This window comes from Haliotis asinina, chromosome 8 (assembly GCF_037392515.1).
Source record: "Haliotis asinina isolate JCU_RB_2024 chromosome 8, JCU_Hal_asi_v2, whole genome shotgun sequence".
In the NCBI taxonomy this organism is placed as follows: Eukaryota; Metazoa; Mollusca; class Gastropoda; order Lepetellida; family Haliotidae; genus Haliotis; species Haliotis asinina.
In genome coordinates this window covers 32,475,421-32,619,599 of record NC_090287.1, presented here as the reverse complement: position 1 = coordinate 32,619,599, position 144,179 = coordinate 32,475,421, and the positions used below count along the sequence as shown (strand labels likewise).

Below are 144,179 nucleotides of genomic sequence, written 5' to 3'. Positions count from 1 at the left end.
TGGACTAAATGATAGTTTTGTATAAATTTAATATTGGGCAAAATTGGGCAAAATTGTCTATGTATTTGGTGGCAGTTCTATCACAGGATGTCAATGTCACGTAAACAGTATGTGTATAATTTGATTGTGCAGAACGTATTCAGACACAATATGGCTGAAATACTGTCAATGTGATTACAATTCCAAATTCACTCCCTTATTGATGAGGCCAGCGAAAGGATCAGATTAACCTGCCCAGCCTATTGCAAACACATGCAGATACAAGTCCATTTTTCATGTTGGAATTCCTCACAGACGCATGTGGTGCGATGCAAAATAAGGAATTCCAGGAGAGATCATTTTGGTCATAGGTGGTCAGAGTTGGATAATGTATGTAATGTGTCTTCCATAAAACATAGTGGAGGCTTTACTAATGCCTTGGAAAACGTTTTTGAATCCTCGTTTTTTGTCAAAAAGGTACACACCAAACATGGACTTGCTGGAAAGGTCCTCGACATGACGGAAAACTGACTAATGGAACGTTAAAGCCCTTACGTTTTTGAAAGTCAGTCTGAATTTTAATAGGTATGCTTGAATAAGAAACAGGTGAGACAGTTTCTCTGGCCTCTCATATTTCGAGTTCAGGTGGGTAGAGGAAGTGGCAAACAGATGAAAAGAAACGCTAAAAGATGTAAATAGCCACTACAGACCAGCGACATTACAGAACAGGTGACGTTCCTTGGGATGAAAGTTTACGTTACAACACAGCTAAGTACATCGTTCAATCACTCACGTAAAATTTGATCTATACCAGTCATTTTGAAATTGAGGCGACAACTCACATCATGCATCTTCACAAACATTATGGTACATCCGACTGCCAAGTGACAATACATGCTGTTGGGCATTTGTTTTGGCAAGAGTGTACTTCTATTACAATGAGGAACATCACAGGAACAAGTTGGCTGTAACATGTATGGGTATGATGTCATCGAAAGTCAGATATGATCAGCACCATATCCGTGGTGTTCGTTTGTTTGTGAAAAGTGACTCGGAAATGTGAAATAGTCACACCTATTTTTAAGGATATCATGATTTTTTTAAAAAACAAAAAACTGTAAAATATGTGTTATATGAATCTGACTGTGTTTGTATTCTGATAAAAATACGCAGCTGTGTATCAGCATTGTAAATAAGCAAGAAATGTCATAAACGGAATTCCAAATATGTCATCGCATATGGTTGTTCACACCAAAAACAGTAAGGAAGATAATGACTTCGAAAATTCTTTCCTAATATTTTCTCAAAAGCATAATCGCTAACCATCACAATTCAAAATAGAAACCTGGGACCCTTCAGTACACAAGAAAATCAGTGAATCTCAAGACCGTAGTGTGTATCTGCTGATATATGAACAGTGTTCCAATAGCGCCAATGAACCTTACCCTTACGTCACACATAAATGTCGTTTTCTGATTGGTTAAGTGCTCTTCTGTTATTTTCTGTGTAACCCACTTACATGCGCGGTACATTGCCATGTACCCCGCTGCCAATGGCAACTCATTCGCCCCCTCTTGGTAGTGCTTCTTTATCTCGATTAACATTGAATCACGCATGATGCACACGGAAATTACCGATGTTTTGCGAAAGCAATTCGGTGAACTCTAAATTTGTTTTTCTTTGTCGTCTGCAAAAAATAGGGATGGTTTCGAAAAGATTTGCCCCGAATTTAGTAAATAAATTTTGACAAAAGTTCAAATGTAGTCTCTGTTAATATAACAAGGGAAATTACACCCCAGCGACTTTATCAAGAAAATGCCAGCGGGAAAAACGACAAAATGCAAGAATCGAATCGTTTGATTTACACCGGTTGGCTGAAGAGTACGATCCGATGCCCTTGCTTCAAACTGATCAAAATTAACATTGAGGTGTTCGGCCAGATAAAATACGTTGCTCAATGGTCCCTTTAGACTCAGGGAACATAAACACACATCGAGGATACATCAACCCATGCCTCCGTCTCGAGGTGCTGTTTCAGGATCATTCCCTCCCGGTTTACAGAGTGGAAAGTTCGGTCTGATGTAGGGGGATGTTACATTCCTTTTATTAGTGTTAGGTCGGATTTGGGGGAAAGTACCGACTGTAGGAAACGGAATAGGAATTAGGCTATATATAGACTTTGGGTAAACAGGGTTAGTTTGGAGATGGTTTGTTTTTCAGAAGGCGTTTCCCTGTAGCTGGCTTGTTCATCCGTTATGTGAGTTAGAGAAATATGTTATAAGCTGTAAAAGTTTTTGTTTGTATTTTTCTATTTATTTTTTCTTTTATTTATTTTTGTAGTAAATTATTATCATATTGTTCATTTTGTGTCTCTTATTTCCCAATATATCGGGCTTTATGCCCGATTCAAGAACTGGTCACTGAGTTTTGAGAAGAGAACAAGTCACCCCGATGGCACGCCTATGAAATATAACTACACAACGCTAAGTCCAAGAAAGCTACGTTCCTACATACATTCCCTAGCATTTCGGACTCAGTGGGAAGCACTTGGTACCAAAGTACTTCTTGCATACAGACACCGCAGAGTTATCTTTAAAATCAACACACGGTCGGTATGTAGTCATTTACTACATCGTAATGCAAATACATACTAACTACAGACTGGTGCTGACAGAGAACGGCTAAAAGTAATAGGCCCAGCTATCATTTTGTCTTTTGTGCGTCAATAATCCGTGATGCCAATACCAGTCGCTTTCATTTCCCCTGTCTGTAAAATGAATTGCATAATATATCAAGTAGTCGAGATCAGCGAGTTCCTATTCATTTTGTGCTTGAATTACTTTGGGGGTAAAAAGGTGTTCATTGTTTATCACTTCTAATTCGAAAAAGTCCTCACTTTTGCAACAGACGATTTCAAAAACATATTTATGTATCCTTCACGAAGAGACACATACATTTGTCAGCTTGGTCATCCATCTCATTGCTGAAATAATGTAGATGTTACGTAAAGCCAAACTCAACTCAACTCCATCACGAACCTATTTAAAGAGCCTTACATCGATACAATAACTGCTTGTGCAGTGTGAACTACTACTGGGCCTACATTTTCGAAGCTCTCTTAGTGCTAAGATAGTCGTAAGTGCCATACATCAACATCAACATTAACTTACGACTATCATAAGAGATCTTCAAAAATCTAGGCCCAGTATTCCCATAGCAACTTATATGCGGTTTTTCTGACGTGAGTGAGTTTTCTGCAAAGCACGACTGAGCTTTGGCGTTTTACAGTCCAGGGACCGTCCTCTCACACATTGTGCTTTTAAGCGCTTTCTAAAGTTTCTACCTTGAAGTGACTTTTACATACGATAAAACACTGAATACCTTGAGGTGTAATAAGAGGTGTGAAATTGATAACAGGGTCGTAGATAACCAGGTTTAATGTTTATAGTTTACAGGTATCTAGCATCTGTAACAGGTCTTAAGTAATCTCATATACAGTATTATTTACAAATACATGTTATAATGTTAGATCTTGCTTACTTTGATATAAGGTATTTTTCACAATTAGTTCCTAAATAACCGAATGCTCTTCGTCTGAGATGACTCAAATCCACAATCAATCAGTCATTCCCCTCTGCATTCAGTTTATTGGAATTGGTACAGTGTTCCCAGAAATTATTCAGAAAATCTTTGGTTTTTTTTCTAATGATGCTAAGATTGGAAAAAGGGCTTTCACTATGCACTAAACATACTAAATAAGGGAGACAACTCTTGAAGGCTTAGAAGGCAGCTCATTACGTCAAGAGTTATCTCCCTTGTCTGAGCAGACGGCTTCCTGTGTTGACATGGCAGAATTTACAACAAGAGAGAAAAGAAAGCTCATTCTAGATGATTTTGAAAGGGGTGAGGCTGATGCTAAAGTGTTAGCTTGTAGACATGGTATTCCTCTGTCTACAGTATACAGAACTTTGAAGAATATTCAAACAGGAACCGGGATAGAGCACAAAGTAGGGGCAGGTCGGCCTAGGAAATTCAGTGTTGTGGATCGCCGAAGACTTGGGCAGATTGTGAGTAGGGGCAAATTGAAAAGTGTTGAGAACATCAGAAATGAAATGATTAGCAGAGGAAGTCCTCAGGTATGCAATGAAACAGTTAGGCAGGAATTACAGAGACTTAATTGGGTGAAAAAACGTGGAATTCCCTCGCCGTTGATGAAAGATGCACAAAAGGAAAAACGTTTAAACTGGTGTCGGGCTCATGAAAATCAAGATTGGGATAATGTTTTCTTTTCGGATGAAAGTTCTGTTTGGCTTTTCCCTAATTGTGTGAAAATTTGGACCAAAGATACTGTCAAACCTATCTACCAGCGACCCAGACATAGCCCGAAGTTTCACATGTGGGGTGGCATATCGGCTCGCGGAGTGACGCCATTGTGTGTTTTCACGGGAAACTTGACAAAAGAAAGATACGTTGACATTCTAAATGGTTACCTTCTTCCGACAGCACAAACATTGTATGAAGATGATTGGATTTTCCAGCATGATAATGACCCAAACCACACTGCGCGCTACACAAAACAGTGGTTGTCGGGCGAAAATGTTCAAGTTTTAGACTGGCCCAGTTACAGCCCAGACCTAAACCCAATTGAGAATGTGTGGGGAGTCATGAAGGACAGAATAAACCAAAAGGGACTGAGAAATATTGAAGATATGAAGGCCGAGGTGGTCCAATATTGGGATACCCTGTCAAACGATTACCTACAAACGTTGATGGGTAGTGTGCCTAGGCGTATTCAGGTATGCATTGCTGAGCGAGGAGGTCTAACAAAGTACTAAAACAAGACTGAGACTGTCAAAGGATGATGTTTTAACATGTTTATGTAAGTAAAACGCCAGAAGTTAATAAACGTAATGAGTTACATGACGCAACATGATTCTCAATAATTTCTGGGAATACTATACATGTGTGTCTGACGATTTTATAGTAATACAATACATATGCCCCAGGAAACAGTTGCACCACCGCACCAGACAGTTAAAATCCCCCTTCTTATGATTTAGAACTTATTTTTAATTTATACGTTTCGGTAACCGGTTGTGTGTAATTTAAGGACCAATTAAGGACCAAGAATGAAATGTTTTATTTGTTGTGCTGTGTTCATTAAGGAATTCAATATCTCAGTCCTCTGGTGGCAACAGTGATGACAGCTCCTGCTCGTTTTTAACCTTTTGTAACGTCATGTGGACGAAGACAGAACATAGTTCATCTGAAATTAAAATCAATAAACGCTATTGATCATTACATTAAATCCCTTACTTGGATGGAAGAGATGAATTCTCCGTTCCTTCACTGGAAGAGTAAAAGTAACCAAGTGAAAGCATGGAATGAATTATTTGTTTGTCTTCAGTTCAAGACCGTTGCCAGTTACTCTTCGCATATTTCGAGAGTTTAAAAATACTAAAAAATAATATGATCGCGAAACGTGTTATCGATATGGATTGGAATATTTGAAGTCCGCCACATAAGTTTGGAAGTTCCTTCTACTGATTCAAAAAAGTGTAACTTTATTTCAGAAGTGAATTTAAACAAGGATTGCCGTACACAATCATCATCATCGCACAATTTCATTTAATCCTATTAACAATTATACTGGTACATGTACGTTGGGGCACTATTCACGTATACAGCCACTAATCATGTCAATGCTGTTAACAGTGTCTCTTTTCTATCTGCAGGCTTTACTCAGTGAACTTCTGGATTCCAAAATCAAAAACTGTGAGATGAGAGGCAAGCGTTAAATCCCCTTATGTACCTACGAAATTTCTACAATGCTCTCCGATGCAGTACACCATTGGACCAGCGCCATGCAGTACTTTCCAGATCTTCCTGTGTGAATCTTGTTAAAGTCTAAATATAGAACACCACTGCCTGTCACTGAATGTCTACGGGTATTACACCAGAGACGTTGTCATATGATTAAAACACTGCCACACAACAATGTACATTTTGAATACACCTTAAGCAAACTATGGGAAAATATTAGGAGTATATCTTTTCATGACTTGTGTAATTAGCTTTGGAACTAAGTACCATCGCACTGCCGCTTATTGATCATAACGATTTATTATTGTCAACAAAGAGGTAGTGATACGTCAAGCCTAATTTCTGTGGGAGAGGTTCCGTCTCGCAATTACGTCCTAAACAATCGAATGCCCTCAGTCGGAAATGGCTCAGATCCACAATTACTGAGTCTTGTCCTTTTATTTTGTGAATGGAAATGAGTTCCAGTAATTTCGAGGTCAGTGTGAGCATAGATCAATCCCGTTGGTAGAGGCCTTCAAATGCATCTCAGGAGAGGCACTAGCCAGCGACAGACCATCGTTATCATCATGTGTACAACTTCAATCAGTGTGTTCAACCACTATAAAAGTGCATCTAAAATTTAGCCAATTTTTCGTAGCATAATCTGTAATCAGAATTATTCATCCAAGAATGAATTATCTGGATCATATTTATTTTGTCAAATATTTTATGCAGTGTCTTTCTTATGGGTAATTTTGTTTAGACAGCAGACGTATTGAGTCAATATTTCAAAGGGTTTCACGGAGAAAATTATCAATAAACAGTAAAGAATCTCTTTCGATAAATGTATTATGAAGATTGTGTCGTAAATAATTTGTCAAGTTATTGCCTGCTCTACTTGAACAAACTGTGTGTCTTAAATACAAATGTATCTCACAAAAGTCATTTTTGACAGGCTTTTATGTCAACTACATGTATTCATTCAACTTTTTCCGGCACAATATGGTTGAAATACTGTAGCCGTGACTTCAGATTATATCTCACTTACTAATAAAACTACAAGCACTAACAGGTGTAGTTTCTATGATATTACGGGCATGCTGACTCCTAAACAGCTTCTTCTTCCAACAGATGGAACTATTGTAACCGAGAACTATAACAGATAGCATCTAGTTACATGTTTTCTGACAAGCGTGTTCGGATGTACATTTAATCTCCATATGTTATGTATTGTGGCGTGAATGCTTTCAGGCTATCCCCACTGTCATTGACAAAGTAAGAGTTGATGTTCTTGAGAAGCATTTAAAAGTAGATATTCTAATAAACGACAAAATGTTATGGATGTCAACTTCTTCTTTATAAAGTCGTATAAAAGTGAGAGCTGAACACAATCTATAAGTTCAGTATGGTGGCGTGTATGTTGTCCCTTGCTTTCAGACTGTCCCCGATGTCATTGGCAAAGTGAGTGTTGAACATAATCTATAAGTTTAGTATAGTGGCGTGTATGTTGTCCCTTGCTTTCAGACTGTCCCCAAAGTTATTGACAAAGTGAGTGTTGAACATAATCTATAAGTTTAGTATAGTGGCGTGTATGTTGTCCCTTGCTTTCAGACTGTCCCCAAAGTTATTGACAAAGTGAGTGTTGAACATAATCTATAAGTTTAGTATAGTGGCGTGTATGTTGTCCCTTGCTTTCAGACTGTCCCCAAAGTTATTGACAAAGTGAGTGTTGAACATAATCTATAAGTTTAGTATAGTGGCGTGTATGTTGTCCCTTGCTTTCAGACTGTCCCCAAAGTTATTGACAAAGTAAGAGTTGATGTTCTTGAGAAGCATTTAAAAGTAGATATTCTAATAAACGACAAAATGTTATGGATGTCAACTTCTTCTTTATAAAGTATAAAAGTGAGAGCTGAACACAATCTATAAGTTCAGTATGGTGGCGTGTATGTTGTCCCTTGCTTTCAGACTGTCCCCAATGTCATTGGCAAAGTGAGTGTTGAACATAATCTATAAGTTTAGTATAGTGGCGTGTATGTTGTCCCTTGCTTTCAGACTGTCCCCAAAGTTATTGACAAAGTGAGTGTTGAACATAATCTATAAGTTTAGTATAGTGGCGTGTATGTTGTCCCTTGCTTTCAGACTGTCCCCAAAGTTATTGACAAAGTGAGTGTTGAACATAATCTATAAGTTTAGTATAGTGGCGTGTATGTTGTCCCTTGCTTTCAGACTGTCCCCAAAGTTATTGACAAAGTGAGTGTTGAACATAATCTATAAGTTTAGTATAGTGGCGTGTATGTTGTCCCTTGCTTTCAGACTGTCCCCAAAGTTATTGACAAAGTGAGTGTTGAACATAATCTATAAGTTTAGTATAGTGGCGTGTATGTTGTCCCTTGCTTTCAGACTGTCCCCAAAGCCATTGACAAAGTGAGAGCTGAACACAATCTATACATTAAGGACTAACTAATCATAGGAAGACTACAGTTGGGATGAACACGGATACGGCAGAACATATTCCTTTAAGGAGCTCAGAAAATGAAAATACTTTCATGTAAAAAATATAGTTCTTTTGAAAATGAAATTAATAAGGGTCAATGGTCATTATTTTAAAACATCATTTTCAGATCAACACAATGGATAATACATCTTCAGACTTGCCATGCAAACCATTGTCAGAACAGAGCTTAATACGGTCAGTAATCTAAAATTCAAGATGTGTGAAAGTCGGTGATACGTGCATCCTTGTACGATACCATCTTGAAAGGAGGAAGATATATATATAACCATTTTCCAGCAAGCTCATTAAGTATAGATTTGTTTTAATATTGAATAAAACCCTTAACAATCCTCTAACACGTCATCTCATTTGCAGATAAACAACAAACAAAAGCCGTATCCTAACATAACCGGATCATGGTAAAGTTGTGGGTTAAATGATTTTTTCGCTGAATAAATCACAAATAACATGCAGTCATTGCAATATAAAACAAGACATATGGTTAGTAACAGGAGACTGCAATTAAAACTTTATAACAAAACGGACATCAACAAGGGCTTTACGAGTCTAGGATTACAAATTAGTTAAGATTGTTGTTTGCCTTTCTTTGATGCCACTTTTAATCACGAAATCTTTAATTGTCAAAGAACACGCTATTGATCTGTTGTTGTCTAGCATCAAATGAAAGAAAAATAAAGTCATCCATAAATACTTCTTCATCTTCCGCCTGCAAATATGTGTAATAACCATTCCAAAAAACATGGTGCCGTAACTTCATTTTATTCTTGCAGTTCATCTCACATTTCAGTCATGACTGACAGTCTAACACCATCTTACGATCACAGCAAGATCGATGAAAGAATCGATATAAGACCATGATCAGGGGATGACACGAGAATACAGTTGTATCTTTAAAGCAAGGTCGCGTGTTTACGAGTTTAGGTTTACATATTCTTTATGATTATTGTTGGCCTTTTTATGACATTTTTCACAACAAAATCTTTAACTGTCTTGGACACGTATCCACTAAAATTATATACCCACTCATTAATGCGCTTCTCTTAAAATATTATTTAAGGTCGGTCAATGAGATCAACGTTTTATTTGACAAGAAGCGAAAATATCCTACGCCAACTGCAAATTAAGATGGTAACGGAAGATCTTCCCAGTGCGTGACTAGAGTGATGAACCTATATGATATAGCATCCAGACATTGTGTGCTTTAGCACAGAAACGTAAAGAAGGATGGGTGTAAAGCACATCATTTGAAATTTCTTAATTCAAACCTCGTGATGGAAAACCAGATTATGTGTATGCAGGTGATTCTATTGCTTGTAATGGCCATTTTATGATGTCTGCTTCCTAGACCTTGTGATTTTTATATATTCACACTACTCCTTTGAATACAGCATGACAATGCATGTTCCAAACACTACTTGCCTGTACTGATTTATCCATCACATGTTATAACTGTCAAACCTCCATCCAAGGAAAGATCATTTTGATAATATTTTCAAATATTAACCAAACAGAGCAGGAATAAAACATGTTCATAGAAAGCGAACCCAAATGTGTTTACAAAGAAAAAGTAAAATGTCTATCCTAGAAAAATTTATCTATCTTTCTTCACAGCAGACGTAAGTGAAATTAACCATGTCGTTCACGTGATTGTCTGCTTTGTTTATAGGGCTTAGTCGCTCAGCAAACGTATTGCTGGCAACACACAAATCCTGTCTGGCAGCGTGTGAGTAGAGGACCCTCACTATTTTGTTAAACACCCGGTGTTGTCACTGATTTTCAGAAAACAACATATCCACTTTGTTTCCAGAGGAATCTGTTTCGGGGCAACATTTTGTGGCGTTGACTTTGTTAATTGTACAGTAAGTACAGACGTATAGATCTGTGTGGATCCGCTTGTTACATAACAGTTCAACCAAAGAGTGAGTCCATGAGAGGCATATAGGGTTGGTGGCACTATGTTTCTGTCAAACACGCCATGCACACTTTACGCCGGAAAAACTCTCGGTCTCATTCAATGACACTTTGACTGGCAAATGTACAATCATCTAAACAACTTGTCTTTTATTCATGATACGTTTTTTTTCTAATCTCTAACCACTGCCTCCGGCCGAGTTTAGTCTTACGCCGCCTTTAGCAATATTCTAGCTCTACCACGACGTGGGATACCAGATATGGGATTCACACATTGTTCCCATATAGGGAATCGAACCTGGGTCTTTGGTGTGCCCGGTGACCCCTCACCACATGACATGCAATTGTTATTAATTGTAATTGGACAAACATTAATTACTTATGCAGCATTTCTAGGAGAACGGGGGGACTACTGTCGTTTAAGGTCTCTCTGAGATGTGCGTGGTAACGCATTGCCGGATTTCCAAGCCTAGAACTGGGTACACCTGTTCTTCTCTTAAATAAACACTTTAATTTCTCTAAAAAAAAAGCCTTTCATTTATTTCTCGGCCATGAACTTGCATTCATCGTGATATTTTTTTCTTGCAAATTCTGTCGACGTTACGGACACATCCCTTTAGCAGCCTTTCCGATTTTCCATTCAACGTCTATGATAGATTTGTCAATGATGTTTGCATGATATAGTCATTTCCCATACAGTTTCCTCGGAAGAATTCCCTTGACAGATTCATGTTCTTAGGTTGATTAAAACTACCTGTTGTCTGTCGAATAGAGTCATCTATTTTCCTCCACTGCTCGGATATGTTGCCTGGACGTGATGTTTCCTTCCCCTCTTTGTCTTGTTAGCGATCAAGCCTGCCTGGGGATTTATCTGCAGAGCATAAAATGTATCAATCTTTATTTCTATTTTTAAGCCCTGTAGGATACATGGGTAATGGAAATTGATGCGTGGTGTGGTTAACCCTAAAATAACCCATGCATCTGGCAACCTGGTCTGTCTTTCAAGTGTTTACTTCAGGACTGCCATTTCCAAATATTTATAAATATCTAAACCTATGTAGCCAGATTTAGTTATTATTATTCAATCCGCATTCTTAATTTTTATCACTACCACAGAGTACTTTGTTTTGTCAGCTACCCTGTTTCTCTTTTTCCATATATGAAATATATGGCCTTTATTGGTCATCCCCTTTGGCTGTGTCTGTTATCACATCAACTGTAGAAGGAAGTACTATTGTTTCTCTATCTGTCCATTGTTGAATCTTTGCCCTGCCCATTGTTGACAAAATCTGTATTTATGTGTATCCTCACATCTATACCGAGTGTGAGTCCGGTATTCCGACTGTCTGTGTAGGGACGACCGCGAGCAGGATTATGACCTTGGGGTTGAGCTGTAAGTCCGCTCACCTCATTCATGTGTACTTGTTTGTCATGTCTTGTGAAACCAACTAAAGAAGGTCGAACTAAACTATGCCTTCGTCTTCATCAACATATTCATTTGTCTTCAACTCAACGTAATGTTCATCACAATCATGGACTAATTCTCCAGTCACCGTAGGGGACGGTGGGGTGGGGTAGTCGTCTGCACAGGACGTCGACCTTTGGGTAAAATGGCACGGTTCAGGTATGAAACAAGGTCGACGTCCTGTCCATTGGACACTACACCAATTAACTGGGAATAAAAAAACACAAAGAAATAATCCAGTGTTTTCACAAGGTGGTAATCTGGATTATGTGGTTGAAAGCACAGACAACAGAAGAAAAATACTATGTATCGTTCAATGTATTCATTGATCGAAATCATCCCACATGAAGCAGGTGAGATGCAGCATCTGCAAAATCTCTTGTGCTGGTGAGACCATTCCTGAGGTTATGTCTGAGAACGTCCAGGCGACGCACCAAATCCTGTACTTCTTTTTCTTCAAGGGACCTTTTTTGGCCACCGGCGAACTGTAATAGACGGACATCTGTGTGGATCTGCTCCTTAGCAAGAAACTTGATAATTTCAAAGATATTGGGAAACGCCTTTCCCACCAATCTATTGAGTCGATAATGCCACTCTTCAAGATGATTGTTGGTGCGGGGGCCGTCGGAATCGTGGTGGTTCCACTGTGGTCTATGGAGGTCACCCTCGATTCAGTAACTGGCAATCACTTATGTCTCGGCATCATGGGTCGTCGCTAATATATCCAGCCACAGCTCCTCAATCTTCAAACATAGAAAACATCGATAAATATCAACTTTATGTATCTACTTATTTGTTTATTAATTGTAATTCTTACATATTTTTGCAATGTTTTATTAAACTTATCCTAATACATACCTCGTGGACTGGTAGCATTGGCAACGCTGCGCATCTCCTGATGAGGTTTCTGATAGCGTCATTTTCACTGTAGGATTCTGTAGTTGATGTAGATGGGTTTTCCTCCATATACACTGGGTGTATTGGAAAAATCACCCTTTCCATTCTGCTTGGGGGAAGATAACAGCAGAGTCATTCCGCACAGGATCTCATGATCCGTCTGAAAGATAATCAAAGTTGATTCTTAATTCATTTTATATAGTATTACCTAAGCACTTGACACCACTCTACTGCAATGGAGAATTTCTTAGAATTGTTCACAAAATCAGTTATATGGTAATATTACCTGAATCTTTTGCGGTTGCACCAAAGAGCCTCTAATCACACAGGCATCGCACAAACGTCTGAACATTCTTGTGTATGTTTCCTCTCTCTTGTCTGGTCAAAAGAAAAACACGAGGGGAAACATGTGTTCATCGGTCATGGCACGGATTGTGTACAGTTGGTGAAAAATGCCAGGTGTCGCGTAGAATGTTCCGTCACAAAAGATCGTATCAGCCTCACTTAGATGATGAAGGTTTTCTGATTTTTGTAAATCCGAGGATTCGTTTAGCAGCTCCATCGTTGATCAGGAGGAAATCCTCACCAGATTCGGACTTCTGGAAATCTTCTGGGATGACAAGATCGTCTCGTCTGAGGGGAAGTCGAGGCAGGACGGCTCTTCTGGCACGGTAGAGGAGGTTTCTGCTACTATCACATGTTGGCATTGATGAAACTAGGGCTTTGGCGTCATCAGTCACCAGTCACCAACCCCCCCAACACCCACCCCACCCACCCACACACTCCCGCCTCTTTCCCGCCCTCCCCCTACTCCCCCCCCCCCCCCCCCACACACACACACACACTTGATGATGATGTTGATGATGATGATGATGATGATGACGACGACGATGATGACATCCAGTGATCCAAGAGAGCATCATTGTCTGCATCGGATCTGCAATAACGAGTGAACTCAGATGAACTGAATACTTCACCACCTGTCTCCCGACATTACAAATTACATTATTTTCATTTTACCAACATGAAATTAAAACCATTCATGTGCAAGTGATCATAAACGGAGCAAAATGAAAACATTGATACAGTGACAAAACAGTGGCATTTCCACTCTTGTTCTCGTTATTCAAGTCCGCTAAACTTAGTAAAAGGAGAACTCGATGATCGTCCACGCCTTTCACTCGATGGAGGCCCTGGTCCTAGGTTTACTGAAATCATTATACTTCTTTTCAAAATGAAATATTTTTTCAAGGATAATCAATCTTCGAATGTAACTCCATCCTGCTCCTAATTTCAATACGTTCAAGAACCATTTTGCCAGTTTTATAGATTTTTACATGCCGAGATGCGTATTGAGCCCAGCGAGACGTCAAGCTAGACCCATAAACCTCTCTTAAATCTGTATTGCACCAAGGAGACGGAAGTCATCTCCTCGAAACCCCATCAGCAGATCCTCGAGAACATGTCAAAAAATATGTTTTAATCTAATGTATGTCGTGTAACTAGGTAGCTAGGTGGGCGAGTGGAGTTTAAAGCGATTGTGAACTTTACTCTATTTTACCACTGAGGGTGGCCTTACATTTTGAGGATTGGCCAAAGTAACATTGAGCTTTGGTGACATCCGCGAGTACGGGTCTGGTGCAGACCACGTGTCATTGTCAGAGAGTATCACGGTTATAAATACTGACGACTGGAAGAACGTAAGTGTCATAACATAAAGTATGGTTGTTACTGTGATGGTTAAGGAATTGTTCCACGATATGTTGTTGTGATTATGTCTTTATTTTACTCTAAGTTACAAACAAACTATAGTCAGGGTAACAGTCATTGTAATATCTGTTACACGGCCGAGCTTGTAACGTCGCATTCAGTTTGGTTAGGATGGAAACCACAATGAGAAAGCTGTTTAATGTGAATGAAGGTTCAAGCGGTTATAACGTCATTATCGCGACACAAAAACCAAACCTATCATTGGTGTTTCTTATGGTGTGTTTTTGTCATGTGTATTTGTTTTCTTTTTGATGGACAGAAGCGCACGTTTACTACCAGTTTGTATCTCAGACGGACGTATAGAACAGTAAACCCCTTTTAAAATACACTCATGCCTAAGCGGACAAGGTACCTGGTTGCCAGATGTCGTTTATACGCATGCATTAGGTCAAACTACAAGTCTTCACCGTCGACGTTGTCACAAGTGATGCGGTCGCTGATGCCAAACCTTGCCGTCCAATACGTTCTCTTGATGATCTGGAGTCGTCAGTATATATAGACGTAGACATGATATAACAGAGAGAAACAACAGTGGCTCACGTTCACGTACATAAACGGGCGTTGGGATAGCCTAGTGGTTAAACCGTTCGCTCGTCACGCCGAAGACCTGGGTTCGATTCCCCACATGGGTACAATATGTGAAGCAGTGAATGTTGAAGAACAATTCCCCAGAGGATAATGTTTTCATCGGGAAAAAGTGGATATGCCGAATGTTAGCGGAGTACATTGAACAGTGATAGATTTTGAGTGCACTTTGACACTATGTTGAAAAAAGTATTTATTATAATTAAAAGAAGTTTCAAAGAAACCTACAGGATTACTTTCACCCATGACATTTGTGTCAGACATCTGTGGTGAGAGTAGGAAATGTGCGCTGGCAAATGTCATTTCAATTATTGACGCATTGGGTTTTTCCTATAAGTGAGAAAGTAGGAAGGCAGGAATAATAAGAACACCTACAGAGTTACCTAACTTGTAGCCATGCGTATTTTCCTGCCGCCGGTTCAGTTATTCCAGGCAGGGGATCCATCCAGTGGTCAGTCCCTTGTAACACGGCGGAGGCAGGCACGGGTAAGAGCTGTCAATAAAGCTAATAACAGCATGAGTTAAACAGTTAACAGCTTGTTACCCGTACCGATTTGATTATTGAACGGGAAAAGTGAGAGGCGATGCTTAACTTCATACGTATATATAGCCGCAAACAAGTGTCAGTAGCATTTTGTTTTGGTTTTTGGGGTTGTTTTTGTTTTTTGTTTTTTTTGTTTTTGTTTTTTTTGTTTTGTTTTATTTGTCTCTCTTTTTTGTCAATATTGCAGTCGTGGGATTTATTGAGGGATTGTTGTAATTGTCAAAGGTTTGCCATTTATTGTGCCCTTTGTCGCGTTGCTGGTCAACATGGCTGGATTGAGTGAGTGAGTGAGTCTCGTGGGCAGTACGTAAGCCACATTGGTGATGCAACATTAGCATTATTCAGTACATAACGTAACCAGTTTCAAACACGCACACACAAGCACATGCGTGTGCGCGCACATCTGCAGGACGATGCTCACAATATAGTAGTTGTCTCGGTAAGAAGTGGTTAAAGTTCCTCAGTCTGCCGTAGGAACACGCTCACAAAGTTGTTAGAGGTCGAACGTTTTGGTAAACTACGTGAGATGCTACTCAAGTTATCAAGCACAAGTACTGATCAAATAACTTTAACAATACCTGAATGCCGCTCATCTGGTACGTTGATGCAAATATGGTGAAACAGTATATCCGTCCTGTGTCGTTGCAAGAAAGAGATACCAATAAACAGTTATCCCGAGACTTATGAATGGTTTCATTCTATGAAATAAATCCCTGTCTACTTGTGGAATCCACATGTACCCAATATAACAATGCAAAACAACACGTTACTTATTGACTCGGATGCTGAGACAATGAAGTGTTGTGCATGCCATGCCTAAAGCTGAGTGGTGACAATCTCTGACAATTCCCGACAATCAGCTTTCTGGAACCAGCATTGTCCCAACTCAGAAGTCGCGACAACGACCGGGTTCGACTCTAAATATTGGTACACTGTTCTTGTACGTGAAGCCCTTAATTGGTGTCCGAATATTGCGTTGCAGTTGTACTGTGGCTAACAAATACGTGACATCGCATTCACCCACTAAAACCTTTAATAATTCTAGCTACCAATTCTTTCAAAAAAAGGGAAGCGAACAAAGGAACGAAGTATCGTGGTGAAAACAATTCAAGCATGCTCCAGTAAGTGTCTGCAATTTCAGGGAAAACAGTTAGTGAAGCATGCGGCACGAGTTAAAATTCTGGCATTTTCATTACCCTCTTCTAAAGGAACTGGTCGGAATAAGTTCTGTTACATGTATATTAGTACATCTATTTCTGAACTCAATTTAACTGAAAGTAATATCGACGAAAATCACACATAAAAAAGAATGTGGTTTCCAAAGAACGCGATATGAAAAGCCACAAGTTCAGATTGAAAAATATTTAGAGCAATGTAATATTTTTTAATCCAAAATCGGAACGGAATTTAGCATTAGAATTATACTTAGAAAATTGCGATTTGACCTATTTGAGTCGATCAATGCAAAGATGCAATAATTAATTCGGCCAACATCCAGAACTACAAACAAAAGGTCAGAAGTGACCAGACACTGTACATCGGAAAGGTCAGACAGCCATGTCTTTGGTCCACGAGAAATGAGGCAGAGGCGCTCGGGGGCTGTTGACAGCGAGATGATTACAAGCAATTAGCACATTATTCCGGTTGCTCGAAGACATCAGGCGTTGATTTCGATATCGCTCCCCACATCCTGAACGTTGTTGTAATATGTGATAATGTTCTGAGTGAGTGAGTGAGTTTAGTTTTACGCCGCATTCAGCAATATTCCAGCTATATGGCGTCGGTCCGTAAATAATCGAGTCTGGACCAGAAAATCCAGTGATCAACAACATGAGCATCGATCTGCGCAATTGGGAACCGATGACATGTGTCAACCAAGTCAGCGAGCCCGACCACCCGATCCCGTTAGTCGCCTCTTACGACAAGCATAGCAGCCGTTTATGGCAAGCATGGGTTGCTGAAGGCCTATTCTACCCCGGGACCTTCACGGGTCGATATTGTTCTGAGACGTTGGAGGATCAAAAGCAATGTAATAGCAAAATATGGGAAAGTGACAACACAATTGTAATATGACATGCAAAAGGACAAAAATTTACCTCATTTTAACTGGTGACTATTGGTATCCCAGTGTTGCTTAATAACACCCATTCATTCATTAATAGAGAGACCGTGTGCCTGGAGATGGCATGGTGGCGTCATACCAAAAGACTTTAAAAGATGACACTTGTTACGTTGCCTGACGCTCAGCATTAGGGATGAAAACGAGGACTGATCGCCTTGGAGTTGGAACATGGTGTTAAACTGAAGTGATCATTTTAAGATTCAGATATGTTTCAAGAAAGTAGAATTTCAAAACCTTGGAGAGAACGTGTGTACGGACATCGGATGATGGCTTCACATCTAGAAACATTAAAAGATGCTATTTGTTTGTTACCAGGCATGGCGTTCAGCATTAGGAATGAAAACGAAGGCTTGTCGCCTTGGAGTTGGAACATGGTGTTAAAGTGAAGTTACAATGTTCAAATTCAGATGTCTCAAAACTGTACCATTTTAAAACCGTGGAGAGATCCCGTGCGTGGTGATCGATAATGGCGTCATTACCAAAAGACTTTAAATGATGGCGTTTGGTGTCATCCTCCCTGGCGCTCGAGAAGAAAAGGACAGGGTCCCGTTCCTTAAAGCAATCGTACCGCTGTGACTGTCGTAAGTCAAAGTATGAAAGTTACGAGCACCTTATCGCTACGGTCGCCAGAGTTGGTATATGGTCCCTTTTTCAAAAGAGATTTTAAAAGTGGGTACAAAGCGTTAAGCCCATTTCTGAAATCCCCAATCGCGATAGTACTGGAATATTATTGCTAAAAGCGGCGTAAAAGGTTAACTACCTCACACACAACCTCCCATAATTTCGTTGTCTTTAACCACTTAAATTATCGTGATGCATGCTACATGCTACAGTCGTGGAATGTTGGCAGATTGGGACAAAATGTTTACCAGCAGGTGGAACTAGTGTAGAGGTGATGTTGTTTTGACAACTTTCCTTTCCTGGGATTGACTTTGGGGATTGAGTTTGATTAAGCGCGGCTAATGAATGGGTTTCAGTAATACCATTGTTGCAGTATGTGGAAGTGATCAATGAGGAAGAAGTCGCTAACGTCCACAGGGCGATGAAACCCGCCAGTGAGAGTATGGCGCTGTCTGGTTTTGGTTCTACATATCTGGAGGACAACAGAACGAATTTGGTGAAAAGTCATGAGTAAAGGAGAAATCTAACAAAGCGTCTACCGTAAATACAACATGGGAGGGTCCGGCCACGATTCTTTACCGACCACCGCCATATACCTGGAATATTGATGGGTGAAACGTTAAACAGAATCACTCAGTCAAACAAACAAACAACGAATCTGGACAAGGGTTTAGGTACTGGTCATGAAAGAATCTTGAAAGGCCTCCAGACAGCTAGTCACGCGGGAATCTAAATACCACCACACAGAAATATCAAGGTGGAATCAAGCAAAACGTCCCATAATCAACAAAGAATGTGACCAGCCTGTATAATTAATCAAAATCGACTCTTGTTAAAGACAAGGATGAACAAACCAAAACCGCTATGAACGGATCTATACAACCTGTGCCATCATCAAAATTTCAGTTTGTCAACTTGTAAAAAGTACAAGTTAACTTCCTCATACCAAAGTGGTTTAGTGGATTAATTAGGTTCCACACTGTAGTTGTTGGTTAAAGATACCTTACATTGTTGTGAAAAGTGTGTTACATTACTGTTTGGTTAGCCCTAATTCATAGGTTTCTGTTAATGCCATACCAGGACCATGGATATTACAGCTATTTCTCTATCCAGCTGTTGAATCTGCATTATTTAAACACCATCCTTTGACATCAGCGCTTGAGTGCAGGCTTAAGGCTACGGAATCATAACGTGAAATGATGCTGCATACACAAGATGAATGTCATTGTAACGTTCCCCAGTTGGGTGTCTTTCTAACAGACTTCAAAGTTAAGGCTTCCCTACTTTTTTTAAGAATATATAGCACCCTGACTTATTAGTCTCATACCTGCTGGACAAGGATACAAAATGCAAGCAAAATCAGCATTGAAATATAGAATCATCTGAATATAGAAGTTGTTCATCCATAAAGTTTGTCCTTATCTGATTCACCATCTTCTAAACATGCCACTCAAAGAATATACTAGAGGAAACGTCCAACGTCTTCATTGACTTGTTGGATTGGGGGAGTTGGGGGTCTGTAAACATGAAGTAGCTTTTTTTGTGTTAAAAAATTGACCTAAATAAAATTGATGATAACTCTAAACATGGTAAATATTTTTGTGACCTTCAAACATCACTTACCACAAAACTTGAAGACTGGTGACATACAGGTTCAAGACATGTTTACGAAAAAAATTGTAATTTCTGTATGTCCTAGGTAAATATTGAAACTGGTCTACATCCATTAATATGTCTGTGTATCAAAATCCAGCACCAAATTGTTCAGGTTATGTGGATGACCACACTATGATCATTATGATCACTCATGATCACTGAATATCATTGGACAACAAAGACACTTCTCCAGGATGAGAGTTTTACCCAAGAGTATATACACAATATACAATAGTGTATTATACATATACAATCATGTAACCAATAGTAAAGTGAAAATAAAACAGAAAACAACTGATTCAAATCTCTCAGAAACACATCCAGGGACAATTGATTAGGAGAGTATATTTAGAAGTCCCCTGCTTGCCATAAGAACACTGAGGCTAGTGCTGAAACAGACAACATTTTCATCTGCATCTTTATCTCGCCATGACAACACTCACTACCTTGGTGACAAGTGCAGAAACCAACACTCATCACCTGGGCGACAAGTGCAGAAGCCAACACTCATCACCTGGGTGACAAGTGCAGAAGCAAAAGGCATTCCCATCTGCATTTTTAACTCGCCATGACAAGACTCATCACCTGGTGATGAGTTTAGAAACAGGCAGTATCTGCATCTCTAACACTGCATCACCTTCCGGGGATGATGACTTTCCAAATTCATAGTTCATCTCACATCCATGGCGTCTGTCTGTTGTGTCATGGCATATCCATCCTCATCCTCAAGCTCTTGTAATGGCAGGACCAGACAGAGTCTGCTAATCTGATACCACTGATACTCTTTAAGCGCTTTCCTCCCTAAACAGTCAAGTTATACAAACACCATCAGTCTGATATGCCTATGGCTCTGGACTTGTCTAGACCTGAATGAGTCATGTGGCTTTCTGGTTAAATACCATCTATCAGTCACATCATAACTTTAATCCACCATCACATGGCCCAAGCCAACACATTCAGCAATCTTGACTACCATTATCTTTTTAACATCTACAATGAATGGATGTGCCCTATCATATGTACACCAGCTATGTCAAGAATTTACAACTGAACATCACATTTTCTTTCAGACCAAGCCATAATCACTACTTCAAGCATTTTTCTGAAGCTATGATTTTTTGCAAGTCCAAAGCTCCATAGCTTTAATACACTGTCCCTGCTAGGCTGACATCAAAAGTTTAACTTTTCAAGTGTCATCCACAGGCTTTCCAGTACTGGTTTACTCCTGAAAATTGTAGCAGCTATGACTGTCATCAGTGGTTTATTTATGTTCCATCCATTTAGCCCCTCCACACAACATCAGTCTTTAGCATCTCCGATTCCATCAGCATTGATTGCAAACATAGCCTCAGCTTCTGGTAGACATGGAGAGTCGTAGATCTTGCAGATCCGTGTCTCACCTCTGCCCTTTCGCAAATACAGCCTGAAAAATGTCAAAAATCAAGTAACTGTATATAATAAGCCAGCAAGTACGAACAAACAGCATAAGAACCAGTTCCCCTTCAGTCAGAGAGAAGCAAGGTTTTACGTTGTTTTTTGCTGCAACATCATGGCAAGGGATACAGGAAATGGGCTGCACATAATTTACCCATGCAGGAATCAAACCCAAGGCTAAGGCATGACGAGCGAGTACTTGAACAACTAAGCTACCCCACTGCCCCACAAGGGAAGTGAGTTGTGATTAACATTGTGAACAGTATTCAGAGGAACAGATAAGCTGCACATCTGCTTAAATTATGCAAATACATGCATGAAAACCCAATTCCTATTATGTCTGTTCGTACAAATACGTTCAAAAATTTGTAAATACTCAATAAATTTTATCTTAGATGCATACACATAACACTGTCAAATCTTGGCTCGGATATTACTGAGGACAGATATAGCAACGGAGGTATACTTAGAGGTTCTATTTCAGTACATGAACATGGCAAATTCGAGGTTTTCTTGAGGTTTCTGATATTACAGATCAAATATAAATAACAAGCACGTAAACCAATATTTAAACTTTATTAAATTTTTATAGTTAATGGAAAATGGCAAGATGCCAAAAATGTTAGCAAAATTAGGATACCCAACTGAGATGAACACAGGCGAGGAACTCAAAAAGTTATCTGTACCTCTGACTGCAGTCGAACCTGTCTAAACCGGCATTTGTACAATCCGGCAAGTTGCCAACATCGGCATAAAATCTCAGTCCCATGCATGACTTGTACATTTATCATCAGCTCTATAATCCAGCACATTGTCTAAACCAGATTATTTATCAAGTCCCAGTGAGTGCCGGTTTAGGCAGCTTCAACTGTATTTCATTTTTGTCATTTATATCAAATCACTGGTGTAAGCTGCAGTCATTTATCACTTGTAAACCCCATAGCCTGGACACACTTTGAATGATGTAATTTCACCTTTTATATTTTCCATCTTTAACTTCCATATGGGATAGAAGTACATCACAAAGTTAATTTCTGAATGTATTACTCAATAGCATAAATCATAGTAATCATCAATATGGATTCTGCTGACTAGTTTCATGTACAATGTATTATCCAGGCATCTGAACACACAAACCTCATGACCCTCCATGTAACAGTCCTACGATCTCACCTTGTTGTAGATGCGTGAGCAATGATATTTCCACCAATGGGTTTCTTGGGATCAGCAGTGAACATGGACGCACCATCCACTTGAGCGACCACCTGATTACTGATGATTACAGCAACACCAAACTAGACAACCAAACAAAACCATAAAGAAATGATCAACATCCTGCAAATTGGTTGGTTGGTTGTTTAACAGCGCACACAGCAATATTCCAGATATATATAAATGGCACCATTCTGTAAATAATCAAGCCTGGACCAGATAGCCCAGTGATCAACAGCATGAGCATCAATTGGGTTATTGAGTGTAGTGTAAAACTCACACACTCTTCTTTGTGTACCAGCCTGTGAGAAGAATCCGAGTTACATACAAAGGGAAACGACTCAAAGGATTTTACATCAACTTCAGCTCAAAAACTGATTTATGACTCCAATATACAAACACTCAGTCCCTGAATATATAACTTTGATAGTACCAAATAAACCCTTTTAAAATGAGAAGGGGCCCCAATCAGATGGGAAAGGAATCTAGACAAGATTAATAAAGGGCTTTAGCACTGCAGGGAATGCAAGGCAGTAGGAAAAATAATGTGGTTCAGGGACTGTGAGACAGACATCACTCTGTGTGCGCTATCAATGAATATTATTTTGCAGTTTATCAACAGAATAAAACTATTCTTCTTACATAAGACAACACCAATATCTATTAAAACACACTCCAGTCAGTAAGACAACAAATGTCACATGATCAACCAGAAGTGGCATCAAAATCACTGTGCCCACAAACGGAGCCCTTATGGTTGTCAGCTTGTCTGAAATTTAAGAATGTATCTGCGTCACTGACCTCATCGGCTAGTCTCAGCAGCATCCTGAGGAACCTGGCTAAGTGCATCTGTCGAGCTGACAGCTCCCCCCGCCCTGAGTAGTCCGTCCGGTACAAAGCTGTGGCACTGTCTACTATCAGCAGGGCATACCTGAAGTTACAACAAACTCACATGAATGTTAGCTGCCACTCAGAACAAGCACAATCTGAAAAGTTATGAGTGAAATTTTTCAGGTATTGATAGAACAGATATGGTAAATTTTTTCAAGTTTTTAACATGATTACTGGTCACCAAATTATAAGTACATGATTTCATGTACCTGGATTCCGCCATCATGGCCGCTGCCTGTATCAAAAGCTGAGACTGGTGGTCACTGTTGTAGGCTCGAGCATACGCCACGTTGTCCAGCACATCACTGCCAGACAACCCATACCTGTAGGTAGTTGTGGAACAAAGTGTTGTTAGGCCAAACAATGATAATGTTGTAGGTCTGATTATCCGACAGACCCTTGAAATCTTTCCACCAAAACCATGACAAGAGAAATTGCACTTGTATTTATCAGCTGGAACAATAGCTGCCCCATCTACAAAGCGAAGAGCTGCATGCTCTTTACAAGTGCTCTTTACAAGTCAGTTCAAATGACCAGCTGTCTTTTTTTCAAACTGTTTTGGCTTTTTTTCGTAACAGTCTGGCCATTTGACAGTAGTGCGAAAATAATTGAGTCAAGAGTGAGTGAGTGAGTGAGTGAGTGAGTGAGTGGAGGTTTACGCTGCATTCAGCAATATTCCAGCTATATGGCAGCAGTCTGTAAATAATCTACCTACTCTGGACCAGACAATCCAGTGATCAACAACATGAGCATCGATATGCACAAATGGGAACCGATGACATGTCAACCAAGTCAGCAAGCCTGACCACCCGATTCTGTTAGTCATCTCTTATGACATGCCTAGTCGCCTTTTATAGCAAGCCGAGGTTGCTGAAGGCCTATTCTACCCCGGACCTTCACAGGTGAAAACAGTCTAGATCAGACAATGCAGTGATCAACAGCAGCATAAGCATCAATCTGTAATGGCATGGTGGGCGAGCTGTCTAGTATAACACACTTAAATGAAGTAAACAAACCATTAAATTTGATGACTATTCATGCGCTCAACAGTGTAAAGCTACACGTACTGTAAAATTTTAACCACTTTTATTGTTTAACTACAATTATAGTGTCTTTCTTGCATTTCATTGCATGACAGTATTAGTTATAAAACATTAAATAGAAAGAAAAATGGGGAAAAACCCTTAAAATTATTGATCACATTAAACATGTACATACTTCAATTATAATCGATAATCTTTCATCACAAGTCCTCGGATAAACAATAGTGGATTTGGTTTCGAAATTCTTAGCACCACAATTTCATCAGCTCACAAACATCAAGAATCAAAATGTTCCAGTATGTCATATCGAAAAAACATACATCACAGACTGAGTGGAGTCTTTAACCGCTTTTGAACGAAGAACACCAGACACTGGCTTCAGACTTTGGATCCGTATGAATAATTAAGCTCATGTCTTCGGCATGACTGGCAAACACTTTAGCCTCTTAACAACTACTTTGTCACAGTTATTCTAATTCTCTAAAGTATCATGCAGTCACATACCTCTCAGCTACAGCCAACAGTCTCTCTGGGCGGAACGTCCCCTCCGTGTCGATGTACATCGCCTTGCCTTCTCCCCCTCCCATGTCAATTGGCAACTGGGGAGACAAAGTCCACAACAATTACACCACGAAAAGTCCAAAAATTTCAAAAACAGAGCACATATTACATTGGACCAGTGTTCACTTCATTATCCAATGGTAATTATGATGCTTATTAAAAACACTCAACAAGAAACTCGGTCGGTACACTGGAAAAATTACCATAGCAAGTACTTTTGCATGTGCCACTGTTCCGGAGTGTACTAGCAATGTTAAAGTTATTTCCTCACCTGTTAGGAAAGGGCACTAAGTAAGTCAAACAGTGTTTCCCCTTAAACCTGAAAACCTGCGGACCAAAAGGATCCACCACCAAAAAAAGTGATGGGTCCTGATAAGAAGGTGTTGGCCCTATAATTAAATATGGAAATAATACTGATAGTTATTGGGGATGAAAGAGCTTTCAGCCATAAGGACTGGCAGAAAACAAAAGCTGTGGGTTCAAGTTGTTTTTAGTCGGTTTCAGGCCTAAGGACAAACATTAATTTCAAATCTTTATGTCAAATACAGTAATCGGTTCAATTTAGGCACTGCTAATTACCATCATGGAAACCAGTTCTAACCATGGCCTGAAACCATGGTGGACAATATGAGCTACTGTACCCCTATGAAGGGTTTTACCTTGACACAGTATCATGGGGTCACAGGGACTCCTAATAATTAGTTTTAAGGGTCCTTGCAAACAAAACATGGGTCCTGAGAAGTATCAGCTTTGAGAACTGTACATTTTGATAAGATCTATAGAACATGAAATGAATCATTGATCATGTGGATTGATGGACGAAAAGATGCAAATAACTGCTCTGAAAGAAACAACCGAACATTTAGCAAAGTCATAGATGCACCATTTGAAATAATCGCCGGCTCAGAGGTCCAGTGCCAGTTGTTTTTACATCGGGCTGGCAGTTTCAAATATCTTCAGGTACTTGTGGCCATAAGTAAATAATTATCTGTCTTTTTTTACAACTGGAATCTTTCCCTTGTTTTTTCTCTTCCCTTTATTATTGATTATACATGATCTACCACGTTGCAACTTCCTTTCATTTCCTGGTATTTCAGCCCTTTGTACATCTATAGGAATGTCAACACCAGTCTAAAGCAAATATATATGTCTCTCTGTGCCATTGGATCTGCTAACTGATCTTGTAGAAACAGTATGAAACTGTGTACAGTGTAGTCTATTTTGTTTTATTTGTTTTGTTTGACTTAAACAAAATGTGCCTGCAGATTTCATTCAGGACCTGTAAATCTTAAAGCCTGCAGCCAGCAATAGGCCCTGATGGCCAGCTAGTAAATCAAAGTATTGCAAACACTGCACAGATATGTTGTGGGTACAGTGAATAATATTGTACATCCCTCTGGATGCAGTGATTTTTTTTCTGCGTCCATTTTTTAACTTTGTGCACCGCATAAAACTCTGCCAATGTGACAACAATGTTAAAGGTCAGTTCACAGATCAGACCAGGGAATGTAATGATCTGTCACCAGCCTGTTGCTGTTAGTAAGGTCTTATGTCGCATTTAGCAATATTCCGGAAACATAACAGACAGGAACACCAATAATGGGCTTCACACATTGTACCCATGCGAAGAATCGAACTGGGGTCCCTGGCATCTTGCACTGGCAGCAGGACAGCAGAAATGGGCTCGACAAATAAAATCTACATGTAAAATGGAACCCAGGTCTTTGGTGTGACATTCAAAAATGTTCATCACTCAGCTACCCACAAACTAGTATAAGTGTGACCTAGTGGATCATGAAATTAATAAGGTGTGACATACAGCAGCATATACCTGCTTAGTAAACATACTCAATGGCATATACTTAGGGGAGTAAAATCACTGAAATACCCACATATTTGAAAGCAGTACCCACTTCAAAAACAACTATCTTGGTAGAGTACCCAACATGAGCTAAATCATGTTCTTGGGCATGATTCGAATCTGTGTGAAGTACCTGTTAGTCAAGGTTAGTGACCCTTTTCACGGGAACATATCAAGTCTTTAACTAGTCACTGGGAACACACAAAGCCTCCATCCAGTTACAGGGAACACATCAAGCCTTTAGCTAGTTACAGGGAACACATCAAACCTCTTCCCAGTTGCAGTCAACACAACAAGCCTTTGCCCAGTTACAGGCAACACATCAAACCTTTGCCCAGTTACAGGGTACACATCAAACCTTTGCCCAGTTACAGGGAACACATCAAACCTTTGCCTGGTTACAGGAAACACATCAAACCTCTGCCCAGTTACAAGGAACACATCAAACCTTTGACCAGTTACAGGGAATACATCAAACCTCCGTACAGTTACAAGGAACACATCAAACCTTTGCCCAGTTACAGTCAACACAACAAGCCTTTGCCCAGTTACAGGCAACACATCAAACCTCCGTACAGTTACAAGGAACACATCAAACCTTTGACCAGTTACAGGGAACACATCAAACCTTTGCCCAGTTACAGGGAACACATCAAGCCTCCATACAGTTACAAGGAACACATCAAACCTTTGACCAGTTACAGGGAACACATCAAGCTTCCATACAGTTACAGGGAACACATCAAACCTTTGCCCAGTTACAGGGAACAGAGAGCGAACCTACCTGACAAGTGACTGCTAGTGTGTGGCATAGCTGTGTCTTGCCGGTTCGGAACTCGCCAAATATCTCTGTGATAGAACCGGTCTCAATACCACCTGCAGTGAAACATCAGGAGAAAAATTCACAAAATGTATGAAAAGTAACAAATATGGTTATGGTGTAGTCACAACTAATGGCAAGCTTTGGTTGCTAAAGATCAATGTAACTCGGATCTTCATGAGGCGGCCTGGTCGATAGCAGCCTTTAGTTGGTTAAAGCATGCAGTATGCATTGTAATGAGACTCCTGTATTGATACAAACATTGTCACTTCTTGCCATGCCTTTACAACACTTTCAACAGTCTCACCTTGTAGGAGCTTGTCCAGTTCCTTCGAACCCGTTGTTACCTGGATGATTTCAGATCTCTTCTGGTGAAATTCGGTGGCTGTGGTGAAACCCATTGGAACCAACTTAGCTGACTCAGTCTGCAGTTCAAACAAAACGAGTTTGAATAAAGTTAGACACACATTTTACCTTCTTTAGGCCACACAATACAGTGCTTCCACTCAGGTATTAAATTTACAAGACCATATAATACTTGGTTGTGTGGTTTGTTGTTTAATGCCACGGTATTACAGCTATAGGGTGGCAGTCTGTAAACAATAGTCTGGACCAAACAATCCTGTGATCAACAGCATGAGCATCAATCTACGCAACAGGGATACAATGATATGTGTCAACCAAGAAAGCAAGTCTGATCATGTGATCACATTATTTATCTCTTATGACAAGCATAGGTTACTGAAGATCAGTTTTAACCCTGATCTTCACCAATCAAAAACTTTCTGGTAAAATATACCATATTCTAGGGCTAAGATTCTCTCACTTATTCAGTGGTGAATTAATTTGCAAGTCTGAGCCATCTGATCCCATTAGTACCCTTTAAACACAAGCATGCGTTGCTGAAGACCATTCTAAACCGGATTTTTATGCATCATGAGTGGAATGGCAGAGAGAGGTTCAAACATCTTAACAACTGAGCTGCCTCACCACACTGCCAAACTGGTATTAATAATATGAACTTGTGAATCAGAAAATGTATTATAACAACATAGTTGAAATCTACTTGAAGTGCCAATTAGTTAAGTCTAGTCGCTCTTTCACAGGGAACACATCATGCTTTTGCCCAGTTAGCCAAGTTAAGAGTCCTACCAGTATCTTCTCTGCCTTGGCTTCACTGATGCCCTTAATTCCCAGCAGTTGTTTCTTCGGGGCAAAAGCCACAGCCTCCACTGTGAAGAACCCTGCCTCCTCTAGCTTCTTCAGGTCATTGTTGCTGATTCCATTGCCCTGAAATAGTACATGGGGAGAGATCATCTATCATGATAACATGACATGACTATCAAAGGCTTTGGTTTGCAGATCAACCACCTGAAAATTGTAGTTTATCAAAGAGTTCAAACCAAGTCCCTATGATGCATTCCGGAAAAATTATGTCTGTTTGCTTTAATGGCCAGAGAAATATAAGTCAACTGAACAAAGCAGTATCATCTGTTATTAATATGACATTATTGTCATCTAAGTTGAAAATTCTGACATTTTAATTCTGAGAAAATTTACTGACATATTATGAAGAGTGTCAACCAAGTCAGTGAGCCTGACCACCCAATTCTGTTAGTCACCTCTTACAACAAGCATAGACGCCAAGTAACACATCCCACCTGAAACCTTGACAAAACTAACAGAATAATCATAGCAACCCAGGATTTGAAACCCACTATGATGTCTCTCAGTCTTGCCCAAGGGATGTAACTCTGCAATGAATAAGAGGCTTGGGCTGGCTAAAGAGATTGAGTTGGGTTTTACACCACTTTCACCACTAGGCTACCCCACCGCTATGGGCCATAGAGATCAATTATCATGATAAAAAAATTTGTATCATGTTGTGTGCTTGAAAAAAATTTTAAAATTAACAACATAAATAAACTACCATAGTGATACAGATAAACTGTCATGGTTGTCTTCCCTAGAACTGTCCTACCTCTAATCTGGCGATTGGCATGGGTCCAAATGTTTCTTCCTCTGCTTCTACCTCCACCTCTGCTCCCCGTGACGCTTGCATCGCCATGTTGCTGATCCTCTGCTGGGTCTCTGAGATAAGATGATTTTCAAAGACATCAAATAAACACGATAACATGATTAATCACTGATCTGAATAAACATTTTAAAAAACCCTTGTTTAACAATTTCTTTAGGGTATTAAACCAAATGAAATGAAGGCTGGGCAGGGTTAATGTTCTCCTGTATTTGCATATGTTGGCATATATCCTGTATTTTTATATGCATACACAAATATGAACTGCTTTTGAGTTGCCATGGTAGAAGCAGTTACTATGGTTACTGGTTGCTGGTCCCTGGACTGATTAGAGGAAATGGAAAAGTTACGCAAGCCACAAGTATCTTTTCTTTTAGTTTATACGTCTGTGATAATAGAGTGTGAGTAATATTTCAGTTCAAGGTTGTCAGTTGGACCACTGGCAATGCATTTACAGCATCCCTTCGTCTACAGAAGATCTGTTATTATTCGACTAAAATCGGCTTATCAAAATTAACTGTCACCGATGTATTTCTCACCTGTGAAATGTATTTTAACAAAAACAGCGTGTCTTCGTGATGTTGGAAGAAACAATTAGAGTTTTCCTCCGCTAATTAAAACCAGTTAATTCTGTTCTACTCACGTATCGCTTTCCGCTAACTGTGATGTTATGAAAGTTGGATGTCCCGCCAAATGGTACGTCATTGTAAGGGAGGTAACTTTGATGTTTTATTTCATGCACACTCGCTAGGAAATCACAGTAAAATCACAACTATTGTTGTTCACATTTCAGTGATGGCTCATGAGCAGTATTGTGTTTTCACACGATAGATCTATATAAACAAATACTTGTTCTGGATTATAAAGATATAAATTTAAAATTTCCACAAACTACAACACTCATCATATGCAACAGACTATGCGCGCAAAGTTAACATGACATTTCCGAAACATTTACATACGATTTCCAAACAGATTTTTTCAAAATATTCTACCGAAAATGTTTTTGTAATGTTACAAAAACTCATAACACTTTTGTGTTATCTGGGACTAGATTAACATCTAGTCTCCGAAATGAACATAATTTACAAATAAAATATAAAGGAGAAAACGGAATCTCTTTATTCAGTAAGTGACAAGTGTATATGTTCTTTATTAGCCTTTTAATGTTAAATTTATTTAGCGCCCGTATCCGCGTAACTACTACATAATCAAGGTGCAGGTTTTTTGTGGTTTTTTTTATTTATTCCTATTTGTTGTTGTTGTTGTTTTGTTTTTGTTTTGTTTTGTATTTGTTTTTCTATTGATTTTTTTTTCTATGCTGTTGTTTTTTGTTTGTTTGGGAGTTTGGGGGTTTGTTTTATTTAAGGGTTGTTTTGGGTTTTCTTATTGGGGGGGGTTCTTTGTGTGTGTGTGTGAGAGAGAGAGAGAGAGAGGGAGGGAGAGAGAGGTAGAGAGAGAGAGTGTGTGTGTGTTTTGGGGGTTTGTTTGGTTTATTTTAGAGGGGTTTTTTGGGTTTGTTTTTTTTTTGGTGCGTGCGTGCGTGCGTGTGTGTAGGGAGGGGACGGGGGAGAGGTTACAGACCCAGTCTGGCACTGGCAGTTCTTATGACGTTAACCCCCTAGATACTGACTTATAAATATTTATACTTCCTTGCATTTTCTTTCACGCATTTTTTAAAGGTTTGAACATTAACCGTTGTGGGATCTATAGAATTACACTAGAATGACGAAAGTGTTGATAATGCAATATTGTTAGTCCTGAAAGGTTATTAAATGACCATTTGAGCTCTCGTGTAAACACGTGAAAATGAACTGTGCGGACAGCACCCCAATGTTACGATGCATCACTATACAGAGTGATATGATCAATGAAAGTAACTTGTACCAGTATGTGTTTCTTCCATTGATATGGTAAGGCATCACACTGAATATGATGCTTTGAAAAGAATTCCATATAGTTTGTACATCAAGGCTGTTAAGCGACCTTCAAGTGGCAATCTGAAGTTTGACAACACATATTCGAGTATGAAAGTGACGACATTCCATAAAAAAAAATATCGCCACCAACGCCAGTTTCAGAGTTGTCAAACTGTTGTCGAGTAACAGGATCAGTCTCTATTCTCACCAACTTTTCTATCGAAGTTTCAGTGTTGTCGAACTCGAGTTTGACGTGTGAAGTGTTGCTCAGAAACAAGCAGTCGAAGTCAACAAAATTATCACGCGACCTTACCGCAAGAGACATGGCGAGTGCATATGACAATTTAAGAAGGTTGGACACGATATCTTTGACGTGTGAAAACGCGAGTTTGCCAACTTTTAAAACATTTGTTGTCAGACTTTAGCTTGTCGTTGTGAAGTCCGGTCTACAAATACATGTACATTTGTGTCGGTCAGTCATTAACACCTTACATGTGTACTTATCAGCGAGGGTCGGTGGGGTAGCCTAGTGGTAAAGGCATTCGCACGTCTCACCAAAGACCCGGACTCGATTCCCCATATGGGCACAAAGTGTGAAGCCCATTTCATGAGTACCCCACTGTGAAATTGCTGGAACAATGCTAAAAGCGGCGTAAAACTAAACTCACTCACTCCTTGTCAGAGATATGTCATTAGTATAGCACAGTGGTATTTCAGTACTCCGTGTAGGGATTAGTCACATAAGCTATCCAGCTTAGAACTGATCTTCAGCACCCCATGCTTGTCGTAAGAGGCGACTAACGGGATCGAGTGGTCAAGATTGCTCATTTGGTTGCCACATGTCATCGTATCCCTATTGCTTTGGTCGATGCTCATTGTGCTGACCACTGGATTGTCTGGTCCAGATTCGATTATTTACAGGCAGCCGCCATAAAGCCGGAATATTGCTAAATGCGACGTTAAACAAGAAATAGACTTAAATTATTATATGTACATGTTTTTTAATAGTATCAATAAATATGTATCGATGCTGTGCTTTGATTATAGCGTTATACTGCCGCGGGGGTGATTGCGTGTGTGCGTGTGTATTGGAAAGTGTATATATTTGTACGTGCGTATGTATACATGTTACTTAGTGATGCTATGTTATTATAAGGTGTAAGATCACTTCATAACTGTTGGCGTCAGTAGCGATTGTGGATCTCCGAGGTGATTTTGGTATGTGTGTTTATAAATTAAATTTAGGTTAAATTTTAGACGCAGCATTTTATGATTTCAAATTATGGACAAATCTTCCTACAATCGCCAGCAGTTGAAGGGAGAGCTTGTTTTTATTTTGCAATAGTATATATGTAGGTAAAATGTTTTAATGTTTCTAGATTTTGATTACTAGTTTTACATTTATATGTGCGATAATATGGTTATTTCACTGCCCTACGTTGACAGGTTTTGAAAACTTGACTTTAATTATAAACCTAAAAGTTGATTTAGTCACATGGCTGAAATATTGCCGATGCGACTTTAAACATTAACCTATTAAATGAATATTTGAAAGCTGGTGTGCAATGTGTATGTCGTTTATTTCATGACTTGTAAAGAGCAGCAACTGTGTCAATTACCAAACGCGTTCACACCAACCGTAAACTAATTAATGAAAGACAAAGTCAATGAGCTGTGACGATATTGGCCTCTCCTCTCTAGTACATCACGTGGTCAAGGTCAGTTGGAGTAAGTATCACTTCAGCAGCAAGCGTGTGTTTAATAATAGACCACGCCGTAATAAAAACTTTTATTAAACAATGTTCATGTTACCATTTTACCAGCATTTTTCATGTCGTAAATACCATGGCCAAGCGCTGACAGATATTGCTTCACGAACTGGCATATATTGCTTTGATTGATTCCTTGGTTGATGGATTATTGTTTAACGCCGCACTCTAAAATATTCCAGCTAGGTCACGGTGGCATATTGATTTATCAGCTTGCGCATGTGTGAGTGAGTGAGTGAGTGAGTGAGTTCAGTTTTACGTCGCCTTTAGCAATATTCCAGCAATATCACAGCGGGGGACACCATAATGGGTTTTACACATTCAACCCATGTGGGGAATCGAACTCGGGTCTTCGGCGTGACAAGCAACGCTTTAACCATAAGGCTACCCCACCACCCGCGCAGGTTTGTCCGTGGCTACTACATAATTAAAATGAAGTCTTCCTAGGCAATGATCGTGGTGATAATTGTATCCAAAGTAACATTTAATTCTATTTCATTGATACAACTATTCATATAAATGTTGTCAAAAATAGCATATCCACTCAAATGTGAAGCAAAATGAAAAACGTAGACATAAGAACTTAGTGCATGTGAAGAATAGACATAATATAATCATGCAGGAAATTCATGTGTTTATTCACGAAAGGATCTAGTTGTAGATTGCTGGCGCACCGGGGTGACCTGTGGATGACCTCGTAAGACCAGCGGTCAGGTACCGTATTTCCACTAATAAGCGCTGGCTATCTAATTCGCGCCTGGCCTCTACGCACAGGGTACAAAAAGAAAAAAACACCCGAGCCTCTAATTTGATCCAAGTACATTCTTTTTTGTTTGTTTGTTTGTTTGCTGTTGGATGTTTTTAATGTTTGTTTCCCAGCTGTCCTTAACTTTGTTTTTTTTTTAATGTTTGTTTCTCAACTGTCCTCAACTTTGACGTAAAACTAACAAACAGTTAATTAAGGTAACATGCAGTCATTCAGCTGCCGAGTCTGCTATAAACCCCAGATCTGGAAGTCCGTTGAAAACACAAGTCCCGTAGCGCTTATTAGTGGAAATACGGTAGGTGGTCAGCTCCAGCTCGAGGTAATAAAGTGGAGAAAAGCACCCAGTGTTGTGGTCGGTCTTCCAGCCGTGCAATATAGTACTGAGAATACATTCTTACAGCTGGAACACCACTCACCTCGTGCAGTGAACTGTAGCAGGATAGGCACAACACATATTTGGAAATAACTGGAAATTTTTAAACAACTAGAACTTTGACCTTTAAAAAAGCGATTGCCATCTCAGGCACAGGTGCCTGAATAAACCTGAGAAACTCATTGCTCCTTTCCCTCTTCTTTCAAGGTAAGAGACATTTTGATTTTGATCTTATTCTATGTCTCAACTTCTTAATTCGTTGTAATTATTGTCCAAAAAAGTTTGACACATTACTAGTATGTCGTAGCATGTCCGTTGTGTCACATGCTAGTTTTAAACAAGCGTTGAAACCAACGCCCTGTCTGGTGATGTTTCGTGTGTATACATGTATTACGTAGTGGGCTTCTTAGTTTTAAAAAATATCTTTCATGCATATCGCAACATAAACCTGTATATCCCCAGTCGATGACTGGTGCTCTCTTCAACGCTCAAGATGAGCACATACTGTACAATAGAACACACAGATCACCTAAGCAGATCCTAAGCGGTCTGTTCCATTTGTCCGGCAGGCTGAGCGGATTAAGTGTTATGGCTGAGCGGTGATGAAAAGGTTGTTGATCCCTATGGTAAAATGTCCCCTCGTCCAGCTGGCTAGGGGAATAGTGAACACCGCTCACCATATCCGGCAGGCGGGTGTGGCTGTAGTGTTTATCTTACTAACATGATGGGGTGAATTTGGTTCACATGACAGGACTTTGACACCTAGTGAACATACTGACTGTGTTTAATTTGCACTAAAGTAATCAAATTGAATCGAAAAAAATAAAATGAAATAAATTGGTGAGTATAATCAGGATTCATACAAAAGGGACACGTTCATGTCAACTGTCATTGCAAGATGGCAAACGCTCAGGTTTGTACGGTTTATGTACGGTTTATTCCAAATGCTCGAGGTGGACAATATTTAGTTTACTAGAACTATTTATTCAGCATTAAGTCCAGAAGAAGAGACACTGTCCACTGGAGGTGCTGCACAAATGACTGCACCTCTACCATCAACACCAGTAACAAACTTGTCAGCATTTCACAACGTTTGGGGTGGAATGAAACCATGGGCGGTGTTTGTGGAACCATTGAGACGCAATGGAAGTGGAGCCATGTGGCACCGAAAGCTGAGCTTTCACATAGCAGGCTGACATCCGAACATTTATAAATTCATAGACTTTATAAAAAATGAGCAGGTATGTACGGAAGCAAGCTTACTGCAACTTCGAGTGTTGCTTCCAAACCTCCGGACCAAATTAAACTGTATCAAACCAAACGGTGGTATCGTCAAAGCCTTGTCTGTGTAATGGAGACAGTACGAAAATGGTGACAAATGTATTATGGCATGTTTCGATGCAGTGTCGCATTTAACAAGTTAATAGTGTGTAAAATAATTGTGTAACTGTGACCAGATGTGATCTTTTGTGATGCATGTATGTAAAATTGATGTGTGCATAATGTAATGTGTAAAGTGTTTTCGTAGTTATATTGGCCTGTGAATACTGACCCTGTGAATACTGTGAATACTGACCCAACAATCCACTGACCGGCTTGGGTGACGAAATATCACAGACCAACAGGGGAACAAAATCTGTTCTCTTGAATTATCGCGCCCCACTGATCTCGAACACTGAAACAATAGGTGAAGGACAAGTGGTTAGAGAAAAAGAGAAGAAGATTGTTTATTAAAGTGTCACAAGTTTTACATCGTAAAAAGTATCATATAGTATTTGTATGAAATAAAGTACAACATCCGGGCAACACTGCCCTTGAGACACTAATGAGACACTAAATTCCATTTAAAAGCAAGAGTTAAAAATAAATGACAAACAACCATAGTTGTTCTAACAGTGTAGCATTAGAATATTATGGTTTAATAAGATTGCTAAGTTGATTCCCTACGTTAAGAGAGCGAAAAGTGAAAGAGAATGGTGAAAAGGTGGGTTCACTCGTGGGTTAACTCGTGGGTTGACGACGCCAAAGCATGCGCAGGAGTAAAGCTGCTGTTTGTTTAATAAACTGGATATCTTGCATAATGAGATTGACCTGGTCAACAGGGGTATACTGGGTAAAGGCCGGGTATACTGCTGAGACAGCGTTCCACAAATCATATCGGATGTCTGAATAAAAACTACAGCGAGCTAAGAAATGAACTTCGTCCTCGATTTCATTGCTGTTACATTTACTGCAAATCCGTTCTTCCAAAGAATCTTACTTTCACCTGACTAGCCATACTTATAAAAGGCTCACCAAACAGATCATCTTTCTGTACATTCAATGGGACCTCAGCGTATCAACAAATGAACCAGCCAATCGGAAGTCGTCGTTAGCCTTGAGTGCACAGCCACCCGCTATCACTGGGTTCTGGTCTCACTGGTCTCACGAGGGCTTCGTTTCGAGGGAAGTAAGCCCAAGTACAAAATATTGCACTTTTGAATCGCGATTGTACGCTTATAATTTTGTTTATTTGTTTTTTAACAAGCAGCAATGTAATTAGATGTCATGAATAAGTGATAACTGTGTTTTAATTATGTTTGATTTTTTGGTTGCATATGACCTTTAAAGGATGCAATTATTGCTGGATCGTTGGGCGCGTAAACCATCTCCGATTCGGGCATAGGTATAACTGAAATAACTCTGTTGTTATCCAAGTGGTGTAGTGGGGTGTACGGGTAGCCAGTTCCTTCATCTAAGTACTGCACAGTGCAACAATCTCCATTCAGTATCTCTCGGATATGAGAGACAGACAGACAAAGACTCAACTCACAAAACTGTTGCAGTGTGGATACATAAATTATATGTTCAGTTCAGCTAATTTTTACAGACGAATGAAGTTAATTCTTACAGATGATTGAATGAATGAATGAATAAAAGGGAATAATATGAAGTGTCACGTTTTCATTATAGTTTTATTATTTTTGTTTAAGCCGTTGTACTGGTCAGAGTAATTGTGTGTGTGTGTACGTGCGCGCGTGTGCACGCGTGCATAGGTGGGTGTGGAGTACGTGGGTGTGCATGCATATATTATATGTGTACATGACACAAGACGGTACTGCATTAATGCATGATAAATCCCGAGCTCCCATAAGGCATGACCCCGTGTCTTACAAGACAGCAAAAACATGATACTCGTCCCTGCTCAATTTTCACACATGCGCTCAGATAAAGCCCTACTTGCAGTTGTCTTTGTAGTGCTCAATAGTCAACCGAGATGCAAGTAGTTAACTTCCAAAATGTGTCCTCCCCATATTTAAAACATTTATTCTAGAATTGTGTCTTACTCACGAAAGAGGTCACCTTCAAAACTGCGTTTATCATTACCAAAAGCGCTTAAAACGCAGGGAAGAAATCAAATAAACGTATCTCTTAAAGGCGGGGTTGCAGACCCATACACTGATGGGGTGGGACGTCCTTGCCATGTCAAAACTGATAAAGTATCAGTCATAAAAATACCAATATTCCTAGCTTATTTTGTCCAGTATATATAGATGACCTCTTCATGTTATAAGCAACCGTCAACGTGAGGTATAACAAGCGACTCATCATTAAATGAAAACCCTGAAAATATAACCTAGCACCTTTAAGCTATTAGTCTGTCGTACAGACCCTGAAGTATATATATCCAAGAAAGCCCACGCAAGTCTAGAAAATGTGGCAAGTCTAGATTTCCTTAGCTTCAGGGTCTGTACCAATCTGCTGAATCCATAGCCAGTATATGGCTAGTAATTATCAGTTGATCTCTAGCTGTCACTGGTGTTTAGTATAAATTCAACGGGAGCCTCCCCGACAGCTCCCCCATAGCCCCACACTTGGCTAAGACCTCCTGCCCTGTCCTGTCACCGGGAGGCAACATATGTCGGATTTTAGCCAAGATTCCTTCCTGGAAATACTGACTTCCTGAGCGAATCCCTCGACTCACAATGTCTTCCATAGACTAACAACTACTATCTGAAATGAACATAGTAAAAGAAATAAGAATAACATAATAAAATTGAGACTAAGACTTTCTTCACTTTCAGAAGCTAAGGGAATCTAGACTTGCCACATTTCCTAGACTTGCATGGGCTTTCTTGGATATATTTGCTTCAGGATCTGTACAACATCGCATATTATTGATCAGTTGTTTTGTGACTTCAGTTCCACAGGATAGGTACAAATCGATGACAGTCTTTTCAAAGGGTTTTACAAGACGGCACAAAGTATGGTCCATATGAGTGACGTCATGTGAACATTTTTACACACTGTGTGTGTTGAACATTTCCTGTTAACTGTTACTTGTAGAACATTTCAATCAAAGACATGGCTCTGTCTTACTACTTCCAATAAACAGTTTTCTCCTGTTTCATGTGATTGTAATCAAATTGCCATATATAATGCAGACATAGTATTTTGATTTGATAGAAAAATTATATTTGACATCTTTGTTGGAGTTTTGGAAACATCCAGTTTTCCAGCCATAGCGTTAGTCTCAAGAGATGTTACCCCTAAGCTATGTGGTTACGACACTTGATACTTCCTATGAGCTGCCCACACCACACTGAGTGGGAGTAGGGGTCGGGCTGGGTAGGGTGATGTTGGGGGCAATAAAAAGTCCTGTCACATACACCTTCAGTGGCGTGTCAGTAATGGGTGATAAGAATCTTTGCATGTGTTGAGAAATTCCAAGAAATTATCTCCCTGCAGATTTGTTTAGTCTCTGAAAATGAAGAAAGTCTCAGGGCTCCATTTCATTATATTATTTTTTTTTCACTATGAACGTTTTTCGGTAAAATATGTTCATTTCAGAGACTAGCTGTTAGTCTATTAAGCTTTCTAATCAGCTAAGTGGGCGGAAGTGTGCAGCTGCGCAGGGGCATGTGTTTATGCAAGCAGTGAGCTCAGGGTGAATTTGAATAACTGCAGGGACACTGAGTCTAGCACGATATTGTGGGATACTCGATTCTGATTGGTTGATTGTTGTACCTGACCGTCCTTAAACCTGATTCCAAGGACCTTACCGGAGTATCAATTCACAGCCCTCGCTGACCCTATTGTTTGTAAACAAACATGTCGTTTGAATCAGACATCGGCGATTTCCATCTCGGTAGTCTCTAACGAAGCTAACGCGTTCGGCTTTAAATGACATTTACTGGTCCTAAATGGACAGCTAAAGGACCGCAAAACAGAATATCTCGTAATTCGGGTGAGTTTGAAACAGCTGTTAGTGTCCATACCTTCGTTAGGCTTCAGGGATATTTTGTTACATTTGACATGGGTGTTTATCATTTGAATTGCGCAGGTGTCTCTTAAAACGTTTAATGTCGTCCTCTTTATTTTAAACGCTTTGTGAAAACAACAAAGCTTGTGAACATGATGGATTTGTATACATACAATATTACAGCACATGACGGGGAAGTAACACAAATTATGTCTTTATCATTTTGAAGGTGGGTAAGGTGAAGGTGTGTAAACATGATACAATAATGGCATGCAAACAAAATGGCGTCTGCTTCTCGATTTGATTTTAAGATCAGTGAAACATATTTTGCCAAGTTTAAAACTACTGTACAAATGGTTAATTATGCTTTAGTTGAGCGTGCAAACGTTTCAATGTATAAACTAGTTTAAATAAAGCATTGAAAGTTGGTAAAATATATAGTGAACTCAATAACACTTATGGAACGGTTTTCGAACCCTGCATGCGTCATATTATATCATATTATGATGTTAACGATTTGGGGAATTCAATAGTAATTCCTGTTTTTTTATGAATTACTTACGAGTAATACCATGAGTTCTTTTCAATTTGACCATGCTCCTTTCACAAAGCACACGAAATTGTTACCCTGAAGCCGGGAAATATACGTAAAGATTTTCCCAAACATAGGTCTAGCCCTACACTGTGCTCCAGGAAACCTGAAGGCACACAAACTGAGCGAATTATCATTCAGTCTCCACTTAAATACCGGGTGTTCTTGAATCCAACATACGGACTTGCGTCTTCGCGTCAAGTGCAATCCACTGACCGTGTCACCAAAGATTTCTACAATACCAGATTTTGAAAAACTTCAAGCAAACGTCAGAGAAATCAGTGAAACTTTATCAGCTATCAGGATTAAACAAATGAAAGTAGACTGCCGACGGTCGACGAGAATTCTCAGGTACATCCTGTTTTACAAGAAAACTCTACCGGGGTTCCACAGTCTGATTACCACCAAAATGGCGGGAACTGCCTTGTCGACCCGGGGGCACATTCTGTCACTGCTGCCGACATTCAGAGAGAATTTGCGTGACAGAGACAATTTACGAAAGAACTGATTCCAAATGAACTAGGTGTTCTTGACACGAAACAAGATATTAAAGAGGAAAATCAGGTGATGCTAACATTTCTCAGCAAAATTGCTAGACATTCTGAGACTGCATTAAAACAGTTGACTGTGATTGTTGATAAAGGACTAGACAGGATTAATGATGGAGACATCCATAAAATTTAAACCATTTTTAAACCTTCAAATACATCATCCACTAGGGGAGTATTCGACCCTTCTGGTGAAAAGTCAATTTGATGGTGAAACTGCAAAACGTGTCAGATGTTTAGAGAAAAACACACATCAGTTTTTACAGCACAGTCTCTCAACAGTCTACGGTGCTGCAGAGATATCATCGACCAGGGTCTCCTTTCAAAAGAGCAAGCTTTACTAAGGTTAACCTTAATTCCTATTCTTTAACACTGCAATAAGGTAACCGACCAGGGGCCCGTTTCACAAAAGTCTGGTAAGTCAAAGATCTCGTAACTTTTCTCGTCGTATTCGTACCTCCTATGTTGCAATATAAGAGGTACGAATACTATTAGAAAAGATACGAGATCTTAGGCTTACGAGAGTTTTGTGAAAGGGCGCCCGTGGGCTCCTTTCACAAAGCAACCTTTACTAAGGTTAACCTTAACTCCCATTCTTTAACACTGCTGTATGGTAACCGGTAACCGACCAGGGGTTCTTTTCACAAAGCAACCTTTACTAAGGTTAACCTTAACTTCCATTCTTTAACACTGCTGTATGGTAACCGGTAACCGACCAGGGGCTCTTTTCACAAAGCAACCTTTACTAAGGTTAACCTTAACTTCCATTCTTTAACACTGCTGTATGGTAACCGGTAACCGACCAGGGGCTTTTTTCACAAAGCAACCTTTACTAAGGTTAACCTTAACTCCCATTCTTTAACACTGCTGTATGGTAACCGGTAACCGACCAGGGGTTCTTTTCACAAAGCAACCTTTACTAAGGTTAACCTTAACTTCCATTCTTTAACACTGCTGTATGGTAACCGGTAACCGACCAGGGGCTTTTTTCACAAAGCAACCTTTACTAAGGTTAACCTTAACTCCCATTCTTTAACACTGCTGTATGGTAACCGGTAACCGACCAGGGGCTCTTTTCACAAAGTAACCTTTACTAAGGTTAACATTAACTCCCATTCTTTAACACTGCTGTATGGTAACCGGTAACCGACCAGGGGCTCTTTTCACAAAGCAACCTTTACTAAGGTTAACCTTAACTCCCATTCTTTAACACTGCTGTATGGTAACCGGTAACCGACCAGGGGCTCTTTTCACAAAGCAACCTTTACTAAGGTTAACCTTAACTCCCATTCTAACCTTAGTGAAGTGTTACAGAATGGGAGTTAAAGTTACCTTAGTGCAGTGTTACAGAATGGGAGTTAAGCTCAACCTTAGTAAAGACTGCTTTGTTAAAGGAGCTCCAGATCCTGGTTTTCCACCCCATCCATTAGACGTGGGTTTTGGGAGTCTTCATGTCCTATCTACAACTATTCTTGTGAATACCGTGGTAGACAGATTCGCGGATACACAATATATTTCCTGGTCATACAGGAAATAATGCTGACTCTTCATCGTTTTAACAGTATTACCTGTTATGTCAGTTCAAGTTTGTAAAGTAAGAAATATATGTAATTTTATTAGGAACTGGAAAACAATTGGCGCATGTGATACAGTGTTAAAGTGAACTGAAATAGGACTTGATATTCCATTTGTTTCAGAACCTAAAACCTTTGAGCTTTCAAATCGCACACGTTCCTCCTAAGAATGTATCCTTACTGAAGCACTGAGATAAGTAATCTGTTCCGCTGTTCAGCCCTTGTTGTACGTCATAGTAGACCCCATTGTGTATCTCGTTTAAGTTGTGTCCCAAAGGAGGGTAAGGCTTATTACTGATCTTAGACAGCTAAATCAAAAAGTAGTTTGTAGTATAAACAAGAGGACATATGAACTGCGTTAGATTCCGTACATTATAGATAGATAGATAGATAGATAGATAGATAGATAGATAGATGTATATGTGTGTGTGTTTGTGTGTGTGTGGTGTGGTGTGTGTTTCCCATAACGTAGAACTCTAAAACGCAGAACCCCCAAATAGCAATCAAGATAAGCCAACTAACTAATTAGGTCATGCTGGCCACCCCTAGTTAATGAGTGGACTGCTCCATTCTGTCATTGAATGGAAATACTCTTTTGGTATTGAATACAGTTTAACTTCCGACGAGGCTCTTGAGTCTCTGCAGTCTGCGGACAAGATCTGTATGGATGCAACCTTCTCCTCCTGCCCTCCACTGTGGAATCAGGTATACATCATTCATGCTATGAATGGTTCCACCATGTCTCCACTGGTGTACACACTGCTACCTGATCGCCAGAGAGTAACCTACACCAGACTGTTCGACCTCCTCAAAACCAAGGTTCAAGATACACTAAACCGACCCTTAGCGCCATCAGTGATCCAAACAGACTTTGAACTCGCTGCCATCCAAGCTGCTGAGAATGTGTTCCCACAAGCTGACTTTAAGGGGTGTCTCTTTCATTTCTGTCAAGCGATATGACGGAAAACTCAAGAACTAGGACTTGCTGTTACATACAAAGAGGATGGAGAGGTTCGCAAATGGATACGACGAGTTGCTGGTCTGCCGTTGCTTCCCCTCCGTGAAGTCCAAGATGCCTGGCTTGATGCCACAACCAGTGCCCTGATGTGCGACAATCTGATGCCATGAATGACTACATCGTTGCGACGTGGGTGGACGACGATGCCAGGTTCCCATCTCTACTGTGGAATCACCATGCTACACAGGGGCCGCGTACCAACAACAACCTCGAGGGATTCCACTCAAAAATTGGCAAGTCGCAACAGCACGTCCACCCAAACATCTTTCGATTCATTGAACTCATTCAGAAGTTTGAACTGTCAGAGAGAGTCAAACTTACCCAAATTAAATTTGCAGCACCACCACCACGCAGAAAAGCTGTGTACCGAGAAAAAGAACAACGTCTTGCACGACTGAAGGAACACCTTCGACGTCAGGAGAATACACCACTTCAGTACCTGGAGGCAGTTGGCCCGCTTATGATGATTAAGTGATTACAAGTGACGAACTGAACTCTAACCCGCTGATGATCTAGTGATTACAAGTGATTACTGAACTCTGAACTCTGATATTTACATACATTAAATACGTTTTAGCTCAATTTTTGTTTTTGTTTGTATGATAACACTCATGGCATGGGTGATCTCATTCTTGTTGGAGGGGACAGCCCATTAATCAGTGGTGCAACCAACCGTAACGAGTGTTGTTACAAGGGGTTCTGCGTGTGTGTGTGTGTGTGTGTGTGTGTGTGTGTGTGCGTGCGTGCCTGCGTGCGTGCGTGCGTGCGTGCGTGCGTGTGTCCAGTTGGATGGGTCTCAAAATCCGGGACTGATTATTGTACTAAATTGCGCAATAGGAGTCTATTCATACCTCTACCCCACCGTCTTCAACAAGGAATCTGGATCAGCTTCTTCCACAAGTGGTTAAATATGACTAGGGAGGTTATTCCTCACAATGTAATTGAAGGAGACCGTCTCATTAATCTATTGTTGCATATTATAAATATATCAGACATACAAGAAGCTTCCCCCTTTTCACATTTTGCTATAGAATGAAGTTAAATACTACGAAGAATGGCAACTGCCATTTTTCACAGCAAGATTACAGTGTGATGCGGGTGGGATCTCATTATTTTCAACGAAAGGTTTGTTAGAAATCTAATTGCAGAATATAAGCGTAACTGGTATTTTTCACAATAATATTACAATGTCAAACGGATGAATTGATGATGCATAGTGTTTGTTCATTAAATCTAATCAAAACGTTTCTCATTTTGACAGATATACCATCCTAACGGCAACGATCATGTCTGCAGAAGAGATTCAACAAACAATTCCAGCCAGAGTGAGACACTGGGCACAGATCCATCCAGACAAAGAAGCGTTTGTCTTCTACAATGACGAGGGAAGGCGTGCTCTCACCTGTAAGGATGTACACATCCTCTCCACAAAATTTGCTGCTCTTCTACAGCGTCGGGGGTTGAAACATGGAGATGTGGTCTGTAATACACTAACCAACTCACCCGAACGTCTTATCACTGATTTTGGCATCATGGCGGCTGGCTGTGTTGCTGCCAATGCCCAGGCACTGTTGGCGGATGGTACGGATCTGTTGCATGTAATCAACATGAGTTCATGTCGTCTGCTGATTGGCGACCAAACATTACCTGGAGGTGCTTGGGATCTTCTCAAACCTCATCTTGGAGAAATCCTGGACTCCAAGGTAAAATCAAGCAATGCTCCTAACCTGGAAATGGTGGAGTTTGTTGGTGTGAAGGGAGGGAGTAATTATCTGGAGATGTTGCTTCAGGAAGAGGATCAAGTACCAGTGAAGATACTACCAACAGACACGGCTTTGTACTGGGCAACTTCAGGCAGCACTGGCTTTTCAAAACTTGTACCAAAGACGCATGAGGCTATGATCCTGCACTCCAGCAGTTTTACAGAGATGTTTCAGATGCATCAGTTGAATACGACGGTGTACAGCGATCGGCCTTTAGGCTGGGCAGGTGGGTGGCCCTACGTATTCGTAGACATGGCTATTCCGCTTGTGATGTCCGACACGAGAGGTTTTATTAGAGATCAGTGTCAGCTGTCCTGGGAAGCACTAAGAAAGGAAAGGTGTACAGTTGCTGTGCTCACGATTGCCTTCATGAAAAAACTTGCTGAAAGAACAACTGTTCAAAACTCAGATGATGTGATTCAAAGATTGATGTGTATTTGCACAGGGCAACCTTTTGCCAAACATTGCTTTGAGTTTCTTGGTAAGATCTGCAACTCGGTTTCATCTGCATACGGACTGACCGAGGGCGGGTATGTATCAAGCTATATTTGTGAGAAGAAGGAAGACTTCGAGGACAATCTGGTTGGAATTAGTCGTCACATGGACGTAAAAGTCGTAGATGAACAGTATGAAGAGCTTATGCCAGGCAAGGACGGACAAGTTTTGCTTCGTGGAGAGTGTATGTTCAAGGGATATGTCAACAATCCCGAAGCTACAAAAGCAGCCTTTACAGATGACGGTTGGTTCAAAACAAATGATATTGGACATTTTGATGACCAAGGGCGTCTCTTTGTCGAGGGACGACAATCAGATGCCATTATGCATGGAGAGTACATCATATACCCATCCTGGGTGGAAAAGATGTTGAGAACATGTCCCTATGTTTCTGAAGTCATGGTTGTCCCTGTTCCTCACAGGGACTTGCATCATGAGGTCTGTGCCTGTATCATTCCCAAACCAAACATGGATGTCACCACCAAGATGGTCCAAGATTACTGCGATCCAATGTTCATTTCGGATTCTCTACATGAAATGTCGGCCAAACCATCCTACTACGTTCTGATAGATAAATTCCCTCTCAGGCCAACAGGGAAACCGGACAGGCGGGCATTATCAGAAATAGCTGCAAAAATGACGTCCAGAAGCCCCTAAAATTCCTGTCGAAATCAAACCATTGACCTGCAAGGGCATATAAAGCTCCACGTGTGACACCTCTACTAAAAGGAACGGTGACGAGATTTATGATATTTTGATGGATATGTCTCAGAAAAATGACCTCAAGAAAAACTTCCCGTTCAGCTGGCACCACTGTGCAGAAAAGGCAGAGAATACTATGCAGCAGGGGTGTAATATTTACACTTCTGATAGAGGCATTTAGGTTTAGATTTGAGCTGTACATTATTATTCATGTACAGTCACAATGAATCAAGGAATATATTCGGATTGCTCATCTGTGGATTTGGTAGAATGAATGATATATCATCACACCAGTACCACAAGAAGATATTTGGTTTGCAAAACTATCCCTCTAAGGTGAAACATGAATCTACCCAAAAAAACCTACCCTACATAAGTGTTTCATGTTTATTTTAACTGCAAATGGTGAAATGGCATTTAAGCAGAAGTTAATATTGGTGTCAAAAAGAGAAATGTAGTTAGAATTTTGTTTCTGTGCACATTGTTGCTATATATTGTCAGGATAGCCTTCTTTGCAACAGTCTTGTGTTACAATTTATATCCCTCATAGATTTTCCCAGTTACATTTTAAATATTGTATCAGTACAGAGTTTTGTTCTGCATATTGCATCATCAGTTACGTTGCTATTTTGATTACTTATTATCAGTGTGATGTTACCATATCTGATGTGTCTTGACATATCCCTAACATATATCATAACCCGGTGTTTATGGATGTGTATCAAATAGCGATGATATGAATCTACTAAAACAAACCCCTACCCTACATAAGTATTTCATGTATATTTCAACTGCAAATGGTGAAATGGCATTTAAGCAGAAGTTTATATTTATGTCAAAAAGAGAAATGTAGTTAGAATTTTGTTTCTGTGCACATTGTTACTAAATCTTGTCAGGATAGTCTTCTTTGCATTGGTCTTGTGTTACAAATTTATATCCCTCATAGATGTTTCCAATTATATTTTAAATATTATATCACTACAGCTATTTCGTCTGCATTTTTTATCATCAGTTATTTTGATTCCTTATTATCAGTGTGATGTTACAACATCTGATGCATCTTGAAATATTCTTAACATATTATAAACCAGTGTTTATACATAGTCTATGAAATAGTGATGATACCACGAAAGAATTTTCGGGTTACTGTTAATAAGGTCTTTGCTACGTTGGAAGACCTGGGAAGCTTTTCCCATCCATGTCACAAATATCAGCAAAGGCATGGGAATGCTTTCAACTTGAACAAGTCGATCAACCTGAGCAACTGTGTGTTACGTGCCTTTGAATTCCTTTGCCCAGTGTACTACCACTTCAGTCTGTGCTTCACCTCGACGGTTGGACGCATTGGACTGGTTCTCTCAACCGCACAGTCATGCCATCATGTTTCACCAGCAAAACTTTCATTTCCTTAGTGGTACTTTCGGGTTCCAACTACAGAAAACATCTTCAATGTTACAGATGGCAGCAGTTTGGGCATCGAGTCCAATCATCCAAACCTTGTGGGATGTGCTGTCAGTGTGGACAGGACGAGCACGTTGACAAATGTATGATAAAACCATTGTGCCAACTGTTGTGAAGACCATGTGGCCTCCTCTTGTCCACAGTGTAACATAAACTTTTGTCAAAAGAAACACGAAAGAGACTTAACCTGTACAGAAACAAGCAGTTAGTGATGGCAACTTCCTCAACATGGCTGCATCTCATTCTGCAGCTTGACACGCATTCTGTATGAGTGAGGCAGCATGTGATCCACAGCACTGTTTTATTTCACACCAGTTTTCAAGCTGCTAAAATCCGACTAAGTTTACAATTTATATTTTCTCCGCGATCTCCCTCTTTTCCTCCTGTGCTTCGGCAATCAGATATTCCAATCTTTACATTTTCATCTGAAATTGTTCTAATCTGGGTTGGTGCTGTTCCATAAAGGGACAGGTCTTGAAGATGTAATTTAAAATTATAACTGTCAGTTTCAACAAATGAATAAAATACATATTTACATCAAGCTACTGGAGCTGATTTACTTTAGATCTGCTATTCACGGCTTCAGATCTGTTAGAGAGGTTTCATGCCGTATGCGACGGGATGTGACAACAGGAACGCGTATTTCTGTTACGCAGTTCTCTCCCTTTATCATGCTCTCTCATCACATGTCATGATATTGTGGCCACACAAGCATTTATCCTGAGGTAAACCGGTAAAGACTTATCTCCCCTTATCAAAATTAATTTGGGTATACAGTTTTAATTGAATATAAGATAATGTTAACCCCCTGATAACATATTTTTTCATTGATAAATGTTAAATTAGTGTGAAACTACTCCATAAAAATTCATTTCAATAAAATACCGTGTTACTATCAACATTTTTTTCATTGATGAATCAATATACTTTTAATGCCTGCTTTTTCGGAAGTTAATTGATGTGTCAAATCCTACATACCGCTTTGAAAATTGAATTTCCTATTTTATTTCTAATTAAAAAAACAAATGTTTAATTATATAAAAAGATAATTTACTTTCAATATAACTTTTATCTACATATTACTTTTTACAGAGGGTGACACAAGGGAGCGCTAGTTGTCAAACAAATGCAGTGGTGACTTGCTATTTTTAATACATATTTAGATTCGGGACACGTTTTTCAACAAAATGGTCCCAAATTTAGCAATTTCTTTACATTTGATGTTTTGTATTCCAACCGCCTTAAACGAATTTACATACTCCATGATGACCAAGCCCTTCAAGCCCGAGAGCACATGATTCAACAGGTGCTTGTTCAATCTCCTCTATGAACAGAAGAAACCAAAGTCGGTTCCTACACGTAGAATTCTGGTTAAATCCTATATTCAGGATGCAAATCTAGACTGGCATATCAATTCCCCATTCCGCTGAGTTATTTCTACTACTCATCATTAGCGAGGCCAGAAAAAGACATCTTCCTTACCCGTTTTACAGAATCTTGCACAAATAACCTGTTTATGAAGTTTACAGTTTTAGAAATGCGGACGACTGTAAATTATATTACCACGAGTAGATGACAGCTCTTCACTGATTGTTCCCATGTCATCCTCACAGCATTCACAGCTTTCACAGCATTCACAGCATTCACAGTTTTCACAGTTTTCACAGCATTCACAGCATTCACAGTTTTCACAGTCTTCGTGTAGTATCGTTTCTAATTCTGTCTCTCATTCAGTCTAGCTTACATTCACATTTTTTCAGATATTTTAGAATTATACAATGATCTTTCAAATAGCCAATGTGAAGTCTTTTGTTGGTTGCCAAATATATTCGCACATTCGGCATGTTTAGTGACGAAATACAGAAACAATGCCACTTAATAGCATTTAATGGTTGGCAAACGTGATGTAAATTAACGATGTTCTTTTCTGTCCAGATCACACGAAAAGCCATATCACTCAGTCCTGACAGAAACAGTATAATAATTTATAATCTCTAAATCTGAAAGCTAATGTATTCCATGTTTCATATCAAAAATGTTTATCAGGAAACCCTGTTTGTTACAACTTAAAAAATGCTGTCCATGCAGCTGAAATAAAAAAATGACATCATAATATAATGAACGGCTAAGCAAACGCAACTTTCGAAAAAAAGAAATCTCATAACAGCAAGCGTTCATTTTTACGTCTTCTATTTAAAAACTTGACAAAGGCCAGAGCTGTGTTTCTTTGGCTGTTCAGTATATATTCTGCTCGTGCAAAACATCGCCAAATACATTAATGAATTGTCCAAGTAATGAATTCTATCACATTCAACCAGCTTCTTATTAAAAAATATCAATGTCGGCAACAGCTGACCTCATTTTGATTCGTGTATACCAATATTTAATGAAGTCAACAGCAAACTTCTCATTTCCACATCGATGAGAAATAAATCTTGTACGATTATGAGCATGTGTACCCTTATTTGTTTACCGACAAACTCTTCAATATTACAGCTGCGCGACTCCGCTCCTTATATAATTTGAGCCTGAACCAGACAATCCAGTGACTGACAACATCAGATAACAGAACATATGTATATACGTGAATATATGCAAAGGCCAGTCACCTGTTCATCTGACAAAAACAGGAAGTTGCACATTACAACATTTTGGTCACTGAAACATTAAGTTTGTCTAATGTCTACCCTTTTGGAAGCTTCTTATGGCAAACCACAATAAACATTTATCTTCCATATACACCTGCTGCTGTTGCACAGATACATGTTCATTGACCCATGTATGCATAGGGCAATAGATTGGCATCAGATTTGTAAGTTGGTTTAATGATTTCTATAAAATGATTTCTGATGAACTAAGCATTATAAATGATGAACGTATCCCTCCTCTACTGTTCCTCACCTATGAAAACCATGGATACAGGGTTATTTTACGGTTTTAGGTAGGTACATTCATGCACACACCTGGGGGAAGTGAAGGGCCTTGGGTAAGTATCTCTTGGGATGTCATCATGTAAATCATCACCTTCTTGCACAAACCACATTGTATGCCATTAAGTAGATTATTGGTTTCTAATTGCCATACTAGTAACTTACTGATCACACGTTCCATGGTTTTGCAAACGCAGCTGGAAAGTGAAATGTTTCCATAACATTTGAAGGATTGGTATCATCACGTCCAGGTTTAGGAATTGGAACAATGATAGCATAACGCCACGAAGAAGGAAATTCCACTGACGTCCAAATACTATCAACAATATTTAAAAGGGTTTCTAACCACAATCCTGTAATTGCTTCAGGAGTTGATACTATATGTTATCAGTTCCTGCAGCAGTATCTTGAGCATTTTAAGAGCTTTATGAAGTTCATGAATAGAAATCATTTCGTATAATCTTCCCCAGCAGAGGATGTAGGGATATGTTCATATAAATTTATATTCATTCGTATACCTGGGGATTATTGCCCTCTTATCTTGCCCGCCTATCGGCTGTTCCATGGTTAGTGTCCTAGCATTGAAGTGACATGGAATATGATCAAACTTGCACTGTGCGTTTGAATGAAAAAAATATACCTCTTTTAAAAAAAGTCACTTGAGCATAAACAGTAATCAACCAGACTTGATAAGTATCCTTTAGAAAGGCTCTCCACTGTATCTGATGAACATCAGTGGGGATGTGTTCAGTTCGTATCACAAGATCGGCTCATTGCCACACATGGCGTCAGGATTCTCTCGGAGTAATCGATAAACAGACTATGAAACACGTATATAAACACAAATATGCCATATAAAAATAGATGTTGTATTTACAAGATTGAAGACTGATAAAATGCAAATGATGAAAACCAATGTAGGAAACAGATGATGAAGAGAAATTAAGCAAATGTGTGTGCGTATTACTTTTTCACATATGCAATGACATGGGCTAGCTAGTTGTATATCCCTCTGGCTTACAGAATGAAACATACCTTCTTTTGTGAACGGTACATAATAAACTTGAGGACAACATGGACCCTCCCAAAATACATTCTGAGAATGCTATATACTAGTGATTTATTTGAATTACTGAGCTTGAGCATAACTGTTTCGGGGTGCAAGTTAAGAATATACTGTCTCGGGTCGCAAAATCATGATTATTCATAGGGTATGATTATTCATAGGGTTATATTAACCATGACCCAGTTTATGTTTGAGCATGTTTCACTCATGGGTACAATGTGTGAAGCTCATTTCTGGTGGGTATTTTTGTTGTATTGCTGGAATACTGCTAAAGGCGGTGTAAAACTTAACTCACTCAGTCACTGTCATGGTTGTGCATTACTTTCTAAATTACGTTGCTGTTATCCTTGATAACAAGCAGTTTGAGACGCGTGGGTAACAACTGGGCCAAGAGCATGGTATATGACGTCGCACACCTTTACACACCTGTGTGTAGACAGATGTTGACAGTGTGCTGCACGTTACCCGTACATTGGATATATGCGACTGTAGGAGGTGAGATTTAGAACGTTTATACCATGTAAATCTTCGTCATGAATGACCATAGGAACACAATGATCTTCTGTATCACATATCAGTGAAGTATCATTGTGAAGCCGACTTACTCAAAGTTTTTTTGCTTCACCAGCAAACAGCAACTGACTTCCGCCTTTACATGTTGGTAGTAAAAGTTTGGAAATATATTTAACGGATATCGACATATTTGAAGTTTACTTTGATTGAAATAGGTCTGTGAATGAAACTTCAAACCTTCATATTTTCAAACACACTCGCAGATGACCTGTGTAGTCTATTGATGTTAACCCGTTTAATCGTTATTCAAACACCCCATTTCGTGTACATTAGGCATGCATATTACAAGCTTTGACAAAGCATGCACTGTACTTTATCAGTACTGTCTGGTGTGTCTTTGTGAAACGTGTCATCTGTAGCATATGTGGGGCTGAGTAGGTTGAGGTCATGGATCACTTGTCAGGGGTCAGGTGTGAGTGTAAGCGCAGGTATGGTTTGGAGTGGAAAGAGGTCGTACGTCGACTGTTGTTAAATGAAACAGTCCCGCGATTTCTGGGTATGAAGGTATGGATACTGGATATTGGCGCTATGTATGTATGTGTATGGGTGTGGGTGTGGGTGTGGGTGTGGGTGTGTGTGTGTGTGTGTGGGGGGGGGGGGGGGGGGGATTAGTGAATCGTTTGTTTTTCAATGGAGCTTTTTACCATTGCGTCAACTCTAACTTGAATTTGCATTGCATGTCACCTCCAATAAAAGGCATAATGAGCGTATCGATTCATGCATGGTTAGAGCGATGGTGTTATTACCAGTAAGTGAGTGGGTTTAGCTTAAACGCTGCACTCAGCAATATTCCAGCTATATGGCGACGGTCTGTAAATAATCTACTCTAAACCAGACAATCCAATGATCAACAACGTGAGTTTCGATCTGCGTGATTGGGAACCGAAGATATGTGTCAACATGTCCACCCGATTCCGTTAGTCGCCTATTAAGACAAGCATAGTCGACTTTCACGGCAAACATGGGCTGCTGAAGGTCTATTCTACCTCGGACCTGCACGGGCCGCGTTATCATCAAGTGAGCTTATTATTAGCAATCATGATCCAAGTAGATAATATAACAGTTCTTCATACTTTCAGCCACATGCTTGCAAGATCCGGATTTCATATATGCAAACAGAAGCCCTGATATCAATGCAGATAGGAGAATACTTTTGATTGCAGTGAAAACAGTTTTCCTTGTTCACATTTTTCTGTGGAATGAAGGTAAAGACTTCGAAAACGCAGGGCATTTGATCACGTGGAAAATAGAATTGTCAACAATGTAGTTAAAGAATACAATGGCAACTGACATTTTCCATGGCAAGAATGCAGTTTGATGTGGATGAAATCTCATTACTTTCAACAAACTGTTTTTCATTTTGACAGATATATCATCCTAAAGGCAAAGATCATGTCTGCAGAAGAGATTCAACAAACAATTCCAGCCAAAGTGAGACACTGGGCACAGATCCATCCAGACAAAGAGGTGTTTATCTTCTACAATGATGAAGGAAGGCGTGCTCTCACCTGTAAAGATATACATATCCTCTCCTCAAAATTTGCTACTCTTCTACAGCGTCGGGGATTGAAACATGGAGATGTGGTCTGTAATACACTAACCAACTCACCCGAACGTCTTATCACTGATTTTGGCATCATGGCGGCTGGCTGTGTTGCTGCCAATGCCCAGGCACTGTTGGCGGATGGTACGGATCTGTTGCATGTAATCAACATGAGTTCATGTCGTCTGCTGATTGGCGACCAAACATTACCCGGAGGTGCTTCGGATCTTCTCAAACCTCATCTTGGAGAAATCCTGGACTCCAAGGTAAAATCAAGCAATGCTCCTAACCTGGAAATGGTGGAGTTTGTTGGTGTGAAGGGAGGGAGTAATTATCTGGAGATGCTGCTTCAGGAAGAGGATCAAGTACCAGTGAAGATACTACCAACAGACACAGCTTTGTATTGGGCAACTTCAGGCAGCACTGGCTTTTCAAAACTTGTACCAAAGACGCATATGATTATGACTCAGCTGGCTAGCCGTTTTATAAGGATACATCGAATGCGAAATGAAAATGAAATATTGTTCAGTGACCGACCTTTGGGCTGGGGAGGAGGATGGCCTTATGGATACATAGAGATGGCATTGCCACAGATATTGACAGACACAAGAGGTTCTGTTCGTGATCAGTTACACCATACTTGGGATATACTACAAAAACACAAATGCACTGTCGCTTTACTTACTGTAGCGTTCATGAGGGAACTTGTAGAAAGGCTACCGAATCTTGGAACTACATGTGACGTACCGGAAAGGTTGATGTGTATTGCTACGGGGCAACCATTCGCAAAACACTTCTGTGCGTTTGTTGGTAAGATCTGTCACTCGATGGTGTCTTCATACGGACTCACAGAGGTTGGATATGTATCAAATTGTATTTGTGAAAAGGAGGAAGACTTCGAAGACAATCTGGTTGGATGGTGTTCTGACGTGGAGGTTAAGGTAGTGGATGAAAAGAAGCGGGATGTTGCAGCAGGCAATGATGGGCATATATTGATTCGTGGAGATCTTGTGTGCAAGGGATATATCAACAATCCCGAAGCTACAAAAGCAGCCTTTACAGATGACGGTTGGTTCAAAACAAATGATATTGGACATTTTGATGACCAAGGACGTCTCTTTGTCGAGGGACGACAATCAGATGCCATTATGCATGGAGAGTACATCATATACCCATCCTGGGTGGAAAAGATGTTGAGAACATGTCCCTATGTTTCTGAAGTCATGGTTGTCCCTGTTCCTCACAGGGACTTGCATCATGAGGTCTGTGCCTGTATCATTCCCAAACCAAACATGGATGTCACCACCAAGATGGTCCAAGATTACTGCGATCCAATGTTCATTTCGGATTCTCTACATGAAATGTCGGCCAAACCATCCTACTACGTTCTGATAGATAAATTCCCTCTCAGGCCAACAGGGAAACCGGACAGGCGGGCAGTATCAGAAATAGCTGCAAACATTACCTCAACGAGCAACTAAATTCATCTCGACATCGCACCAGTGAGTTTCAAGGGCGTATGAATCCATTCGTCCTGAGGGATAGAGAATGTGATAACTCCACAAAATGAAAGGTGTTGGGATCCAAGCTGTAATCGATATTATTCTAGAAATATATAACCACTAAATTAATTTGAATATCGGTATCCACACTTAGGCAGTTATATGCTTTTCTATCACTTTGTTACGATAGGTCCCGTTCACGACGAGCATTGGTTCCTGATGACCAGTTCTAACCAGGATCTTCACAGGGGTTACATTCCATGGGGCGGATACGTTGATGAAGAACACTTGACGATGTATAAGCAGTTTTATAGCACACGGAAGGCCAAGGAAATTATGCTTCCTATGCAAGCGAATACAAAATCCAAATGCTCGCTTCGGAAATACGGTTTGTCTGTGGCCCGTTGTTGAAACGATTGACAACTCAAGAGGTTCACCTGGCAAAGGGCAAAGGGCAAAGGGCAAAGATCACTTGTCAAGGCCTCTCGTTTTGCTGCAATTATTGGGATCCATTGCAAGCTATCATGCTGGGGTATTGAGACCGTGTGTCAACATGCAACATCTAGGCTAAGCATGCAAAGAAACACTCAAGCTAATTAAAGCGTGACGGTTAGCCGACCGCCCTAGACAAGGTAAACCGGCGATTGTGACAGGGATCGTTGTCTTGCCCAGATTATGGAAGCGCGTTAAGGACAAATTCTTGAATCACAGCTGAAGGTTTTATCGACTTAGACGTGGGGGAATCTATTTAAGATAGTTTCAAATACGTACATAACATAATTTGGAAGAACGTATGCTTTGTCAAACGAACGACTTGGCGATAGCCTTTCTACAATAATTCTATTTTTTATTTAACCTTTAGGTTGACTGATAACAACCGATGCCTTGGACTTTCAACTCCAACGTCTTTAATGAGGTATTACCTAAACATCAATAAAAGTGACTCACAATGTCACAGTTACCACAAACCTGGTGGACATACCATTTAATATTTGACTGACTAAATATTTTCTGCTTGTCCGATTTCCAAACACACTCCTTAGCCAAATTTAGAGATAACAAAACCACGTAATATGATGATGCACACGGCTTTACCAACTACAAGCTAACAATGTTGAACACCAGCGCTTGTCACCATCCATTAGAACAGAGGATTAATATCTCCCTTTCACTGCACTCCTCCCTCGTAATAAACAGTGAACTGTGTCAGTATGTTAATGATAGTTTCTTCAACAAATTTTGTTTATTTTAAGGAAAAATATTTTGCAAAAACCTCACAGAGTTGGCATGATGTTCTGATAATGATCAGCTAGACTAACAGCTAGTCTCTGAAATGAACACATTTTACTGAAAAAAACGTTCATAGTGAAAAAAAATAATGAAATGGAGCCCTGAGACTTTCTTCATTTTCAGCTATGGAAATCTAGACTTGCCACATTTTCTTGACGAGACAAGACAAAAGGTGCAACCGCTGTTGGCAATATTCTAGGAATATCACTGCAGGGACACCAGAAATTGGATTCACACAGTGTACCCATGTGGGGACTTGGGGTCTTGCGCGTGGGGTACAGAAATTGTCAGTATGCCTAAATATGTATGTTCCTGTCTATTTTCAATCTAAAACACACTCATTAAACAAGTAATTTAAGGACTAAATCCAGTTAGGTATATGTCTGCAGTTTTGTTCTTTGAAACTTCCAAGCCTTCTTATCGTTTGCAACTTCAGCCATTTTGATTTAGCAACAGTGTAGTTGGTACCCATTATTTTAAACTAGTCAGAAATAGAAGCATCCAAACTTTAACTGGTGTAATATTTCATAGGCAGATCCAGACGGGTAGTGCAGGAGTGCACACCCCTCCTTTTGTCATAAAAAATGTATTTTATCATAGACGGATCCGTTTGGTCTCAGGTGAAAATAAACTGTTGCACCCCATCCTGCCCCTTATCAAAAAGCTGTCATGCCAGTCATTTTTTCATTCAAGTTGTGACCCATTTTCCTGCTTGTTCTAAGATATCTGATCTCAATACAATAAGAATTGAGACACTGAAAGAATATTGTTTAAGGGCAAACAGTAAAACAGAACATAGCAACAGAAATGTTCCATCTCATCTGATCGGTATAGTTACTCAATCAAACTTCCTTTGACATAAAGAAAACCAACATATACATACATATAAATATTTACTTCATACTTTTTGTTCATACATGTTAGTAGACAAAATGCATTTGTAGCTCTAACCTTGAAAGATCAGAATACTATGTATATAAAAAATATTACATAGCACTAGTACAACAAAATCTGCTCAACTATGCTGTGGAACAGTTCCAAGTTCCACATGGAAAACATACACTGTATTCTAGAGTCAATAGAAAACATAAATGTATGTTAATAAACATGCAATAGTATGCATCCTGTAAGAAAACACTAAGCAATGTACAGGGTAATGATATTTACATACATGACAACAACCTGTAACACGTTAATTTGGGGATTACACTTTTCCAGTCAAGTACAGATTTTAGTACTTTTGATGGGTTGAGTCCCATTCAAGATTCGAGCTCACACCCTCTCCCATGGAGGCAGTGCCAGTTAATCTTTCTTAAGACATAATTTTTCAAACAACACATGGCTTCACTATCGTAATAATGTATTTTTGATCACCCTCATGCACCAACCCATGTTAAATGTAAATCTGACGATAAGACAAATGTTTCACATTTACTTATATGTATATATCTGTCTTAGTCTGAAATATTTGACAAAGTCAGGAATCTAGACAAAACTATCATTTTAAATTCTAAAATGAGACTTGAATTAACGGTATTTCTTCTATCCTTTGAATAATGTCCAACTCAGTATGAGTGTGTTAGTATGGTTCTACGCTGCTTTTAGCAATATTGCTGCAATATCATGACAGCAGAAATGGGCTTCACACACTGTACCCATGTGGGGAATCAAATCCAGGTCTTCAGCATTACAATTGAATGTTTTCACCACTAGGTTAAGCTCTGATGAGGTTCCACTTGAAGTGTTGGTTGATTACATTTACAATGTCATCACTGAGCGAACTGTTCAGCTGAGATGAGGCTACACACGAAGGACTTGAGCAGCAATGGTGGACACAGGCTGTTTGTTGTCTGTGGCATTTGAGGGGATAACAAGTCTACAGTATGTGCCTCCAACTTGACCCTTAGCTACACGTCCAGGGTTCACCACACAACACCCCTTGATGTCCTACAACAGTTACGTTATAGATTAGTCTCAATTTGCACCTGCAGCTGTCAAAAAAAAGAAAATCTTAGCACAACGAGTGAGTGAATTCAGTTTTATAGTGCACTCAGCAATATTCCTGCTACACAGTGGCAGTCTGTAATAATCAAGTTTGGACCAGACAATCCAGTGATCAAGAACATGAACATCATTCTACACAACGATGACATGTGTCAACCAAGTCACGGAGGCTGACCACCTGATTCAGTAAGTTGTCTTTCACGACAAACATTGTTACTGAATTCTAACCCGCATCTTCACTGGTTCTTAGCATGAGGCAATTACGATCATCACAGTTCGAAGATCAGGTCCAAGAACAAATTCTTGTGGACTTGTATGTTTTAAAGCTCCTCTTTCATTGTGTGAGTTATGTTATGATCGGTTGGCCTATTATTCAGTCTTCAGTCTAGGCAATAGCATCAGCAATGAGTGCATGAGTTTAGTTTAATGCTGTGTTTAGCAATATTCCAGCAATATCAGGTCAGGGAACAGCAGAAATGGGTTCCCACATTGTAACCAGTGTGACCAGCGAACACTTTATCCCAGGGGTTAAAAAATCCCATCGCCCGACGCCAGGGACAAGTCAGTTTTCATTTCGGGCAATCAAATAATGTTATCTTACTTGTCCGTGGACTACTAGGTAATTTCTACTTATGGTTTGAAACTGCAAATAATCTTTATTTAATTTCATATCAGCTCATTATGAAGCTATTAAGGTTTGCATTAATAATAAAGTAGAGATAGTAGAGAGTGAATTTATCACTCTTCGATAAATAGTCCAGTAAATAGTAACATCACGCATTGTGTCATAAAATCAGGGCAAGTGAAAAATTGGTCAAGGAAAGTTACTGTCTTGTAACTTTTTGTTGAAAAGTCACTTGGCATGGGGCAAATGACTTTTCAACATATTTTTGAACCCCTGTAACCGCTAGGCTACCCATCGGCCCCATTATCAACAATGATACACCGCGTGATCACATCACTACAGACCTAAGGATGTCATTACAGAGACCATTCATGTCATTTAAAGCCTTGGGTGTAAGTTAAAACCACACATATGTTACCTTGACGAAGTATCTCAGATCTGAGGGTACGACAAGCACATGTGGTGTCACTGGCATACGTCCGTACACTTCAAAGTGGTCGTAGTCAATGTTGACATCTTCGTGGGGTGGATAGAGTGGGTAGTAGCTGCAACAGACAACTGCGTTAAATCATTCATTTTCTTGCAGGACAGTATAACATTTGTATTCTTGAAGAGTCCAAAAGAACGTTTGGGACTCTGGCACAACCCAATGGCAGAACTGAATGAAACACTGTTATTTTGGGAAAGCTAACTGAATATAAGTATTCTAATAACATTATGCAGTCAAATTAAGTAAAGGAATAAAAACTATGTATCCCTGAAGTAGAGATAGCTCATAAAAAAACAGAATTGTTCAAGTTCTCCTGAAACAATGAAATATGAAACTATTTCACAAACCATTATGCAACTTTCGGTTGTATTTCATATTCAAGATATATTACAAAAGCACTCTTTATCAGTGTCTTACCTGTGTTGGCAGAGCATGTGTTGGGCCAAGCGCCCCAGTCTGTCAGCCGAACCTGGGGGGCTGACACAGAATAAAGAAAGTGAAAGTTATACCATTCCTCAGTGTTACACCTATTAATTCATTGCAGAATTCAGATGTTACCAGTGAAACGTTTGTCTGACAACTTCCAGTGACATGTGTCACAAATGATCAACAACGTTTGTCTGACAACTTTCAGTGACGTGTCACAAATGATCAATAACGTTTGTCTGACAACTTTCAGTGACGTGTCACAAATGATCAACAACGTTTGTCTGACAACTTTCAGTGACGTGTCACAAATGATCAACAACGTTTGTCTGACAACTTTCAGTGACGTGTCACAAATGATCAACAACGTTTGTCTGACAACTTTCAGTGACATGTTCTGGTGTGTGATATTTGTTCCTCCATTCATTCTAAATCTGCAATGTTCTGCTAATGTCACTGTGGCATGTGACAGGATAAACTGAGGACCAGACACTCCAGTGACTGATATTGTCAGCAACCATTCACACCATCAAGTCATGATGACATACAATCAACCAAGCACCACCAAGCATTATCTCTCCATCAGTAAGTGTGACCAGAATTTGTAACATGGACCCAAGTTGATACACAAATCAAGTAGGGGTGAAACGGTACACTATCGTACACGTATGGTGGTACAAGGCCTTCAGTTTGGCCCGTTTTGGTTCAATATATGAGATATGATCATAACTCTGAAAACTGACAAGAGCCACACTAAACCTTACATTAACATGGAAAAACTTAACCATAATAAAAAAAACCTATAATACAGTGAGACCTCAGATAAACGGGACCCCCAATATCCGGAAACTTTGCCTTCTGGTCATTTCTCATAAAAACACTAAAAAAGTGACTGTCTATAATGGATATTCGGTTTCCATTTCCACATGGTAAATTTCACAAACCCCTAAATCACCACAAAATTTACTCACTTATCCAAATAAAGCTTTCATCTTCCGCAGACCGTGAAAGTGAAGCACGAATGTCCACATGTTTTGACACAAAACAAGGTCTTCTAATCTGGACTAATGACCGATCAGCATGGTATGGTATATCTGACACTAAGTGAGTTGTAATTTTCAAATTAAAATGACCATGCTGTTTTGGAAGTGATTTTATCCAAGAAGTGCATGCTCGCTACCATTTCAACAACGAAGCCTGGATGACAGAAATCCAGACAGCCAGATGTTCAGTTGTCTTGACAATTTACGCAAAAGCAAATGTGTCTGGACATCCGGGGTCTCACTGTATTTGCCTCATGGTGGATTTGTTACAGCCATTGGTCATAACCTGATTTTACCCCGAAGACTCAAGGTTAGGAAAAACACTTGTCTTTCACGTTTTGACCTTGACCTGACTTCTCCAACCCACACAAACTGTTCCTACTCACAAAGATATCTCCTCCTGACCCAGGTGGAACAGGATGTCTGTGGACGTGATCCCAAACACAGTGTTGTTGATCTGTAGCGTGCAGGGGTCTGACACAAACATCACATTCTGTACAAGACAAAGGAATGATATGCAGCTTGACATTCTTGACAATATTCAGCTCGTCTTCCAATATCAACTAAAGGTTCATGTTCATGGGATTTCACTTTATTATTTTTGACTGACCTTTGATTCAAAGTTTTTAACATTCATCTGTAATGGAGGTTGAGGGTAGACGGCAGAATGATGAACATCTCTCCCTGATGGCACCACAATAAGTTTACACTTCATTCTACAAAATAAGGATAGAAGATATAAAAAAGTAAAGAGGTTTCATAAAACCTATTCTTAGGCAGATACATTTATATTCAAAGACTAAAGCAACTGTAAAATTTCTGAGTAGCTTTGTAGAGATAACTTGCATTACATTAACAGCAGGACCAATGATTCAATGGTTTTAATGTTTTCTTTCAGTGTTTTGTACTGAATGAACTATCAAAATACCCATGAGCATATGATAATACGTCTAAGCTTCAATTTGTCAGTAAACGGCACTTAGATTGTAAGCTGACATAAATCCATGAAATATCCCTCTATGCTGGGTTTGACAGTATGTGACCACCCCATACAATATATTTGACTCTTTCAACAAGCAACAGAATCCTGAAGACATGTTCCAGCACAGATCACAAGAGGGCACCTTACAAACAAGGGAAACTTGAGGTGACCCAAGCCTAAAGTGACCCAAGTCTAAAGTGGCACATGCCTAAAGTGACCCATGCACAAACTGGCCCAAGATCAAAAGACAAAGGCTGACTGATCATGCCCAGTGTGACCCAATCCAGCTCAGTCTTTCTCACCTTTCTGTGATGGCCGCCACTTGGCCGATATTTCTCTGGAAGATTTCCTCAAATGTACAGGTAACAGAACCCTTCTGTGAAACAGAATAGTAATCATTGTTATGCTTTACACTGAAGAATCATAAAAATGACAGAAAAGACAAGCAAATGCAGGACACATATTCAATTTTGTGAAGGACGGGTTAAAAAATTAAACAACAAATCTTCACTGACCCGTGAAGGTCCTGGGGTAGAATAGGCCTTCAGCAACCCATGCTTGCAATAAAAGGCGGCTATACTTGTCGTAAGAGGCGACTAACAGGATTGAGTGGTCAGGCTCGCTGACTAGGTTGACACGTCATCGGTTCCCAGTTGCCGTTCCCAACTGGATTGTCTGGTCCAGACTCGATTATTTACAGACCACAGCCATTTAGCTGGAATATATCTGAGTGCAGCGTAAAACTAAACTCACTCACTCTAATCTGTCCTCGGGTCAGTTTTAGCAATGCAATGTCATATATATAATGATTATAACCTTTTTGAATATTGCCAAAGGAGAATAACTAGAATAATCAAACAGATAATGTTATTGCAAATGAAATCGATGAGATATCTTTGATACAAGAACATATCTGACTTTTCAGATCCTGGAGATGTTGATTACTTGTCTGAAGGCAAGTTCTGCAATGTTGTAACAAGAAGATTCCATTAGAGATTTAACAGTCCAAGCTCCGTGTGCACATTTTAAATGATGGCTTGAGATAAAAGAAACCAGTTTTAAGTCTTGAAATGGTGTTTCATCTATATTTGGAGTGAGTGAATGAGTTTGCTTTTATGCAACACTCAGCAATATTACAGCTATATGGCGGCGGTCTGTAAATAATCAAGTCTGGACCGGACAATCCAGTGATCAACAACATGAGCATCGATCTGCGCAATTGGGAACTGATGACATGTGTCAACCAAGTCAGCAAGCCTGACCACCCGATCCCGTTAGTCACCTCTTATGACACGCATAGTCGCCTTTTATGGCAAGCATGGGTTGCTGAAGGCCTATTCTACCCCGACACCTTCACGGGTCTCTATATTTGGAGGAAAGGCTCGATTTTGGCAGGACTGGTAAAAAAATTGACCAGCCAATCCTTTGGACAGGGTACATTTTCTACATCTTTCCTACACTGATAAAAACAGATTTCAGGAAAGTATCACAGGCCTGTTACTGTATGGTGAAAAAAAGCATTTGTCTTTCTGGACAAGGGAGGTAACTTATTATATAAAAAAAGGCAAGTTTTCACCTTTGCTGAAACGGTGAAACAGGATGCAGTATCTGATGTATATTTTGGTTGGATCAACAAGTTTATGCTGAGTCCTATCAAAATCACACAATGAAATCAATATTACATTTGGTCAGTTTGAAAGTATCTACATTTAAATAATTATTGGTGTTGACAGTGATTTTCTTCTTTTCATGTTTGAATTCAACATGTCCAAATACTTTGATCTCTTTCATACCGTAAGAACCACTTTATTACAACATATTTCTAAATTACAGACGGTCTTGACAGAAAGATTGGAATTTTGACAGAAGCCTGTGTAAGTGATATGAAAGGTAGGACCTGATTGGTCAACAGCAACAGGGTGAATCCTACACCGAACGTAAAATGTAACGGTTCTACTAACATAGTCATATATCATTTCACCCCTAATCAACAGGAGGGACATTAAGGGTATGTAACATGTAATAGTCTTTGCTATTTGTCCCTAGCACAGAAACCTGACTTCTTTTTGGTCAGGTTACGGGGCAGTGGAGAGCCTTGTGGATAATGTGTTCGCTTGTCACGCCAAAGACCCGGTTCAATTCCCCACATGGGGTTCAATGTGTGGAGCCCATTTTCTGGTGTCTCCCGCTGAGATATTGCTGGAATATTGCTAAAAGCGGCGTAAAACTAAACTCACTCACTTTGGTCAGGTTACTCCCTTGCTACAAGAAGATAATGCTCCATGTGCCATGAAGATATTAATTTCAATTTCCAAACTGCATGCCTACCAAGGAAAACACAAAAACAGTCTACTGTCGATAAAGGAGTGATGTGACACGCCAACCTATAGACTATTTGTAATAAAAATAGTATATGTATATTTCTTGTGCACCACAGTCCATCCAGCCCATGCTAGAAGCATTACAGGTAAAAGTCACTAGAATTCATGAGGAAAATATGACAGTTCTTCAAAAAGGCTATTCCACCACACTTACATATATATTTAAAGGAAAACTAACCTCTATCTCTTCATTCTTGGTATCTACAAATGGTCCAAGCTGAAACACAAAATTGTGTCAAATGACAAACTGACTATAAATGACACACATGAAATGTGAATAAACATTATACTTTCTTTTGAAAATTTCTGTAAAAATAAGAAGTATTTGACGCACTAACCCATGACTGGAAGAAAGGGTAGTGTATGACTTTAACTATAGCCATGAATGTATGGGCACTGTTTCTTTGCTTCATACATCTTTATAACAAAAGTTAGCAAAACCCGAGTTCAACTTTCTTGGAGATCTCCAAAGCCAATGTTCAAAAATCCAAAGTTGTGGATGCTGTTGCTGTCATGTATCTAAGTGAAATGTCTCCAAGAAATATATTCTCAATTTTGTGAAGAAATGGGGTACACACTGATCCAAGGAAATGTGGCATGGAATGCAAAAGTTATTAAAATCTAAATATTTTAGATATTTAAATACTTACCTTACCATAGGTCTTATGCATATTACCTCTAGCTTCGCTAAACGAGATCAGACAGTCGTTGATTCGCCATCCCCTCGATGGCTACCTCATGTAATCTACGAATGTAGTCACGTAAGTGACGTGATGTCTCCACTCGCGCGAGAGCGCAGAATCCAAAATTCACTTTTACCGTCAACCAGAAGGTCCGAAGAGTCCAAAGTGGGGAGGAGCATCCAGCGTTGGGAGGGAGTCACCGCCTTATGGTAAGGTGCCCCTCCACGTCTTCAACTGCCAGGTCCCTCAAGTAGTGGGATGCGAAGACAGTTGATGACCTCCAGAAACAGCCCTCCATGATCTGCGGTACTGTGCAGTTCTGATGGAGGGCCATCGTAGACGCCAAGGCCCTGATCTCGTGCGGGTTACTTGCTACCGGATGAGGCAGGTGCTTGTCGTCATAGGCCGCCAGGATAGTCGATCTGAGCCAGAGAGCAATAGTATTTCTGTTTACTTCGCTTTTGCAGGAAGTGGCAAAGGGAATGAATAACCTTTTGCGAGATCGTCTCCTAGAGGCTGACCTTTTAATATAGCATCTGAGAGCCCTGACTGGACATAGCAGCTCCTCCTCCAAGTCATGATGACCCAGGATCGTAGACAAAGGAGGGATGGAAAATAGCCTGTTAGGCTGCCCGGGAAGCTGGTTCTTAGCCACAAAATCCCAAAGCAAACCCAAATGAACACGTCCGTGTCTTGACTGTTCAAATCGGATCTGAGTAACGTCAAGAGCATGGATCTCGCTGACTCTAGCCGCTGTTGCCAATGATAGTAAGAAAGCCGTCTTCTTGGAAAGATGTTCAAAGGAGGCTTCCTCTAATGGTTCATACGGCGGCCCTCTGAGATGTTGAAGGACAACATTAAGATCCCAAGCTGGAGGACGGAACTTGGCCTTCTGGTCTTCCAGCTTGAAAGCTTTGAGAAGCGCAATAAGTTCCGGTATCTTGGAGATCTGTGTATCTGACTTGATAGCAAGGACAGAATTCAAAGCTGACAAATAGGTGCCTAAGGTACTGCCTTTGAGATGTCTAGAGTTCCGTAGATAGAGAAGGAACTGTGCCACAAACTGAGGAGATGCTGCCATGGGATCTTGAGATCTTTGTGCGCAAAAATTCTCAAAAGAGCGCCATTTGTCGTCATATAAAGAACGGGTAGAAACTCTATGCACGCGAGCTATAACGTTCGCCACGTGCGCAGAGTAGCCCTTAGCCTTTAATGCCCTCTGCAGATGACCCATGCGTGAAGATGGAATCGCAGTGGATCCGGATGCAGCTGTCGACTGTGTGGATGTCGAAGAAGATGCAACCACTCTGGAAGTTTGTAAGGGTCTCCGCTGGCTGGCCACCAAGGCGCGACCAAAAGCAGTCGGAGGTTCTGCGTCAGTCTGATCTTGGCGATTACATCCGAGAGAAGGACTGGAGGAGGGAACGCATATGCGTCCAGGCCTTCCCATGACAGAGACATCGCGTCGACTGCTCACGCCTGAGGATCCGGCACAGGAGATAACTGCTGATTGAAACTGGTGGCAAAAAGATCTACCAGTGGTCTCCCGAGTTGCCAGCAAATTTGGCGAAATGCGTCCGGAAGAAGCATCCACTCCGTCGGGGATGGTTTGCCGGGGCGCGACAGGGCGTCTGCCAGAATGTTTTTGCAGCCGGGAATGTGAAGAGCCGCGATCACGATGCCGTTGCTGTCTACCAGATCCGCTAACAGGAACATCTGGTCCAGAAGTTGTTTGGATCTGGTTGTACCCTGATTGTGAATCACCCACACAACCGTGGAATTGTCGGACGCTACCAGGAGTCTGGAGTCTGTTAGAACCGGTAGCCAGTGGCGGACCGCTAGGATGACTGCCTGCATCTCCAGGTTGTTGATATGCCACTCCCTTTCGGCGTCTGACCACAGCCCTGAGGTTGTCTGGCCGTTCAAGTGAGCGCCCCATCCCAAGAGGGATGCGTCTACAAACAATTCGTGGTCGTGGTTGAAGCTTGTCAAACAAACACCGGCGCAGACATTCCACTCTACCGTCCACCACCTGAGGTACTGATGCAGGTGCGGGGGTAGAAGAAATGATGACTGGAGGTCGTTCTCCCGAATGAATGGTAATAGGAACCTCTGTAGTGGACGCAGCATAAGCCGTCCTCTGAGGGTGAGGTCTTGCGCCGACGTCAACAAGCCCAACAGACTGCCATTCTCTGAGGGTGAGAGGTAAGGACAGAGCTCGATCCGTAAAGGCGAGGATCTTCTGCCATCGATCGGGAGGGACCCTGACCAGATTGAGCCGAGTCAGGAACAACCCCCCAATGAAAGTTAACTCCTGCGTTGGTTCCAGTTGCGACTTCTCGATATTGATAATCCATCCCAACTGCTGAAGTAGGCGTGTGGAGAAGTCCAGTTGTTTGCGTAGCAACTGAGGATTGCAGTGATTTAGAAAACAATCGTCGATGTAAGGATCGAAGTCTATCCCCCGGAGGTGCAGAAACCGGTTGACAGGCAGTGTGACCTGAGTGAAAAGCCACGGGGCCGTAGAAATTCCAAACGGCAGCACTCGCCACTGGTAGTGTACTCCGTTGAATATGAAACGCAGGAACTTCCTGTGGCGTGGGAAAATAGGAACGTGCAGGTAAGCATCCTGTAAATCTAGGCTGGCCATCCAAGCTCCGGGTGACAATTTGGCTCGGATCTGATCCAGTGACGTCATTCGGAAATGCGGGGGCTCGGCTAAATACAGGCTGTTGAAAGTCGCCATGTTGTGAATCATCCGCATTTTGGTGGAACCTTTCTTGGGTACCAGGAAGATGGGTAAATAGAACCCCGGGGAGTGATGGGGTTCTGACACTATCTCTATAGCACGTTTTGTTAATAAAATGTTGATGTTTCCTAGTATAAGTACCTGTTGATCTATTGAGTACACTCGTGACAGGGGAGTGGTAGTCAACGGCGGAGCTCTGGCTAGTGGCAGCTTGTAGCCAGCCCTCAGGATCTTGCAAACAAACTGGTCTTCCAGGAATGTCCAGTTGGCCCAGAAGATCCCTAGTCTCCCACCTACAGGGGTCGGATGAACTGGTACGACTGGGGGTGGGAGGTCCCAGTCGTAGTAGTCCATGGCTTCAGCGGCCGGAGTAGGGACGCTTGCCCCTACCTCGACCGGACGTAGATGGGGCATCCCTGCCGCGTTCTTGAGGCTTGCACTGGACATCTGAGTCCTTGGTACGACCTCGTCCCCTCCCAAACGAGGAACGGATAAACTCTCTCCTGGGTACATATCTTTTCTTGGCATTACCCCTGGCTCGGCCACGAAATGCAGAGCCCAAGGCCTCGAAGGTTGACAGCGCCACTTCCGTGTTAGTGAGTTCGGCATGTTGTTTATACACCGTCGGTATCTTTTCATCAAAGAGGAACTTAGACGTAAATGGTGCACGAAGTAGTTGTCGTTTGAATTCCTCTTGCCAAGAACAAGCATCTAAAAATCCAGATCGGTGCATAGTAGTAGTCATGGCTAGCGCCGCGCGTAAATGTCCCAGCAGGTCATGAGGACTCTACCTTGCCAAGCAAAAATGGTAGTTAAATGATCCACCCTCGAGGCATTATCCTCCGATAAATCCAAAGCTGCAGCGGAGGTGGCTGACGCAAGCGCCGAGATAGGTTTAAGCATACGTTTCAGTTCCGTATCAATAGCTGCTAGCTTTGAATCCTGAACTCTGTAAGATGACAGAGTAGAGCCTGACAACCTCTTAATTGAATCGTCTTGCACCGCCCCGTTGTCAGCAAAATCCAGACTGTGTACTTTATAATCTGATTTCTTAGACTTCGACGCTTTGATGGTTGGATTTAAGGATAACTTCGCAAAGTCCGAGTCTAACAAAGCAACAGCATCCGCCACCATAGGGTGTGGTGGAATAAGTAACTCGGGAGACAAGTGAATCGACGCCGGGTTGCTTGAATCCGAAGAAGGGGAAGGACAGTCCGGTAATCTATCGGCAATCCACTCAAAGACAGCAGCTAAGGGAAGATAGGTGCCATCACTATCACCATCATTGCCAGGTTCCTCCTCATAATCTGGACAAAAGAACTGTTCCTCGTGATCCTCCCAGGAAACAGAGGTTGATTCTCGTCGCTGACTAGAGTTGGAAGCAGAGTTCTTAGTGTTAAATTCCTTGCAGGAAGTCCGCAGTGGTTCCGACGATCGCGAACGCTGGGATCTAGAGAGACGCCGTGGTGATCTTGAACGAGATCGCACTCTACGTCTACTTCTGGTACGTGAGTCTTCCTCTAAGGAGCGCCTTGGAGAGCAGGAAACAGACCGGGAGCGCCGGCGCCTACGGTGTGGAGAACGATAGCGCCGACCCTTCGGGGACCTAGAATGAGATCTGCGCCGGGAGCGCTCAGCTTCTAAACGACGAGCGCGCTCTACATCCAACTGGCGCTGTAACATTTCTTCTTTAGTCAGCGTATGAGACACTCTGGGGATCCGATAAGAAGTAGGCATAGGAGCTGGGTCCGGCAACAACATTGGCGCTGGCGTTGGTACAGGCGCTGGCGTCGGAAGAAGCGCTGACGAAAACACCGGTGCTGACGTAAACAAAGGCGCCGGGACAGGCAGTGGCGCCGGGACAGGCAACGGCGCTGGCGTAAGTCTAGGTGCTGTTGTTGGCAAAGATGTAGACGACGAGGTAGGGAGTACAGCAGCGCCCGGTGTCAAGAGAGATCGCAGAAGCCTCTGAACTTCGGGATGGGATAAGGCATCCGGGTGAGATAAGTCTACAAAGGCGTCCGAACGCGTAGGCTCTGGAGAGGAGCGCGCCGGCGTAATAGATGAGCGCCCCACACTAGGCGTTGATACTGGTACTGAAGGCGGTGGTAGATCCTGGTCGTCAGGTAAAGATCCCAAGGAAGACGCTGGCGACTACATTCTTCTCTTACGTTGCGTAAAACGTTTCCTCCGAACCGCCAAAAAGGTCTTGAAATCGGCGAGAGATAACGCTTGACAGTGTAGGCACCGATTATCAATGGAGCAAACAGCGGACGCACAATCCAGACACCAGGGATGTGGGTCTTTGGCTGACTTCTGCCCCTTGCAGACAGTACAAAAGTGTCGAGTCATACACAGAAACTGTAACAGACAAGAAACCGAGACTTGACGACATGTTGATACAATACTAGGAGAAAAAACCCCTACATAAAAATGTAGAAAGTAGTTGCACCCCTACGTAAAAAATAGACACACCCGTAAGTGCGGGGCAGCGAAAAACGACAACCACAATGGCTGCCTTCGCTACGCTGAAATTCATGGCAGAAAATGGTATGATAAATATCGAAAACACAAGTGAAAATGACCAAGCATGGGCAGAAACATGAAGGGCAAACAACCAACAAGATGAACTACACCCTACCGCCATGCCGTTCTCACATACGACACGGACAAGCCATGCCTGAGTGAGAAAAAAAAAACAACACGAGGTAGCAAGGTAAGCACATTAAATGCTTGTAAGACTTGACTTTGATACATAATGAGGGGATACAAACCATACCTACCAAGGAGTAGCAACTTTATTGAAACTCCACACAGTAGAAAAACTGCAAACCAACACGTCCGTTTGCACGAACGCTAAAGGTAAAAGTGAATTTTGGATTCTGCGCTCTCGCGCGAGTGCAGAGATTACCTCACTTCCGTGACGACATTCGTAGATTACATGAGATAGCCATCGAGGGGATGGCGAATCAACAACTGTCTGATCTCGTTTAGCGAAGCTAGAGGTAATATGCATAAGACCTATGGTAAGGTAAGTTAAAAATAAATGTATTATAATTAATACGAATTGTAAAACTTGGATCCTCCTGTCATTGGAAACACTTTTCCAGTATTGCAACAGATCTGAAAGCTTATCTCACCAGTATGCAAACATCTGGTCTGTCACGTTGAAGGTACTTCATGAGGTCATCTAGGGGTTCATAGGTCAGAGTGTCGGAGGTCGTAAATGGGCCAGATGCTATCATAACACTCAGAGGTGCATCTGGAACCAAAAATGAAGCATTTTGTTAAATTATGCTACACATGGGAAAATGTTTAATGTTGTTTCTACAAATGAGAAACAATGGCATGTGGTTAGAAATTGTAGCCTTTGTTTGATGACAAGAATATATTACAATTTCAGAAATTTAGAAATTCTACATGACTCAGAAACTCACCCATTTCTTGCTTTACTTTGATGTCAGCTGTGGGCAAAGGGGAATTCTGTCGAAAAAGAAATGTAATAAAGAATCTGTTCATATCTAACATAGCAGTCCATGATACTTATTAGTAGAGATACTGGGATTGTAACGACACAGTGGATGGTGATACAATGTGTATCCTGATATTATTGGTGGGATATGATTTGTATCTCAAAACAGTACTTTTGTTAATAAGTCGCCTTTCTGTTTTTCTTGCAGATTCTAACAGGCCAAGGAAGCATTCAAAATGGACGCTCACATCTAATAAACTGAACATTCAAAATTTTGTACTGCACAGAATCAAGGATGGACGAATAAGAATGATCATCAAAATTGCTGTCACTGAGAAGAAAGATTTATGACATGAAGCACCAATATACCAACTTGTCAAAGGCAGGAATGAAGGCTTTAGCTAAACACTAAATGTCCACAAAATAAACCATACAAAATTTTGTCACCACAAACATTTGATGTGAAATACTATGTTCTCTCATAAATCCCCTCACATATTTACTGAAAATTATTTTGATATTTGTCAATAATGTATCCATATCTGTTAACAGCTATCGATCTCTACCATCAATAAACAGGCAAAAAGCACTGAACATGAAGCTTCTAGCCTTGAACAAATGGCGAGAGGAGGTCTCTCCCTCAAATCAAAACAAGCAACAACCCATTTACTAAGACAAATCTGACCTCATACCTTACCTGAGCCCTCTTCTATTACTTTCAATGTACCCCACTTACAAGCGACTAACATTTCTATGCAACCCCCAGGGCATGCCAAACTCATTTGGTACTTTGTGGTAGTAATTTTTTATCTTGAATAACACTGAATCACATATGCTTTACGGAAATTGTCAATGTTTTACGAATACATCGACTGACAGGAGATAACTCAAAATGTGTTGGGTTTTTTTCTGATCTGCCAAATCTAGCGATGACTACAAGAATTTCTGTACCCAAGCCTCAAACAATTCATAGTTAACATTTAGGTGTTTGGTAAGATAAATACATTTTTCACTGGTCCCTCGTGGCCCCTGAGTTAATGTACCCTCGATGCTTCTTTATGCATAAACAAACATTGAGGGTACACCTACCCATGATTCCCTCATTACTTACAATGTAAAAGACACATACCTCATACAGTTTGCTGACAACAAACTTCTGTCCAGTGGTGTTGCTGCCGTCAAGGGCAACGAGCTGGCCAGGGAACAGGGAGTATTCTTTGAGACTGGACAGGTCAAGTGGTATACACTTCCCTGCTGACGATTCCCGTGACCCCTCCAAGATTACAGACTTGGCATTAAGTTTACCGTTACTGTCACAGCCGACTCTACCCGACACTGTAACCTGGTCCTGAAACAACAAATCCATCACTGTTTACATGTTTGTGGAGCATACTAAATTCATCCTATTGAGCGCCATGCTCCTGTAAGTGCTCTTAAGGACAGGATTGTAAGAATGCTTTATAAATGCCTCCACGAAGTCTGAAAATGTAAACTACATTTCTTGTGGACATCACGGACCTTCATTTATTGTGGACAACAAGTGTCCCTCGCCACTAAAGATGAATGAAATATTTACAACATATTAACTACATTTTATTTTTTCGCCACATACATGATGCTGAAATGGCTTGTGTCTGCACAATCAGCAAACATAAGCTATCGACATAACTGAAAACAGTGGGTGCAATGTTTCATGAGATATCGCAAGTGCATGAGCTTGAAAAGTGGTCAAAGTGTTGTGGTGACCTTGGAAATAAGGTCAAGGTCGCCAAATTCAATTGGTGTCTGCTTAATCCCCCACTGTAGGAAGTCTTCACATTTGAAGGTATTGGGTACTGAGTTCATCAGATATCACATTAACAAGAAGAGGTATGTACGTACTGACATGTATACATGGATGGACACTGCTGAATACATAGTCCCCTTCTCACATAGCCACACAGGACAAAGGTACTCAGTAACCATAATAAATTGTTGTTTTATTGATGCATGAACAGTTTATTCTTTACTGCACCCAAGGCATTGGATATCATAGAACATGGCATCCCGCTTTTATACAGTCTGTACTGACATATGACCTTAAAATTCTGTGTAATATTTTATTGATATTATTGATAGAAATAAAAAATGCAATTAAAATTCAACATGTGCTGTCATTGTCTTGGGTGAGCAAACATCAACGCACACCATTATGTTATATACTCAGGTAGAGGGTCCTATGACTGAGTGAGTGAGCATTGTTTTACACCGTTTTCAGCAATATTCCCACAATGTCATGAAGTAGGGCAGAAACAGGTTTAACACACTCAACCCAGGTAATCAAACCCACGTCTTCAGTTTGACATGCAAACACTTTCACAACTTGGCTACCCAAAAACCCCTGAAGGGCTCTATAGTTCTTATTCTGTTTGGACATACACGACTTGCAGACAACAGCGCTGTGAGAAACGCCTATCAGAAAGATAATTTTTATTATTGATAGATTAAGGTCAGACCTGGTTTGGGAGTGCCACATGAGAGTATTCCTCAATGCTATGTTTGTTCTGGAGCTCAGCAGACATGTCTTCTATCATGTCATTCAGAACTGGAACAGCAATGGGAAAAAGACATCAATTTTACTGAAAGTGAACATATACCTGTTTTTTCAGCTGAATTCTGAAACTTTATTTATAGTGAGTGAGTGACTTTAGTTTTATGCCGCTTTTAGTTATATTCCAACAATATCACAGCATGGTACACCAGAAAATGGGGTTTACACATTTTACCAACATGGGGAATCAAGTTCTGGTTTTTGGTATGATGAGCAAACGCTTTAACCACTAGGCTACCCCACTGCATTGACTCTATTTACAACTTGTTACACTACAAGAGACATCAATGTAAGGAAGAGCATTCACATAGATTTCTCCAACAAGACATTCAAAGGTCAAACTACTTGAACAATTAAGCATGTTAGAGGTAGTAGAAGGGAAGTTGGATAATCCCTTCTGAATGAGTGAGTTTAGTTTTTAGCTGCTTTTAGCAATATTCCAGCAATGTCATGGTAAGGGAGATCAGAAACAAGCTTCACACATTGTACCCACGTGGGTCATCAAACCTTGGTCTTCAGTGTGCAATCCAATGCTTTAACGACTAGGCTACCCCACCGACCCTATATCCCTTCTGAGTACTGATCACTCCCTTCATTAATCAATACAACACAATACAAAACAACACAACAAAACAGAACACAACGATACTAAAACACTCACTGTGAGCTTTGTCTGTTAGTTTCTGGAACATGTGTTTGAACTGAGTGGTCAGATGGCATGTTGTGTCAAAAGGTCCCACTGAACATCCTTGGCCTTGACCTTGCCAACTGACATTATCTGTGGGTCCAAAACTACACACAACATCGCCAGCATTTGTTCGAGTTGAGTACTTCCTTGAAGGTGTAACACTGAATTTAAATGCAGCAAAAGATAAAACATGCTAATCAAAGTCATATGCTTAGAAAAGGACCTACAAACAATGAGGAAAGCACTTTCGGAGCATAAACAGAAAATGTAATTTTTAAGTAAAAATGCATGGGCTTATTTTGGAGAGACACAAGCATGGCAAGTCATATCACTGTTTTGGCGGGAAAAGGTAGGCAACTCATGAACTTTTATGTTCACTTTACAGGAACTGCATGGGATTCATGTGTTCCACAATCATTCACATAGAAGGAGACAAGCATAATAAGCACGGGTTAGGATAAGGAAAAATTATGCCTAAAAAATAAGACAAAATGTTCAAGTAATGTTAAACATACTTTGCAGGGGAGAAACTTCGTGGGGAAAATGGCACAGGGCTTCGCACGGCATTGCTGAATCTTTTCATTGGGAGATTCTCAGGTGTGTGTTGGCGTTTCTGTGGCAGGTTCCCCTGAACAAATAAAACAGTTTGTCATTTGAACAAGTGAATAAGGTATCTGCAGCGCTGTGACCTCGTATCTAAGATAAGTAATCTCATTCACGCAACACTGCAAGTGTAATTTTCATCCTTTGTGATGCAACATGCTCTAATGCATCGCAATGAATGCTCTTTGAGTGTGTGGTTACCACACTCTCAATTACCAATTCCTTCTTATACCTCCAAGTTTGTATGTTTAGAAGCTATATACAGAGCAAAATGATTGAGTCAGCCCCTCATACAACAACATTTTCAAATCCCATGGTGATGTTTATTTTCTCAGCACTCCATTACTGGCCTTAAAGCAGTGACTGAATTTGGATCCTGTTGGTATACGCGTCTAGTGCAGTCTATGCTGGCTATAACAGACAACTCAATATAACAGATGGTCAGTCCTCAGTTTGATACAGAGTGTCCATGTACCCCGATGACCTTGTTTGGTGCACACAGTATCAGTCACTGGTGTGTCTGTACCACAAATAACAGGCCAAAGTCAAATACCTGGGAAATACTTAGAGTGGTACTGGAAAACATTTTCTTTTCACTCATTCGACTCAACCTCTCTAGCCATGTCCCCACAAACAGTGTCTGACCCTCTGACAATTATGGCAGATTCACTGACTGTCCGGTGGAAGTATACAAGCCATCAGCCCTAATGTTTGACAGTATATTTTACAATGACAGAAGTTGTCACTCGTGACAGGTGACACTTGTTTGCTATTCATGAATTTCACGTTTGTTAATAAATAATTTCAATGCACATCATAAGATATTAGATTGGAAATTTGCCTTTGATTTCTATTTTGTGGGTCCTGTGAAGTTTCAGTGGGTCAGACAGACACTGAATATATCTGTAAGATTCTCTTCATAAATTCCTTCCATTTTATCTTCTATACATCAAGGACCATATCTGCCCATCAATGTGAGCGAGCGAGTGAGTTTAGCAATATTCCAGCTATATGGCGGTGGTCTGTAAATAATCAAGTCTGGACCAGACAATCCAGTGATCAACAACATGAGCATCAATCTGCGCAACTGAGAACCGATGATATATGTCAACCAAGTCAGCAAGCCTGACCACATAATCCCATTAGTCGCCTCTTACAAGCATAGTCACCTTTTTGGCAACCGTTGTTGACACTGGCAATTTCAGTTGTAACGGTGGTTTAGCCGATTGGCTACTGTGAGAATGCAGAGCCAACAAAGGGAGGTAATAAATTTTTCAGGCCAAGCCATAGATGCATCTAGGGTATAGTGGAGACTTATCGGAACGTAGACCCTGGAGATATCGAGGATGGGGTTGCTGAAGGCCTATTCTACCCTGGGACCTTTATGGATCTCTGCCCATCAGCGAGTGAGTCAGGCAACAGAATGATTGAGAAAGGACTAAAGCTTGTAATGCACCCTATATGTCAATCTCCCAATGTATGTACCTACCTTGGGTGTAGTACCAGGGGCAGTGTAGGCTCCCAGCAAGTTGGCAGCATCTTCTTCATCAATACTTTCCTGAGTTAAGGACTGGGAGAATACAAATGAGATGACAAAAATAGGTTTGTCAAGTGTTACTGATGAGGGTACAAAGCTCCCAAAATTTCAGCCATGACAACAGAGCTGGCCAGACATAAAACTTGCAGCCCTGAACAAAACTTACCTGCCCACAAAACATGTTCACATACATACCTAAATTTTAACCTGACAGGCAAGGAAATTTGAAAATCTGGCAGTCCATGTAGAAAATAGTCTGTTAAGGGTGGTCGGCCAAGCAAGGCAAGTATTTCAAATGCTGCTAAAAACAAAATAAAACACAAGGCTATTCTTTTATGCAAGTATACTTTCTTCCACCATGTACTCAAAAAGGTACTACATATTTATCTGGGATTTTGAAACAAAAAGTCCATCAACAGTAAGTTTCTTCCACTGATTTTTTGCATAATACATACCACTGTTTTGCAGTGATAACTTTCAACATTTTCATGGTATGATTGTTGAAGGTAGCGCACCACCTGACAAAAAGTGAATTTCAATTTTGACAATCTTTGTCACATTAACTGAATAATCTGAATGTACATGCTTATGCTATCATCTTTTAGTTTAGGGAACTTTTGTTCATGTGAATGTATTAAAAAAAAGTGACTTGGGGTTGCCTAAAACATCACAGGGTTAAGTCTTTGAAGGGCATTTAGAGGTGAAATGCATAAGAATGAAGATATTATGGATATCAACTTCTTTATATGAGAACACAACGTTTCGGAGTTAATGCATACTCCTTCATCAGGTGATATCCTCAATGACCTGATGAAGGAGTAAGCATTCACTCCGAAACGTTGTGTTCTCATATAAAGAAGTTGATATCCATAAAATCTTCATTCTTATCACAGGGTTAGACATTTGCATAAAATGACATCAATACTTTAAGTCATAATTGAGTCATTACATGAAAGTGGAACATGAGTTCTCATTACCTATTAACATTAAGTTTTGCATTGTTTGGGGTTTGGGGTTTGGGGTTTTTTTGTGGAAAAGGATACCCATCCTCTATGGTATTGATGTCATAAAGCACTGGACCTTTCTTGGATGGAACAGCCTTCGGTACCTTGGCCTTCTTTGAGAGTCGCTGAAGAAACAAATGAAGAGATGGTTGTCATGTTCAAAGAACTTTGTTCAAACTTTGACATATGCCATAAACAAGAAATTGTTATCCATGAATGCATATACTTGGTATTTATTCACCAACGTCTGCAATGCCAATCAAACAATTACATGATGATAACTTGAACGACCATTTCATGTCATTTTCAGAAACTAAGTGTCTATCTCAAACTTTTGAATATCAACAAGTCTGGTCTCTTGGAATCACTATCAGCAGCTGCTTCTTGTATTAAAACATAGGTCGTTATTGGCTGAGCTTACCAAAGTGTGCTATATCATGTACACTGACTACTACCTAAGAGGAAGGCAAGCAATGGGAACTTCAGCCAAGACGATAAGTGGTCAAGAAGCATTACTAAGGTACAGATTTGGCCATGCAAATATGATATCATTATAAAACATTATTCCAACCTCTCTTTCAAATAAATCCAAAGATCCAAGGTCTAGATTTAAGTTTCTCTTTGCTGAGCATGAGAATGCCATCCATTCCGCAGCCATTTTGGCGGCCTCCAAGCGATGCACAACACATAGTTCCTTCACTGTAAATTTATATGACCAGTCATATCAGGATGAAACAATGAAGTCAAGCTATCGTAAAATATATAATGAAAATAATATATATATAAAACAAAAAGCTTAATACGTTTATTCCACTGTTCTTGCTGTAACTAAAACATTTGGTTTTAGTGTTATACAAGAAAGCCAACAACAACTATTTCTTATAATCGTAACAATAGTGAAATTCACATTATAAGATGAGTTATCTAGTGATGAGGTCTCTATATTTGTGTCCATGTATACCGGTACACATGATTGTGCACGTATGATGCAAGATGCTACACTTACATAGTTACTTAACTTTTTATAAGACCCAACCCCAGACATTTGTCTGTCAGGCATTGCCAAATGAATTGTAACTTAAGTTTACTACTGATAATAGCCTCTACCTGTAGAGATCTGGGTTAGAATTAGCATTCAGCTACTCATGCTATAAGAGGTGACTATGATAAATGGAACCTGGTGGTCAAGCTGGCTGATTTGGTTGACACGTCATGATGTTATATTACGTAGATCAATGCTGATGCTGTAAATCACTGGATTGTCTGGTCCAGACTATATTATTTACAGACCCTTGCCATATAGCCAGAATATTGCTGAGAACAGTGTTAAACAACAAATAGAACAAACAAAAATTGCCTATGAACATGCATGTTTTTAACCAGTTCTGAAACTTTTGTACTCTAGATCATACATCATACATATAATACTGTGACCTTACCCATTCACCCCTAATAATTGGTAATTTAATTTGATTAATCTGAAGGTTTAGAGCCATTATGTAAAATTTATTTCATTTGCATCAACATGCCTATGTTCCTTCACAGGCAAAATATAGTATTAGCTTTTAGCTATGATACATGCATTTCAATGTCACCGCGTAGAAACATCACAATGCCAACTAATCTTACTGGTATCACTGACAGTTTTAATGTGCTCTTGTAATCAGAACGAACTTACATTCGCCAAGTTACTGAATAATGTTAATTTGTCCAGTAATTCAGTTAACGATCACACACGCTATGATATTTAATGTGTCTGATATTCGAATGTTACTAATTGTTAGTAACATCTGTCAACAAAATAAAAATTCAATGCCACTGAACACTGCTCAAAACTAGGACATATATCACGTTCGGGGCTTTGTAATTATACCACATAATGCATCTGCTGTTATTAGTTTAAATAGACAATATCTTATTCACAAAAATGTTGATTGTCCCGGTATGTAAGCACGTTATGTTTCGGATTGACAGATTATGCAAAAATAATTCCGGATAATTCCTATTGGCGTATGTTTTGGGTGTTAAATGAGAAACTCCTCGCTTACACTTATCAATTACTTCTGGCTGAGTTAGATCTATGTCAAACGTATCAAACTCTTCAACGAGATCCTCTTCTGAAACTGAAGTCATATCTACTATGATCAAGCTGGCAAACACACGAAACTTGAAAGTGGCAGTATCTTCTTTATCTGTTTGATATTTGCTTTTCCCGCGATATTTCAACTCACTTCCGTTTCCAATAACGGAGGTCAGCAGAAAAGGTTTTACTTTGTGTAAATCTACATAAAAATAATTACATATTCTCCATTTCCTAAAAGGCAATAAATGAACCCAGAGGAACAAACTGTGTATTCGGCTAGTCGCAACGTATTTTCATTTGAACTTAAAATCTTGAAATTGCTGTTCCGCAGTGAGGCGTCCCCAGTTTCAAGATGGACGATTGCAACCTTGACAAGTTGGGTGTGAAACCTGGGAAACTCGAACCTGCATTCAAGCGAGACATCACCGAATATAACATTACCGTTGCTAGCGATGTCGAGAAGATATCGTTTGACCCTCTCACAAGCGACACGGGTGCATCGTATTCTATTTCGGTAAAAAGCATTAATTCTCGTTCTGCAAAACACGTATAACCAACACTGGCAACAGCTGATCAGACATCACTTCACGACACTTGCGACCGTAGTAATGCTTGAATGTTAGTGAGATTCATTGGCATATTTTATACACGTTTGTATTTTAAACCCCTCTGTCAATAAATATATATATCATTATCGACCAATAGAAAAAGACTGCAACTCTATCTCGCCTTGGCTTTACCTAAAGTGTATCGTTACGTTCACCAAGAAAAATCGCGAAAAGAAATGAATTTCCAGACAAATAGCTGTTTGTTTGGGTTTGTTTTATTTCCGTAATGATGGAACCAAACAGCTTGTATCAATAGCATATTAACCATGGGTTGCCATGGTAAACTTCATGAAACTTTGTTTCAGGGAGGTGAAGGTGGAAAACAAGTGCCCCTCCCTGAAGGAACTGTGACAGACATTAAGATTGAAGTAACTGCTGAAGATGGAACAACCAAGAAATATTTCATTCATGCAAGGAGACTGTCTGCCAAAGATGCCACCCTTAGCACCCTCAAACTTAGCATGGGAAAACTGGACCCTGAATTTGCAGCATCTACTACTGAGTATTCATGTGTGTTGTGTTTTTACAGTCTCTTGCAATATTTAAAAGCTATAAATCCAATTTTTGTTAATTAATTTCTTATTCAGCTCTGCTATTTCATTTTTTGAAAATTGGTATATTCATCTAAGGATTTACATGGTTGGGAATGGCAGTGTATGTAGGAGAACAGAGCTTGGCAGTTTGACCAAACTTATTGAAATAGTCTCTATTACAGTTAATGACAGAGGTGTACTTAGGTAACTTATAAATTCAGTGAGCTCCTCCTGTATGAATTGGAATATTGGATGGTAATTATTGTTTCTAAAGTTGAGAATGATTCATTTAGACAAGATGATGAAAAGGTTTAAGGGATTGTAAGTTTTCTACGGATATTCAAAGGTAGTTTCAAATGCATTACAAGGCCCAGAATGAGGAATACTGCGTAAAATAACACCTCTGTTTCCACTAATGTGAGAACTTATAGACATAGTACTTATGATGGTTGAGCTATAAGGGTGCCTGATCTCAAAACAGCACAGTGTTATGCTGAAATCAAAGTTATTTTTCCAAAGGAGACTGAAATCAATGCTGATTATCCAGATGATAGGTATGGATTAGATTCAAGACATTCACTGTAGCCCGTAATTTATTAAATCACATCAGCGACTGTGGGATGTATTTGTTAGGGCTGTTACAGTTCACTCACATATTACTTCATGAATTCAATTCATTTAATACAATACTTATTTGTTTTAAACTCAGTTATGTTAGATTTAAACAAGGCCTTGCTTTCATGTCGCCACCACATTTAATGCATCATCAATAATATCGCACAGGGTAGAATTCAGATCATATCAGATATCACTACAATATAAACTGCCAGGCAAAAGAAAGGTTTCACCCTAATTTTTCCATAAAAATTGTTATAAGGGCTGATCCGGGTTTGATTCTTAGCAGGAATTATTGTACTATAGCACAGCTTTCGTAAACAGAAAACATTGCCTCAAACGCAGCAAATTGAATTATGCATTTGCATGCACGTGCAAAACGACCTTTTGAGGCATTGCTCGTGATGCACGTGCAGTACGGTTGCATAAATACTCCTGCTGGAAAGAGCAGACATTCAGTAGACAAAAAACCACCAACAGTATGCCAAGACTTAGACAAGAGCAACGTGACCAAGCCATCGGTATGTCCACTATGGGGGCTTCTCAATGCCAAATTGCCAGAACCTTCAACTGCAGCCAAACCACCATCAGGAAGGTGCTGATACGGTACCAGCAGACCGGCCAGACAAAAGACAGACCAAGATCGGGAAGACCGAGGGTTACCACTGTGGCTGAAGATCGCTACGTCCGGAAGATACATCTCTGGAACCGATTCATCACGGCAACGTCAACAGCGGCGACGGCACTCGGCCATGTCATCAGTCCCCGAACAGCACTTCGACGACTTCGAGCAGCTGGTTTACAAGCTTACCGCCCCTCCCATGGAATGGCCCTGACCCTTTTACACTGTGAACGCAGAGTGCGATGGGCACGTACAGTACGTCGGTGGCAGCGACGTTATTGGTCGAGAGTGTTGTTCACAGACGAGAGCAGGATTTGTCTCTTCAGGAATGATGACCGAGTTCAAGTTTATCAACGAAGAGGCGAACGTCTCGCGCCAAACTGCATTAGAGAGGTTCATCCGTTTGGAGGCGGAGGCATCATGGTTTGGGGCGCGACCCAGCTGATTGTATTGCAAGGTAATCTGACTGCCCAGCGATACATTGATGAGGTTCTGAGACCAGTCGTCGTTCCTTTCCTCCAACGACAGCCAAGAGGATCGATATTGCAACATGACAATGCAAGACCCCATGTTGCCAGACTTACAAGAGACTACCTCGAGAACGCTAACGTCACTGTCTTGCCATGGCCAGCCAACTCTTCAGACATGAACCCTATTGAACACCTTTGGGATCACCTTGACTGTCATTTGAGACAGCTGGTGCCACCTCCAGGTAACCAACAGGAACTTGAACAAGCTCTGATCAACATTTGAAACGCACTCCCTGCTGACGTCATCCGGCACCTGACGACATCAATGCGGAGACGTGTTCTTGCGTGCATTGATGCCCAAGGTGGTCACACTCACTATTAATGACTCAACTCTGTGATTTCTGGGGTTATTGTGACTTTCCATGGACATGCCAGCTGACTCCATATTTGTGCAAGTTTATATGTTGACCCCCTCTCTCTTAAATTGTCTTTTGTGACCAACAGAGTGCCGATATTTTGATGTTTATTTCAACAGAATATTGGAAAATGATTTCTGTTTATAAACCAATTGTCAGAATTCTCATATTTGTGTTTGTTTTTATTTTATTGACTCAAGAATTGGGTGAAACCTTTCTTTTGCCTGTTAGTTTACAAATAATGCATGGTTGTCACAATATGTGTGCTATAGTCTGAAGTTAAACTCATTTTCACTTAATCTCCAAAGTACTCACTTTGTCTTAGTTTCAATCAACAACAGCGTGTGTAGGGCGGACTAAAAAGATCAGTATTCAGAAATATTTTTGTTTGAAATTATTTTTTACTAATTGTCGATTAAAAAATTATGCTATTAATAGTATTATACATGAACTGTTGTGATGAAATATTTTTCACATGTACTCCGAAAAAACACAAATTACGTCTGTTTCAATCAGGTACTGCTAAAGTATGTTCAAGACAGCGGTATTTTGGTAAACCAAACCATATGTCACCACTTACCACTGATGTGAAATGTGTTCAGTTATTTCAGATTTTTGTAGTCATTTTTGCTCATAGCTACCAATCGATATTTATTGCGATTGATCAATATTCATTTAACCTTGATTGATTGGTATGATTTGTATCGATGACCAGCCCTAATTTTCACAAAGTTTTGCTTCTTTCACAGAATGTTGGTTTTATTTGACTGTTCATGTGGTATTTTTCTACAGGTTTACTTCCATGTAACATAACCTCTCTGACGGTGACCCCTACTGCCCCAGACACAAAGAATGCAATCACAGTGTGTGGGGAGAAACCCGGATCCCCTACCCCTCTCAATGTAGGCGAGACACAGGTTCCTGTAGAGGTCACATCTGCTGATGGCTCCAATAAACAGGTAGTTAATTGTTGGATCAAAGTGTCACATGTTTATCAGCTTTTGAAACATCTCCTTAAAAAATGAGATACATGTAACCACTTTTTAAAGGCATTGTGTATTCAAGTGATTTTGGTATCATAATTGTTAGTGAGCATTTGATTCCAGGGAGTTTAACTTGGAAGAAACAACATCATCCAAACATTTCAAAGTTAAAAATAATTACATGAAGCAGTCCATATACACCATGAGGTTTTAACACAAAATCTGCTCTAAGCAATAGGTAAATTCACAGTTGGGCCATAATGATTGACTCACATTCAATTATGTAATGTCAACTAAATTTTTTTATACAAATTCATGTCATTAACAGTTTTTGCAAAAATATCATGCTCACAAAAAGGTCAGGATTTACAGTAAGTTGTTTCCAGAGTGTCTTTGTACGTTTCACCCTTTCAACATATTTTTTTGTGTTCAGACGTACACTGTTACTGTGATGAAGAAGCAACTACCGCGCTATGTGAAACTGACGGATCCCAAGATGGCCTTGCAATATGAATGTCCTATCTCTCTCAGCCCCCTCTATCGTCCAATCACAATCAAGAACAGTGATCCCAGGCACACATTCTCTGCACCACTTATCGATGAGTACACAAAGACATCCAAATTTGACCCCCTTAACAGCATGCCCCTGGGAACCGACTGGAGGGTGATGGACTACGCTCTGGATAGTAAACTGTCATCCCTCGATGGCTGCATCCCTCTTACCTATGGAGGTATGACTTCCAGACATGATGTTAATCTGCTACCCGAAACAGATTTTACTATATACATTGCCGGTGAAACTATATGGCATGGTCACAATACAATACATATTGTTATACATGAAGGGCACAGTACGATACGTAGCACTATACATCATTGTTGCATCACTTGCTTCATGATGGTGTTAGCATCTACCCAGAAACATCACTTACATTAATAATAAACTATTTGTATGTCCACAAAAACTTTACAGTTCATAATTTTCTGTTTTGGGTTGGGGTTGGGGGAATAAATGATGATGATTTAATAAGAGGGGTGTCACTGTCACCTATTCTGGGTTTGGGGGTGGTGGGGGTCAGCAATTTTGCACACTTGTTCTAGGGTGTGTGAGAACTTTTATACATAAAAATGTTTAAAACAGTGATGCTTAAAAAAAATAGAAAGGAGAGAAGGTTGGGGAGTGTCATTGTTTTGTACATAAATTGGGGGAGGCATTCATATTGCACATGCTTCTGCATAAAAATCATCATCACCCCCAAGGCCCCGATATGGTTCAGTTTTCCCTGAATATATTGAGAAAATCTTTCTTTGATAATAGAATATTAAAATAGGTGTCAGATTGTGTAGTAAGGTATTCAATATGGGAGGCAACTCTTGTAGGCTTAATATCGAACCTACAACATCAGGTGTTATCTCCCCTGTTGTAGCAGACAGCTTCCAATGTTGTCATGGCACATTTGACAGCAGAAGAGAAAAGAAAGCTGGTTCTAGATGATTTTGAAAGGTGTGTGACTAATGCAAAAGAATTACCTGATAAACCTCTATACCTCTATCTACAGTATAGAGAACTTTGAAGAATATTCAGTCAGGAGTTGGGACTCAGAAGACAGGGACTAGTCTTTACCAAACACAGTATATTGTGCCAGCTGGAGTGACTGAGGTATTGGAATAAAATACAATCCCAAATTAAAAACTCAACTGCTTTCCTCAGGTGCTTCAGAGGTCATGAAGTATAGGGACCTTGGTGCCAGCATTGAAAAGTACAGCGTAGCACCAAAAACTGAGGTACGTGATTCACTTAGCTTATTTCATGTGAGGCCAAGTTTTTCTATCACTAAGTTGCTGACTGCTATGATAACATGTGTACTTTATGATATATTAGGTATAACACTGTATATAGCAGGATATTGTGGATATCGTGACTATATAGAACATATGCTGGCTGTAACCCGATATATCATTGTATACAACATGTACAGCACTATATGGAATGTGGCACAATAAATAAATAAATAAATAAATAAATAAATAAATAGATAGATAGATAGATAGATAGATAGATAGATAGATAGATAGATAGATAGATAGATAGATAGATAGATAGATAAATAAAAAGTTGCTGACTTGTCAAAATGGTTCTGATATCCACCAGCTATGACTGATTAGGAAAGGTAAAGTGTATTTAAAGTCAGATTCAAGATTGTTGCCTTGAAATAGTGACATAAATACATATGAGTGTCAGTGCTTCTGCTTGGCTCTATAAATGCTGGTTTTGTTGGACTTTCACTCTGAATTACCATGCCACAGTTTAACACAGACTCCAAGCTGACAAGTCCTTGTGTAATCCTCTTTATACCAAGCACAGTAACAACAAGTATAACTTTGTAAACTTGTGAAAATCCAGGTTAGAATCGCTGTTTAGCAAGCCAAGTGTGTCAGCTAGTAAAAGGATCCGATGGTCAGGCTCGATGAAAGTCTCCATTATCCAGTTGCACTGATTGATGTTCTTGATGTCAATCACTGGATTGTGTTGTCCAGGTTTGAATATTCACACATTGCCATTAAATAGCTGGAACATTGATGTAAACAATAATCGATCACATTCTAACTGCCTTTTAGTATAATGCATTACAGGTGTTGAACCATACCATCAATGTCATTGCTCTCCTTTGACTATGGAAACAATCATTTAGTCAGGACCAGACTCCATTACTCAGACACTATTGCCCATAATTCTCACCCTCTTGCAGGACTTGACTGATCGATTCAAAGGAACCACTGTCACCATCAACCACACAGTAGAGGTGAGAACTGCATGGTGCACATGTGTATCACAGATGAGGTCTCCACAGCATGTTCATTTTCCTGCATGAACGTCTTTTGTAGTATCTTTTGTTTCACCACGTAGCAAAGCTGTCACAGAAATTTTTAAAAAGGCAATAAAGCTTGTGGAAATAGCACCAGCAGACAGAATTGAGCCTTGAGTAAGAATTCAGCTTGCCAAGAAGATTCCTAACAAACAACTGGTACTTTTTTGTCTGCCTGTTATTGTTCCGTATTATTGTTATAGTTAAATGTACTTCCTGCAGCTGTTCAGAAGAAAGCTGTCTAGCATTTTAAGACTTCTGAAATAAATGCATGATTCTGTCTCGTTACGACTTTTACAAATGTGGATGATTCCTGGATGATTCTACAATGGTAGTGCTTTTGCATAAAGATTTGGAAATAAATAATGTTATCTTAGATTGTATGCCGGTTTTCTGTAGCACTACTGTATGTGTTGAATAGCAAATGTGGACAATTTCTGAAATGCTGTGGTTGTTCTTACACATAAACATTTTGAACAAATTATGTAATCTGGTACATGCCAGTTTTGTGTAGTTCCTCTGTATGTGTTGAACAGCAAACAGTAAAGTCCTTGAATGGCATTCGCCTGATGAAAGAGTAAGAACATACTCTGTAACATTGTGTTCCTCACAATATAAATTCTCAATGCCTTTAACCCACAATAGCTAATTTTAGAGAAAAAAAGGTTGATCACATTCTGTCTTTGCTGTTATCACATTCTCTTTTTCTGTGATGACGTTCTCTCTTTGCCATGATCACATTCTATCTTTTCCGTTACATACCTGTTGAAGAATCTTGTCTGAGGTGTTACACAGATGTCAGCATGATGTAGTGTGCATGCCGTGTTTGTGTAGGTACGTAAGTGGGAGAAAGGCCTGCAGCAGGTATTTGATGAGACTGACGTCAAAGAACTGGTAAAGAACGCCAAAGCAGAAGTGGAGAAGTACTTTGAAAGTTTACCTAAACCTGGTTTGTGAACATGTGTTAGTGTGTCAAAGTTTTGGGTTATGAACAAAGTCTAGCTAAAGTTTGCTGTGCCTTGCCGTGGCTAAACTGTTATTGTCAACAAATTTTAGTGCATGTAAAGGTAGTTTCATTTACCTAACCCAATAACAACAGTGGCAGATAGAGGTTTTTATGAAGTGGAGATCATATATTGGAATACTCTTTCACCTTCGATGTAGATGGTACTGTGATAATTTATATTGTAACCTTCAGTCAAGCTTGCAAGTTGTCCACTTGGAAATTATGCACCATATTTCAATATCTCCTACCATCACAAGATCCTAAACTGATCCGTCTCAGAGTAAAAGATAAACCTGCTGTGTTTTTAAATTGGAGGCATTCGTAATTTGTGATAACCAAACAGATATATGATAGCTGTATTGAATTTAGACTCGTTATTCAAGAACTACCCCCATGCTACTATACTGCCTCTAACTTTAAGACACAGGGGGTTTATCTCTGTTCCATCATGACTTCACAACACATTCTTAAGTGGTGTGTGTGAAACATGAAGCACATTTAATTGTATATTAATATATATAATCATTGCATAATTATGCATCAGAAAGACAGCTTTATAACAGGGATGGCAATTTTCTGCGAATCCATGGAAATCCGAGGATTTATATGCAAATCAGTTGATCTTGGATCCTGTTGGAGCGCCCAGAACTCCAGCTGATTTTCATTTGAAATCACCTTCACCTGTTGCCTTCCACATGTATAATAAGATTATATACCACTGATTAACCAAGTATTTGCTCAAGTCATGGTAGAATCTGCTTTATTTCAACATGCTGTACATTTAATTGCTTTCTTTCCAGTTATCCAATAGCTGGAACATTATCTGCCAGACTACATCTGTGATATGTCTTTTAGGCATAGTGTGAGATACTGTATGTTTATGTTAAGTAAACAAGCAATACATCTCACAATGCCGTCCATTTTTTTTATAGGTATTTGTAGTCGTCAATTCTTTCTAAATATCCAATGTTGCCTTTGTCCAGGGGAGTCAAAGCAATATGCTGAAGGTGAATCCCCAATCGACTTCCTCAACCATGCTACATATTGCTATGCAACTGCAATTAAGTTCAAGGCCAAAGATCCTGACCTTCACCTTCAACTGGGGATGGTATTGGAAGAGAGGTATATTGCTGAGGATTTGTTTGGATTGAAAAAGGAAGTAAGTATCCATGATGTTTGTAGTTTCAGCTGAACCAGTCGTAAAATATGAGACTGTCTTTGTTGTTTTCGGATTATCATGGTATTATCGACTCTGGGTAAAGACTTTTGCTTTTAATTAATGACTGCTTTTGTTTCCCTATTTTGGTAAAATGTGTGAACCCATTCTTGGTGTGAAATGTGGCTGGAATAATGCCAAAAATGAAATCTTACTCACACTGTATTTGCCTAAGGACAAACCATAGCTACAAGACTTCAAAACATGGTTCACAACTGGCCTGTTTTACAAATATGAATGGAAAGAGTAGGATTTTGTCAAGACTTCAGTCCCACAAACTACTCAGGTATTGACAGTTTATGTGACTTTGAAGTGAGTCACCCAGTGGACAATCCTGAAAAGGACAGACTTATTTGCTCTTGATGGATGATGACCGATGGGAGTGAGTGAGTTTAGTTTTACGCCAGACTCAGCAGTATTCCAGCTATATGGCGACGGTCTGTAAATAATCAAGTCTGGACCAGACAATCCAGTGATCAATAACATGAGCATCGATTTGTGCAGTTGGGAATCAATGACATGGGTCAACCAAGTCAGTGAGCCTGACCACCCGATCCCGAAAGTCTCCTCTTACAACAAGCATAGTCACGTTTTATGGCACGCATGGGTTTGCTGAAAGCCTATTCTTCCCCGGACCTTCACAGGTCATGACAAATGGGAAATAATTAAGCTAAACACTATGTATTCATCCCAGACCAAGACTCAAGTCCTTAATTTTAATAGTAATGTACCAAATAATAGACAATTTGACTTTTAGCATCATCAAATGTGTACACTGTATGTTTTCCCTGCCATACCTGCAACATTAAGGATGAATTATCTCCCCTGGTTGAAGCTTCATGTTTACCAAGACCAGGGCCATGTTTAGGTCCTTTATCTTCTGTCAGAGCCCTAATATTTGGTGTTATTGCTTCAACAGGATCGTTCTGACATACCTTCCCTCAATGTGCAAGCGAAGGAGAGTTCCAAGGAAGAGGAGGCCCAGGCCATTGCCAAGCTGAGAGGAGTTGATGCCACTGCTCCTATATCACTGCAGCTGAAGGCAATAGATCAGGAATATCATCACTTGATAGACACAGGGCAGAGCGGCAAGGCTGATCATGTCATGGCCCTGTATGCCTGGTACTCCAAGAAAGCATCTCAGGTGAGCTGAAACATGAGGAATACCATCATGTGAGTCAACCAAGTCAGCAAGCTTGACCAGCTAAACCTATTAGGGACTGTTCATAATGTTCATAATTCATGGCTAGGGCGGTAAGGAAGATTTTAAGCAGAGATTATCCATTTTGTTCCTGGAAGTTAGGGGGTCATCAATCAATTTTGTATGCATGTACTTGGGGGTGGGGGTGTGGTTACTGATTTTGTATGTGACATGACATTCGTCTTGGGCGTGAGCAAGGTACTAGTCAGAATATAACCACCCATTCAAATTTCATTGGCAACAGAACTTTCCATGAAGTCTACGTTGATGCAGACCCATATTCTTCGCCTGAACCCCAAGGGTTGTCCACTGGTTCTGTGTGTAACACAGCATGTTGATATTATAATGAGGGTACAATATACTTATCTTACTGAACATTCCCAATATTAATTTTAAACTGTTTTAAGCATGGGTATTGGATCATATACTTCAGCCAACCTATGTGAATCAAACAATTTGAATCTTACGTTTGCTGTTTTTCCCCGCAGGTATTGTCTTAGCAAAGTCACCACTGTGTAATTCCTCTTCTTAATAGTCACTGGGACTACATTTGAACATTTTGTCAAAATTTATTTATTGGAATGAGGGTCAAATGTTTTTGTAGTCATCGCTAGATTTTGCAGACACAAGAAACTTAGAGTTATCTCTCTTCCATCGCTTTAAATTCACAAGATACCGGTAATTTCCATGCATTATGCGTGATTCAATGTTAGTCAAGATACAGAAGTACTACCAGCAAGTACAGAATGAGTTGCTGCTGGCAGCATCCCAGCTAACAAAAGTACGTTTTGAGGACGTTGTCTCAACGTTACGTTTACGTCCCCAGAACGTCAGCGTATAACGTCCCACTTACGTCTTTTTTGTGGAGTCGAAAACACGTCCTCACAACGTTATTTTCTACGTTCATACGACCCAAAAATAACGTCCCCGCGACGTCATAAACATAACGTTGTCACAACGTTATTTTCTACATTCATACGACCCAAAAATAACGTCCTCGTGACGTCATAAACATAACGTTGTCACAACGTTATTTATAGTTTTTTGGGTATATACGTACTCAGAACGTACAGTAGTCTGAGGATAAAATATTTGTATTAGGTTTCTGGGTTGTTGTCACCATGATCATAACAATATCCAGGGCTAAAAGTCATAGTTTCCGTTGTTTTTGTTAGATCTAAATTACGAATGCTGGAAAAATGGTCAAGTGATCAACAGTTCGAAAACTTATTTCGGCAATTATAAATATGTGGTTTGGATTTTTCGAAACTGTCTACTTTGAGCCCTGGTAACAAATAACAGAGATTCTTCTTTTGTTTACATTGAACCATTTATTCCAGTATAATACATTGCTAAGAAACGTTTCATTGTAGACTTGCACTTCCTCATCTTCCCCAGCGGCAGCGTACATCTGAAAAAAGAATAGTTTATCTTTAAGACCTAATATTATTCAAATGCACAAGATTAGAACATGCCGTTACATTTTTAACACCCTGAATGCCGAGGGTTTTTTGTTGTTGTTGTCTGCATACGGCTATAAAATTACACAGAAAATGTACAAATCATACTTATAACTTTGAATTTTTTAGCCTGTTCATATGAAACTGCAATATTTGTCCCAGCATATTGAATTTTGTACATCACAGGAAATAAAGCACATGTTGCAGTAATGGCTACGTGTGATCCTCCAACAGTTGTGTAGAGGCTTAGACTGTATTGATCCTACAGTACATTTACTGAGTCAAATTCCCGTGTAAATATTCAAACAATCAAAAACTTTCAATGAATGAAAACTCACACCCTATATCCACATATGATATGATGGTGAACAAGGATATATGAAGATACTGACATTAGTTTCAAGAAAAAGTATCTGAACGAAAAATATAAATCACAATGCTGAAAGTGCAGTCGGAATGATATGGCCATTGTGTTTAAACTCTTGGTCAACCGACCTTCACCTCAAGAAATTGCCTAACATGTGCAACGATGTTTACGTGTGACATCACTATTGAGGGCCGATTTCTTTCAAAATAGCGGCCTCGCTGACATGGGTACACAGGATTTTGAGAGCACTCTTTCCTTGATTTAGGGATGTTTTGTACATGAAAGTGAGATGTAAGTAATCAGAATTATTCTGACTATCTGTGTATTGTTAATTTTTAACTTACCTTACCATAGGTCTTATGCATATTACCTCTAGCTTCGCTAAACGAGATCAGACAGTCGTTGATTCGCCATCCCCTCGATGGCTACCTCATGTAATCTACGAATGTAGTCACGGAAGTGACGTGATCTCTCCACTCGCGCGAGAGCGCAGAATCCAAAATTCACTTTTACCTTTAGCGTTCGTGCGAACGGACGTGTTGGTTTGCAGTTTTTTTTTTCCTACTGTGTGTAGTTTCAATAAAGTTGCTACTCCTTGGTAGGTATGGTTTGTATCCCCTCATTATGTATCAAAGTCAAGTCATACAAGCATTTAATGTGCTTACCTTGCTACCTCGTGTTGTTCTTTTCTCACTCAGGCTTGGCTTGGCCATGTCGGAGGTGAGAACGACATGGCGTCCATGAGGGTAGTGCATCTTGTTGGTGGTTTGCCCGTCATGTTTCTGCCCATGCTTGGTCATTTTCACTTGTGTTTTCGGTATTTAGCATACTTTTTTCTGCCATGAATTTCAGCGTAGCGAAGGCAGCCATTGTGGTTGTTATTTTTCGCTGCCCCGCACTTACGGGTGTGCCTATTTTTTACGTAGGGGTGCAACTACTTTCTACATTTTTATGTAGGGGGTTTTCCTCCTAGTATTGTATTAACATGTCGTCAAGTCGTGGTTTCTTGTCTGTTACAGTTCTGTGTATGACTCGACACTATTGTACTGTCTGCAAGGGGCAGAAATCAGCCAAGGACCCACATCCCTGGTGTCCGGATTGTGCGTCCGCTGTTTGTTCCATCGATAGTCGGTGCCTACACTGTCAAGCGTTATCTCTCACCGATTTCAAGACCTTTTTGGCGGTTCGGAGGAAACGTTTTACGCAACGTAAGAGAAGAATGTCGTCGCCAGCGTCTTCCTTGGGATCCTTACCTGACGACCAAGATCTACCACCGCCTTCAATACCACTATCAACGCCGAGTGTGGAGCGCTCATCTATTACGCCGGCGCGCTCCTCTCCAGAGCCTACGGGTTCGGACGCCTTTGTAGATTTATCTCACCCGGATGCCTTATCCCATCCTGAAGTTCAGAGGCTTCTGCGATCTCTCTTGACGCCGGGCGCTGCTGTACTCCCTACCTCGGTATCTACACCTTTACCAACGACAGCGCCTAGACTTACGCCAGCGCCGTTGCCTGTACCAGCGCCTCTGCCTGTCCCGGCGCCTTTGTTTACATCAGCACCGGTGTTTTCGTCAGCGCTTATTCCGACGCCAGCGCCTATTCCGACGCCAGCGCCTGTACCAACGCCAGCGCCAATATTGTTGCCGGACCCTGCTCCTATAACTACGTCTTATCGGATCCGCAGAGTGTCTCATACGCTGACTAAAGAAGAAATGTTACAGCGCCAGCTGGATGAAGAGCGCGCTCGTCGTTTAGAGGCTGAGCGCTCCCGGCGCAGATCTCGTTCTAGGTCCCCGAAGGGTCGGCGCTCTCGTTCTCCACACCGTAGCAGGCGCCGGCGCTCCCGGTCGGTTTCCCGCTCTCCAAGGCGCTCCTTAGAGGAAGACTCACGTACCAGAAGTAGACGTAGAGTGCGATCTCGGTCAAGATCACCACGACGTCTCTCTAGATCCCAGCGTTCGCGATCGCCGGAACCACTGCGGACTTCCGGCAAAGAATTTAACACTAAGAACTCTGCTTCCAACTCGAGTCAGCGACGAGAATCAACCTCTATTTCCTGGGAGGAACACGAGGAACAGTTCTTTTGCCCAGACTATGAGGAGGAACCTGGCAATGTTGGTGATAGTGATGGCACCTATCTTCCCTTAACTGCTGTCTTTGAGTGGATTGCCGACAGATTACCGGACTGTCCTTCCCCTTCTTCGGATTCAAACAACCCGGCGTCGATTCACTTGACTCCTGAGTTACTTATTCCACCACACCCTATGGTGGCGGATGCGATTACTTTGTTAGACTCGGACTTTGCGAAGTTATCCTTAAATCCGACCATCAAAGCGTCGAAGTCTAAGAAATCAGATTATAAAGTGCACAGTCTGGATTTTGCCGACAACGGGGCGGGGCTAGACGATTCAATTAAGAGGTTGTCAAGTTCAACTCCGTCATCTTACAGAGTTCAGGATTCAAAGTTAGCAGCTGTTGATACTGAACTGAAACGTATGCTTAAACCTATCTCGGCGCTTGCGTCAGCCACCTCCGCTGCAGCCTTGGATTTGTCAGAGGATAATGCCTCGAGGGTGGATCATTTAACTACCATTTTTGCTTGGCAAGGCAGAGTACTCCATGACCTACTTGGACACTTACGTGCGGCGCTAGCCATGACTACTACTAGGCGCCGATCTGGATTTTTAGATGCTTGTTCTTGGCAAGAGGAATTTAAACGTCAACTTCTTCGTGCACCATTTACGTCTAAGTTCCTCTTTGATGAAAAGATACCGTCGGTGTATAAACAACATGCCGAACTTACTAACACGGAAGTGGCGCTGTCAACTTTCGAGGCCTTGGGCTCTGCATTTCGTGGCCGAGCCAGGGGTAATGCCAAGAAAAGATATGTACCCAGGAGAGAGTCGATCCGTTCCTCGTTTGGGAGGGGACGAGGTCGTACCAAAGACTCAGATGTCCAGCGCAAGCCTCAAGAACGTGGCAGGGATGCCCCAGCTACGTCCGGTCGAGGTAGGGGCAAGCGTCCCTACTCCGGCCGCTGAAGCCATGGACTACTACGACTGGGACCTCCCACCCCCAGTCGTACCAGTTCATCCGACCCCTGTAGGTGGGAGACTAGGGATCTTCTGGGCCAACTGGACATTCCTGGAAGACCCGTTTGTTTGCAAGATCCTGAGAGCCGGCTACAAGCTACCACTAGCCAGAGCTCCGCCGTTGACTACCACTCCCCTGTCACGAGGGTACTCAATAGATCAACAGGTACTTATCCTAGAAAACATCAAGATTTTATTAACAAAACATGCTATAGAGATAGTGTCAGAACCCCATCTCTCCCCGGGGTTCTATTCACCCATCTTCCTGATACCCAAGAAAGGTTCCACCAAAATGCGGATGATTCACAACATGGCGACTTTCAACAACCTGTATTTAGCCGAGCCCCCGCATTTCCGAATGACATCACTGGATCAGATCCGAGCCAAATTGTCACCCGGAGCTTGGATGGCCAGCCTAGATTTACAGGATGCTTACCTGCACGTTCCTTTATTCCCACGCCACAGGAAGTTCCTGCGTTTCATATTCAACGGAGTACACTACCAGTGGCGAGTGCTGCCGTTTGGAATTTCTACGGCCCCGTGGCTTTTCACTCGGGTCACACTGCCTGTCACCCGGTTTCTGCACCTCCGGGGGATAGACTTCGATCCTTACATCGACGATTGTTTTCTAAATCACTGCAATCCTCAGTTGCTACGCAAACAACTGGACTTCTCCACACGCCTACTTCAACAGTTGGGATGGATTATCAATTTCGAGAAGTCGCAACTGAAACCAACGCAGGAGTTAACGTTCATTGGGGGGTTGTTCCTGACTCGGCTCAATCTAGTCAGGGTCCCTCCCGATCGATGGCAGAAGATTCTCGCCTTTACGGATCGAGCTCTGTCCCTACCTCTCACCCTCAGAGAATGGCAGTCTCTGTTGGGCTTGTTGACGTCGGCGCAGGACCTCACCCTCAGAGGACGGCTTATGCTGCGCCCACTACAGAGGTTCCTATTACCATTCATTCGAGAGAACGACCTCCAGTCGTCATTTCTTCTACCCCCGCACCTGCATCAGTACCTCAGGTGGTGGACGGTAGAGTGGAACGTCTGCGCCGGTGTTTGTTTGACAAACTTCAACCACGACCATGAATTGTTTGTAGACGCATCCCTCTTGGGATGGGGTGCTCATTTGAACGGCCAGACAACCTCAGGGCTGTGGTCAGACGCCGAAAAGGAGTGGCATATCAACAGCCTGGAGATGCAAGCAGTCATCCTAGCGGTTCGCCACTGGCTACCGGTCCTAACAGACTCCAGACTCCTGGTAGCGTCCGACAATTCCATGGTCGTGTGGGTGATTCACAATCAGGGTACAACCAGGTCCAAACAACTTCTGGACCAGATGTTCCTGTTAGCGGATCTGGTAGACAGCAACGGCATCGTGATCGCGGCTCGTCACATTCCCGGCTGCAAAAACATTCTGGCAGACGCCCTGTCGCGCCCCGGCAAACCATCCCCGACGGAGTGGATGCTTCATCCGGACGCATTTCGCCAGATTTGCTGGCAACTCGGGAGACCACTGGTAGATCTTTTTGCCACCAGTTTCAATCACCAGTTACCAACGTACGTATCTCCCGTGCCGGATCCACAGGCGTGGGCAGTCGACGCGATGTCTCTATCATGGGAAGGACTGGACGCATATGCGTTCCCTCCTCCAATTCTTCTCTCGGATGTAATCGCCAAGATCAGACTGACGCAGAACCTCCGACTGCTTTTGGTCGCACCTTGGTGGCCAGCCAGATCGTGGTTTCCCGATCTTCGACGGCTCGCCAGCGGAGACCCTTACAAACTTCCAGAGTGGTTGCATCTGCTTCGACATCCACACAGTCGACAGCTGCATCCGGATCCACGGCGATTCCATCTTCACGCATGGGTCATCTGCAGAGATCATTAAAGGCTAAGGGCTACTCTGCGCACGTGGCGAACGTTATAGCTCGCGCGCATAGAGTTTCTACCCGTTCTTTATATGACGACAAATGGCGCTCTTTTGAGAATTTTTGCGCACGAAGATCTCAAGATCCCATGGCAGCATCTCCTCAGTTTGTGGCACAGTTCCTTCTCTACCTACGGAACTCTAGACATCTCAAAGGCAGTACCTTAGGCACCTATTTGTCAGCTTTGAATTCTGTCCTTGCTATCAAGTCAGATTCACAGATCTCCAAGATACCGGAACTTATTGCGCTTCTCAAAGCTTTCAAGCTGGAAGACCAGAAGGCCAAGTTTCGTCCTCCAGCTTGGGATCTTAATGTTGTCCTTCAACATCTCAGAGGGCCGCCGTACGAGCCATTAGAAGAAGCCTCCTTTGAACATCTTTCCAAGAAGACGGCTTTCTTACTATCATTGGCAACAGCGGCTAGAGTCAGCGAGATCCATGCTCTTGACGTTACTCAGATCCGATTTGAACAGTCAAGACACGGACGTGCTCATTTGGGTTTGCTTTGGGATTTTGTGGCTAAGAACCAGCTTCCCGGGCAGCCTAACAGGTTATTCTCCATCCCTCCTTTGTCTACGATCTTGGGTCATCATGACTTGGAGGAGGAGCTGCTATGTCCAGTCAGGGCTCTCAGATGCTATATTAAAAGGTCAGCCTCTAGGAGACGATCCCGCAAAAGGTTATTCATTCCCTTTGCCGTGTCCTGCAAAGGTGAAGTAAACAGAAATACTATTGCCCTCTGGCTCAGATCGACTATCCTGGCGGCCTATGACGACAAGCACCTGCCTCATCCGGTAGCAAGTAACCCGCACGAGATCAGGGCCTTGGCGTCTACGATGGCCCTCCATCGGAACAGCACAGTACCGCAGATCATGGAGGGCTGTTTCTGGAGGTCATCAACTGTCTTCGCATCCCACTACTTGAGGGACTTGGCAGTTGAAGACGTGGAGGGATTACAGTCATTTGGTCCATTGGTGGTTGCTCAGCAACTTACCCGACCATCCGCCCATTAGGTAACTACACTTCTACTTACCTTTGGTCTTAAGATTAACCTCACCCCCAGGGTGCGTCGGTTTTTCTTTGGAGTTCTATTGGGTTGCTCTTTGTCCTGTTCCAGGTATTATCCTGAGACCGTTGACATTGGCTTTCCCGAGTTCTCCTGATGCATGTGCACTGTTTGCTGAGGGATGGTCCTCTGGAGTCCACACCACCATCCATCTGTCGAAGCCATATGCATAAGACCTATGGTAAGGTAAGTTAAAAATTTATTAAAATCTAAATATTTTAGATATTTAAATACTTACCTTACCATAGGGCGGTGACTCCCTCCCAACGCTGGATGCTCCTCCCCACTTTGGACTCTTCGGACCTTCCGGTTGACGGTAAAAGTGAATTTTGGATTCTGCGCTCTTACGTGACTACATTCGTAGATTACATGAGGTAGCCATCGAGGGGATGGCGAATCAACGACTGTCTGATCTCGTTTAGCGAAGCTAGAGGTAATATGCATAAGACCTATGGTAAGGTAAGTATTTAAATATCTAAAATATTTAGATTTTAATAATATGTTTTTATCGTTTACATTGTAAATGACGGAAGAAGCCAGAAATGCCGATAATTACCACAGTCGTTCTGCGTGATTTTGCGTCAGTCATGGTGTCACGCTGCACTGACAGGACAGTTTTTTATATGAATGATCAAATGATTGCATCGTATCTATTTTTAACTTGCCATTTCCTGCTACGACACTCTTTCCCTGAATATTCAAAGTGTATTGAGCCATTGTAAGCAATGATTAGACGGGTAGATGTCTGAAAATTTCCGAAAATGCTACGTGGTGTAGAATCGGATTTTTTCTTTGTTTTCATTTCAAACAAGCGTAGTCTTTCGAGCACAGCGTTCCTTTTCATGCCCAGTATCTTTCATTTCGTTTTATCCAGACCCTTGGTATTGGTAAGAAAGCCCATTTGTAATTTGATTCTAAGATATATGGGGAAATCAATGATGCATTTGTGGCAGCTGACAATGGAATATATGTGATGAAATAGGCGTCTCAATACCGACCTTAGTGAAACGTGATTTTGTAAACACTAGATCTATCCAATATGGCGGAGAGCGGATTTTGGCGTTTATGTAAGTGTGTTTTCGAAAACATCCCAACTGATTCTGGGTTCAGCAGCAACGTTTCAGAATTATCATTACTGGTTTCATGAAAACTTGATATTAGTGATATGTTATTTTTGAAATTCAATACTGCCAGTAATTATCCGATTTTCGCATTTCAAAACATACAGCAAATAACGAATCGCGAAAAGCAACATTTACGATGAAGCCAGTTTTGAGGGGTTAAGCAATAGTGCATGGTATGAAGAAATGGGAAATTTCCCACAGAATTCACAACTGTGAAGCACATTTGTGATATATTTAGAATGTTATTGGATTTCAAAGTGAAGATTCAAGAGGAATGACATGTGTCCCTGTGACATCCAGGGGGTTAACGCTATAATAGATGTGCACCTTATATACATATTTTGCCTGTTTTGTTATAATAGTGTGAGCAGTGAAATGTCTTTACCGTAGATAGATTATTTCCCTAATAAATATCGATATTTCAGTGTTAGTGATCGTATATTCATCTATCAACCATCATCATATCATAACCCTAGTAAATTTTCGGACTATATGGCAAGAGAAGCGTATGAGAAAAGATAACCACGTGGGTGGGGAGAGGGAGGGGAATGGTATTTCACAAGGCAGAAATGTCCTCTTATCCAGACGTCCCTGTTTGAAGGATAGAATTACATCCATGGGCCTAGCCCTCCGTACAGCCTTGGAGCATGCGACAGTTATGCCTATGTTTATTAACACTTGTCTAACAAGTAACGGTTTCAGATGTGGTATACTACACTCAATATGACAATATTTATGTAAACATTATTCAAACAAACAGAAACACTCAAAGAATAAAATCGCTAACCCTGAATCCACGTACGATATGGTATGTAAACACTACTCAGTATCCAAAATGGCGGAAATTTTAAAAGCACTTAGTGTTAGCATGTATTTTCGAAAACATCCCAGCCGATTCTAGGTTCATCGGCAAAGTTTCAGAATTATCACTGGTGATTTCGTGCAAAACTGGTGTCAGTGAGCATTAACATGCTATTTAGAAATTCAGAACTCCGAGTAATTATCCGATTTTTACAGTTCAAAAAAATATATCAGATGACGCTGTGAATTTCGGATTTGTGCAAAAAGTAGGACAAGTAAATAGATCTAATCAAGAGTCAGTTTCATTATTCTTAATGAGTACGTTCTGAATTAATACATATAATTTACTAATCTAAACAAAACAATAAGCAAAATACTCACTGTTATGGCGATGAGCCCGTTTTAAAAGTGAGGAACAGACACAGAACCCTGTACATGTAGGACTGGCAGCCGCGCGAGAAGTGTGATGTCAGGGAGCGGGAAAGTGCTCGCACAGGCAATGACGTCACATGAAGAAGTCATGTGCAATGTGCCTCAATTTGCATCTTGTGGGTTAAAACATCTAGAAGGAAACATGTTTCATAACTTCCCTGAAATGAGTGAAGTCAAGAGCACAACAATGAGTGTATAATATAATAATAAATTGTATGAAACAAAAATAAGGTAAAAACTATGAATAAACTTCATTATATACTGAAGAGATAGATCTATATGGTAATTTAAAAAGAAAATATCACATGCTTCGATCCTGTTAAATATGATATTCCATCAAGTAAGCTCCGGGATGAGGAGAATAAGATGTAACGATGTTCCAATGTGTCAGTGCTGGCAAGCCGTGGACAGAACGTCCTCACAACGTTATACGAACGTTGCACCTTGGTCTGAAATACACGCTGTTAGGACGTCCTGGTTACGTAAACCGTAACGTTGTGACAACGTCTGTAAATGACATTCTTATAACCTTCAAACGTGAAGTTATATATTTGCTTCAGTTGAACGCATTTAACAAAGCAAACAAAACAAATTTATTCAAAAGTTGTCCTAGATTCAATATCGTCTTGATAAATAATTAGATGGTCAACTGCAAATACAAACACCTTCTAACAGGTCAAGTAAACAAAATATATGAAACAAACGTCCTGACAACGTTACAAGTACGTTACACCAAAGTATGAAAAATACGTTGCAAGGACGTAGCGAGAACGTAATGTGTAACGTTGTGGCAAGGTTGTGATATGACGTTATCCTAGGACGTTCTAATAACGTCCTAGTTACGTCATTTCCCGACGTAACCAAACCCTGACGTAAACATAACGTTGTGGGAACGTCGCGTGTTAGCTGGGATGGTACATTGAAATGTACTTCACTTGAAAGTGGGGTATATTGAAAATAACAGAAGAATGCTTAGCCAATCAGAAAACGACATTTATGTGTGAGGTAAGATAAATATATTTATATCCCCAGGAAGGAGCTGCTGCTCTGAAGGCAGAGAATGACGGAAATCCTCTCGGCCAGGCCTACATGAAATATATGGATGCCTTGACCCTGGACGACACTAAGGCTATGTTGAACTTCCATGTGGGTAGGCTGCTAGTCGTGCAGGGAAACTACGAAGATGCTGTCAAACGTCTTGAAGTCACACTCAACTGGAACGCAAAGCATCAGTTGGCAAGGTAAGGTTGCTTTTGATATTTTAGTCATAATGATATGTGTCATAAATATACCTGTCATGATATCTTTAATTTGGATTGCAGGTCATATTAGGTAAATGTTTTTGAACATTTGAAAAGTGTTTGAAAAGTTGCTAAAGATTAGAATCACATTATTGCACAGTCACTGTGCAAGTGACCGAGGGAGACAACTCATCTTTGGCATGGCTAGAAACTGATATTATTACTCAGCCATTGAAGATACAGCAGTGAATATTTTTACAGCAATATTACACTAGTGTAATACTGCTTGATGTATGACGTCAAAATAGTTCAAAGTTGTGAAGTCACAGTGCTAATGTCGCTGTCACAATTTTACTAGACCTTGCTTGACCTGCCCGAAAGCTGAGAGTCCTCACACTGTTGGCAATTTCACTGCAGTTTCTGTCAATTTATGTTGGCTAGTCATAAACAGAATACTCAACTCGCTGCCTTGAAATACCATTTTTATTAAACTCGTTAAAGGTTTAGTATCAAACTCGCTTTTGCTTGTTTGATACCAAATCATTAACTCGTTTAATAAAAATGGTATTACACGGAAGGTCATTTAGTATCCTCTATAGCCCTATCATTAACTTTCAAACACACTCTCAGCCCAGGAGCTGATAGTTGTGTCACCTACTACAGTGTAAACCAGGAAGGCTTGCTTCCCTCTGATCTGAATCAAACTGTCCAGAATCATCAAAGAATAAAACCAAGCCCAAACAATAAACATTATTCAATGCAGAATGTATGAGAGTGAACCCTGTGTGTATTGATAGTTTCTATCACTGTTGAACCATGGTGACTAATATCAGCCTCTTTGCGGGGAAAATTTCTTCATATTCAGGACTGGTTCACTAATTACTCTTAATCATTAAAAACATTATCATAATTCAGTCACCAGAATTCATTCAATTTAATTGTGATTCATTTAGTCACAACTTGTTGTTATTTTCAGGATCTACTTGGGTCTGGCGCTGGCACTACAGAAGGGCGGTCCAGGTTCTCGTGCCAAGGAGGCTATCACATACCTACAGGAGGCCATGGAGACACTGCTCACAGAAAACTCAAAGTTTGCCATGTCATATGAGGAATATATGTGAGTAATAGCTGAGAAATATGAGACATTCTCCTTTTACACGTTAAGGATAGGAGAAAACACTTCTCGGTTTTGGTAGACAAAGTAAAACCAGAGGGAAAGGTTTTACTAACAAAAGACAAAACCTCTTCTAGGAAAACAAGAGATGACCTAATATATAGATAGAAGCACACTGTTCAGGATTTTACCATTATGATTGATACTTTAACTTACCTCTGTTCTGTGTTCACCTGTTCACTGGCACTTTAAATTTCATTTACAGAGTGTTGAACAGCCTTCATGCAGAGAATCTCATCCGACTTACCAATGTCCATCTGCTACGAGCCTTGATTCAGTTGGGCCGCCTCCTCGCTGTCAACCCAGATGTGAAGGACAGTCTCTCAGCACAAGACGTGTTCCATAAGTAAGATCTTGAATCTAATTAAGAGGAATATTCAATGAATTTCAGAAGTTTCGTTTAAATGTGATGTATAGGAGGATTAAATTTGCTTTACTTATACACCATCATTCAATGTGGTTAAAGAAGTTCAATTGTTTTTGTATTTTTTTGCTTATAGAGTATGTCAAAATGATTACACTGTGGTTCAACCAACCATATGCCTTTCTCCTCAAAGAAGAGAAATTAAAACTAACTAGTAGCCTATGAAGATCCAAGTTAGACATGTCATTGTATCCAAATTGTGTAGATTGAAGCTAATTATTCTGCACAGGGTTTGGATTGTTGGCATTCTTGTATGGAGCTCTGTTGTTTCAGTTTGAGATTGAAATTTAGCATGAACAAAAGGCAGTTATTTTGTGCATAAATTAAAAACCAACGGAAATATCCCATTTACAGTGATACAAACATGGCAATCATGTCCTTTTTAATCCCCCAGGCATGTAATGCGGGGGGATATAGTCGATGCCTTGTCAGTCCATCCGTCTGTCCGCAATCATTTTGTTTCCGGAGCAGAACTCAAAACCATTCAACATTTTTCTGCAAAGCTTGTTACATACATCACCCAGAACCTAAAGTTTTGGTACATACATTTTGTGTTATATTATTTTCTCGGTTTCCATGGAAATGATTCAGACTTTGTCTCAAAAGTGAGAGGTGTGTTTCGTTTTCCGGATCACATGTCAAAAAGTTCTTAATATCTGTCAGCAAAACTTGGTAGATATATGTGGCAGACCCAAGCGTGGTGCCTTTTGCTATTTACTGATTTTTGTGGTAAATAATTTTCTGGGTTTCCATGGAAACATATCGGACTTGAAGGGATGGGTTGCGTTTCTGGAGCGCAACTCAAAAACTTCTAATTATCTTTCTGCAAAACTTGGCAGATATGTAGTGGAGAACCTAAAGTGGTGCCTTTTGCTATTTACAGATTTTTGTGATTTATCATTTTCCCAGTTTCAATGGAAACAATTCTGACTTAGTCTCAAAGTTAAGGGATGGGCTTTGTTTCAGGAGCATAACTCGAAAACTATTCAATATCTTACAGCAAAACTTGGCAGATATTTGAAGCAGACCACAAAGTGGTACCTTTTGCTATTTACAATGTTTTGACATTTTTATTTTTCCTTGTTTCCATGGATACAATTCTGACAGACAAAATGGAGGGATAGGCTTCATTTCCAGAGCACAGTTGGAAAACCATTTGATATCTTTCAACAGATCTTGGCAGATATATGAGACAGATCTAGAAGTGGTGCCTTTTGCTGTTTACAAATATATGGCATTTATATTTTTCATGACTTCCATGGAAACGATTCAGACATATTCTAAGAAAACATCAAGTAACTGTCAGATGATTTGTCCTTTCAAATATGTGGAGTCCGGGGGGGGGATATGTCATCTTCTGATGACTCTTGTTGTGTCTGATTGTGATCTCCCCATTTCAGTGCTGCCCTTCTGTCATCACAAGTTCTCCCAACTCTCTGTCGAGGAGACACCTACAAACAGGTGGAATGGGTCCTCCTGGACGCTCACTCCCACCTCCTCCAGGCAGCCAGTCAGAGTGGAGAGGAGAGTGTCATCGCCCAGCGCTGTGAGAGGCTGTCGGCTCTCATTGTGCACTCCACCATCCCCCAGAATTCAGAGCTGCTCAATCTTCAGGAAAGGGTAAATGTTTATATTTGAAAAGTTTTTGATAAGTTGAATCATATTGTAAATCTTTTTCTCATTATGTTGTTTTTTATATAATCCTCTTAAGAGCTGGCTAATGGGAATAGGTGGTCAAGTCAGGCTTATTGACTTGGTTGACACATCAAGCTTGTCGTAAGAGGTGGCTAATGTGATCAAGTGATCAGGTCAGGCTGTTGACTTGACAGATACTTCATGTCCCAGATGCATAGATCAATAATCATGCTGTTGATCACTGGAATGTCTAGTCCATACTCAATTATTCACAGACCAGTGTCATGTAGCTTGAAAATTGTTGATCGCAGTCTTAAACCTCCAAATGCATGTCACTACAGTCACTTTGTCATTACAGGAATATTACTGACTTTAACATTTAAGAAAATTTCATTTCCTTGCTCATATTTATTTACTGGTAAGAGCTAGGGGATTATGAATGCTTCTCATTATCTTGTACTTGCACTGTAGACATGCCAGCAACTGGTACAGATCCAGCCCTGTAGCAGCCCTGCCCTCTACATACTTGGGGCAGCACAGTTTGCCAAGTTCGAGAACAGCCCCCCAGGAGAAGGTGCCAGTAAGCTGCTGGAGGACGCCAAAGCTTCATTCAAGTCCTGCATGGAACTGGAGGGGAAACCCGCTTCAGGGGAGCCAGGGGAAATGTTGACGGGTAAAGATGAAATTAATGAAAACAAACAAAGTTATAATGTTTTATTATCATGATACGTGAAAACTGTGCACTTTTCAGTGGAAGATGTCTGATGTTTGATTAGTGTCTATTTTGTGCTCATTCTAAATAATTCCAAAACATGCTTCATTGGACAAGATATTGGTACCATACAATTTATGAATACACATTGCCATTTAGTGAGTTCACACTTTCTCATTAAAGTACAGGTTTCTGGTGCTTTTGTTGGATCGAGTCCCATCTGGGTTTCAAAGCCACACCTTCAGAGTGAAGGAACATATCCATGACAATATGATAGAATTGCTTGAGCTTATACTTGGCAGTTCTGTCGATTCTAATATGTTACTTACTTTTTCACAAGAGACTCTCCTGCAACAAGAAATAGTCTTCGGTCTACATGAATGTAGAGACATTTTGACCACTGATTGTAGTTTGTTATAAATGTACTTTGTTATCTGTTATCAAGTTATCAAAAAATTTTAAAATCTCAATGTCACCATGGTAACAGGTCAGCAATGGTGGCAGGAGAAGCTGAAGGCAGAGGAAGAAAAGAAGAAGGCAGCAGAAGCCAAAACTGAAGCTAAGCCTGCAGCTGCAGGTGCAAGAGGTGGAGCCAGGGGTGGTGCAGCAGGTCGAGGGGCACCTGCAGCTCGGGGCCGAGGAGCTGCTAATACCCCAGCCAGGGGAGGTAAGTCTTCACACAAGGTTGGAACAGTAAATTTTTTACTTGCCTTACCATAGGTCCATAGCATATTACCTCAAACTTCGCTTAGTAGAGACCTGATGGAGTTGAATTGCTATTCAATCTTGAATGGCTACCTCGCAATCGATGACTGTCATGATATGGAAGTATCTGGATCTCCCCACTGTGCATGTGCACAGACTCCACGTGAACTTGACTTTTACTTCAAGCATCGTCTGATGTAGACGTGTTTTGGTTGCAAAAGATTTTTTTCAGAACTAATAAAGTTTCACTTTTCAACGCCTTTACACTGATTCCTTTCAGGGGTTTTGTGTGTGGTATGTATATTTTTCAATCCTTGTGTCGATTTTAACGTATATTTATGTTATTGTACATTTGTCGGCTACCTCGTACGAGGCACGGTAGCGTGTCTCCTATTTTCGTTGTTGCCTTGGTAATTTGTCACTGGATCGGTTTCATTTGTTAGTGGACTGCTGCTTCTGATAATTATGTCCACTGTATCTAAGTTTTGTATTACTTAGTGCGATATTTAGTGTAAATTTTCTGTTCCTTTCAAAGTGGCAGCTATGTCACTTGTCTATTGCAAGCATGCTGTTGCACTGGGAGTGGAGCAGTCCATTATGGGGTAAGGGGTGTTTTTTCTTCTACCCTTATTATCACACTGTTATTTCAGTTTATTACAGTTGTTGTGTATGACACACCACTTTTGTGAAGTTTGTAAAGGCTTAAAGTCCGGCAAGGACCCGCACCCGTAGTGCCTGGACTGTGCTACTGTGTCCTGCTCCCTCCTGCAGCGTTGTGCAGTGAGCTCGAGACTATCTATTCCGGAATTCAAGGCATACTTGGTGGTAGTGAGGAAGAGGAAGACACAAATTAAGAAAAATGTCTTGGTCTCTTGCATCCTCGTCTGGTTCAAGGTTATCTCTTCCATGTACATGGGAGATTCAGTCTACATTGGAGATACCTGGAGCGGCGTTAGACACTGCTGCTCGAGTGGAGGCATCACTGAATCAGAATCATTCAGCACTCCGGATGCCAACGCCGATTCCGACACTGATACCAATACCGACGCTGACGCCTGTGCCGACGCCGACGCCGACGCCGACGCCTACCACCCAGCCGGGAGGTTGGGTAGACTTGAAAAGACCTGACGCTCTTACACTCCCGGAGGGGCAACGGATTTTAAGAGCGCTTCTTATACCTGCCGCATTGGTGACGCCAGGCGCTTCTCAAGAACAGACAGAGGGAGGAGCACATCCATTTGCCAGCTCCGATGCCTGTGGGCGCATCCCAATCCTGATTGTACCTGCCATTGTCCTCTATTTATGATTGGATAGCTGATAGGCTCCCGGAGTGCCCCTTCCCGTAGTCAGGAGTCGACAGCGCCAGGGCTATTAGGGTGGAACCCGAACTTATGATTCTGCCACATCCTATGGTGGCTGACGCCATTTCTTCATTGAATAATGACTTTGCCAAGCTATCTTCGAATGCTACAATCAGAGCGCCCAAGTCAGAGAAACAAGGCTACAAGGTGCATAGTCTGGATTTTGTGGATTCCGGGGCAGTGGTGGACGAAGCCATTAAAAGACTATCTTCCTCCACCTCTTATAAGGTTCAGGACTCCAAGTTACAAGCAATTGACTCAGAGTTGTGACACATCCTAATACCTGTATCAGCATTATCATCAGCTACTTCAGCGGCGACTGTGGACTTAACGGAATCTAACGAGTCACGATTGGAACATCTGTCATCACTATTCCTTTGGCAAAGCGAAGTGTTACATGACCTATTAGGACATGTCCGGACAGTGCAGGCAATGACGACAGTCGTGCGCAGGATGGGATTTTTGGATGCGTGTTCATGGCAGGAAGAGTTTAAACGGCGTCTGATTAGAACTCCTTTCTCCTTACAAGCCCTCTTCGGGAATGCCATTCCAGAGGTGTACAAGGATCATGCCGAATTAACAAACACAGAGGTATCTTTGTCAGCATTTAAATCCCTCTCATCTGCCTTTTCATGATAAAACGGGAACGCGCGGCAGAGGCAAGAGACATCCCAACGAGAGCTTCCATCAGATCTGCCTTTACAAGAGGTCGCGGGACAACATCAAAGTGTTGTTAGGGAAATGTGCCTTCGAGGAAGTACTGGGCCCACACCTTTCGCCAGGGTGCTACACTCCGGTCTTCCTCATTCACAAGAAAGACTCTGACAAACTTCGCATGATTCACAACATGGCAGCGTTCAATGACCGTTAATTGATGGAGCCTCTGCATCTCTGCGCCTCAAGTTGACCCCTGCAACGTGGCTGTGCAGTCTTGACATACAGGATGCTTACCTGCATCTACCCGGCTCACAGGAAATTTCTGAGGTTTGTATTCAATGGTCGACATTACCAGTGGCGAGTGCTGCCTTTGGCATTTCCACGGCCACGTGGCTATTTGCCAGAATCACGACACCCATCAGTCGTTCATCTCAGACAGATCGAGTTTGACCCATATACAGACGACTGTCTGCTCAACCAGTTCGAACCTCAGTTGCTATGCAGACAGTTAGACTTTGCCATCCGTCTCCTAGAATAGTTAGGGTGGATGATCAACCGGGAAAAGTCACATTTACAGCCCACGCACGAGTTGGTGTTTATCGGGGGCCTCCTCAGAGAGTGACAGTCTCTGTTGGGCCGTGTGACGTCGGCACAGGACTTAACATGCAGGGGGCATCTGATGCTACGTCCGTTACAGAGGTACCTCCTCCCATATGTACAGGCAGACGATGCACCTGTTGCTTCCGGTACATCTGTACCAATACCTGCGCTGTTGGACGATCAAGTCGTTCATCTGCAACGGAGTTTGTTTGACCAAGTTTGTGCAATCATAAATAATTTGTCGATGCATCGCTCCAGGGATGGGGTGCGCAGGTAAGTGATCGAACAACCTCGGGGCTCTGGTCCGACACAGAAGCAAGCTGGCACATCAACAATCTCAAGCTTGAAGCAGTGATTTTAGCTGTAAGTCACTGAGCGTCGATACTATGCACTCCAAACTACTGATTGTCTCAGACAACACGACAGTGGTGTGGCTGATTTTGAGAAAAAGGACAAAGAAGACCCAAGTCCCTACTGGATCAGATGTTTCGCCTAGCCAGCATCCTAGACGCAAACAACATCAAAGCCAGAGTTCGTCATATTCCAGGGTGCAGAAACATACTAGCCGATGCGCTCTCACGACCAGGGAAGCCGTCCCCGACTGAGTGGATGCTTCACCTGGAGATATTTCGGCTCATGTGTCAGAATCATGGGCATCTGCTGATAGGCCTATTTGCCACAAAGTTCAACACTCAACTTCAGGTATACATGTCTGCGATACCAGACTCAGCAGCTTGGGCGGTCAACGCTCTGTCAATGTCCTGGGAAGGTCTGGACGCATACGCCCTCCTGCGAAACTCAAACTCATGGTGAGGATCCGTCTGCTTTTGGTCGCACCCTGGTGGCCAGCGAGGATGTGGTTCCCAGAATTGTGCGCCTCACAGAAAGAGATCCGTTCCAGCTTCCAGAGTGGGATCAGTTGCTGCATCATCCCCACAGTTGGACACTGCACCCGGACCATTTCCAAAGGACTTTGAGGGCCAAGGGATACTCATCTCAAGTGGCAAAGATCATTGCTCGGGCGCACAGAGCTTCCACTCGATCACTGTATGATGACAAGTGGGCTACATTTGAGAAGTTCTGTGCCCAAAAGTCGCAAGACACACTGTTAGCTTCACCCCAAATCCTGGCGGAGTTTTTATGTGCTCAAGGCAGCTCAGGGGCAGTACTATTTTGACCTACCTGTCAGCACTGGATTCAGTGTTAGCTGTCAGAGGTGATAAGAAGTTCTCAAAGATCCCCGAATTAGTCGCTATGTTAAAAGTGTTCAAGCTGGAGGACCAAAAGGTAAAGTTCTGGCCACCAGTATGGGACCTAAACGTTGTGCTACAACACCTGAGAGGTCGCCCTTATGAGCCGCTGGATAGGGCATCGTTTGATAATTTATCCAGGAAAACGGTGTTTCTGTTGGCATTAGCGACAGTGGCGAGAGTGAGTGAGATTCTGGATGTGACCAGGATCCGGTTTGAACAGACCAGTCTCGGTGCTGTACACTTGTGCCTCCTCTTGGATTTCCTGGCAAAGAACCAGCTGCCAGGTCAACCAGACAGATTATTCACAACCCGTCCCCTTACAGCCATTATTGGACCAGAGGATGAGGAGGAGCAGTTGCTTTGTCCGGTTTGGTCTCTCACATGGTATATCAAGAAGTCCTCTCCTCATCAGGGAACCAGAAAGAGATTGTTCCTGCCTTTTTCTACGACAGCTAGAGGGGAAGTCACCAGGAACACAATAGCCTTATGGTTGAGGCAGACCATCATGGCAGCTTACGACGCACAGAATCTTCCTCACCCGTCGTCTAACAACCCGCATGAGATTCGCCCGTTAGCGTTGACTATGGCATTACACAAGAACTGTACTGTTCCTGACATTATGGCTGGGTGCTTCTGGCGGTCCTCTACAGTATTTGCTAGTCAGTACTTGCGGGACTTAGCGGTGGAAGATTTGGAGGGGCTGCAGTCTTTCGGACCATTAGCAGCCACTCACACGTCCTTCCGCCCTATAAGGTATGACCTTACATACCTTGGTCTATTGGGGTCTTCTGCTTACATGAGATAAGTGACTGTGCTCCTCCGGTGGTTAGTATGTGATGTTCTACTCTGATTCTGGTTCCAGTGACCTTCATGAGAGATTGTTGCGGCAGATCGACATGCAGAGGGAATCAGTAGTGGTCCAGCTGCCCCGAGACATATGTGGGATCTTAAGACACTGACTCATCTGGAGTCCTACACCACCATCCTGTCTGTTGTATCCATATGCTATAGACCTATGGTGAGGTAAGTAAAAATAAAATTTTTAGATATTTAAATACTTACCTTACCATGGGGCGTTCAGTCCCTCCCAACGCAGGACGCTCCTCCCCACTAAAGACTCTTCGGACCTAGAAGTAAAAGTGAGGTTCTTGTGGAGTCTGCGCACATGCGCAGTGGGGAGATCCAGATACTTCTGTATCATGACAGTCGTCGATTGCGAGGTAGCCATTCAAGATTGAATAGCAATTCAACTCCATCAGATCTCCTACGAAGCGAAACTTCAGGTAATATACTCAAGGACCACTCTTGTTCCAAATTTCACAGCATCTATAACTTAGACGGCATAGTTTATAATCCAAGAGAAATCACTGAGATCTGATGAGTCAAAATTATTTTCACAATGTTGGTCATTTATTTACAACATTGTATGGTCAGCTGAATCTGCAACCCAGCCATGCTTTTGTCAAATTATTCTGAAATGTGACAGCCATGTGTTTGAGAAGCACATGCACAAGTGCCAACACTTAGTCATTGATCATTTACCTGTGCCGTGTCCATCCTTTCTCACACACCTGGCTGATCCTTTCTTTGCACTGCTCTCTTGTAACAAATAGTGAACTGGGTCAACATTTTAATGATAGTTTATTCAACAACTTTTTTTAATTTTTAGGGTGTAAATTCTGCTAAAAACAAGCAGAGTTGGTCGGATGTTTTGTTTATGATCAGCGTTTCATTGAGTATTATATTTGTATTAGTTTTCAAGCTAGATTGGTTTTCATTGGTCCTGTTTTGAGCAGTCCAGTTTTGCAGCAGATTTGATTATTGCAGTAGAAGTGAACTGTGGTTGATCTGATAATTGCTGTACTGTCAGGAGCTGCACGTGGTGCTGGAGCACGAGGGGCAAGCACAGCTCCTGGTCGGGGTGCAGCACGAGGCACACCTGCAGGGAGGGTGAGTTGGTCAGAGTTGATGGCATTGGCACTAACTGGTTTCTGGAAGCCATACAGTTAGAATCAAACCCTCATGCTATGGTATAATCTAATATGCACTTAGAAGTTTATAGCCACTGAAGACTAAGAGTTCGCAACAATTATTGCCATGTTGTAGCAGTACAGTCAAATCTTGTAGAATCGAATCACTGGGGACCAAGTAATAAATTCAACTTATAGATGTGTTCAAGAGACAGGTATGCCTATGATGGTAGAAAAAATGGTCAGGACCAACAGGTATGCATATATTCAAGACGCTGGTATTCGACTCATTGGGATTTGACTGTATTTACAAAATTACTCCACAGTTCGTTAAATATTGAAACAAAATTAACTATGGTACATACTTATATTTAGCTATTCACCACTGTGTCCAGCCCATTCACTGCCACTGACCATGTTTTTATGTAACGTGATCGAAGTGAATGAATCAATCATTACAGTATAAATAGATGTTTTCTCACAGCAACTATGTCTAACAGTTATCACCATTCCAAATTTCTCATGCCATTCGTGAAAAAATACATATGTTTATAATATACAGTAACCTCCAGTAGTTGATTGGTTGACTATTTGAGTGTTTCTTTTACAGTAGATTGTAAGACAAGGAAACAATTGATGGCTTGTGAACTGGAACTTGCTGTTATATTGCTCAGGGGACACCCCCTCGACTAAACTACATTTTGTTGTAGGGTTCATAACTTTATCTTTAATTTTTCTCTAATGTTACTTACCATGCAGAATTTTCTTATGCTGCCCTGTATTGTTTTCAAATACCGTGAAGAAAAAATAGTTGAATTGTAATTGACTGTAACTGCGCACATGTGATACTGATGTATTGGCGATAACAGCAATATCAGCGATAACTGTTCACTAGCTAGTATATAGTCAAAACTGTTGTGTTAAAGAGACTTTGAGTTTGACACATGTGAAAAAATAGACAAATACTGAAAGAATACCAAGCTTTTTACTTTTACTTCGAGACAAATCAAATTTCAACACAACACTGTATAATCTGTACATTTGACCAATTGTGAATTTGAATGATATTTTTTTTCATTGTTTGTGGAAACTGATAGATTGTGTAAAAATGGCATGTAGGTGACAATGGGTACCTGTTAGGTGGAGATGGTTGACCTTATGATTTACCTAAATGGCTGTTTGTGTCAAAAGGTGAGAAAGAAAATATTGTACATATTGATTCATTGATTAGGTATTAATGGTCTGTTTTGAGTATAATATTGCGAAAAGGAAACCACAATGCAAATGGATGTTTATCTTATGTCGTCATGCTACAGGGTGGACCGGCAGCCAAGGCAGGAGCCCCTGCAGCTAAATCTGGATCTTCAGGTACCCTGAAACCAACTGCTTCCAAGTCTGGCCATGATAACTGTGTCATTAACTCTACAGGTGTGTGTGTCTTCTCTCTTTGTCCTTACCTCTTACCCACATTCAACATCTGCCACAGTGGGTATCATGGTGGTTAAATGGGAACTGATGCGGAGCAATTTCCATAGACTGGTTGTTTCTTTTGTTATTGTTTTTCTCCCGTGAGTACCTGGATGATATCCCAGAATTCGCGACCTCTGCTGCGCAACCTATATGCGCAATTGATAGTTTAAGTACAGACTGACCAACAAATATGAAGTCATTATTACGAAAACAAATGAAACACTTTGAAGTTAATCATCTGCCAGTGGTAACAAAAATGGTTAGGACTGAAAAATAACAAAGTCAATGTATGTATTAATAGTTTGTCTTATAACCATAATTAGTTTCTAGATACGTTTGTATGTATTTTGACAGTTAGTGAAAAAACATGTCTTGTGTCTTTCATCAGTCTAATATGCGAAAAAGTGAATTTTCACACTATAGTCTCATTGGTCACCCTAAGATAGCACACCTGTCATCTAATTGCATGTCCACCATTAGTTAGCCAATAATGAGCAATCAATCAATCAAGTTAGTGGCGGTTAATTCTTTGAAGGAAGGATGTTGTTTTTACACTCACAATTTACGACAGTAAAGTAAATCCACATACATAAACGCTGCCTTTTGACAAATCCGCTGTGGAAATAATTAATCAATCAGCTTGTTATCGGTTAAAAAAATCCTTAGATCAATTTTTGTTTTTGTAACTCAGCTTTTGTAACTCCTCTTGCATCACTTACATACACATATTACATAACATGCAATACATTTGCCACATCAGACCTTAATTTATCATGTTGAGTATTTACTCCAGACAAGAGAAATGCCAAATGGGCACCTGTCTGGTAATCCAAGTAGGGTTGCCACATAACTACACCTGTTATAAATTCATTAACTGACCATCAAGTGAATGATGACAAATAACACGTTTATACCATCAAACGCGGGTTACAATAAGGAAGATGTAATCTCTGCGTCGCATGCAGCCTGAAAACACTTATGGACAAAAACTGCTTTCAGGATACCACTGGAATTTTGTTGTTACATAAGAAATAGATGTAGGCATTTGCTGTGTACTTGGGTAAATAGGTATAATCATTTTTTTCAGAAATTTTCTCTATCAATTCAAATAAATTAATTATATGTTTTATAGTCATAGATAATAAACCACTGGCGCAGCTGCCAAAATTTACATCCAGCCCCCTCATTGTTTAGGGTGAAGAAATTCTGCTAATGCAGACTGGAGTCCAGTCCACATGTCCATTACGGTCAAGGGAGCAGGTGCTGACCAATTTGCAGCGTGTTCTCATAATTAGACCTTGGGTAACAAACATTATTCACTCTGCATCAGTGCCCCTTTAAAGCATTCAGTCATCAGGCTGAAGATCCAGGTCCAATTCACCATGTGGGTACAAATGTATGAAACCCATATCTGGTGTCCCCACGTGTGATATTGCTGGAATATTGCTAAAAGTGGCTTAAAACTGAACTCACTGAGCTGCAAAAATAATTTCTGCTAAATGCGATTCCACTTGGAAAAGACAATGATAGCATTATATTATTTTTCCTGAATATGAGATAACTTTGAGATCATATAATTATTTGAATAATTACTAAAATTATCATTAATAATATAATCAACATAATGACAGCTTTGTGGTTAAAGTGCCAGCCTGTCCATCTGACAACCCAAAATGGGTGAGAACCATTGTTTGTGTCTGTATATTAATCTGGTTTTAAAGTTTTAAAAGTATTGAAGTTACTCTCACACTGCAACTGTACAATACTGAGATTACATCCCAGTCTCTGCATTTAAATCATACCTGAATTTCAACTTTACTAACAACCTATTTATGGTATGGGTTTGTCATGTCATAATCTAACAATCTCTGAAGTCTCAAGTGTTATACTGACAATTGTGAGAACTCACAAGTGTTTATGGCACCTATTGAGCACGTCTGAAAGCTCCAATCCACTGGATGATTGGGCTGTATGTTTGGCAATATTTATAGCTTGCCGAGGGAACAGTCATTTTCTTCTTGTGCAGTTTTAACGTGGATCCATATATTATTTATGTTTAATCACATGTTTCAATATGCAAGCATTGTTTAAGGTTTTGTAAATGCAATATGTTATGAAAACATGGTTCTAAAAACAGCAAATACGAATACATGATTGGCTGGTCAGACTATCAACAAAATGTTTGCTTGATTGATATATGTCACATCTACTGTTAGATGAATAACCGGCCTATTCTGATTTCTGCAGCGAATTCGACCCATAGATCTTGAGTTAAACTTCTTTCAATTTTCTCAATTAATTGACGTATGTATTGCAAAAATATAAGCTATTGACGTATTGCAAAAATATAAGCTAATAGTAACCATGTCATCAGAAACCCATAAGCTTAGATACAGCAGGTCAAATGTCTGAGTTTTATGTAGATTTTCACTTGTTGAGAGATCAATGTCAGTGACCAGGGACGTGAAAAGTCATAAAAACATTTCGCTCAGAAATTCAAACTGAATGAAAAGTAGCTGTTATCTGATTGGTTAAATCAGTTTGGCTGTGCCATGTTTGATTGGAGACTCATAGGTCACTCAAAAGTTAGCTGACCTGACCTTCTTCAAAGGTTTGTTAGACTCAGTATGGTAGTGTTACAATAATACTGAGCCTAAGTTTACTAGACTGCACTATAGCCTACAGATAATCCACATTTAATCAACTGAACTATGACGAAGACACACTTTATTTTACATAATGTTAGTGCTACAGAGACATTACAACTTAAACGTAACTGGTATATTGCAGCATCTTACATGCACATGCTTTAGTAAGTATTCATGAGACGAAAATTGAGGTCATGCAAAGAGTTGGCATCATATTATCAGCCTTAATTTTGTGTGAAGCTTGACACTCAATGTAATTCTTGCTATGATTTAATATTTGTTATATACGGGATTTCACTTTCTCAGTAAAGTATATATTTTGAAAAAAGTGTTAGATTGAGTCTTATCCAGAATTCGCACCCACACTCTTTGTCAGGGTCCGATTCCCCAGCACACAAAGTCAGGGATATAACAGACTGAGTCATGATGACTTCCTTGTTGAATGAAATAGATTGCTGTCTTTGTGTGCTGGCCACAATGTTAATTTTTTACTTTTGATTTTATGTCATTGAAAATCATTTGAATTTGAGCTTTTGCAATGCTCTGTTTTGTGTTTGATATGTAGCTATGTTACCTTCAAGTACACAATGTTATTGTTATCTCCCCTTGTTCCACACCTTGCAGCACCAGCCTCAACAACAAAGCCGGCACCACCCACGACAGAAAGTCCAGCCCCTAAACCTGCTCCCTCCCCCAGCAAATCTACCCCTCTCAACAGGAAGATGTATCATCCTCGTCTGGGGCTGGCTCGGGCGTTGCGGACAAGCGGGGACATACAGGAAGCTCAGAAGTACTACAACGAAGTCATCTCAATGGCCCCGGGGGTAAGGTTTCTTGTGGTAGGATGGAATTAGTTTGACACCTGAATGATGTAATTTTGATTGCATAATTCAGGGTATTCCAGTCTTCATCAAATGATCTAGGGTTTTGTATGTAGAAAGACGCTTTACTCCTATAAATGACTGATATGCCCCAAAGTTACCAGTTCCTCCAGTTTCAGAATGAGGACAGGTGAAATGAAGTTTAACGTTGTACTGAATAATATTTCACTCATATGATGACATGCATGCTTGCGTATATACAGCTGCATATACTAGCCCAGACTTAAGCTGGTCTCATAGTGCTAGGTCAGCTTTATACTGACTCCAACCAGTCCTTCTTGTGACCATTAATGCCAGGACCACACAGATACCAACAAATACCATAGTTTAACTTGGTATGACACGGCTGGGGATCAAACCCGCAACCTTTCATTCTCCGTGGACATTCTAATCACTACTCCATGGAGGAGGTTGTTTGAGAATGACTTGTACAATTTCCAAGTTCAAAAACAGTAACATTTGCGCTGTGTATGAGGTGACTAAATTGACCAGGTGCTCTAGCTCAGTGAGTTACTTGATTTATATGCTCATAATACCAGTCACCTTTTTATTTAGTCGAACCATGATTACTTACAGTCATCTGCCATTGTAAAATGGGATCTTCATCTTCAAAATAGAAACAAGCTTTTTCAATGACAATACGCTTTTTATCAAATCCTTTATCTTTCAAACCCTTTTTTGGCAGTAAATCAACTGACTCAAGTAAAAGGCAATCCCCAAACCCCAGCCCTTTGTAAAAGCGTTCAAAACTGATGCTAATTTGTATACTGGTCCCAGTTTTATAAAAAGATCCTGAAGCACATCTAGTGCATGTTTGATCCCTATGTTTGTAATAAAGATGTCTGTCATAAGAAGTGAAGTATATTACATTAATATAGTGTATTTCTTGATAGATAATCACCAGCTGAAGAGGTTTACTTACTAGAGTTTGTTTTGTTTAGCTGTGAATATGTTTTTTCAACAGTCTCTGATAAACTATAAAGAACATGAACAATTTAAGTTTCTTACTCTGACAATCAATATTTATCAACCAGGTACATGATGCTTATATCGAGAGTGCAGAGATGTTGACAAAGACTGATCCTCTGGCAGCTGTCGACATCTTTGCCAAGTTTCCAGTCCCTGATGAACCATCATTTGATGATGCCTACATCTTTGGGGAGATTGTCCGTCTGCTGATGAAGAATGAGAAGTATGACGACCCTCGTTTAGGCCCCAACATGATAGTGTATGGTCGAATACTGGGATTAGGTAAGTACAGCATTGTGTGTTTGTTTGTTTTATGATACTGAACTCAGCAATTTTCCAGCTGTATGACAACCATCTGTAAATAATCTGTTCTGAAACAGACATGTCCACTGATATTTGTGTGTATGATACATTATGACATGTGTCAACCAAATCAGCGAGTCTGACCACACGATCCTAATAGCTGTCTGTAACAGCAGAGACCATATAATAGAATGGTCTCTGGTGTCAGGAATTGGTTGAAAAAACACAATTGATGATTGTTTCATTACCAACAAACAATCATCGAAAAAAGTTGGTTAGTGTCACTTTTCACTTTTCCTATCCAGGTTGTTATTGCTCATAAGTATAACATGATGCAAATTGATACTTAAAAGTGACGACTAATATATCATGAACATAACCTTCCTTGAGTCTTCAAGAAATATTCAGTCATGACTTTTCAGTTAGTGAAATGAGTTTTCTAAGAAATAAACATGTTTTCAAGTCCTGACAACTTCAAAGACATGTTCCATCATCAAGTGTTTCAAACACTAACCATGACTAAGACAGTAGTTTGTGTTTGATTGTTAGAAAATGTCATCGATAGCTTGGTCGTTTGGTCACTGCGGCCAGTTATTTCAATTAATCAGAACACCATTAATCATTATTGTTCATAGAGGTGATAATCGTTGTCTAAATATCAACTGATGATTGATAACTATCAGAGAAGTGACTTTGAGTCAAAATGGAAAAGCAGTCTTAAATATATCAACATATTTCACATCACTGATGAGTGGTGACTCATTTATGCATTATTAACAAAACAGCATCCTGAACATAATGCAGAACTGAATACAGGCATAATCCTATGTTGTGTATTTAAATTAAAACCTAATATCATTGAAATAGTTTGTCAGATATAATTGCTGACACAATTTTCATATCAGTAATTGTTAATATTATAAGGGGTGACTAACCTGACCAGGTGGCCAGACTTGCTGACTTGATTAACACGTTGATCCCAGTTTCAAGATTGATGCTCATGCTCTTGATCACTGGGTTGTCAGGTCCAATCTCTCTTATTTACAGATTGGCGCACACAGCTGAAATATTGCTGATTTTGACAGTAAATAACAGCAAAAATCATTAAAAACCTTCTCATCGATGATTCTCTGATTATTTCCTTTTAGTAATTCTTAAGCTCAGAAACAGTTCTGATAAACCTAGAATGAAGCAATGTTTTCAATGTAATGAGCTTTATTTAAAATTTTCATATTGATAGTCATTAATATGTTGAGACGCAACTAACAGGAGTAAGTGGTCAGACTTGACGTCGTAGACACATTTCATTTTTATCCAAAATGCAAAGATGCTCATGCTGTTGATCACTGGATTGTCTCTTACTCACTTTCCATGGACTTTGAATGATGGCACAGTGCAGATAATTTTTAAACACTGTTCCAGGATCTCTCGAGAAGTATGTCAACAAACTGGAGGAGCTGTTCAAGGCAGAGCTGCTCAAGACTGTCTACGCTGGCGTCAACAGAAAGGAAGTGGATGATCCTGACCTTCAAGCATTCTTCAAGTTCAAATGTTGGATCTAGATTATCATCAGTTAAAGTACTGTTTGTAGGTTCCTAAAACATTGTATGCCTGTGTTTTTATCAAATATTTATACATTTTAGAGTATTACAGTATTATAATGACTGGAAGTATCAAAATATTAATTACTTATTTTAATATGTTTTTGGTATAACACAATTGCTGATACCAATTCCTGACCAGCTTATGCAAGTGTGTAAATAAATTACAAAAAAAAAGTCAAAATAAATTGATGGTGTACGGGGATCAACTATGTTATCATTTGCTCTCAAATGTTCCATTCACAGTGGTCTCCCATTAAATGAAACAATTGTGCATGAAAAGGTTGAAAAAGTCACTTCTTTCATACCGTTCCATTTCAGATTAACAAACATTATCATTTTGTGAAGGACCATAATTTATAAAGAATTTACTCTTTACCTTCAAAGGTAACCTTAAAAGTCAACACTCACAGAATTTAAGTTTAGAAGAAAGTATGATCTTATGTCTGGTATTAAATTCCAGCATTTGATAAAAGGGATGGGCAAAGAGATGAGAAGAAGGACTTTTTGAGAAGTGTTATGAATCCTTTGAATCAAATGAAGAAGAAACCATCTACTTTGTCATAGTGAACAGCTTGGTTTTGGTATTCCAGAAATTGGTAAAAGAGGTTCACTTCAAAAATGAAAGGAAAACTGAAACCGTCTACTGGTTCATTTCCAAGTCCTCACCACCCATTCAATGAATAACCAGTCCCAATGCAATGTGAAGATAAGGATTCAAGTACTAGAAACTTTACTAGTTATCATCCTTGGTATGTTATGACACCTGATCAGATAAGAAGGGAGGTAATACAATTATTAGGCCAAGCCATAGACTTCTGATGAACAGCCGCATTTTTAACACAACCTTTCTCTCCTTTATCAACCTCCTTATTTCATGTAGTTCTGATTGTGTAATCAACATCTGATTGTCTCATCCATACGTCTGTCATATTTCACTGCCATGTTTGCCAGGATCATTATCCATGTCAAAATGTTACCCGTCCATATGTGTTTGTATGCTCGAGTATTCCATGTGTGTGGGCATATTTAACTGAATCAATATTTGTGTTAAAATCAAAGTGTGCAACCCCCCTTATCCTCTTTAATCTGTGCATAATAGCATACAATAGGTAAATGTCCATCTGACACAAGGAAGTCACAGAAACAGGATCACACATGGAAGTCACGTGTCCAAGATCAGGATGGGTTTTTGTTGGTTGCTTCTTCCTCTTCTGCCTTTTGTCGTACAACCTACAACACAACAATATGTACCAATGAAAGGTTTTGAATTAATCCATGTTATATTTGGGATTAAAATTTTTCAGTAAATTACAGATTCTTGTACCATTCTGGTTAAGTTCCATCCGGACTTTGATCCCGCAGTCTCTGAGGTATGCAGTAGACAGCAATCTAACCCATGCAGTCACTTTATCCTCTGCAGAATTTAAAGTGACAACTCGTGGTTTAACTCACTCTTAGAGAGTTGGTTTGAATCAACCCCTAAAAGTACTTTATTCCCTCTGTTACTGAGAAAGAGTAATTCCAACATAACATATGTTATTTTTACTACCATGTAGAAGGGTCTGTGTGATCAAAATTTGAATACTTTCTATGGTCTGAATTATGGTTTGTTTGGGTTTTTTTCAATAACAGATCGGCAGGTTATTTAGCCATTTTAAAACTACTTTTACTTCAGTTACATGTTAGGCTGTCCACCTTCATGTTTTAACAGATATCTTGACAGATGTCCTATTTACTTTTATATTTACATTTGTTTGATGTTTATTTTGAGCAAAAAAAATTACAAATATATTATTTTGCCTTTTTAGCATTGTGATAATACATACAACTGTGATAATGGGAAAAGATACAATAAATTTGTACTTTCACTCTGCCTTACTGCTTTCTTTGACTCATGAACATATTTGAAAGAGTCGTACACACATTTGAATGATCTGTACACAAAGAGATCATTGTACACAAACAGAAATACTCGTATCTATTTTCATATTTGTTCCAGCTGAAATGAGTTGATAATTCAGCATAATATCCAAAACCGAATTTCCATAACCAGCGCATACTCATTATTATTCATTTATTCGCTGCACAAAACTCATATATTTTTGCATAAATTTCAACGTTTGTGAATAAATTCACTTTCACAGACACTCTCTTAACAATCATCAACAATTTACTCATAGCACTACTTTTCTAACATGTTTAGCAGTTTTAATTTGATAAACTGTGATCATTCATAATGTGTTTCAAAGGATCATATATCTGACTATGGGGGAGTAATCTCATACAGGAAATATAGGAGGTAGGGTGCTCCCTGGGTACAGATCATTGCATTCTAATGAGTTGTTGTTTTACCTCTGTAAACATAATTAGTATGTAAAGAACAGTAGGGCAGACCAGCAGATCAGTTCATGAGTACAGTGAGTGAGAATGGCTTTACACTACTTTTAGCAATATTCCAGCAATATCACTGAGGAGAACAGCAGAAATGGGTTTCACACATTGAACCCATATGGAGAATCGAACTAGGCAAGACCAGAGAACACTTTAACCAGTAGGCCACACCACTGCTGCCTGAATTAATGCAGTCTGGGTAAGAAAATATATCATCACCCATCTGTTGAAGAATGTGGATTAAAAAGACACCCAATGTTTGTGGTAATAAGCAATTACTTGGTGGTGAGACTTGCTGACTTGGATGATGCACGTCATCATAGAGTGGTGCTCATGACATCAACCCCTGGTTTGACCATGCTGCTGTCATGTAGCTGGAACATTGCTGTGGTGATCTTAACAAACAAATTTAGTCTTGGTACAACAGTAGGCTGTCTTCCAAGGAGCTGTTTGTGAAACATGTCAGATTTACGCAGTGGCCATCCATCTTCACTCAGTTGTGTAACTGTAACCTGATGACCATTAACCCGCCAAGGTGTCGACACAAACTGCTGAGACAATGACATTCCAGCCCTCCTAGGTAGAGATGCATCCAACACTTGTTACATACCAGGACATAGACTAACATCTAGTCTCTGGAATGAACATTAGTCTGTACTGAATGGGCTTTATTAGGAACACAATGTATGTGTTTCACCCTTTATATGACAAAGAAAAATAACACCATAACATGTTTGGGTTTTTTGAAGTACTAAGTGAGACGAAACAAATGTTTCAAAGTACAGGAACAGAGATTTGATGATTTCTCTTAAACATTAGATCTCTTGATAATAATTTTGAACTTAGTCTCGAGTTTAGACTTTGTGTCTTTGCCACAAAACAAATATTTAGATGAAACGTTATGTGGCTGAGAATAAATAACTAAAAAGTTAGATGGGTTTAAGGCAATGTTTTATAGCTCCTCTTACATTGGTGAGTGCCATATAAGGTAGCCTAGAGGTCAACGCGTTTGCTAATCACTCTGAAGACCTGGGTTCAATTCCCCACATGGGTACAGTATGTGAAGCCTATTTCTGTTGTCCCCCATTATGATATTGCAGTAGTATTGCTAAAAGCAACTTAAAACTAAATTCACTCATTTGAAGGTGTCAGACAGGCATGTGGTGTTCGATGTTTGGGGCTTGTGTCAGTTTGGTGAAACCCTCACATATGGGACTGACAAACCCAGACACATACACTCGGGCCGAACCGGAAAACGAAACCCACAATTGTAGGTCTCTGGCTTTCCCAATGCAGGCAATTCTGGACTGCGAATTATGGTGCCACCAACGACTTTGGGACCCAGCCCCCTCTTATACCTGAAATACCATTAAAAGTGGCCAGATGTACCTGATCATTACATTGATGTGTTTGTCGTCTTGAATTACAAACCAGGTGTGCGCCATCCTTGAAGGATATCATGCTTCTTAGATGTTGAGGTAGCCAAGTTTGATTTTCCATATGGGTTCAGTTTGTGACATTGCTAAAGACGCCATACTCACTTGCTGTTAAGAGTGAAACTGTAAATGGTCAGTTACTTAACATGACAGGACTGTTCGAACACTTGCTTCTGAACTGATGGCATTTTAGAGAAAAATACATAAATTAAAAGTCACTATTAACAATGATGTGTCAAAATTTCATTTCTCATATGAACTGTTCTGTTTTACAACAGAAAGCATAGGGCAGACACATTCTCAAGAAACACAGCACACTGCTTCCAGTATAAGGGGGCAGTAGGATAGCCCACTGGTTAAAGAGTTTGCTCGTCACACCGGAGACTCGGGTTCGATTCTCCACATGAGTACAATGTTTGAAACCCAATTCTAGTATTCCCTGCACTGACATTGCTGAAATATTGCTAAAAGCAACATAAACTCATTCCAATACAAGATGAAGAAATTCAACATGTGAGGGACTGCTCATAATTTATGACTATGGCTGGGGGTTGGGGGATAGTGATGAAGATTTTCGGGGAGTTGCATCTACCGTGTGAATGACACACTCCCAACCCAACCCAAACCTTCCCAAAACAAAATGGGTGATACCCCACCCCCACCCCACGCCTTAACATCATCGCCACATCACACCCACATACCCACACACCCACACACACACCCACACACACACACACACACACACACACACACACACACACACACACACACACACACCCCCACACACACACACACACACACACACACACACACACACACACACACACACACACACACACACACACACACACACACACACACACACACACACACACACACACACCGCCCTTCCACCTTCCCCCATCCCACCATTCCCAAAAGTAACTAACGGGATCGGGAGGTCAGGTCCGGCAAACAAAACCACATATCGCCAACGCATTGAAAGTATAACCTTTCACGAAATTCCACATGAAGACATTCAACCAGATGTGACAAGTCTCATTTCATGTCATCACAAGGTCAACCAATAATTTTATTTCTTCAGGGAGTGGTTACGTACACAGAGAGTCAACTACTTTTCGCGAAACCAAACTTTCCCCCCACAGTTTAATTTACTGAAAGACAAGACAATGGGTCACTTAACAAAAGTACTTTATCACACCAGCTCTTATTTACACAAAACTGAAAAATATATTTCTTTGCAGAAGACGGTCTATAATTCGTCGCAGTGAGGATGTTAATCTCAGAATACTTCATACATATATCGGCAAGGTACTCTGTGTGTGTTTCTCAATAGCACAGCTGTGTGCTATGGATTGCTTTACATATTTCAGTGCAGCTGTTTGTCTTTTAAAAGAATTGTATTGCCATTAGACTACCATATGGTCTCTGAAATGAACATATTTTACAGGAAAAAATAGAAATGTTTGTAAATTATAAAGAGAAGTCAGGGGACTTTCTTCAATTTCAGAGACTAGACAAATCTGCAGAGTGATAATTGCTAGGAACATGTAGAAAGATTCGTATCACTCATTACTGCTAAAGACTTGCCACATACTCTAGACTTGCATGGGCTTTCTTTGATACATTTTTTTCAGGGCCTGTATGACACACTATACTCACAGTTGCCTTTGTCACAGTCTTCCAAACCTTTATATACATAGTTTGTGTGTAAATAACAAGTAGCAATGTGTTATAGGTCCCCTGAGAAATGTAATAAATGCATATTTAATTACTTAAAAAGATTATGCATGAATCTTATACTTTTGAAAGGACTTGTGCGATATATGTAAAACAAGGTAATCGTGTTTCAGTGGGTGAGTGAGTGATTCGGTTTTAAGCCACTTTGAGCAATATTACGGCTGTGGACACCACAAATGGGCTTCACACAATGTACTAATGACGGGAATCGAACCCCGGTATTCGAAGTTCGAGCGCTTTAACCATAAGACTGTGGTCCACACATTGTGCCTATGCATGTGGTCTGGAACCCGGGCTTCGATGTAGTGAGCGAACGCTTGAGCCACTAGGCTACCCCCACCGTCATCTAAGAGTTCAGGGAATCGAACACAAGTCAAACCCGTGAAGATGTTTGATTGGTCTTCCGTAAACCATGCTTGTCGTGAGAGGTAATTAACGGGATCGGATGGTCAGGCTCGCTGACTTGAATGACGCATGTCATCGTATCTCAACTGAGTAAAGACAATGATCACTGGATTCTCTGCTACAGACTACATGTACCTGGAACAAACCAACCGACCAAACCGAGTCAACTGGATCAATTTGAGCAACACGTGTATTTCAATAATACGAAGATTTACACAGATCGCAATTTATCGACTCCGGGATCAACTTGTGATATAAAGTCTCAACATAACAATAGGGGATTATTTGTACGTAATACGATATAACCACAATATGTATGGGGTTAGTGTCAAGATTCGAACAAACATGCAAGCGGTAGCCATAGTTTCATCAATGATATTGTCTGTGAAGTAATTACCTGACTACCACAAATAACCGTTATGCAATTCAAAGGGATTCACATTATCAAACGGTAAACCTGAGATATATGTTGGCACATCGTAATACATTATACGAGAAACAAAACTGATCTGTATCATAAACTATAAATATATGCTTGAATAAATATTTGCGTGTTGGTTTGGGTTTTATTTAAATTGGGGCTCACAGCCTGTGTTTGAAATTGACGAGTGAGTGAGTAGGTTTTTGCCTCTTTTAGTAATAGTGTGTATTCCCACAATATCACGACAGGGACACCAGAAATGTAAATATAATTGAAATTTTCAAGAAAATTATTAAATCCCCTGCTTAAAGTTTTCATTGATGTCCTAATGACAAAATCTGTATTTAATATGCTTTCTAGTGACTTTGCGTTTACAATGGACTTAATTATGTAGGAAAGTGGTCTCATTGCTACATGGCTGAAATATAGCCGATGCAGCTGTACATTTGATCTCACTCACTAGAAATGAAACCCTCCGTGGAGGTTTCCATATTCTTCCTATAGACGTGAAATTCATGTTGCTATATTGCACATTCCATCCTTGACATTATTGGAACTACACACATACTTGTTACGTAATTACCATTGCAGTAAACCGTACACTCCCGTCTGTAGGTCAGCAGGACACCTGCTGGGCCCGAGACGTAATGTTTATTTTCTGTGATAGGCTTGACTGCCCAAATTACGTTAATTAATCACCAACATCAGAAACCTAAAATAAAGCAGACCTATCAAAGAGCTTGTGTAATTTCCGTGCTTTGTTTCAGTAGTATATTTTACTTTGTATTTGTGCACACGGTGACTGATTAGTTCACAGTACACTTTTGAACTTTTGAAGTCATCTAATTTGTTTGAAACGTGTCGGTTTCCTGATTTGGTCACTAATGGCTACAGGACTCGTGGGCAGTACAGCTTTTTGAGATGGGATAGGGTGGGGTAGGGGGTGCAAACTCTTGAAGAAAGGGGCGGGGTTTGCACACTTCATTTTCACCCGTTTTCACAGGTCATATAACACACTTCCTAGAACTAATGGGGAGAGTTGGGCAGCATACATCTCTCTGGATCCGCATATGGGGTAGCCTGTTCACAGTCTTTGAACCACATTATTTTCCCTACAGTCCAGCCCTCCCCGCCGTACTAAGGTTCTAACTATAAAGCAGGTCTACATTTCCCTAGCTTCAGGAATCCGAATCTCTGATCTCCCTGGGACTCCTGTTCAACTAAAATTGGTTTGTTTGTTTCTATCAAAATTATGTATATTCAGATCTAGCTGAGAAGGCCACCAAAGCTACGTATTTTGTTTTAAGCAAATTCGATTGTTTAGGTGCCCGTTCTCAATTTTGCGTGTGAATTGTGAGGCTTTGGTAATAATTCGTGGGTAGAAAATATTAATTTAAAATTTCTAAAGGAACTTCTCTCATTAAAGAAAAGCACCCCCTCATTCATGGTTTATGGAGAACTGGGGAGATATCCGATAAAAACTGAGATTAAATCACCAATGCTTCTCTTTTGGGGAACACTTGTTTCAGGAAATGTCTCTAAATTTTCTCTCCAAGTCTATAAATTTACTATATGGATTTACTAAATGGATTGCCTGTATTAAGGACATTTTTGACAAAATTGGAATGAGCTATATTTGGGCTAAACAGCAATGTCCAAATAAAAATCATCCTAAAACATTTGTAGTAAACAGACTTAAAGAAATCAATGTACAGACCTGGATTTCAAACACAAAAAACTCTTCAAGAGGCGCTATGTATAATATCCTTAAAACCTCTGAATTCAAATATGAAGTCTATCTGAATTTATTTCATCATAGTAATCGGAGGGCGTTACTTAATTTCAGAACCTAAAACCATTATCTTCCATTTGAAACCGGTCGATGGATTGAAACCCTAGGTGTACAAAATGAACCAGCTATTTTGCTCAGTCAAACTAGGAACAATCAAGAAATTAGCAATACTCTGCAAAATAATAATGTCTCATTATAAGCAAAGCCACCACAGAAGATAACCGGTAACACATGGGTGTAAGATTGCTTACTAATTAGTTGAATGTATGTACATACGGCTCATGCCTGCAATCAAGCGATATGTATATATGACCATTTTATGTTTTAAAACTGTATTTAAGTAAGACTTTGTGATGTAATCTTGTACCTCTTATGCCGCAGACCGTCCGGAGTGTAAATAAAGTTCAGTTCAGTTCAGTTCAGTTCAGTTCAGTTCAGAGACTATAAGCATTGGTCTGCCTATCAGGGCGACTGGTACTTGATAATTCAGGAGCAATCGCTAACGTGGGCAAATTCTCCATACAAGCAGGTGAATGACACGTTGCATAATGCATAACCAACCCTCTAGGGTTCACGACATTGGCAGTAGATTATTGTAGCTGATTGCAATATGCGAACACTGGTGATTGGTATTGTTCAACATTACGTCCAAATACCTCTCAGCGATTGCTATATCTGATCGATGGACCGTTGCGTTAGCTATAATTATTACACTTCAAAACTGTATTGATGTTGATTGTCGAATATATGATAAAGCGAGTTTGACATTTTAAATTCATGGCGCAATCAGTATCCGTATCATACCTTGGGTCTAAAGGCAGACTAAATTCGTCTTTAATGCTTCTTTTTTTTCTTCCATATATGCGTTCTTGGGTTTGTTAACTGTTAAACTGGAGGATGGCAGAATTTTAATTGCTAGTTAAACTGCCCGATAAAGCACAACACATCAACCAGGATCCCATCTCCCCTCCTCCTTTGTGTTTAAGAGATCTGAATCTGAAATCTTAACAATTGCGTTTAAAATCAGTGTTGATTTTTCACATACATTGTCACTGCAAGTTTACTTGCGTAAAGATTACTTGTTATTTAGACGTGTTGGATTTCTGATCCTTTTAATTCACATGTCGTATCTGCATACCCAACAAATCTTCTAAGTATAACGTAGTCCATTAGTTTGTTTCAAAGCATCTTTGCATTATGAACGTGTTCAAAATCGTCTGCTTTTATTAAGGGGAGATAATGTTAGTAAACCGGATGTTATTGTCGCGTGATGCCACGTTGGGACATGACGTCATGAATATCAATATGCCTATCCCCCTCTAGAGCCAATTGAGAATCGGAAGAAGGAAGCCATCTTTATTCGCAGGCGTATATGTCTGCCAACGTTGAAGCTGTGCAATAGCCCATATTACACCTTTTGTTGATCATAGACTTTTAATTTGTGATTTCTGTATATAGGAATATGTCAACTATGAATCCTGAGTAGTAAGTATCTGATATGAAGGTATAATTAGATGAAATCGTTGGCATGTGGAACAAAATGTCTGTCATGCGCTGCAGGTTTGTGATGTCAGCAGCTGATAATACGCCCTTTTGTTTGTTATTTTACGTATTTGACCCATCTGGACAGTGATATTTCTTTTCTTACAGAAGATATGTTGAATATTTTGGTATGTTGATTCTTTGATTTTCTCATGGATCTTTTATGTAACTGGGTGTGTTATGTCCGTTGACTGTATCAAAGGCCAATGGCTATCCTGTTCACATGACACGTTACTGAAATGAATCATTGCGCATATAATTTCAAGTTTTCATCCCTAAATTTTCTCACTTTAAACTATTGTTTATTTTCACACATTTTGGCTAAAGTTTATGTGTTATTTTCAAGATGTATTTGATACTTCTATTGTTGACTTTGTTGTCAATACTGTTCAGAACAAAATGTATACCATTCTCCTGTATCGCAAGGACAATCGGAATGGCCTAATAATGATATTTCTTTGTTACCTATGACACTTGATAGGGCAGTTGTTCAGATTCATGAATCGTATCTTGGATCTAATTTGAAAATGTAGTCTAAAAGCACTATACATATAATAACTGCATCAGCCATCAATGGAGTCATTGGGAGTATTGAAATTTATTACATTGGTATTGAATGAACTGTACTGTATCATTTTCTATCCATGTTTTGTGATGTTTGAAGGGAGCATCCAGGCATTGGCAACTACATCTTTTGTGGCGGAAGATCTGGACAGTCTTCAGTATTTAGGACGGTGGAATAGCCTAGTAGTAAAGGTGTTTGCTCATCATGCTGAAGACCAAGGTTTAATGCTCCACATGGGTACAATGTGTGAAGCCCATTTTTGTTGTAGCCTTCTGTGATATTGGTGGAATGTGGCTAAAAGTGGTGTAAAACCAAACTCCCTCCCTTCTTGGTCCCATTTGGTTCAAGTGTTTCAGATATTGCAATCTTCAGCAGCATCCACATAAATAAGAGAGTATACATGAGCTTGCCAAAATAATTTCAAAGCTGTACAAGCGTCCAATTTGAAGTTGAAATGTGATTGGGAATGTATGTTTGTTTTGGGGAGGGGGTTTATAATGGGAACTGAAATTCTGGTCTTGTTTTTTTTTATGTATTAGGATGTGTGACTTTTCCGTATGAGGATATTTTGTATGGGTCTGTATGAGGATGTTTTGAATGGGTCTAAACTTAAGAAAAAAAAGAACAAGAAAAATTGCCACACCAACTGATAAAGTGAAGTTCTCTCTCTGCAGGTCAGAACTAAGAACTTGATGTTTATGGTGATGCACTTGATAGGAGCAAACAAATTGGATTAGTTAATAACTGCAGAATATTGGCAATTTGTGTTACTGTATATTACAATTCTGGTGTGTGTTTTGCGTTAATGTAGTTTGATATATAGGGGGCTGAAGTGTTTCACGGTTTGTCAATGAGTGATACTGATTGTTCATGCATATACTTTTTCCTACATTGTAAGACCCTAAAACAAATGATATGATTTCAGTATCATCAGTCTTGAAAATAGGTGGAGTAGTTAGCAATAATTTCTTTTTTATTGAATTCATTGTTTCAAAAGTGTGCAGGTTTGTCCGTCAGTTATGATGGGAAATATGAAAGATGAATGAAGCCTAAGAAATGATGGCAGGCTTATTGTTGCCCAATATACAAGTCCTTGGGAAGAAAGTATATGATGATAGGCATACTTGGTATACTGTTGATACTGGACAGCCCTAATTTCTTACTTCAATAGCTTGATGTAGAATGTCAAATTAGGTTACATTGTTACAATTCTTTTTACAGGATTTGACGTCTCTACCATGTTTGACTAAATTGGCCCAAGCCTATATTGAAAAATTTTATTGTAAAAGGAACAAGGTTCTTGAGCCTCCCTCTTCGACCTTTCAGAGATTCAGTTTAGAAAGCTCGAAATTCTCTCACTGCAAATGGAGTATACATGTTCAAAACATGTTTTAGATTTGTTAACTTTATTTAAAGTCCATTCATGTAGATCAGTTAAACCTACTAAACCAGTTGGGTTGTGTAGGTTGCCCCAAGCAGTCACCAGTGCGAAGACAGCAGAGTAGGGGACCCCTGTACATCCTCATACTAACATTTGTGTAGCCTTGATACCCATTCAGTATGAAAGTAGTCTTGAGTTTGGAAATGTAGGTAGTCTGTTTCTTGAGGCAAAAACGGTAGTAACAGGCTCTTTTGTTGGTTTTGTATCATTTTGAAAATGGTAGGTCCACCCAGATTTTGTTTTGGTTGTCAATTTGTGGAATTTTACAATGAATAGTTATTGGGTGTGAACTGTAATCTACCTATAACATTTTTGGCTGAGACCAGTAGAATGTAATTTTGTTATAGTAGAATTATCCCAAGTCTAAACTTGATTAAAATATTGCCAACAAACAAGTTGAGGCTTGTAGGGTCAAAAGGTAGATGGAAACTCTGTCATCGGTCAAGGGGTTATTGTGTTCTATCTTTGCTGACATGTAATGGAAAGACTAGTTTTTAACTGCTATAAAGGCATTAAAGACTTTCAAGTTTATGTTATGTTTATTTGCACTTTTTTCAATAGATAGAAGTTAAGGTATCCAATAATATTTTCTGTCATATATATATTTACATATCATTTGGGTGGTCAGATCTTTGTTTTTACATAGTTTATGTATAAGTTTCTTTCATAAAATAGTTCTTTAGGTCACCAGAGTACATTTACTGCCTAAGTCTGTTCTTTCTGAACCAACATTTTGCAATCAGTCCTGATACATTTAAAGAAACTGCTAGGGAAAGAAACTGCTAGGGAGAGCAACAACTGCCAGGTGTAGTATACAGAAAAGGGAGGTAGTGTGGCCTGATGGATTTGAAGTTAGCATTTCATGCTAGTGAGCTAGGTTTGATTCCCCACATTGGTACACTGCCATGGCATTTCCGGAATATTGCTAAGAGCAGTGTAAAACTAAACAAACTCAGTCACTCATAGGAAGAAATGTTTGTATGGCTTTTGGCTGATATGCCAGTTAAAAAAAGATCCTGCACACCTTAAATATTTTCACCATTTGAATCCTTCAAAGGTTAATTAATGGAAGAATATTAACTTGTTAAATACAGTACTGCTGTTGAAACATAATGCCTAACATAATAAAAACTTTGGGTTCAGATTACCTGACCAACCCTATAAAATGCTTCTGTGGATAATCAGTCTTGATATTGATTCACTGCTGATTAACTCAGCTGCATTTGATTTTTCAGCAATTATAATTTACCCTCATTGCTGTAAAACTTCTGTCACCCCACTTTACATCTGTGCAATGAACATTTTGATAGTTCCAATTCTGCTCTAAGTACATTTCCATTTTTGCACAGCTGAAAACGATGATGGTAACATTGGAACTAGTAATATTTATCGTGTATGCAGTTCTGATCAGATGGATATAAAATAAGGAAAAATCATTTACATCTGCGAAGGTCAAAAGTAAATTCAACTTTTTGGGGCAGAAAGACAATATATGTAATGAATCTGTATCAAAGCATTTGTGTTAAAAATTTGATTCCATGCAATGATTTTCACTTGTTTTGCTTAACTTGCTCATATCAGAGGCATTTCATAGTACTTCAGATTTAGAAAGGAAAGGCTGGCCATTCATTATCTCTGTGTGAGCCATTTGTCCAGGTAGTATGAAAGATTAGAAACGAGCTGTTTAAAGATAGTTTGGCATGGCTTTTTAGTTCTACCATTGACTAATAAGGCCTAAAATTTATTTTCGAGACTTGCATTTCCAAAGAATAGTATTACAAGGTTAGAATTTTGAACATACAATATTCAGTGCAAATTCATAGAAAGCAGTCACAATTATCATAACTCTACAAGATTGTAAAGCGCATGTGTTCTTAATTCAAGTTTTGTCAAAGTGAAATCAGGAGATAATACAACTATGTACCCTCACCCATGTCTATTATTACTATTAGTATGCAAGTTTCTGTTCTGTAAATTAACTTTACGTTCCCAGAATGCCAAAAAAGATACATCAGCTTATTTTAGGGCTGGAATGAGCATGGCATTCAGTTTAACGATAATTGTGGTTTCTAGTGAAGGATGTCAGAAACATTTAATGATACCTACCTTAATTTTAAATAGCTGCATTCAGAATCACAACTTTTTTTTTGCGTGGTCTAACTTAAGAAAAGCATTAAAAAAACTACATAAAAACATATATGTCTAGGATTTATCTAAGTCATGTGTCACATGTGCAACCACATTGTACAGCAGAGTGCTTTAGTTTGTCATCCTGTGGATCCATTTATGGCACATCATTTACTTTAGCACAGTGCTCACTATCCAATTACTCACTATCCAATTACACTTGGTTTTCACCAATTGTAATCCAACTGATGTTGGTTGTGCTGCAACAGGTCTGGGTCCACATCTGGAATGCTGCATAACAAGACTTTATAAACTGTCCTATGCCATCCTACCCTGTAATGATCCTTGTCAAGCATGTGTCAAAGGTGATCATCATCGACATTGCCCTGTAAACTGGCAGGTGACCCCATGGCATCTTCAGCATCGGATGACATTTATGGATACAGTTGCATGATAAATATAATCTCTTGTGGCAAAATATTTTTTGTTAGCTATTTTTTTAATTATTTAAAAAAATTAACATGATGTATGCAAGAATGTTTTGCTTGTGTATGGTTGTATGGGTGATGTAACGCTTTCTTTATTTGAAATTGTCTTGTGTGGAACAAATTATTTAGCAGTCACTCACTTCTTTCTTTGTCAACTCTGTATGATTAATTGGGTTGTTACAGTTAATCTTTCCTATTGTAAACTTAAGGGCTGTAAATTGATAAGTGATTTGTGTCAACATGTCACATTAAAGTTACTTTCCTGTGCATATGCTTTGATGTGATCAGGGTTAATAAGATACCAAACTCATAATCTTCTTTCCTTACCTTGTTGCAGCTATGTGAGTGACTGAGTCAGTTTTTCTGAGCTGGATAAGGCATTTCAGACACTACTCATTTTAATGTAGAAGTTAGAAAACATCTACTTACTGCTGTCGGCGAATCAAGTTTAACAATTTGTATTACTTGCACCACTTCTATCATGTGACCTTTTCTTGTATTTATAGACACACACTCACTTCCTGTTAGCCACCACTCATCATAAGTTCCATGTCATGGCTTACAACATGGTTGGTAAATGGTATATATAATACCCAAGGATCTCTGTTTGGTATATTGATAGAAGTCGTGCTTTTGTCTGCTTTCTGTCTGTTCGTGGTGCTCAAGATGTCGAAATACAGGAAAAGTACTGAACGCTATGTTGGAGATATTGATGACTTTAACTGGGACCAGTGAGTTATTCCCATTTGTTTACATATACATTTTTCAAAATTACAGCAGATGATCACAACTAGTGTCATTTATTGACATAAATTCAACCTGTGTTAGCAAACATAAGAGTAACCTACAGCTTTGTTGACTAGACGCACCAGTGTTACATGCCATTTGGAGAACCTGTTGTCATCAGAGGCATTTCCATTTAGACTATTAATAGGAATTTGTATGCTTTGATCTAGAAATAGAATGCAACTATGTACTGTGGTTCCTTTCTGAAAGAAACACTAAGAAGCATACCTTTGACTGACACAATGGGAAACAGCATTGGACGTATTGACTTAGATGACTATCCTTGGTTTGATGGGTAATTGTTTTGATCATTTTGTAGAGGAACTTGGATTTTTTATAGGCTTCTGTGTTGACAACTTTTATGACTTTGTCATTTGGCACATCTGTAGTTGAAAATCAGTGAAAGCGACCTCTGTAAAGATTCCATAACCAGTGCCTTATGTGTACTTGCACTTTTATTGAGGAATGTTTAGCTGGGTGAGGGGTCTGAGGTAGTAATGGCAAAGCTGTACTGGTTTACTCAGATTATTATCCATTTTGGATGAAAAGGATTCCATTTGCTTGAAGTATTTTTGTTAGATATTACCTCTGTTATTGATTTCTTAGTACTGTTGTCTAGACAACATTGATGTTAACTAGAAAATGAAGTGCAATGTTTTTAGCACTGAAGAACCCAGCTAACCTGTGGAAGAGACCTAAGTTGGCTCTTTGCCAAACTTGCTCATTGGGGTGTGTGCTATATATAGAAATGACTAGTGCCAGGTCATACATGACATGTGGCAATTTGAAGTTGGCAGTGAGTTTATTTTCTGAAATTATCATCTGAAATCATTCAAGAGATCAACCAAAGGTTCATGAGATAGCTTTTGACAATTTCTGTCAGAATGAGTGTACCTGTCAAGTTACTATCAACAAACCAGTCGTCCGGATCTTGTTGTGGAACAGAGCAAAATCCTTGCTATCGTTCTTATGAACATGGATATTCACACAGGAATATGTATATTTCTGATTAGTGAGTTCCAGTTATATTATTTACTAAAAATGTGGCTCCAACTTAGTCTAATTGTGCAAGCATTCAACATGATAACACTGGATATTTGTTTTGCTATGATTTTATTCATCAAGAATCATCTAAAATGCTTAAAAAGAACAGATTTATCGGGTATGTTTCATAGGATTTAATTCATGGCAATTAACTTTGTTATAGATCGATGTACTTCTCTTTAAGTGGTCATTCAGGATCATTAAGTTGGTGTTACATCTACTCAAAGGTACAACTGTATTAAGTTCTCTATATTGTAGGCTAATGTCTTTCATAGATATTTTAGTATTTTGAGTTCCACATCTCTTTTTCAGAGCAGTAATATTGAAAGTACCAGCTGGGTCGTGATAACATTTCAACAGTTTGATTAATTTTCGTATTGATCCTAAGAACCAAGAGCTGCTACTGATTGAAGAATGGGCTTTTTATCCTGTTGACATCACATTCTATTGCATGCTGAACTTGAATATTCCTGAAAAGTGCGATTAATGCTCTGTAGAAGTTAACTCTGACACATTTGTTCAGTTTTCAACTTCGTTTGTTTATTATGGCTGTTCTTATATTTAGTGTGCTGATTGATTTTCAGTCAGTCAGTCAGTCAGTCAGTCAGTCAGTCCAGTATTATTGAATATGGCTGACCTAGACACTTTATCAAACACTTTGTCATTTCAGTGACTACCTGTTCAAACTCCTTTTGATAGGCGACTCTGGTGTAGGAAAGTCCTGTCTACTCCTGAGGTTTGCTGTAAGTATCATATGTGTTTCTGTTTCTTGTTGTGGCCTTTCAGCCATGAAGCCAAATATTATACACCGTCTGCTGTTCCTTAATTCAAAATTCAAGGCAGAGCTCAACCAGAGCTAAAGATAACGTTTCTGGTCATTGAGTTGTGTCCTGCTTTTGTTCATCTCATTTGAGTAAACCCGTGAAGGTCCCAGGGTAGAATAGGCCTTCAGCAACCCATGTTTGCAATAAAAGGCGACTGTGCTTGTCGTAAGAGGCGACTAACGTGATCGGGTGGTCAGACTCGCTGACTTGGTTGACACATGTCATCGGTTCCCAATTGCGCAGATCGATGCTCATGTTGTGGATCATTGTATTGTCTGGTCCAGACTCGATTATTTACAGACCGCCGCCATATAGCTGGAATATTGCCGAGTGTGGCGTAACACTAAACTCACTCACTCTCATTTTAGTATACCAAAATTAATTCCTAAAATAGAACGTCTCAGTATAACTTTGTTTTTTATCTATCCAGTGTTATGTGGACTAAATTCTCACATTTCTGTGTGTATGCATGTAATGTCACATTTATTGAGTATTTACAAAATTCAAGGATACTTGTTCGCAATAGACTGACATGAGTTTTCACATGAACATTTGTCTAATTTACACCGATAGGCAGCTTACCTGTATCTGCTCGGTAATGTTAACAATTTATAGGCAGCGCTGATAAGTATGAGACAGTGTATTTTTAATAATGTAAATAAACAGAATATTGTGTTTATGTAATATTCCTGTTTGTGATATGATGTGTTTTGTCTTTCAGGACGATACATACACAGAAAGCTACATCAGTACAATTGGTGTGGATTTCGTAAGTTTCTTTTCTTCATTGTAACATGAATTTCAAGAAGAGAAATGTTACTTTATGTATTGATCGTGCACTGTCATATAGACTGGTGTTTGCTGAGTGCACCATTGAACCTTAACTGACTGGATCAATGCTACCTTGCTCTGTGTTAACCTGCCTTATCCATTGTTAGGTTACAAACTGCCATGAATTTGATGCACAGACTCTGGTTATGTTTGATTTTACCTCTTCATTCTTCGTCTGTTTAATACGTTTTCTTTTCTTTTCAGAAAATCAGAACAATAGAATTGGATGGGAAAACAATCAAACTGCAGATAGTAAGTATTGGGAGTATTCTGTGCTGAAATAATACAGAATATATAAAAATATTCTTTGATCCATGTTTTTTGTTAGTGATTAGAAAGGTTAGTTCACCTTAACTGTTTTCTTGAATCCATGCATAATTAGAATGCATTGTGGGCTGTGGAAACTGGGCAATCATTGTGGTTTTCATTATTTTTCGTAACTTTCATTTTATCAGTCAAATTTTATGGAAGTTTACATTATCTTGAAGTGTGTCATATTGTCTCTCACTGAGAGATACATATTGTGTTTTTCAGTGGGACACAGCTGGTCAAGAAAGATTCCGAACAATTACATCTAGTTACTACAGAGGTGCTCATGGTATCATTGTTGTTTATGATGTGACGGATCAGGTGAGACTAAAATGGATTATTAATGTAATGATCAGATCCCTATGAGAATTATTGTTAAATAATTTAATTCAATATTGAATTCAGTGCAGTGCAGTCATGTTGAACTGAATATTGAACCTTTTCTTCTATTTTGAAAGACAATCACTATCTTTCAGTGGAGGAATATTTCCATGTGTAATTGAAATACAAAGTACAAATGTTTTACTGTGGTTGTTGCTTTGTAGGAGTCGTTCAACAATGTGAAGCAGTGGCTGCAGGAGATTGACAGGTATGCCAGTGAGAATGTCAACAAGCTGCTGGTCGGCAACAAATGTGACCTCACCACCAAGAAAGTCGTCGACTATACCACAGCCAAGGTAAGAAACAAGTCCTACCACAGTGACCCTTTGATTATATTCATTGTTTGAAGTCACCCCATTCCCCAGCAGCATCATACTAAAAGACATAATGTGCCACTTGTTGGTCCCTTGTTTGACACTAAGCAATAATGGGTACAACAAGGACTGGTTGGCTTGGAACCAGTATATTGTGTCTGAATACACATGCATGAGCATCATAAATGTTTCACTTAATAATTATTTGCCCCCCTACAACCTTGTTTTCTTCATTTCAGGAGTATGCAGATCAACTAGGAATACCATTCCTAGAGACAAGTGCGAAAAATGCTACAAACGTTGAACAAGCATTTATGACGATGGCTGCAGAAATCAAGAATCGCATGGGTCCAGTGACAGCAGCCTCAGAAAATAAACCTAGTGTAAAAATTAATTCTAGCACCCCAGTCAAACAGGGCGGCGGGGGCTGCTGCTAAGGCTGCCAACATCTTATGTGGACTCCATTCTTTTATGTCAACTAAGGGATACCGACAATGGGGCAGACAGCATGAGGACATAACTAGACACACACAGTTGCTCTAAGATATCAGCAGTTTGATCCTCATTTGATGTGGTGGGACATCTTGCTTGTCTTGGACAACATGCAGTGGCAGTGACTCAATTGTTGTAAGGTATTTTGTCTATAAGATAATAGCTAAAAGATGTGTCATTGTAATATCATTATGTAAGAAAGAACACTGTCCTAATGACAGTATCTGATTTGATTTTTTTGTTAAACTATTAGATTATTTATTCTCAGTCTCTTTGTCAAATAATATATTTACTCTCAAAGGTCAATGGGATGAGTGCTGTTTTTCGCTCTAAGGGAGACAATTCATATTGGCATCTGTACCATGCTAGCATCACTGGGAAGAGAGAGACAAATTAAGAAATTTTAATCATACAAACTGCAAATAATTTGCACCATGTAATTGCACTCTTGTTTTCGCATACCAATGAATGAGTGGACATTTGTATTTATTTGGTTTCTTCACCTGTGATCAATCAATTTGCAGTTTGTAACCAAGTGCTCAAGAATTTTATATAAACCAGGCTTCGAGCCTACCTCTCCCTACTGTTGCTAGCTTGGATCAAGTGTTCAGTGGTGTGATTATACTAAAGAAAATTGTGTAATTCTGAGTCCAATTTTAAAGGTAAATCCAGTCCCGTCATACTAAGCCAGCTGTGACTTGTCAACATTGAATGTGCTTGATGATTGTACATTTGTGGATTCATTTATTCTTTTCACCCACTGGGTTGGTATTGTATATTGATATATAATATTTGCAAATAGTGTTATGTAGAGGAGGAATATTAGATAATGCTTTTTTTCTGATCTTTGCCTGAAATATGCTCTTCATCAGTAAACACTTTTGACAATTTGAGAGAAGGCATTCCTGAAAGATTCACTGTAAAATGTGAGCCTGTGTTAATTGGTTTCGTACATTATTCCAGTGCTGGTTGTGTAGCTTTAGGTTCTTCAGTATGTTTCTACAGCATTTCCATTGTGCTGATTTCTGTGTTCATCTTTGTCGTCCATATCAGTGGTAACTGGAGAATGTGTGAGCAAGGTGTGATGGCATGACACGGTGACCTGACCTCGATTGGGAAAGGTGAAGGTCACCAGCCAAATGAATACATGCTGTATCCTATGGTTGTAGTAAAATGTCCGAAAGTCGAAAGAACGAGAGGTCTGTGCATCATCTCATTGTTGACCATCCAGCTACACTTCCCGCTCCCCTCCATCATAATTTCTGCTAACTAAGATATATTTTTTAAACTTGTGTATGTTCTTGCTACTCCCCGCCCGCCCGCCCGAGCAAGCAGGCTATGTGTACAGCCTTCTGAGCTTACTTGAGACCAGCACTGTACCATCTATCAACAATAAAACACTTGTAAATATCACAAACATGACTTCAGTTGTTTTTAATGAACAATCTGTTCTACTGTATTGGTATTTAGATTTTTCAATGTTTCAGTTTTTCACAACTTAAGTTGGTTGTTTCAATTAACATAGATGTGATATATTAAAATTACATGAACGGACTGTTATCATCAAGGCTTTTATAAGTCATCCTTCAGTCTAGGATTGCCTTGTTCCTTGGGTGAATGTTGATTTTAGGTACCGTGAAAATTTGTTTGGTCACTCTCACCTTCACCATTTTGACTCAATTATTGATCAGTGTGCCACTTTCATCGTGGTCAGTTAGTTTACTTTAACTGCACACACTGCTATTCCAGCTATATGATGGCAGTGTGATCACATTAACCTCTATGGAAATAAAACATCTTGCTTCAGAGTGGGGATACAATCAGTCCCTGTACGAATTCTGCACGTTATTTGAGATGCAATACAGCTGCCAGTTGTCGAAGCACTCAGTTTCTCTGTTATGTTGAGCGCTGAACATGAGTCTTTTTATGCAGAGTAAATAGTCATCCATGTAAAATTGATTCAGATTATCCACGAATGTTTGCAGCTGTTAAGGAAACTTACATGCTTCTCAAGTCTGAGTGTATGACTGTGGAAAGGTCTGTTCTGTCCTCGTTTTTAGTTATGTTACATATGTATTTATGATACCCAAGTATGAGCCAGACATTATGACCGTGTCTTTAGTGGAATGCTGGCAGTGATAATCAAGCGGTCAACGGCCCTGATGACCCAGGCAGTCGCTTTGCTGCGTTTCCGTTTTCATTTGCTATTATGTGCAGGTCAGTCACGTGACATAGTTTATTTTGCTTAGTAATGCAGTCTGTGTAGGTTTCACAGTGTGACTGGTAAGATAGAACCCTCGTGTGCAGAGTGGACAGAAAACGTTCCATATTTACTCTACATTTCTCTATCGCAACTATTTTGTCACCTCCATGAAATGCCAGCACGCACAACATGATATAAACCGATTTTTCAGCATTTTACCAACCTCTGCATCAAGATCAACACGCTTGTATAAATAGAACGCCATTCATCGATCTGTATTCCTCTTGTCAAGGGCACTGAGTCAGAACGGCTGAAAGGGCAGGTGTGGGTCTGTTGCACAACCCGCCTCTTCAGCTGTAAGGTGACACGTTTGGTGGCCTGTAAGGTGGCCTGTGAGCTTGAAATGTTTAAAGTGACAGTATTTGACGTGTTATGATGGGTATTTAATAATAATAATAGTAATAATGAGGGTACTTATACTGCGCAATATTCCAGGCCACTGAGGGACATTCTCAAAGCGCGCACAAACAGGCAAAAAAACCAAAAGAGACTACACATCAAAAGTCACGAGAAGAGTCGTAAATACGAGCTTAGAGAAATTTGCGGCGTGTATCGGCTGAAAATGTTTGTTTTGGGGTTACCCTTGATTGCTTGAAGAGATTGAGCTGTACGTAGTTAAAGTGGAAGTGAGTACCATAGTGCAGTTGCAACAGAAGCTAAAGAGCGAGGACCAAATGTCTTGAGGTTGAATGGTGGACGATCCAGCAGGTGTTTGTCACTTTATCTGAGGACATGAGCAGGAGTGTACGGTGTGAGAAGATCACATAGGTAAGAAGGCGCCGTGGAGTTAGTTAACAAATGATAAGCGAGAGTAAGTATCTTGAAATCAATTCTTTCATGGATCCGTAACCAGTGCAAGGAATCCAGAATAAAATGTATGTCACAGGAGGGCTTAGAGCGGGTAACAAGACTGGCAGCTTTATTTTGGAGAGATTGCCGGCGCTTTATCTGGGTTTTGGAGGCACGTGTGAGCAGACTGCTGCAATAGTAAAATCGTGATCGAATGATCGAGCGAACAAGCAGAGCAGTGGTGTCTTGTGTGAGTTGGTGGCGAATGCTGGATATATTGCGGAGATGATAGTGAATAGTTTTGCACAGCTGATTTATATGAATTTCCACGGAGAGACTGTTGGCCAACTAGACTCCCACAGCACAGCACTGAAGAAAGGGATGGAAATGTCCCCAATCGAAGATGATCAAAGCGACACTTTTTCAACCCGGCTGGTCGCATTTAGACGTCGCATTGGACACTACATGATCAGTAAACATTAGAATTGGACATTGTGTTAGATAGGTAATTTGCTGCAGATGAGCAGTGTACCAAGATTGCTCACCTGTTATTTTGGTAGCCTTGCACCAAGGTTAAATTGAAAGGGGCGATTTGGTAGCCTAGTGGTTCAAGTGTTCACCCGTCATGCCGAAGATCCAGGTTCCATTCCCTACATGGGTATTATGTGAGAAGCCCTTTTCTGGTATCCCAAGATATTCTTGGAATATTGCTAGAGGCGGCGTAAAACCCAACTCTCTGCACTGAAAGTAAACCTTATGGGTGTTGGGCTGGAAGTAATCAAGGGGCAAGGGAAGATATGTACATGAATGTGAATTAATGGTATGAAATAGCAAAATGAATGAAGGCGAATTGTGAACGCATATGTACATCGAAACACATTTGACATCAACAGAACGTTGCGATAAAATAGCTTTTGCTCATCAGATTGACGGTGTTTGATGACAACACATACTTCATTGCACAACTATTTTCTTTTCTCCTTGGTTGGAAACAGACGTGGCCTTCGAAGATGGTTAGATTTGACCAGCCAGCACGCATTCATTTCACTGATAATCATATAAAGAAGAGATTAGAAAAAGAGAGATTTGCTATGTATATCTGGAAATGTAGAGGGAGAAATCCTGTACTTATCGATTAATGTAAACGAAAAGATTTTTTTGTAC

The 144,179-nt window shown here is 40.2% G+C and overlaps 6 protein-coding genes across 13 annotated transcripts; 4 read left to right on the top strand and 2 right to left on the bottom strand.

Annotated features, from left to right (window-relative positions):
• Window positions 1-20,058: 20,058 nt before the first annotated feature.
• Window positions 20,059-30,458, bottom strand: LOC137294456 (DNA repair protein RAD51 homolog 1). Of its 2 annotated transcripts, none has more exons than XM_067825476.1 (10): window positions 30,371-30,458; window positions 29,674-29,783; window positions 28,845-28,982; window positions 28,000-28,117; window positions 27,657-27,748; window positions 24,955-25,049; window positions 23,617-23,730; window positions 23,318-23,447; window positions 22,478-22,599; window positions 20,059-21,293 (listed from the first exon to the last, which is right to left on the bottom strand). In XM_067825476.1, the coding sequence occupies exons 2-10, from the start codon at window positions 29,758-29,760 to the stop codon at window positions 21,170-21,172; spliced, it is 1,020 nt and encodes a 339-aa protein (XP_067681577.1). In that variant the 5' UTR covers window positions 29,761-29,783; window positions 30,371-30,458; the 3' UTR covers window positions 20,059-21,169. The 2 variants fall into 2 exon arrangements, with proteins under 2 accessions (XP_067681577.1, XP_067681578.1); XM_067825477.1 differs by having other exon boundaries at window positions 30,267-30,421.
• A 14,356-nt stretch (window positions 30,459-44,814) lies between these two features.
• On the top strand, window positions 44,815-46,443 carry LOC137294798 (long-chain-fatty-acid--CoA ligase FadD13-like). Its single transcript, XM_067825914.1, has one exon. The coding sequence runs from the start codon at window positions 44,815-44,817 to the stop codon at window positions 46,441-46,443; it is 1,629 nt and encodes a 542-aa protein (XP_067682015.1).
• Window positions 46,444-52,110: 5,667 nt separating this feature from the next.
• Window positions 52,111-56,768, top strand: LOC137294131 (long-chain-fatty-acid--CoA ligase FadD13-like). Of its 6 annotated transcripts, none has more exons than XM_067825108.1 (3): window positions 52,111-52,440; window positions 53,886-55,563; window positions 55,754-56,531. In XM_067825108.1, exon 2 carries the CDS (start codon window positions 53,911-53,913, stop codon window positions 55,540-55,542), a length of 1,632 nt encoding a protein of 543 aa, XP_067681209.1. In that variant the 5' UTR covers window positions 52,111-52,440; window positions 53,886-53,910; the 3' UTR covers window positions 55,543-55,563; window positions 55,754-56,531. The 6 variants fall into 6 exon arrangements, with proteins under 6 accessions (XP_067681209.1, XP_067681205.1, XP_067681208.1 ...); XM_067825107.1 differs by having other exon boundaries at window positions 52,122-52,181; window positions 55,754-56,532; XM_067825109.1 differs by lacking the exon at window positions 52,111-52,440 and adding an exon at window positions 52,933-53,022.
• Window positions 56,769-57,733: 965 nt separating this feature from the next.
• LOC137294575 (DNA polymerase alpha subunit B-like) lies at window positions 57,734-80,793 on the bottom strand. Of its 2 annotated transcripts, none has more exons than XM_067825620.1 (17): window positions 80,655-80,793; window positions 78,702-78,829; window positions 78,170-78,255; window positions 77,079-77,142; window positions 75,502-75,614; window positions 74,960-75,147; window positions 74,204-74,292; window positions 72,838-73,056; window positions 71,674-71,719; window positions 71,377-71,498; window positions 64,983-65,021; window positions 62,726-62,799; window positions 62,052-62,157; window positions 61,828-61,934; window positions 60,390-60,449; window positions 59,901-60,027; window positions 57,734-58,800 (listed from the first exon to the last, which is right to left on the bottom strand). In XM_067825620.1, the coding sequence occupies exons 2-17, from the start codon at window positions 78,786-78,788 to the stop codon at window positions 58,654-58,656; spliced, it is 1,674 nt and encodes a 557-aa protein (XP_067681721.1). In that variant the 5' UTR covers window positions 78,789-78,829; window positions 80,655-80,793; the 3' UTR covers window positions 57,734-58,653. The 2 variants fall into 2 exon arrangements, with proteins under 2 accessions (XP_067681721.1, XP_067681720.1); XM_067825619.1 differs by lacking the exon at window positions 80,655-80,793 and adding an exon at window positions 80,179-80,377.
• On the top strand, window positions 80,552-122,502 carry LOC137294574 (uncharacterized). The gene is made up of 20 exons (XM_067825618.1): window positions 80,552-80,727; window positions 81,127-81,331; window positions 84,270-84,436; window positions 84,894-85,191; window positions 86,172-86,245; window positions 87,211-87,264; window positions 88,162-88,276; window positions 89,317-89,492; window positions 90,469-90,693; window positions 102,060-102,268; window positions 103,245-103,385; window positions 103,648-103,788; window positions 105,267-105,486; window positions 105,973-106,174; window positions 106,701-106,880; window positions 112,660-112,739; window positions 114,076-114,187; window positions 117,502-117,701; window positions 118,793-119,009; window positions 120,453-122,502. The coding sequence occupies exons 1-20, from the start codon at window positions 80,566-80,568 to the stop codon at window positions 120,590-120,592; spliced, it is 3,318 nt and encodes a 1,105-aa protein (XP_067681719.1). The 5' UTR covers window positions 80,552-80,565; the 3' UTR covers window positions 120,593-122,502.
• Window positions 122,503-130,078: 7,576 nt separating this feature from the next.
• Window positions 130,079-141,380, top strand: LOC137293571 (ras-related protein Rab-1A). The gene is made up of 7 exons (XM_067824203.1): window positions 130,079-130,304; window positions 137,483-137,555; window positions 138,358-138,405; window positions 138,672-138,719; window positions 139,002-139,097; window positions 139,322-139,453; window positions 139,711-141,380. The coding sequence occupies exons 1-7, from the start codon at window positions 130,282-130,284 to the stop codon at window positions 139,906-139,908; spliced, it is 618 nt and encodes a 205-aa protein (XP_067680304.1). The 5' UTR covers window positions 130,079-130,281; the 3' UTR covers window positions 139,909-141,380.
• Window positions 141,381-144,179: the final 2,799 nt, after the last annotated feature.

Excerpts from the sequence above, each read along its gene's own strand:
- LOC137294798 (XM_067825914.1), top strand. The coding sequence starts at position 44,815 with ATGTCTGCAGAAGAGATTCAACAAACAATTCCAGCCAGAGTGAGACAC.
- LOC137294131 (XM_067825104.1), top strand. The coding sequence starts at position 53,911 with ATGTCTGCAGAAGAGATTCAACAAACAATTCCAGCCAAAGTGAGACAC.
- LOC137294575 (XM_067825619.1), bottom strand. The coding sequence starts at position 80,263 with ATGACTTCAGTTTCAGAAGAGGATCTCGTTGAAGAGTTTGATACGTTT. Across the intron at positions 62,800-64,982 it reads CCAAGAATGAAGAGATAGAG|AAGGGTTCTGTTACCTGTAC; the intron begins GTTAGTTTTCCT and ends TCTGTTTCACAG. Across the intron at positions 58,801-59,900 it reads ATCTGAGATACTTCGTCAAG|GACATCAAGGGGTGTTGTGT; the intron begins GTAACATATGTG and ends TAACTGTTGTAG.
- LOC137293571 (XM_067824203.1), top strand. The coding sequence starts at position 130,282 with ATGTCAACTATGAATCCTGAGTA. Across the intron at positions 130,305-137,482 it reads TCAACTATGAATCCTGAGTA|TGACTACCTGTTCAAACTCC; the intron begins GTAAGTATCTGA and ends TTGTCATTTCAG. Across the intron at positions 138,406-138,671 it reads GTACAATTGGTGTGGATTTC|AAAATCAGAACAATAGAATT; the intron begins GTAAGTTTCTTT and ends TTTTCTTTTCAG.
- LOC137294574 (XM_067825618.1), top strand. The coding sequence starts at position 80,566 with ATGGACGATTGCAACCTTGACAAGTTGGGTGTGAAACCTGGGAAACTC. Across the intron at positions 84,437-84,893 it reads CTGATGGCTCCAATAAACAG|ACGTACACTGTTACTGTGAT; the intron begins GTAGTTAATTGT and ends TTTTGTGTTCAG. Across the intron at positions 89,493-90,468 it reads TGTTTGGATTGAAAAAGGAA|GATCGTTCTGACATACCTTC; the intron begins GTAAGTATCCAT and ends TTGCTTCAACAG.
- LOC137294456 (XM_067825476.1), bottom strand. The coding sequence starts at position 29,760 with ATGGCGATGCAAGCGTCACGGGGAGCAGAGGTGGAGGTAGAAGCAGAG. Across the intron at positions 23,448-23,616 it reads GCCATGATGGCGGAATCCAG|GTATGCCCTGCTGATAGTAG; the intron begins GTACATGAAATC and ends TTGTAACTTCAG. Across the intron at positions 22,600-23,317 it reads TGCTGAGACTAGCCGATGAG|TTTGGTGTTGCTGTAATCAT; the intron begins GTCAGTGACGCA and ends TTGGTTGTCTAG.